This window comes from Telopea speciosissima, chromosome 1 (assembly GCF_018873765.1).
Source record: "Telopea speciosissima isolate NSW1024214 ecotype Mountain lineage chromosome 1, Tspe_v1, whole genome shotgun sequence".
In the NCBI taxonomy this organism is placed as follows: Eukaryota; Viridiplantae; Streptophyta; class Magnoliopsida; order Proteales; family Proteaceae; genus Telopea; species Telopea speciosissima.
This window is the reverse complement of record NC_057916.1, coordinates 30,533,728-30,671,018: the sequence shown is the minus strand read 5'-3', so window position 1 is coordinate 30,671,018 and position 137,291 is coordinate 30,533,728. Positions and strand designations below refer to the sequence as shown.

Below are 137,291 nucleotides of genomic sequence, written 5' to 3'. Positions count from 1 at the left end.
GAACTTGTTCTTGTTCTAAACTTGGTTTCATTGGTGGTGACTGTTTCTAAACAGCCCATACTAGAAAATGGTACTGCTAAAACAAATTGAGGAAAGCACATTACACCACCTAACCAGCATAGAAACAGAATCTCTTTTTCATAGATACAGCTCAGAGTCTGACAACATAGAAAGAGTGCACCTTAAACCACTTTTTGAATCTTTGACAGCTGATACCAACCATGAGTAATGAGGAGGGCGGCTTTTATTACTGATCAGATCAAAGCCCAAACCTCCCATTGAATCAAATCTTAAAATTAAATATAACGGAGATGCAATATGGCATACAGGAAGGAATTTGCACATGTGGAAACATGGAGAACAGGAGGTATGAATACCATACAAGCAATACTAATTGATACCCACCAGTTCCTCTCCATCTCATAGAAAAGCTACAGCAAATTGGGAGGTTAGTGAGGTTCATTTGGAATTGCAGGTTATTGTTGTTTTCATGACATCTTATGGTTCTGAAAAAGAAATACTCAAACAAAAATAGAAAAAGGAGTAATTTTTATAGATTTCATGACATGGTTAGTGGTAAATGTAATCATTTGTATATATGATGATCTAATGATGAATCGAAATGATTGAATCCACAGAAAAAGAAAAATAAAAAAGAATCAGCACCCATGAAAGAATCCCATCAAAAAAACAAAAAAACAAAAAAAATTAAAAAACAGAGGATCACCATGGGTATGGAATTGGGATATCCATTTATCTTGTTCAATTGAGTATATAGCATTCATATAAAACAGAACATAAACCCTCTTCAGCTTTACGTTCTGAGTATTTCTCTTTCACACACACTCACTCTCTCTCTCTCTCTCTCTCTCTCTCTCTCTCTCTCTCTCTCTCTCTATCTATCTATCTATCTATCTCTATCTACACCTTGGGACAAAAGAGGAAACGAACGGAGGTGCAGGGTCGTAATGGAACGGAGCCGCCGGGTGCTGCCAGGATTTGAAACTGGGTTTCTCCGAATCCGACAATTGAGAACCCTGGCGTGACGATTGTTCCTCCCTTGACTTGACCTCAGCCGTCCGATCAGCGAGCTTAGGATTTGGCGACACCGGCGACAATACCAAAGGCGATAGAAGAGGGATAGCGACTTTCCAATCCGATACCAGGTTTGAATGAGAATTAACCTGTATGGACGCCGGAGCTCGCCGTTGCAATCTGGTTGGAGCTTGCTTCTTATTCCCTCCCCCCGAATTCCTCCCCTGTGATCCGGCCATTAAGCAGCTTCCGACAAGATCTGATTTGCAGCAGATACCCAGATAGAGATGGAGAAATTGAAGAGACAGTTGAGATTGTGAACGTAAAAAACCAGAAAAGAGAAGAGAAGCGAGCGATTCGAGTGGAAATTGATGAGTGATTGAGAGAGCGTTTTGTTTAACAAGATTGTGGACAGAAGCGAACCAGCGGCTTTAACTTTTTATAGCAAATAGAAAGTCTCAGCGAGAAGAGAGAGAGCGTGTGGTCTACACGTTCTGAGTTTTCACTTTATTTTTAATGAGTAATTATCAAAAGAAGGCAGGGTATATTTGTAATGTTGCCCCGCCTCTTGGGATGACATGATTGAAATCCTCGTGGCTTATGGACCCATGGATGCTTATCACGAGTTCAGATTTGTTATCCACATGGGGATGGGTGGGGATAGATCTGAACCCTCCATGGGGTGTGGGACCCATGCCCCATGAAGGAGTTAGATCTATCCCCATATGGATAGCTAATCCAGACTCATCATCTCCAATTCCTTGTTTGGTTTAGTTCTCCAGTTTCTCTAATAAGGGAATTAGAATGACCATCCTACCTTTGCCCAAACATTCTATCTAGGTGGAATCCACCCCCCCCCCCTATTAAAGGAACTGGAGAATTCAACGGGCAGGAACTAGAGGAGATAATTTTCCATTGGATCATGACCCCTTATAAAGAATGACCCAAAATAGATAGAAATTTGTTGTAGAAATTATATGACCCTCTTACCCCTTGCATTTGTGGGATACCTTAGGCCTTGGCCTTAAGCTGTTTTTGTTATTTTTTGGTGGTAACAAGAGGTAATCCACCATCCACTTATGGGTTTTTCATTTTTCTCAATGACTTAAACAACCCCCTACCCCACCCCATCCCACCCCACACCGCCCAACCCATAAAAAGCTGATCCGGATTCCTTAGAAGGGTAGAGTGTTGACGAGGCGCCTGATATTGTGAGTTGTGACGGCGACCGATAGAACCAATTAACTGTTTTTTTTTTTTTTGGGTAAGGAAAACCAAATTAAGTTTTATATCATGAAAACGGAATGAAGAAAAATATGCCCAAAAAAATTAAAAATAGAATATAATAGTGAAAACGGTGAGTCCTGAGTCAGGACTCACCGTTTTCACTATTATATTCTCCTGACTCCTGTTGTACAGCTGGGTGTTGTTTGACCGGATGATGGTCCTTACTCTATATTTAAGAAATAAAAATAGAAGAGATCTATGATGTCATAACCACGTGACCAAACGGTTACCCTTCCAACCAAAGCAATCCAAAATCAAATCTAACTTCTCTTCTGGAGCGGAGTGACCAGGTGCATCTAACGCCTGGGATATTTTTTTTCTTTTTAAATCCAATGTGGCATGTTGGATTGGCCAGAGCTCCTCTCTGCTGTATATCTTTAAATGGATCAAACTCAAAACGTCCTCGTGCATGCCAATTGCAACTTGCAACTGGCAAATGGAAGGAAGGAAGGAAGGGAGTCTGAGCTGGATCATGTGGAGGAAGCAAGAGAACAGAAGAAAAGAGTAACCAAAATATGATATTTCTCTTATTTTATTATTTGAGAAAAAGAACATTACCTGGTCGCATGGTCGGAGTAGATCCTAATCCTAAACACATGTCAAAAATGACATATATATTCATGCCTCTAGCATCTAGAAGGCAATCTCTCGTCTTATTAATTTTTAGGTTATTTTTAGGATCGATATTCTATGTGGGAGAATGTGGCTCCTAGAAACATCTAGGTGCCAATGAGAGCACGCACATTGGCATCATGGGGGCAGGGTAGTTATTTTGCCTTTGTGTTTGGGCATGGATGGTACACTCCTCCAAAGTAAATTTTTTTCTAAATAACTCAGAAAAAGAATAAGATTATGTTGTATGAGAAGTGGTTTCCTGTCTAGAAGTGTGGCTTATGCAAACACTCCCATGTGTATCCCTCTACTCCTCAAAACAAGGGGAAAGAAACGTCATTTATATAGGGAGGAGAGAGACACTCATGGGAGTGCTGTCGTAAACCACAATCTCTCAAACAAAGAACTTTCTCCCATGTTGTTTATATTGCCGACACGTTTTTTTTTTAATGAGCAAGTATATGCCAACACGTTAAAGAATTAGAAGATAGAAGACTTAATAAATACATCGTATAAGCAGAAGTCATACATAGAGTAGACTTTATCATAGATTAGATAATAATACATACATATACACATACGCTGAGTCATACACATTACATAGTCGTAATACATTATTTGACTATTGACAACACAGAGACAGCCCAATCTGCAAATAAACCCTTGCCCCCTTGCCCCCTTGCCCCCCCCCCCCCCCTCCCCCCTCCCCCCCTCCCCGTATTTAGACCGTTGGACCTAGTCTTCTTATTCTCACCCTTTGTGTCGTTTGAGTGACATCATCATGATCAAATAAACGTTTTCTTCTCGTCGTCCTCAATGGATTGGAAGTAATTCAGGGTTTGGAAACAAACCAACCAATCAGGGAAAATGGGAAAATGCTTGCATTTTCTTAAACCATTCATGGCTTCAAGCCTTTTCCTCATCTTGCCAATGGTAGGTAGTAGTAGTAGTAGTAGTAGTTGTTCACCTTTAGAGAATTGGGCTTACTGGGCAAAAGTGCTATCAAACTGATCTTCTAGATTGAAGACATTTTGTTTACGCAGTAAGGATGAAGAAGCTTTGATGGCTTTTTGTTATATTTATAGGCTATTAAGTATAATCTAAGCAGCAAAACATTTCCATATCCATATACACATCTATGCTTGCTTTCTCAAAACAAAACAAAATAAGATAGAAATATAGACAATCTTCTGAGTTCTTTCTATCTGAAAAGCATTTTCAGATCCTCAAGCCTGCTGGATTGTTCTTCCACATCAGTGAGAGCTCCTGCTATCATCCGTTGCTTCCTTGCTTGGACCTCTTGCATCCGCTCCTCCACTGTATCCTGCAACATACATCCTTTTCTAACTCAAAACTCACTTCTCTTCATGGAGACTATTGGAGGTTCAAGTTTAGTTAGAAACCTTACCTTAACAATGAATCTTTTCACACAAACACTTCGTTTTTGCCCAATCCGATGAATTCTCATTATGGCTTGCTCCTCTGCTGCAGGATTCCACCATGGATCCTACTCATTTCAAAGACATCGATCAGAGGAATGAATTTTTTTTTTCTTTCTTTTTCAAAATTTAAAATTATCTTCATATCTAGGACTGCAGAAGAAAGAGATGATGGAAATTCACCATTATGAAAACATTAGATGCTGCAGTCAAATTTAAACCTACACCCCCAGCTTTCAATGACATCAACAACACCTGAAAATGAAAGAAAATAGACCAATTGTAAATCCACAAAACGTAGAAAGAAGTGCGAATGAGCTCAACAAGAGTCAAGACTCAAGATCAAGACTCGCCATGAAGGTCAGCACTTCAGCTTACTTGCATTCCAGAACATTTGAGTGGTGGATATATACAAACCAGTAGACATGTAGATGAAAAATACATATTTTCAATTCTGTGATGGCCTCAGGTACAACGAGTTGAAATATGAACAATTAAACATTATTAATTTGTACTGAAGCCTGTGCAGATTCAGAGGAAGTATGTCTATCTACTAAGATAGCCAGCCACATGGGTGTTGAATTAAGGATAACCAATGGTTGAAACAATCAACACTTTGGAAAACTAAAAGGGAAAAGTTAAAGATTTTTACCATTTTCTCTTTGGTCTCACTAAACTCCTTTAAGATCCTCTCCCTTTGCTTCTGATCCACTTTTCCATCAAACCTTAAGAACTTAATTCCTTTCTTCTCCAGAGGGTTCTGTAACAGATCAAAAAATGAAGTCCACTGGCTAAAGATAATGCTCTTTTCACCGGAACTGGATAAAAGCTCCAGGCAATCAAGGAGCTTCAAAACCTTGCATGATTCTTTCCAGTTCTCAATATCAATCCAGAATTGATTGTCCAATGGGCATGTTATGAGGTCATCGTTCTTCAACGGCGTCCTACAAATTGGGCAATGACCTCCTTCTGGGGTTGGCCAGCTCTTGAGCAAACACTCCCTACACATCCGGTGTGCACATGGAGTGAGTACATGATCATCTGGAAACTCTAAGCAGATTGGGCACTCAGTGTCTTTGCCCTGACGGATATCCTCCACGACCTCTTCAACATAAGCTCGAGTTGGGACTATCTGATTCAGGTTGGATCGATTAGAGTTGCCTTCAAGGAACCGCCTTGCAAGTTTGTCCAACTCTACATACCGTTCGGTTTTGGTATCACATCGGCTGAAATTGTCACAACAAAAAGGATCAATAGAGGGAAAAGGCCAAATGATTGATTATGAGAAACACATATTTCGAAAGGTTTTAAGCTTTGAATCACCTCATGACAAGAAATGGGTGGTTGCAACACTGCCTCAATCGGAGTAGAAGCTCAAGAATATTTGCATAATTGTGGAGCACCTTGCCTTGTGCCACTAACTTGTCAAACTGGACCTGATTCCACCATCCAACAACCCACCATACATAATAAACTTCCAATAGTAAGAAACTCAACAAATTGACCCAACTATAAAGTTGAGTAATTAAGAAACAACCACAAAATGTGGCATGCTTATCTTTCTTCCAATATCTGATGAGATTGCCCTACCAATTTCCATTAATAATGTTTATGTAGAAGATATAAACAGATGGTAAATACCACATTGCACTTCCATTGCAAATTTACCTTTGATCTCCTGAAGAGGGCATCATAGAAATCCCGTTCAACATCAGATTGTACACACTCAATGGTTTTGATCTCAACAGGGGGGAGAACCAGTATGGGCCTGAATCATATATATTTATGTCAAACACAATTTGACAAAGGAAAAGTGAATTCCATTCCAATGTTTTGGTGAGAAGCAAAAATGAACTAACCCACCTTCCATCTTTGTCTTTTGATTCCTTTGTTCTCCTTAGCATTAATGGCCTAAGAATAGCCTTAATCAATCTCAAACCTCTTTCATCGCCATTTTCATAAGGCCTTTGAATGAATTTATTCCACCTAATAAATAGGTAATATAATGAAATAAGAACAAAAACAAAAACAAAAAACCTGAAGCTGGAACAGCAAGTTACAACAGTCATTGAGGTACTAACATCAACAACTTCCAAACACCCCCCAAAAAATCACAGAAGTTGCACTATTGATCAATTTTCTGAAAATATATATTTTTCAAGTACTCTGGGTGGAGTGCACCTGTTACTCTATCAGGATTTCTAATACATACCATGCCCAGTTGCACCATGGCTCAACATGCAAGAAACACAAAAGGCTGTAGAGGTCTTCCAAACGGTTCTGCAGCCATCAATAAGAAGTTTCTGTAAGTAATAAGAGAAATAACTAATCCATGAATTCATGAACTATGTTGTTGACTAACAATCCTGAAACATTTACATCATTAATCTTTCTAAACAATGCTAATAAAAAAATTTTAAATTAAAAGAACCAATTTCATCCCACATGTAAATTGTAAAATATTCATTCCTAACCAACTTAGAATCAAGTAAAGGATAATACAACAAATGAAATAACACTAACCTGGAGAGGAGTTCCTGTAAGACACCACCTGCAATGTGAGGATAATGCAAAGGCTGCCTGAGCACCAATGGTCCTTGATGATTTAATTGTGTGTGCTTCATCAAGCACCACCCTGAACCACTCTACTCTGTGGAGAATGCTTAATTCTGGATTCTGTAATCAGACCAACGAAATATGTTATAATGAATAAAAGAATCCCATAGAAGAATAAAGACAAGGCGGGGAGGGAGAGTAAATAAGAACACAGATTGCATTTCTTACTTGTTTGTATGCGGTACTTAAGACTCCGTATGTTGTCAAGACCACGTCAGGTTCTGAAAACACTCTGGGGTTAATGCTCTTGTCACCACCATAGTGTACAACAACTGAAATACTGCCTGGCCTAGAATGGGCTTCAAGCTCATCCTGGAACATCATTCATATGATAAGAAACCATCCATAAAAGAAAAGACTAACAAATGTTAAAAGAAAACATGAAGTAAAGCTCACCCTCCACTGGCTTAACAGTGCCATAGGGCAGACAATGAGAGTGCCCCCTTTTACTATTGTTTTGGCCTTCTTTTGAGAGATCTTCATTTCATCATCTACACAATATGTGATGGGCTTTTGATTGCTGGGGACACCCTTGCCTCGCATTGCAAGTATAAGAGCGATTGTCATCACAGTCTTCCCAAGCCCCATTGCATCTGCTAAAATCTATAAAAAAAGATACACTCCTTGTGACAAACAAATTCCACACTAGAAATATTAACAAGTATATTATACATTTCTTTCAGGCAAGGATCCACACTGAGATGGCCTAAGGGTTCAAAAGGAACTCACTCCTCCTCTAGCCATCTGAGTAGCACTAGGGAATTGAGTAGTTGCTTCCCCTGAGAAGATGTTCATATAGATTGAAGGAGCTCTCCTGATCAACAGCATATTTGATCAATACCAGCTATACTACCTTCATAAAAAAACACATGTCTATAGACTGCAAATTAAATGATGGTTCTCTTTTCTTTTTTTTTTTAAATTGCATACCAGTCACTGATACGATAAGCTGACCAGCATGGATGTAGTGTTTTTGCTGCCTCCTCGACGTCTAAGCCCTTCTCCAATCCAGACATCCAATAGAGAGCTTGTTTCTGGTATGGCTTTAAATTACAATTGAGTGTGGCTGGAGGCTCCATCTCCTGAATAATTTTGGAAAAGAGAGGTTCATTGTTAGAAGAAATGAATTATGAACAGAGGTTTATAATTAAAATAAACAAAATTTAACAATTATAAATAATTATATTGTGGTACCTCCAAGTTGTATACATCTGCTGTACCAACAAGCTTGTTCAGTGCTGACTCTGAAATAGCTTGTTCATCATTGTTTGGTTCACCAACCTTTTGGCTGCCCTTTCTTCTTGTGAGATCTGAATCCCCCTATTTTTTACCGGAAGACATCATTAGGATTTCAGACTAAAAAACAGAGCATCAATACAAGCTTTTCAAAGATTTGATCATATGCAAGTGAGTTTACATGCAAAAGTAAAGCATGTCCTTTTACAATGTGGATTCTAAAGTTATCATGTAAGTAGAGTTTAAAAATCAAAGCAAAAAAGTGAGCAGTGACAATTACTGGCCTTACACAAATACAAACAGAAGAAACAAACTTATGTCACTACAGATACGAGAAGTATGAGTTGGTAAGGGTAAGAGATATTTCAGCCCCACGTACTTTCAGGTTTAACTTGCGTTTTCGAGTATCAAGCTCCTCTGGAGTAAATTCTGCCTGGTTTAAGTGCATCATATACAAAATATGAGTTCTGAGACATGGGAAATGGAATAAAGTACCGTTAAAATTCTCAAGGGAAGAGAGAGAGAGAGAGATGCAGACCTTCTGAAATGGTTTGATATTCAACAGTTTGAACAAACTTGGGAGAGGCTGAGAAGTCGAATATTGCATAGAGGGTTCAACTAAATTCCGCGAAGAAGGATCCCCCTGGCCAAAAATTGAATGATGCACATAAAAACTGCAAAAACAGAAGAAACAGATACAGTTTGGTATTTAGTCAGAAGTGTCCATTCTAATAGAATCAAATCAGATAATAGCTAAATATGTGGCAAGAGGATATGAAAATGAGAAGAATATGAGAACTTGTATCTGCTAGTGAACAATTACCTCAAGTATAATGGAATTTCTTGCATCAGCGTAAGGACCGAAGGTGTGCCTACAAAACGACCACGGTACTTCACCTTGGAAGAACTAACAAGAGGGAGGATGCATTTTGCCCAATCCATCGCCAGCCTCCCAATCTGAAGTAATTCACACATATAATTTGTCAGTAGTGAAATATACTAGAAAAATACAAAACATAACATCAATCTGCCAAAGTTCTTAGGATATTCTAGCAGGTATGAAATGAGCATGCATAATGATTAAAAAACAAGTAAAATAAAAAGGAAAACCAGGAAAACATAATCAGTGACAAACCTCCCCTGAACGTTTGGTTGAGAAGCGAACAATATCTGAAAATCTCTTAGGGAGGGCAAAATGGACGATCTCATTGAACTCTAGCCTCTTCCTTTTGCACGTAGAAACCCCCGTGACAGAAGTCCTCCCCACTAGAAACCAGTCTGGTTCTTCTGGGAACTCACCATCCTCTACATCTGTGCTCAAAAGAGTGCTTTCTTGCTCGACACGAGAAGGAACCCTTTGATTAGGTTGATAACGAAGAAGGGTGTTAGCCGTCTGTCGTTTAATCGCCAGACCTTGGTCTGAACTTGCTGGTTTTTCCTTTACTTGTACCTTCTCCAAAACATTTATAGGGTTCTTCTCAGAACCCTTATCGAGTTCTTCCTCTTTCACTTCGATCTTCGCCTTTAATCCGTTCATAGAATCCTTCTCAAAATACATACTGGGTTCTTCGATCTTCCTTATTCTGGTGTTTGTTTCCAGAACGTTTACGGGATTCGTTTTAGAACCCACATCGATTTGCTCCTCCTTTACTCTGATCATCCTCTTCAACTCATTAACAAAGTTCTTCTCAGAACCCATCGGAGGGTCTTCTTCTGTCTTTACTTCAACCGTTGGCACCTGCACTTTAATGGGTTGAGCTCCGTTGGAACTTACACAACCCACATCGATTTGCTCCTCCTTTACTCTGATCTTCGTCTCCAGTTCGTTGGCAGGGTTCTTCTCAAAGCCCATTGCGTGCTCTTCCATCTTCACTTCAGCTTTTGGCTCCAGCACTTTAATTGGGTCAGCTCCGGCAGAATATTCAGGCGTCTTTTCCATTATCTGGGTAGAAATCCGAGCTCCCGTGCTTGTAATCGTTCGCTTCACATCCATCGGTGGGTTTAGAAACCCGGGGATATCAAGCATGAGGCTTATAGCGGCATCTGGTCTGTTTCCGCAGAGTGAAAATGCTCGGAGGATCTCCGATTCTGGCACTTCCGCTCCCAGAACCGAGCGGATCATCTTGACCTTCTCTTCTTCGTCTAGGATTATCGTCGCCATAGCGTTAAAAGGGTGAGTATCGGCTGCGAAGTGAGAATTCGGAGACGGATGTGATTGAGATTTGATAGGGAAGAGCGAAGAATATAAGAGAGAGGAAATCAATTTTTGCAGAAACAGAGTGAGAGAAACGAACACGAGCTCAGAAATAAAAAAGGTTTCGCATTAATACTTTTCAGAAAATTGAAAAAGTGTGTGAATTATGGCGCGAAAAAGGAGAGGCTGTTGGTCTGTGTTTTTCAATTTCCCGGGTGCTTTTAAGTTTCGGGGGAAGTTTTTCACAGTAAGAATTGACATTGGAGGGAACTACATTTTGTCGCGGTAACTTTTATTACTGTACAACTTTGGATTTGGATCAACTCTCTGACCAAAAAATAAATAATTTTAACTCTTTCACTAATACCCATTTCTTAAAATCACATAATGTTGACAGAATTTTTTAAAGGAATTGGGTGGACCAGCCAATCCGGATTGGTCTGTTAACCCGTCCATCTAATACTGCTTCGGATCAACCAGAATTGGGATTGACCTCAACTGATTTCGATCTAGATTGATCAATCCAATTATGATTCTTGAAATGCTAGCTCTCTATTCTAATTTTGTTTCTCTCTTTTACTGCTTGCAAATTTAGCTGAAGGGTTTATTACCAACAAAAATACAAAAAAACAAAAAAAAACTGAAGGGGATTGGAATCGATTAACGTATTATGACTATGATGTAAACGGATCGGATACGGATCAAATGCGGATACTCCCTATGTGATGAATATCCCTAAATGGATACGATTGCGGATCAAATTCGGATTTTCGATTATGTGTTTACATCTCTGATTGTGTCACCCAGACCTTCCTCCCTCCAACGAATTCGATTCACTCTCAATCCATGGTTTAGTCTCATAAGTCTCATTTCCTAATTCTTAAGAACTTGTTGAATCTTCAAAAACCCTCAATATCATTAGTTGGATATCTATTTGAATCGGATAATTTTGTTTCCGGATTATTCAAATAAAAATTTGAATATCCCTAAATGAATATGGATGCGAATCGAATTTTAATTTTCGATTACCCATTTATATCCCTAATTATGATTATATATTTACATTACATAAACTTATCGGGTCGTAAGTCTCGCCCAGCCAACTTGAACCCAAGGTGGAGAATTTTTCTGCTTAGGGCTGACCTTATGGCACAAAATAAAAAAACAAAGACAATATACGTACATAATAGGCGTAAGGGTGTCAATTGGCTCACTTTCAGTTTTTTTATCCAGTTTTGATTCGGTTCAAGATACAACATGTGGATACCGAAATTGACACAGTTCTGGTTCCAATTTTGATTTGGTTGTGACCCGATTTGTACTCAGTGTGGGTCCTATTTTAAGTGTGGGTAAACTTTTTATATTTTTACAACAAAAAACCCTTTGGTTTTTAGAGCCTTAATCTAGTAAACTTTTTCCAAACATTAAAACGGCATAAAATTTATCATAGATTTCAGGTTTTGAAACCAAAACCTAATCGATTTAATTTGATTCAGCTTGATTGGGTTTTAAACAGTCGATTTCAGCTCTACAATATTGGGATCCAACTGGTAAATAATGGGAACGTGATCATCTTATCCGTTCAAACTCTAGGGAATAGTAGTCTGTAGTCTTTAGGGTATGTGGTCAAGGAACCTAGAGTGGCCTTACCCAAAGGTACACTACCCATTTACAGTCCTATGTATCTACTATGATCAGATGATCGTTATCGCCTCCAATTCGCTGCTCCTTTCAGTTCCTCCAATTCTTCATATGGGGGCAAAAATGACCACCCTACCCCCTACCCGAAAACACTACCCAAGGTGGGGTCCACTCCCCCCTATTAGAGGAATTGAAGGTGACAATTATTCATGATCAAATGGGTCTTAGGAATATTTTCATTCTATAATCTTTATTTTCTTTAGAAGATCATGGCATGTTTTTTTTTTTTTTTTTTTTTTTTCCTGGGTGCAAAACAGTCTATTTATTCATGTGTGATCAACGCAAGATATCTGAATTACATAAATCAAATAATCAAAGAGTGGAAGAATGTCATTGAGTCTTACAGGTTAAGGACCTAGCTTTTAGAGCTAAAGAGTTAGTTAGTTAATCTCCCTAGGAATACAAGAGAAAGAGACTGATTCCAACTAATCATGGCATGCATTCACTTCATTTTAGACTTTAGATAAGAGTTGAATAGCTTTAGTCGGATCTTTATCTGCTCTATTTCTTGGGCAGTTCCTCTAATAGAAGGGGTGGAAATGACCACCCTACCCTTGTCCGGGTGTGATTCACCCCCCTCTATTATAGAAACTTGAGAAAATAAAATGGATAGAAAATAAAGAGTCGTTATCATCTACGGTTCCCTGATCGATGCGGTTCCCTAGTTCCTCTCACAAGAGGGGGGTGAGATCCACCTGGAGCTCTGACTGAACAGTCCACCCAAGTGGGGTCCACCTTCCTCTTGTGAGAGGAACTAGAAAATCGTACCGATCAAAAAACCGTACACAAAAAATTCAAAAATGAAACAGATAAAGATACAGCTTTAGTCCCACATCGGGAAGCGATGTTAGTCGACAAAGATACGACTCTATAAAAAAAGGGCAATATCTGTTCATTTATATGTGCACGATAACATCATGGTCAATTCTAAGGTTTTCATAACAAATATTTTATTCCGCATTAGAAGGGTTTTTTAACCAATTCAACCCGGTTCGAACTGATACGAAACAAAATTTTATTAAAATGGATATTTTACAATAGATTGTATTCTTGTATACTCCCAAATCCCAATGTTTTTTCCATTTATTAATAAAGAATATTCTTACCAAAAAAATTAATAAAGAGTATTCGTTATTTGAGTGCGATTCCAACTTTGAGCGAAATCACAACTCAAGATTCTTTTTGACTATAATGCATTTTTCTGTCCTATATCATTATTTATTGACTTGTAAATATTGTAAATACATTGTTAACGTTACAATTTAGTGATTGGTTGATTTTCAAACCAATTTTGATATAGCCATTTCTCAATATAATGTTACTAAAATATTCAATTACTGCCTTTATTTAAGGCAAAAGGTTTTGTTTCACACAACTGTTGGATGGAGGATGAGGTTCTACGGTGCACCCCTTCTTCTCCATCCAATGGTTGTGTACATGATTGTGCAATATGCACGATCATGAACAAAATCTCTCCTTAAAATCAATTTCAAGGGGTTAGTGCAGCTGGCTTGGAGGGGACATGAGACTTCGCCTCAGAAAGCGAGGTCTCGTGATCAAACTTTCACCGCTGCATAATTTCTTTGGGCCACCCGCCTGAGGCTCACTAGGGTCCAGAAGCTCCCAGTTCATGCGTGGCGCAGGGGTCATGTATGAACCCAGGGGGGGATTTAGTCGGCCTAAAGTCGGATACCCTTCCTGTCACCAACAAAAAAAATTAAAAAAATCTCCCCCTAAATGCAAAGAAGCAAGAGAAAGAGCTATTTTTTTTGCCGTTGTACTTTTGAAAATGGATGTTTAAATGTCCCTCAAAAGTAAATATTGCCGTTGTAGTTTTGAAAATTGATGTTTAAATGTCCCTTAAAAGTAAATAAATATATCCGAAACATATAAAATACAGTGAATCCTGTTGTGGAACAAGCGATTATTGCGAAAATTGGTGAATACAACCAACTATCATTAAGAATTTCGTCTTTAGACAAAAAACAAGCAAGAGGCGGAATACCACAAAGAGAAAGTGTACCTAATAAAAAAACAATTTTTGTAATTGGCACATATTTTGTTAAACCGCCCATAAAAACCATGTTCTGTCTAACTTAGATCACTTGCACATTATAATGAGTGAAAAAATTATTCAAGGGCATCTTTCCTGATAATGTATGTATGGTGTCGTAAATATTTCTAGTCATTTTTTGTTGTTTGCTCTTCATGTGATATGATCAAATGATCCAATCATTAGTCAAAAGCCTCAAAACAAGGGGAAAACAATTATTAAGAAAACAAAATACACGGAGGAAGGAAAATGGTGGACCAAGAAGCTCACCTTTACTAAATGTAGAGGTTCCCTCATGCTAGGGTAAAAAATAAGTTATATCATATTTATTACTAATAAAGCTCCGTTGATAACTCTTGTATAAGAGCATTAGAAAGTTTCATCTATTACTAGATGTGATCTCTCTTGGATGAGGACTTAACTCGCAAAAAAGCCCTCTATATGATTAAGGCTGTGTTTGGTATGTATTCTAGGTCGATTTTGTATTATCATATGATAAAAATAATTATTTTTATGATCTAAGAATGCAAAATTGACCTAGAATACATACCAAACATAATTTAAGAATAAAAAATAGACCATCAAATTTGACATGTGATTTGTCCAAAAATCATCATTGTAAAAACAATTGCTAGCATTGTTGGTTGCAAGGGTGTCAATTTCCAATCAAATCGGTTAACAAGTCAGTTCAACTTGAACCAAGCCCTCATAGATTTGGTTTCAAATTGGGATTTATGAAACCAATAAAAAGTAAAACCAAACCAGCTGATCGACTCGATCAACAGAACTGAAATAATCCTAAAACCATTATTTTTCATTATTCTTTTTTATATGAAAACGAAATCAAACCGGTAATACCTTGATAACAGCCCGATAAGAACTTGTTAAGCCAACTTAATCAAAGAATGAACCAGACCAAATAGAATACAAACCTAGACTTTGGTTCAACGATTTTGTAGCCCAAACATCCTCACCAAAACTTGCCCAAAACCAAACCAAACCAACCAATTGGCACCACTAGTTGGTTGGTACCTTGTAAGTAAGTACGGTCCTAGGATTGCACTTCTCATTTTTCCTTATGTATTTATTATTTTACTATGGAGAAGGTTTTCCTTTACCCACGGTGAAGGTAACCGAGGGATTCAGATGGTATTGAGCATAGTTAGTAAGTTAAGGAACGGCAATAATACGGGAACGGATACGTACGACCATCAAACGGACTATACGGCAATAATGATTTTCAAAAAATCCGACATAATAATATCATACGTTAATAATATGGTATGTATTTAATACGTATATAATACAGTTGCTATGTAAAAATCCGAGAACAAAAATACGGACATATATTCACTATGCAATAGACATGTACACCTAATAAACACAATAATAGCATTTACTGATGTGCTTAAATATATAGTTTGATTGGTTAACAAGCCTAGATTCATTACATTCTTTATTGTAGGGATTAGAATGACCAATCAAAAGGGTTGATTGAAATGAATATTGCTTATAAAGAGTCTTTTTAACTTTTATATACCAAACAAGAATTAAGATAACATGACTTCTCTTCATTTATAAAATCTTGCCGTATCTGGAACAAGATAAACGTCTCTCCCGCAACAGTCTCTCCTCCCCCCCCCCCCTCTTATATTTTTCTCTAGTTTCAGATTCTATTTTCAATTTCTAATTTTAGGTTTCGGTTCTGCTGCTAAATTGAGTTTTGTTATTAAATATTAACTAAATCTAAATTTATTTCATGCTTCATGGGTTTTGGACTTTAATAAATCCTAAAGTTTGTCTCTTTGACCGTCAAAAACAGAAAGAATGGATGGTTCTGAATCTATAGTGATGGAGTTTTTTGCTAAGAAAAGCTTTGAGTTCTCACAGATTGTATATGTTTTGTTTGGTTGGGTTTCTTAAAAAAAATCGAACGAGTTGCCTTGTGTTGTTGTTGGGCTTCAATTTCTACGCCCTCCTTGCGATTCTCCTCCATAGAATGAAGGGGAAAAGGTTTTTGAAAAATACCTTAAGAATTATCGCTTTAAGTGCACCGCTGCAATCGTCGGCTTGACGAACGCAAAAACCACCGCTACAATCGCCGACAGAGCACAAGAAGAGGAAGAAGAGACAGAGAAGAATGGAGAAGGGGAACCAGCCGCTAGGGGTTTGGTAGATTTTAGGTTTTTTTAAATTTAACGGTTAGTATTAGAAATTGGTTTAACGGTTAAGATAGATTTAAAAAATATATATATATGTAAACGAATTATATGCGTTTCATTCAAGTATCATGCGACGACCCTTAAAATGCGCATATTTTACTGATTCTAAAATATTATACGTAATACGGAGCTTTATTCATTCATACATTTGGATACGTATATAATACACATATACACGTATTTACTAATTATGATATTGAGAGGGTATCTGGGCAATTAGGGGGCATTATCGACTCCAAACTATAGGGGACATACATTAATGACCCTATATGGGTGTACTTTTCCTACACAATGGGGTGCAAGAAAGCTTTCTCCTTTACAGCACAACGCGGTGCATAACTTAATGTGAGAAAATGTACAACGTATGCTGGGCAATTTGTGAGCCCAACGTATAATTGGGAACTTGTAGTATTCGTGAGCAATGCAACCTACAATTAAGCACTAAAGGAGTTGTAACCTCTGCCATATATGATGTATATTTTGTTTATAAGAAGCAAAGAGTGGTAGACTATTACATTGAAACACTTAAAGGTCATGAGCAGTCATCTTGTGTACCCATATATACATTATATGTGCATTCATTCGTTGTACAAAAATCAAACAAATAATACTACCTCTGAAAGCCTAACCCATCAAATGATTTTTCATTAAATTATGTAGAGAGTTAATGTGTTGTACAACAATTAGAGGATTGGCTTTTATGGTGCTACCGATATTTTTTTTCTCATTCTGGTATTATACTATACCAACTTTAGAAGTATTCTCCAATACCAAAGTATCAAAAATCTGTGTTCATGGAGCAAAGAAAAAATGATTCCAATAGAATTTTCTGACTGTAGTTCCTGATCTTATACAGTGCGAGTCTATGAGGTCCACAACCAACAAATTACCTTTGTAATTTAATATGATTTAGAAACTCTATACATTTTCTCAGAAATTTTTTTAAAGTAAAATCCTACTCTTTTGCACTGATTTTACTTTAGGTTTTCCTATTATACTTAGTTATACCTGAAAATGAACAGAATTGAGGAGGGGGGGGGGGGGATAAATGAGTGAATACTACTCAATGTCAGCAATCCTACTCAGGAGGGAATCGACATTTGGGGTAACGATGGCGCGCTTGTCAGGCAACCCGAGGATGCAACAATGTTTCTCTTCAATATTGACTGCCACAACATCCTGAGCAAATGCACAATCTGAACCTGGGGAAACCTATACAACCACCAAGAAATTAGGCATACCACAACAAAGCTTGTATATCATAAATTACAAATAAAGAATTAAAACTTTTGAAGAGTGCTTAATTTGGACAAAAAATAAGAGATGCAAAAGTGTATCCCCAAGAAAAATAATTGTGGTATATACTCACATCATAGAGGGTATCTCCAAGCTTCAGCTTGACTGCCCCACTTTTATACACTAGCATTTTACCCATTAGACCAGCCGGTAACTGTTCCAAGCTGCAGCCTTTATCTGAATAACCCACATTACTGGATGGTCCAGCACTTCCAGTTATCTGATTGCTCTCAGCAGTTGCTGAGCGCTTTGCTAAAGGCAAAGATTTAGGCAATTGAAGAAATATCATTTTTGGTTCTTCTTGTTCTTCCTGTCAAGAACACACGTAGTTGTTAAGAGCATTTGTGTTCAACATGGTATGTATTATTTTATCTGGAATTTATCAAACTACCAACCATTAGCCCAAGCTCTATAGCTGAATTTGTAGAAAATTCATTCTGGGTAATGTTCGTAGAAGCCTCTCCGAATTCCTCTTCATCAAGAAACACTGGAAACAAATGAAGTCATATGCAATTCTACAGTAAGAGACATAAGCTCCCTTTTGCATAATGAACATGCCATGTAATTTTTTCTAATGGGTGCAATGTGTTACTAAAACTTCTAAAGTAATCCATTTCTTTCAAGATACACCTTGAAACATACCTGGGTTTCCTGAGTATGGTCTCCTCAGAGGAAGGGTGAGAGGATAGTAAGAACAATAATTCTGCAATGTCAGGGTGGAAAGGGAAGTAGACGAAGAATTAGGATGGATTCGATGTATGAAATATTGTGGTTATTAGTCAAAATTTAACTTACCCAAGGTTCTATGTATTCTTTCTCCAACATGTGGCTCGACATGTTAGCACCATCTGCAGAAACAAAATGGTAAGGGTTGCATTCATTTGAATGACTGGGTTGGACAGTTGGATTTCAAGATGGAAAAGGAAGGACCGAGCCTTGAGATCTGCTAGCACTTGCACCTCTAGGAGGGCCATATGACCTCATGAAATTTGATGCTTGTCCCTGACCAAATGCAACTTGCACAGGTGCCGCTGCAAATTCAAAAACAAAAAACGGTTAATATAACAATTGATGAATCGAAATGAAAACATTTGGTGCAAGCAGACTAATTTTTCGATTAAAACAGTGAACTTCAAGAAATTAGTCTGCTTGCACCAATGCTTCTATTGTAAACCTAAAATGGAACATAGATTCGAGACTACAACATATTTTTTTCCTGGTGTGTAAACCCAATTTTCAGCTTAGTACCTAAAATTTGGAACTAGAATTAGCATTACCATAATCCAGTAGAGTGCTCCCCCCCACCCCTTCTTTTTGGGTACTACCTTAGAGTGGTGAAGTGGTGATTTCATATTAATGGAGTGATGACAAAGACAATTGGGGAGTGAATTGTATAGTGTTGTTTATCAATCAAGCCACAAACTGAAACAAATATTGAATGTCCTGATGCACACCAATTGGATAGAAGTAAGGCAGAACAAAAAGACTGTAACTAGAAATTAGAAATTGTAATCTTGTTGGAAGTAATATAAAATGTAAAAGATAGTTATACTTACATTTCTTTTCAATTTTAGGCCTTCCCCTACCAGAACTTTCCTATAGAAGCAGATCATCAATTCAAATCAAGAAGAAGAGTAAGGAACAAAGGGCTCCTCAGAGAAAGTATCTGCAGGGCTGTCATGATATAGTAATTATAATAGAGTGAATCTAAGGAAAAAGGAAATACATTGATTCGCTGCAGCAATTCCCTGGTCTTGGCATCTTCATTCTCAATCACTTCACTACAAAAAAATCAAGGATGAACAACGAGGTTTATAAGATGTCCAATAAACTCCAGCAATTATATATAGGCACAGTGGAAGAAAATAATGTTACTTCTTGACTTCAACAGGTTTGGATTCTCGACGAGGAGGAACTTTTGGTTTAAATTTCACCTGCAGAAGCTCAATGAAAAAACAGAATGAAGTGGAGCTTTTCATTTTAAACCATAATTGAATGAAACAAAAGTATAAAAGTCGAACCTTCCTAGGAGCAGCAGATGGATTGCTTGTTGGATCTGGATCCATTTTTGTACCCCTTTTGATAGATTTTCTTGGTTGAATAAAAAGCTAGTTCTGGAGGGTGCAGAACATTTAGTACAAAATAATTTTATTAGCTTAAGGCCCAGTCAATGACAGCAAGAATATTATCATATAATCAAATGAAGTTGGCACCATAATGGTTTTAGGATCCTTCGCGTAAAATGCAAAATTCCGATTTGCGATTTAGTGGTTCTTAGAATCGCAAAACACATTTTGATCAAACCAAATTGTGCCTTACCAATACAATATCTTGAAAAATTAATGAGAAACATTATGTGTAGCTGGAGAGAACAAATGGCTTGATGAGTGTGATTATAATTCTAATAGCTAAATTGTATCACATCTACAATTCATCTTATCGTTGTTCATTAATCATCCATACTGCTAATGTAATAAGAAGGATCCATAGTGTTATATTAGACCAAAACTAGAGATGCTAAACGATCATAACCATACAATCAATAGTGGGCTGATTTCAAAAGGCAATAGTTAAACTTGACTGATGAACTGTGCACCCATTCATATATACCAATTCAAATATCTAAAGTTAATATATTTAAAAATTTTACACCAAATTATATTACTTATATGCTAAGAAAATAACATTTGACATTTCTTGTACTGAAATTAGATCAAAATTGTATTTTGATCTAATTTTCAAATCCCTCTCTCCAAACTGAAATTAGAATCGAATCATGAAATCTGATCAACAATGTATAACTTGAAACATAAACCTATGAAACTTGTCATTTCTTCCTATGGTCTTATGCTTGGAAAACCTACAATAACTTAACATGGTACGAAAGAAGGATAGAAGGATATGCAAAGATTCAAGAAGAAAAGTCAGGGGATTTGCTCTGCGACTACAACACAAACTTAATACATGTTTATTAAATATAGTGTTTTGATTTAATAATAGAATATTAAATTTCATAAAGCAACCTATTGCATCATTACAATGTATCCTTTGGATATTTCCATCCTATTTGACCGTTGGACTATCACATACAGATCAATATAGTCAATCAAGAATGTATACCTGCATATATTTTCATCCTATCTTAATTGCCACATAACGATCATCATAAGGCCCTAAAATTCTTAAAATAAATTTTATTATGTTTCACAGTTATGTTTAAGGCTAACAAATCAATATAAGAAAGCAGAATGTATACCAGTAGATACTCCCACTCAACTCAATTGCATGATCCCTTAATGCCCTAAACCCCTATTATGTTATTTAATCACAATTTAATTTAATCTAGATTTTCAATTAAATTGAATGTATGATACAGATATGTCTAGGGCTAACAATATAATCCACACAACCAAGAATAATGTGTACCTTCGGATACTCCTATTCAACCCAATTGCATGATCATTAATGCCCTAAACCCATTATAATTCAAAAAATGACAAACTTTCAATTTAATTTAATTTAAATTTCCATACATTCATCATACGGTGTTCCAAACATGACATACATACAGATAGCAATATAGCATGCTATCTTAACTTTAATATATCAGACATAACAGCATGTGTAATCAGTTTGGCTTTTGAGAACTTAAAAGATCAATTTTCAAGCTTATCATTATATTTCGAATCATCACGAGAACAAAAGAACACATTAAATTAATGACAAGTAGTGCATCGTGACTTTATATAACGTCAAATATAATATGGCACTAAGGCAACATGTCAAATTCTGGTGGTGTTTCAAAATTCACATTTAAATATTAATGGGATTTGCCAATAGTCCCCTTAAATAAGAACATTGATGCTGAAAATTAATTTGTAAAACTGTTTCAGAAAAAATGGCCAAACAACGCTTAATCACCTTAAACAAAACAGTTTATGTAAATAGTTTAAAGGCTGGGCCATAAAGGGCCTGCATGATAATACTTCTGTTTTTGGGCCAAGTTTCTATTCCAGAAATGACTTTTTTGTATTTCTATTACTGGGCCAAATTTTAGGACAAAAAAAACATGTTTGGTAACACAGTAATTTCTATTTATAGCCAGAAAAGAAACAGAAACACGTTTGTTATGCACAATAATTTCTATTTTAGAACTTCTATAAATTTTATTAAATACACAAAAATTTGGTGGAGGTGGTGGCAATGGTGATGGTGGTGGTGGTGGAGTAGGTGACGGTGGTGGAGGTGGTTGCAACGTTGGTGAAGGTGGTGGAAGTTGCATTGGAGGTGGTGTTTTATTTTGAATGTGAAAGTATTGCTTTACCCATCAAATTAACCTTGTGCCCATTAAAGAGTAACTCCCCCTCTATTTTCGGGATAGAGAAGCTTCAAATTGGAGTCTTTTTTTTCTTCTATTTCTTAGCAACTTTTATTTGTCTCGGTTCATTTCCAGTAGGGGTATCAATTGGGCAGTTCGATTTTTTTCGGTTTCGATGTGAGTTCAGGGAAACCGAAACTGAAGCAATAAAGACTTTTCGGCTTCAAGTTGGGTTCGGGTCGGTGTTAGTTTGTGTTATCAGGTTCAACACGGTTAGGTTCCCTTATGGGTTGGTCCTATCGGTCGGGCTAATCGGGACCCGTTGGTTTAGCCTGAACCAAGCTGAAACGAATAGTGACATAAACCATAACATAGCCCGGCCCAGCTCGGTTTGGTTTGGTTTGAGCTAGTTTGACTGTTTCGCTTTAGGTTTTGATACCCCTAATTCCCCGGAACAAACAAATAAACCGATGTTAACAAACATATTTCTATTCTTTTTTTGTTCCCTGAGAAATAGAGAAGCATAAGTGTTATCATTCAGGCCTAAATTACCCAAGAAGTGTGTTGCCTAAAATACAAGCCCATAAGACATAAGAATGCCGAACGTAAAACTAGACTCATTAGTGGGGAGGGAGGAGAATCTACTACTACCGAGAGGGATCGGGTGCCTTAATTTGACACAAATATGCAACTAAGAGAGTCGATCCCTTGACCTACTGGGGTGATGCACTCAACTAGCATGCCACCAATCAAGTGATTGTTTGCGACTCATTAGTAACTTAAGTAATTAAGTTTCGAGTAACCATGATCAGGCCCATATGGCCCAAATCTAATTATATTGGGTCAGTTTATGGGCTTAACATTCAGGTCAAGTGTTAGGTTTATGCTTGGGTAATGTAAGAAGCACATGGATTTTATAATTAATCGGTCCCAGGGGTTTAATATATGTCCACTGGCACTAACACTCAACAGGCCCATAACTTAAAATATAAGGCTATTTACCCAAAAAAAAATCCTTAAAATATAAAGCCCAACTCATTATCTTAAGGAACATAAGGTTGATAGATCATATATCAACATCAAGTTTGATGCCCTAAGGCCCCTCTTCTTTATCTTCTTCTTCTCACTCAATACAGATCGAGCCGCCACAACTCCTTGTTGCAGGTTTTAGCTACTATAAGCTAAAAAAGCGATGAGATTTGATTCAGCGCAACACAATATGGGTTAAAAGTATTTTCAGCGGAGCGGTAGACAGAAGAGTAATGGTGCGAGTAGCCAAGGTGTGCCACAGGGAGACCGCAGGAAATAACATCCCCGTAGCACCTTGGCTTCCCTATTCAACGGGCCTGCTATTGAAGAAACCATCATGACTACAGGCTGGTTCCTCATTCATATATTATCTAAGTATACATGGGATTCATGTAGATCAGGCCATGAAAAAACCAATGGCAACGCCCAAGAGCAAAACCCTAAGTTTATTATCATAAACAACATTAAACTTAACATCGTAACTCAATAACGCATCCACATTGAACTCTCATACAACATGTGAGATTAATATTTTCATTCGACACAATTCATAAGGATCTTGTCAATACATTCAAGAATCATAAACATAAGACACTAAACACATACCGCTCACCTCCGATGTATACTTTGACTCACACTGTTGTGACGATGTTTGTTGTAGAACTTCTAGGTTTCTTCTTGTTGACCTCCCACAATGTTGACCTAAAGTGATTTATATAGGGATTGTGATGCACTTCTCCCATCAATGATTATTAATTAGAATAAATCGTGACTTATGACTTCATATACAAATCCACCATGTGGGACCATTAAACCCCAACTCATCTCCGCCACACCAGGTGGAATCTGACTCTCTAAAACTCGAAGTTGGAAACTTTGTTTGAGTCGTTGTTGCATTGAGATCGCAATGACTACTCTGAGTCGACCCAAGTTCTGGTACATAGCCTGCAACCCTAATAAGTTGCCCATCTAATTCTGCCAAGAGAATGCAAATTTCACCAGAGCTTAGGTGAGAATTGTCAGAAACTTCACACTCACGAATCCTCCCTTCCTTTCGATTCAACTAGCTCTCTTACAAAATCCAGAGCTCCAAGACGCGGATAACAAGCAATCATGGTATTCCCGTACTAGTCCATCCAACGAAACCTCTTTGGGGCATTTCATCAAACAACCTCCGACTCCAGTTTTACTCACGATCGACTAAAATCAATCAAGGGCAGTCTGCAACGCAGATTATTCAAGTTCAAATGGAGCAGCCAGAAAGATGGGAGTTTTATCTTGCTAATTTGCTGTATTTCAAATCGCATATCTCCCTCTAGCTTATCATGAAAGTGACGATAAAGAATTTGAAATGGGGATTGGAGGGTCGGCCGAACGAGCCAACCCTATAGGTTCCACAAATTTTGTCGGCCATATGTCTTGATAGCCATACAGCACTCACCAAACGAGGGCGAGCGCGGCATATTTAGCCAACCGACCCTTTTAAGATGCTGCAGTCCCTCTATCTTGTTTTTGTAGTTGCTCCTCTCTCTCCTATTTAGCTCACGTTGCCGATGTGGGACTAATTCAAGGGCAAATAGAGAGAGAGAGGAGGGGACGGTGTAGAATTGCTCAGATGTATGCCTCTCTCTCTATTTTATACTTTTAAGTTTTAACAGATGGAAGAGTTAGATTAGATTAGGCTTAGACTAATGAGATTTTCTTATTGACACCCTCTGAATGTGTCAAATAAAAACAATGATAAGAAAGGATAGAATGGGGAGTTTGTGTCATTGAATTTTGGCACACCTGATCCATCACGTGGTAATTAATAAGATAATGATATTGTACTCATCCAAAACAAGAGCTTGGAGCAATATAAGTCACATTAATTATGGGATGAGTTTTTTCACATCCATTCCTTAACCGAGGGGTTCGGGTAGTATCCATAAGAGATCGAGAACATTGAGTGGTATTTTCGACTCCATACACCTTGATGGGTATACGTTTCCCATATCACTTTTTTTCTTTTTCACTACCCATTCACCTTTTTGAGTCATGTGAACAATTTTTTGATTTCATATTCAAAAATCAAATAACTTTCCATAAATGTTCATACATCATTCTAGTTTTTAGTTGTCCATGTATATCTATGCACCCATTCGTAGTCTCTAGATTTTCAAAGCCCTTTTTTTTTCATGGAATGATCATTAAAATAGGTAATTAAAAAAACTAAGGGAATTACTGTCAAGCAAACCAGATACTCTTTTGTTTTGAAGCCTAGCATTTCTAGCCAAACTAAGTGCCAGACCAAAACAATCCTTATTAACATACCTAATATTACATTAAGCCGGGAAAGAGAATGCTACTTGGTTGTGTGGCCCTTGTGCCAGCACGGGGCATGGGCCAATAGGAGCATGTGCCAGACATCCAATATGGGAAGCAGGGAGGTAATTTTGCCATCCCGTAGGAGCACGCAACCAAGCAACGTTCTTTTTCCCTATTATATTTTAACAATTTAAGTAAATGAAGCACATCATACAGTAAAGAAAAACACATCTAAGGCCACTCCTAAAAAAACTCATTGTGTAATAGTTGCAACCATCTCCACACAGTATGAACAGATTACCACCTCCTACAACTTTTGCTTCTGTATCAGTCGAGATCCATACAAGTTTGCAAACTCAACCCGTGGGTGAAAAGAAAATTTAACTAAAGAATTTTCAAGAAAGCTTCTTAAAACAATATAGTGGAAGTTAAACTCTAGGGGTATGAACTTTTCAATATGATATTTTTCTTGTTCAGTTATGGCCCCAAATTTCCCAATTGACTACTCTTGGGCCCAATTCTTAAGATCTCATTATTTGGAAACCACAAGCTAATGGTAAGTACTCTTGATCTTCTGCTTGGGAGGCAATTAGGAGCTCTGGTGTGAATGTTCCATGGCACAACTTGATTTGGTTTCCCTTTCATTTCCCTAGAAATGGCTTCATTGGATTGTTACATACTTGGCTGGGGGCCTGGGGGCTCCCTGTAACAAACTCTTCAAACTACTATCATTCTCCACAACTGTATCCAACCTATGGAAGGAAAGGAATTGTCGAGCTTTCTCTTCAGATAATTACGTACACTTACAAGTAGCATCTCTTATTTTCTCTGATAGAATATAAGGTATGGTTTCAAAGTCCTAGATTCTGCTAGTGATAGAATTGTATGCTCCTCTTGTAATATCTCTGTTTCTATCATCTAACTGTTCAATGGATCTCTTGGTCTCCTCCTATGGGTGATTGTATCACAATTAACTGTGATTGTTCTTTCTCTGAGGATAAAGGTGGTGATTTAGTCCAACTCCACCAATGCCATTTTCTTTGTCAAGGGTACATCTCCACCATGGACTGTTCTTTGCTCTATCCATCACATTTGATCTATTCTTTCCTTTAAAAAAAAAACAAAAAACCTATTTGCACTCCATGTATTACCATTTCAGCATTAGGATTAAAGCTTAATCCTAATGGTGGACCAGAGGGTTTTGCTATGATAAAAGTCTCCAACAGTAACAGCTAGGATCAATTGTAAAAGACTTGCTAGTCCTGATTGTTGTCTGATCAGGATTAGAAGGTGATTAATTTCTCACATTTAAATGCAAGGTCAATATAACCCTGATAAATCTATTCCGTCAAACAAATGAAGGATGCTCATGATTATGTTCATTTTCAAATTTCACTCAACTAAGCCTCTCCCGAAGCCATAAAGAAGGCTCACGAAGGACTTCTGACAAGAAGAACACTGTACAAGAATCTACACAATAAAAGAAGAGCTTGCGTTCCCCAGCTTCCAACAACCTACATTTTCAATCTGAAACAGGATCAAAGAATCATACACTCTGCTTACACATGCGGCAATGGACAAGATTTGACTTGGAGAATTCAGCATAGTGGTATTAATGTCACCTTTCATGAATTTATGTAACACATAGCTTGCGCCTGAAGATAATAGGAATCCTTGTATTTCCTGCCACTCCCTATGTGAATCCCATTGCGAATCCAGTCCTCACGATGAATCCAAGCATCCCGACCGAAGTCAAGAATTCCAAGAATCTGTTGTAACAAAGGATATGTAATAAACAGTAGAACATGGTTAACTGAATGAAAACTTTTATATTACTGAAAATGGATTTGAAAATAAATACCTCCACAAGTTGCAAAATCTTAGATGCAAAAAGACAAGAAACCACAAAGGTTATGGATGCAAGTTAGCCCAACGCGCCCAAGCCTACCCAAAGTCCACTCAAGAATTTCAGAGCTTGGGCTGGGATTTTCATCCTGCAGGTTGGGATTTCCAGGCCTGGGCTGAGTCCTTGGGTTGAGCTCGGCCCAGCCCTGCCCTATATATATATATATATATACAAACATATGTAAAAAGTATGTATTATATATGTACAAAGTGTGCAAAATAAGAGCCATGCATTTAGTATCATAATTTACACACATTGATGTCATATATTAAACATACACAAATTTAGGATAAACACTATGTTTTCTATTTTTTTGGATGAAAAATAACATGAAAATGACAGAAACAGGGCTAAGCCTTGAATGTAATATCCCAGCCCGACCTTGAGCCGGGCCTGGGTTGAGCCCTGGGTACCCAGGCTGGCCTGGATTCTCAAAAGACTGGCCCAGTTGCATCCCTAATGAAGGCTGTCTTTGGTTGCCATGGTCTGAAATCATTTCATTTAAAATTTCAATAGCAGTTCCATGACAATTGAGATGCTCAAAATGGACTTTTCTCACATCACTGAGCATTCTGGTTTTCCTTAAAAAATTAAAAATTAAAGATGAAATGGAGGGGAAAAAGAATTGGGGGGATTGGGGAGGAGGGGGGATCAAGAAAAAAATTTGGATTGGGAATATGGGGAGAAAATAGAGGACGGGGGACAAAAGGGTTTTGGGGGAAAAGACAGAGGAAAAAAATGAGGGGAAAGTGAAAAATTGAAATGGATAGTTAAAAGCCTTAGTTTAAAAGGTAAAAAAAAAAAATACAATTAAGTCAGGGAAAGCCAGGGGAATCTGAAAAAATGTCAAAATAGAAAGAATAAAACGAAAATATATACCCTCAAACCCATATAAAATCAAATCTTCGACTTTGGCATGAAAACTTCTTGAACCAAGTATTTTGGGGGGGGGGGGGGGAGGTCCGGACAAAGAGGTGTTTTTGGGGGGGGGGGGTTTGGGGGGGGGGGGGGGCGCCGGGCCATGGGGGGAGAGGGGGAAAAAACCCCCAACCCCTTCCCTTTTAAGAGGGAAGATGGGGGGGAGCCACAGAGTTAAAAAATAATAATGAAACAAAAATAGTAAGATTATTATTTAGGTCATTGCTAGGTGTTCAGCGCAAAAGTGCAAAGGCCATGATTAGTTCAGTAATTCTAAGGGAAGAACAAGTTTATGTAACTTGTCCACTGAATAAAGGCATATGTCCCACACTGAAGCAGTAGCAAAGAATTATGTTTTCCTTATCAGGTTCCCTTTGCATTTAAAACTTGACACACTAGTACACTCAGACAAACCAATAAAAAATTAACCTTAAGAGAAGCAAGAAAACAAGTAGAATAAACTAACCTCAACAGTATCAACTGCTTCATTTGAAGGAATGGCATGCAAAACTCTGCAACCAAGGATAGAACTCAGAACAAGCTTTCCAACGACACCATCATGAAATTTGAACCAACAGAATCAAAGATATAGATTTTTAAAAATTTGGAGAAAAATTAAGAAAACCCGAATTGGAATCGAGAAAACCCTACCAAAGACATGCTTATGTGCGACGCACGTACCACGCGGGGCACGTCTTAGATGGCATGCTTTCGCCCTGTGACGGCACACACCGGTGTCGCTACAGTGCACGGCGCCACATTGTGGAAGTCACTCGCGTGCCGGTTTAGGGAAAAATACTTACCTTAACGCCTCTATTTCTGACCCTTGGATTAATAGGAGCGTATATCCCTCAAAATCGAACGTTTGAGGTGATTAAAAATGCCAAATCCTCATAAGGAAGGTTACCATCTCCTAAGCTATAAAAAGGGCCATGCCCAATCCTCAAAGCATCCAGAATTCATGTGGAAGAGCTCTAGATTGCAGCGAGGAGTCTCTACAGCGACTTGTCAGCAATGCATCCTGAGTGTAGTGGGCATCCCCAAGACCTTTGCCATTGTGTGTTTCAAAGTCCTATAAGTACTCTTTCTATTCCTAGAATTTCAGTTTCATTGCTTTCATAATTTGGGAGATATAGCATTGAGATCGCATGAGACTCGCTGCTGCCTTCCACAAGGTGGCAGCGGTGTCATATTAATCTCGGCACTCATATCTTTTTATAGGTATTTTTGTTCTTTGTTTTCTTTATGGTTTCAAGATGTTTTTAGGTCTTTTTATTGTTCCTTCTTAACTTGTGTAGTTATGTTCAGTTTATATTATGTTTAAGAAACAGGGTTATATTTACTATACCTTTCTTTTGTAGTGCATTCAGCTAAGGTATGGTTCTCCCTTTTCCTTTCTTAGAAGTACTAATGCCGAGCAATTAGGAAGACCGGTTTATCCGGGTCGACTGGGATGCCTAACACCTTCCCTGGTCCACAACATGACCAGAACTCTTGTGGCCGTACTAGTTCATATGGAGTCAAATATTTTCAATGTGGGTCCTAGACCCTAATGGACTAATCTAGGTGGCGATTCTTCATCTATTGAGACGGACCTCATCGTCGGGACATCTTGGTTCTCACAGTTTGTCATAAATAAATTTTTGCAAATTTAAAATCCATACACTAGAATGCAGACCAAATAGAAGAGCATGCACTGCCTCATGGTGTGAATGGGAGTCTCAGTAAATGAAGCAATTTCAGTGCTGGAGTAAGAAAGACAAAAATTGGAACAGTGGATATGCTCCATACAAAAAAAATAGGTTGAGACATATAGATAAGTGGCAGTTATACCAGGATTCCATTTGAACAGAGTGCAAAAATCCAATGCTCCAAAGATAATACAAACTGTTAGTGCTTTGAAAATGAATATAGAACACAGAAAGGGGAAAGTAGAAATACCTTTCCTCCACTGCTCCAATAAGTCCACTTGTTAGCGCTACCCCACCAATCTGAGGCCCAGAACAATGTCATTCTCCAAAATACATAACATGTAACCGAATAATAGTGTAGACAAATACTACCAAAACTTACCAGCTGTATGCTGACAAACAATTTTCTTTGAAGGTCTATACGCCCTGCAAATTTGGTATGGGATGGTTTGATTAAATATTCTATCAAATTCTTCAATTCCAAAGTGGAAGAAATATACAAAATTTACCAGTTGAAAGAATGCTATTCACTATGGCTTCTGCAAGACCGAGATTATCCTCCTTCTTCTGTCTTGTTTGAATGACTGGATAGTTGTCCCACATGGGCATTCCACCATTTACACCAAGAAACAAGCCATCTGACATATCAGACCTTCTGGGGAAATCCATATGCCATGTATCTTCCAGCATATCCTCATGGTCATGAAACCTGGAGATAAAAAGCCAAACTTTAAGTAGAAAATGTAAAAGATAAAATCTGCATATCCACTTTATTGTTGCAAGCCAAGAAAAGAATTTGGGGGAGAAATAACTCACCAAGAACGAGGTGGTGGTGGATACTCATCTTGAACCAAAAGCTGAGGGTAGAACAGACCCATAGGAGGAACCTATTTCCAGAAACTATTAGGCATCAAATGTGATCCATGCTATCAATATCATTCTAAAAGAAAAGAAGACTATTAAGTGATTAGAATTTTTTTTTTAAAACTACTTCCTTTTTGCTAGGCTACAAAAAAAAATCCTTACTAAAAATTAAACAAGGCTTCAAAGAGGGATGACAAATCCCTACATGATATTCTCCTCCAACAAAATGAATATAATAGTTCCCCAAAAGACGGACATGATGTGTTTTTATACTACATATGATAATAGCCTGATCTAAGAAACCAGCCCTGACATCCACATCAAATCTTGGAATAGAGCAGGAAGATACTTTAAACGATCCTTCTGTTTATGTCCAGCCAAAGACCCATTCCAAAATGTACATCCCTAAGATGCATCCACAAGAACATGTCATCCACCTTGTTCAGATTCTACAGGAAACATCTCCTCAATTTCTCCCCTCTGAGGGGTGGTTGTATTATTTCTAGTATTCTTTCTTCTTCAATAAAATTCTGTAGCTTACAGGGGGGAAAGAAAAAATAAAAACCTCCCGTTTCTCTCTTTATGCCGATTGAATCAGGATTTAAAAATTAAATGAAAAGAGAGAGTCTCCCTGAGGAATCTCTTAGCATAAATTTTAACAATTCCGTTGTTTTCATTCCTATTCAATATTTTCTATCCTACCACATAACAGTTCACAATGTTGACCAAGATTCATGTAAACTAGCTTTAAGATCAACACAATGAGAAAGCAACTGAACAAGTTGATTACTAGTAACTACTAGGTAAACAGAGAAACAGATGCACAAGGGTTTTTTTAACAAGAGAAACCTACATTAAGAGCAGTCAGTCTAGTCTTATGGACTCCAGCAGGCATTCCATCGTCATAAGAATGAACTACTGCAACAGCATCGAGTTCCCCATCCTGCAAAATAAAGGAAATTAAATATAACTAGAGGCCATTTCATACAAAATTTTCAAATGCAAGTTACTTTCAGCAAACTCCTCATTAAAGTAAATGCTTATGGTCTATAGACGACTGTCTACTAGGAAATCATAACAAAAATTTCAATTTAATCAACAAAATCGGATTTTATTGAATACAAAATTAGTTGTAAGCATTCCACCAAACATGAAAATCTTAAAATTTTAAAAGTCCCAGTCAGTCCCCTTTAGTGACATAATCTGCTTTTTATTTCTGCTCCTAAGATTAAGACCATAAAATACAACAGCAGTACTAAGAAACATCTAAAACATGGTCAGCTGTTTTAGTAAGCTCCATGGACATTGAGCCTCTCCTAATGCCCAAGCAAGAGAATGACCACATGTAGAAACATTCGAACCAAAAACCTTCCAACAGAATTTAAAGTTCACCTCACAAGAATATGTAGTATTGAGCAGCCCTGCAAAGAACTTTAAGAATATAACCATTTCCAACTACTGAATTTGGTTCCAAAATTCCGGCCGAGATGGGGTTTACAAATGACCACTTATTGAAGTTAATCATATGTTGCACTGGTATGAGCTTCTTCAAAAAAGGGAAAAGTGCCTTTTGCACTACTTCTACTCTCCAAGATCACACCTTTTAAGTCCCACGCAAACTCAAATTCATCATTTTAAAACCAGGGAACTCCTTTCATGTAGAAATCCACATTTACAGCTATGAAAGTGGCAGTTAGTAATAGCTGAATCAACTCATTGTACTTAGAAACTACTAAGTTAACTTCCCCACCATAAATCAGATAAAGTATATGTCCTGTGACTCTAAGAAGACCATCTTTTCCTTAAAAGAGCTTCATCCAAGTGCTGAAATCTTTGTTACAATTTTGACTTTGATGACAATTAACAATGGAAACAATTCCATGGACTTCAACCACCAAGATTTCACTACGCAAAAAGTTAGTGACTTTGACAAGGCCATCTTTTCCTTCAATAGTTCCATTCAACCAGTGAACCACATTATTTCTTGGTTCCCCTTAACGCTAACTCCAGGCCAAAGAGGAGGAAGAAGCTCCAAGACTCTCGAGAAAAAAATTACAACTGAAAAAGAATGATTCAAGTCAATCATTTTACACATCATAAAATACCTTTCTTTCCACCTTTCTTTCCATGTGCCTAGTTATCTGTTAAAATCATACAGTAAGCCAGCTTCAGTTCAATAAATGTGCCATAGCACCACAATGAAGATGGACATAGGAAAACTATAGGCTTATGAATACAAAGTAAAAGATACAAATATCCAGTGATTATTGAAAAGTGAGAAACAACTTGCTCCCAACAAGAGAAGCTTAATTGTTTAGATAAGAAAATCAGGGCCTAAGGATATCAAGGCGAACAAGTAAGAAACTCACTCTAATCTGACAATAAGACTCTTTCAATTTGTTGAGCATCAACATGTCTATAGGCTTTGCCAGAGGGTTAGTACAAATTGTTGGCCATGTCTGATGGTGTTGCTGAATCCATAGGAAGCCTCTTGATATATCCTGAAAGAGAATACTCATTTAGAGCTTGGTCAATACATGACCATTTAGAAAATGAGGTTACAAACAAAGGAGTAACTAATTTAGGAAGGAAACAGGAGATATCATGTTAATAAAAAGATCTCAGTTGGTTGGGTTATGAGTCTTATAACAAAACATAACAGTGCCAATTACAAAGGTCCAGAAGTATGTATCTCAAAGTATCTCTTATGTTCGTAAATTAAGCTTGAGAAAGCATTAAACCTGAAAAGGATAATTTATGGGAGATACTTTTTTTTTTCTTTTTTTTTTTTTGGGGGGGGGGGGTGGACTGTTGAAATTACAATGCACATGATAGTACATGCCTCTAAAATCAGTATACTTACTTCTCCACCAAATGGCAAAGTCACTCCAGTGGTAGGCAGAGCTACTCCATCCTGAAAATCAGCAGAGGCATTAACTATTAAAACGAAAGATACCTTTATTTCCCTAACTGCTGTATAAAAGTGAAGGTTTCATTCTTATAACTCCCCTAGTATAAAATTTATGGGCAGTGAAGCAAGTGGTTAGTGGATTTAATGTAAGACTAAATTAGGGTTAATTTAGTCCCAAATAATCCACAATAGTTCACAGCAGTCAATCAAAATTAACCCCAAACGCAGGGCATAACAAGGGCTGAAACTCAGATGTAAAACTTGGGTTGTAATCCCAGCCAATCAAGTGGGCTAATAGCAAAGTCGAGTGTAAGCCACAGGGTATTCAGCAAACCCTCCAGACAGGGACAGAATAGGATGACCAGATCACCAATTATCAACAGATCACAAAATTAGAAAGTAGAAATCAGTGGATAAAAACCAAACCAGCCATTGGAAGGGAACAAACTCAGGTCGATTGATGCTTGTATGGAGTAGAAGCACTGCTGAAAGTCACACTTGATTCTGATGATTGAATTGAAGGATAAAGCAGCAACACCAAAAATAGAAGGTTAAGAGTAATCTAACAAACCAGCACTTTGTTTGGACTCCAATGAGGATCGAGTGGGGGCCTTGTGGAGTAGGTGATCTACAGCAAGTTTGGTGTAATTTTGATGGACAGAAGTGAAGTTATGAAGGGGGAATGAAAATAGAAGGTTTGTGAATATGGAGGATTCCAGCCAATGGAATGGGGTAGAAGTGGGGATCGAATGGAGGGGATGATGGTGTGAGATGATGCTCCAAAACTCTGCAGGTTTTGATGTAAGGGAATGGAGATACACGGCCTTGAAGTTGTAGCAGGAATCAAGCCTCAGGAACAGCAGCAGTCTCACTCGAATGGGTGCAGCAGAAACAGAAACAGCCTTGATGTTGGATGGAAAGTGGTAGCAGCCTTTGAGTGTTCTTCACTGTGGTTGCAGCAGCACAACAGGGGATCGATTGCAATGGAGGAGAAGATAGAGATGAGAAGGGGGTAGGGGAATGGCTCTCTCAGCCTGGGTCTCTCACCTACAGCTATCCCAGCTGTTGAAACATGGAATTTCTCCCATAACCGGTGGCAACATGGCCTGAAAATTCTATTCTCAAAATCTGTTCCTTCCTTACAATAAGGGGCCTATTAATAGCTTAGGCAAGCCTACAATAAAAATAGAAACCAATCTGAAAATAGCAAGTAGGGAAATAGAAACTACTAAAACCTAACTAAAATTAGAAACTACTAGGCTTTATAGCTCAGCCTTCTAAAACAAACAAGGACACTAAAATAGAAACTAAATAAATTAGTAACTAGGCATCTGGAGATGATCTCCTGTCAAAATTGTGGCCAGTAAAGGCCTCTTCTAGAAGGTCAGCTGGGTGGCTCAAGCTGGTCTACTTGACTGGTTTGAACTGGTCCAAGCTGGTCCACATGAGGCTGACTCGAACCACCTTGGTTCTCCTTCAGGCCAGAATCTACATCAGGATTAAAAGGGAAGGACACATTTCGATCCAAGTCTTTGGAATCAAAACTCACAGACTTGAGCAACATAGCAGCAGCAGCAGATTCAAAATCTATCAATTAATATGATAATTTTAACACACTATCGTTTAACAAATGTTAAAACATTAAAGTCCAACACTATTTACAAATAACAAGGAAGAAATTAGTAATGCAGACAAACTGCCTTTACCTCAATGCAGATGATTGACGTCATCTGAGCACCAATATTCACAACACATGCCGTTGATAGGCCATTACCAAAAGCAGCAGCAAGACCTTCCTGATCAACCATATTAAGAATGATACATAAATGGAAATGTGAACCATAAAATTTAGCAGAGTTTGCTGCCCAAGGAGAATAAGTACATTTTTCAAGTTGGGGGAAAAAAAGTGATGACTTCAAAAATTACCAGAATGCCTATCTAATGCATTAGAAAGGATATGCTTGGCTATAAGAGTAAAAATATTCCTTATCACTCAATCTCATATCTCGAAGAATGGATATTCAATATACTTCCAGTCTGATTTATTGTATGCTTCATAAGGATAGAGGGATTTTTTTCCAAAAAGTTGTATAGGGAGCAATCTGGAAGGTAATTCAAACAATGTGGTCTGGTTTCACAAGGCATACTGTCCATCAAGACTAGAAAATTAACAGTGACTCATGGCCCATCAAATTTAACTAATGAGACCAACACTTTTCCGATAGGAATTGTGCAGAGAGACACAAAATTAAACACAGTTGGCTTGAATTGCCTGATATGTTAGATAGTAAACCTGATGCAGGACAAACATGAAGAAAAAGAGACCAAAGCACTGTTTCACGTTACCGTTCACATGAACAATATCACAGCCCCTTATTTTGCCTGGGTGGAATATTATTAGAAGATCCTGTGGGATCCAAGACCAGATCATGTGAAGACTTTTTAGAAGGGTCAATTTTGTCTCTGTGTGGGGAATTTAGGAGTTTAGTTTTATTTCTATTTACGAATATTCTCTTAGATATTTTGTGGTTGTCTATTAAGCAACCTTAGCTCAGTTTAGTTTCTATTTTCAGATTTAGAAAGTAGGCTTAAGTTTCTATTTTTAGTTTGTTTCTTTTTTCTTGCAAGTTTCTAATTTTCTTACTTGTAAGGCAAGCATAGCTGCCCATAAATATGTAATGCCCTTAGAGCCCCCCCCCCCCCCCCCCCAAAAAAAAAAGATTTAATGAAGTTGATTATTATTTCTTTGAGCAAGTTTTTTCTTGTCCATGTGTGTGACATGAAGGGCTGGGAGACCTGGCTGAGAGAGCCAAAATCCTAGGGCTGAGAGAGCCAAATCTCCTTATCCCCCTTTTCTATTTCTCCTACCTTCTATTTTCCTATTCTCTTCTTTTCACTGCCTTCTACACCCAACCGAGCCACTCCCTGCTGTAATTTGTGATTGCAACTATTGTAATCAACTGCTGCTAAAGTCCAGAAGATATTCTCCAATCTAGTCCTTGACTGCTGTTTGCTGATCATCACCAGAGAAGGATCGAAGCACACTCCTGCGGACCTGTTTTCTGTCCTGCTGCCTGCAACAATCGAACCAGCTTTTCTCTGAAGCCTGAGACCTGATCCAGTAGAACTTTGGAGGGTTGAATCAACCACACAAGAGGCCCACTTGATCCCCTTTGGAGTTCATTTCCACTGCTGGTTTCCCTAGTATTTGTTACCTTCTATTTTGGTGTTTACCTTTTAATTCTGAATTGCTTCCATTATTGATGATCTGCTGCAACTATTAACGATCCTCCTGTAGAGTGGTTCTTTGTGAACCCCATCTACATTAAAACCATGGATTCAAAGGTGGGTAGAAGAGGAAAGGATCGTATTTTCTTCTCTTTCTTTTAGTTATAAAGGAAAAGGTGATCTTTAAAAACATTATCCTTTTGCGGGACTTGCCTTTTCACCTCTTGGTTGTGATGAGTCCACCAAGCCCTTTTTGCATTACAATCCAAGCAGCTGTGTTTTCTTTTATTCTTTTTTCCCCCTTCAGCCCCTCATACCTTTCTATATTTCTGTACAACTCAGCCTTATCCCAACTAAATGGGGTTGGCCACATGGATCCTATTTCACCAATCAGCTCTATTCAAAGCCATACTTGTCTTTCCTCACCACTTCTTCTATGGTTATTTTAGGCCTACTGGTGGAGGACCGGTTAGGAGGAGAAGAATTCAGACTTGTAGGGGGAAGAGAGAAGCAATCGGATAAGAAGAAAAGGGGGGGGGGGGGAGAGAAGAGTGCACACGCACAGCCCTCAGGCTACTCAAGCCATAAACTCAATTCATTATTCAAATCTGCTTCAATCGTGGTTACACATGTATTTATAACCAACCCCCCCAAAAAAAAATAATAATAAAATATAAACTCCTAATTATTTCCTAAAACTTAGACTAACTAAAATAGAAACTCAATAAAACACAAATTGGAAATTTCCCTATAAGTCAAATAGCTACCCCAAAATAAAAGATTACATATCTTTCCCAAATAAGATAAATTCTAAAAATCCTACTGAACCAGAACATGGTTGGGACCTGGTTCATCTTGGTTTAGATACCCAACTGGGTTTGGGTTGGTCCAAGGTATTGTATTTGCATCAATTCCCCCGGTGTTGAGAAAAAAATGGTAGAAATAAAAGCTCACGAGCGGGGGCTATCGGTTCCATGTCTGCAACTTGAAGAAAATCTAAACTATGAAGCTTTGGGATTGCATCCATGTCAGGGAAATCATGGGGAAGAACGAACTCATGATGGGGAATGACCTTCACTGCACTGGATTTCGTCGTCACCTGATCCACGATCTGCTCGCCTTCCGTTGCCACTATTGGATGTTCTGGTTGAGGCTGTATCACTGGTGTTGTCTCTTTTGGCTTGGAACAAACGTTGTCAACTAACCCATGAAGAATGAATGTCTGGGGCATGTGAAAAGGATGTAGGGTGCACAAGTTTCCGTTATGATCAATGATGCCTTTTCGTATTTCTAGCCATTCACGACCCAATTTAATAACACGCCGAGGAGAATCAAACACTTCAAAATGAGCACTATCACAATAATAAGAAACAAAGAATTCAACGAATACATAATCCTCAGAGTGAATAATGATCTGGATGTTCTTTGATAACATCTCTACCACAGATCATGAGAAGAAATTGTTGCTTTGCCCTTCATCAATAAAAAACATAGCAAGCTTTCCATTGGGCAAACACACTCTAAATTTGAACACAAAAGGGTCCATGACCAGTTTGTAATTAAAGGAATTTTGAAGGGTTGCTAAGGCAGACCAAAGAAAGGACATGATGGATAATAAAAATTAAAGACTAGGGATCTACTTAGAACAAAATAAAATTAAATGACAAAAGGTGATAAGAGAGAATAATAGGGGTATGATGAGAAATTAGAAAAAGATAAAACGTAAAGAAAATATAAAGCTCAAGGGAGAGTGTCACGTTAAAAGGGAGGGGCAATATTGGGAAAAAATGGGATTAAAAGGAATAACTTATCATGTGGGAGGGTGAGAATCTGGAAGACGTGATGGACTTGGCTTCTACCGCTGGAAACCAAAGAGAATGCCCACAGGAAAAAATGGCTGAAGCTTGGGGAGTTCGACTGGAACTTCGACTTCGACAAGGAGAATTGAACAGCCCACACTTGGACTTCAGCAAAGGACGGCGACTTCGACGGAAGAAGGCAGCGGCAGCTCCGAACCAGGTAGGAGTTTTCTCTCTTCTTTTTTTTGATGTTCTCTATCTCTCTTCTTCTGACTCTCGCTCTATCTTCTCTGCTCTCCTTTTTTTTTTCACTGGGTTGAACCCTAGATTTCAGAGGGAAAGGGGCGGTGGGGGCTGTCGCTGAAAAGGGGCAGTGGGGTTTGTTGCAGGCTGGGGTTCAGTGATACGCAGGATTTTTTTTTTTTTTTTGTTCACTATTACAGCGACGAAGAAGGGAAAAGGAAACAGAAAGTGGGTTGGTTTTATTTTTCTAAGGGTGGAATCAAAGGGGAGGGTTTGGGTTATCTGTGGGGGTAAAAAAGGAACGGGAAGAAAACTAGGAATATAGAGGGAGGGGCTGCTGTGGGTGGTCAGGGGGAATGGGGTTTGGGGATGTTGATGTAACCGCAGGGGGTGGGGTCTTATGTGGAATCGAAGTGTTTTTTTTTTTTTTCTGGGATCGGTTGAACAGCAATAGGAAGGAAGATTAGGGAAGGAGAAGGAGATGAGAGATGGACAAGGAAGGAGATGGGAATCCTTTGGCTTTGATACCAAATTGGTGGAGGGCCGGTTAGGAGGAGAAGAAATCAGAATTGTAGGGGGGAAGAGAGAAGAAATCACATAAGAAGAAAAGGGGGGGGGGGAGAAGAGTGCACACGCACACAGCCCTCAGGCTACTCAAACCATAAACTCAATTCATTCTTCAAATTTGCTTCAATCGTGGTTACACATGTATTTATAAACCCCCCAAAAAATAGACTCCTAATTACTTCCTAAAACTTAGAGTTAGACCAACTAAAACAGAAACTCAATAAAACACAAATAGGAAATATCCCTATAAGTTTAATAGCTGCCCCAAAATAAAAGATTACATATCTTTCCCAAATAACATAAATTCTAAATATCCTACTGAACCAGAAAATGGTTGGGACCCGGGTCATCTTGGTTTAGATACCCAACTGGGTTTGGGTTGGTCCAAGGTTGTGTATCTGCATCACCTACCTCTAGCTCTTTTAGCGCCTTGAATTTGAAACAAATCACTTCTCCTTACTGGAGCATTCAAAGGCCTCCGTTGCACATGGCCATGCCACCTCAGACGAGTTTCTTGCAATTTATCATGAATAGGGGCAACGCGCAGGTTTGCTCTAAATTGTTCATTCTTTATTCTATCTTTTCTAGTTTTACCACACAGCCACCGCAATATCCTCATTTCAGCCACATTTTGTTTAGATGTTTTTTCTTTACTGCCCAACATTCAGCCCCATACATCACTGCTGGTCGTATAACTGTCATACAAAATTTCCCATGAGTTTTAAAGGGATACACCGATCACAAAACACTCCGGACTCACCCACCCTATTCTAATTCTTTGTATAAAAACATCCCTCTTTCTCCTTCTTTGTTCATGATTGATCCTAGGTATCTAAAGTTCACCCTGTGGTAGCTCCCTATCATCAATTTTCACCACCCCTCCCAGTCCTATTTTTTACTGAAGTTACACATCATATACTCTGTTTTTGTTCTACTTATCTTAAAACCCTTTGATTCCAAGGTTGATCTCCATAAATCCAACTTTGCATTTATCCCAGCATTTGTTTCATCCACTAAAACAATATCATCTGCAAAAAGCATACACCAAGGGATCTGTCCTTGAATGTCTCTCATTATCTCATCCATGATTAGTGTAAACAAATACAGGCTTAAAGCTGAACCTTGGTATAGTGATTGTAGTCCAACTATTATTAGGAATTCACTACTCTGTTCCCTCACAGTTCTTATGCTAGTCACTACATCATTATACATATCTTTAATTATGTCCACGTATTTACTCGAAACATTTTTCTTCTCTAAAACTTGCCAAATAAAACTCTCTAGGAACTCTATCATATGCTTTTTTCTAAAACAATAAAGACCATAAGCAGATCTTTTTTATATGCACTAAACCTTTCCATTAGTCTCCTAAGCAAATAAATAGCTTCCGTGGTTGATCTCCCTAGCATAAAACCAAATTAGTTATCCAGAATATTAGTTTCTTGTCTCAGGCGAGCTTCAATTACTTTTTCCCATAATTACAACGAATGGCTCATGAGTTTAATTCCTCTATAATTGTTCCAGCTTCGAATATCACCTTTATTTTTATGAATCGGTATCACAATGTTTTTTCTCCAAATTGGTTATCCAGAATATTAGTTTCTTGTCTCAAGCGAGCTTCAATTACTTTTTCCCATAATTACAACGAATGGCTCATGAGTTTAATTCCTCTATAATTGTTCCAGCTTCGAATATCACCTTTATTTTTATGAATCGGTACCACAATGTTTTTTGTCCATTCATCCGGCATTTTCCTTGTACTCAAAATCTTATTAAGTAACCTAGCTAGACACAATAATCCACCAATTCCTACACTCTTCCAAACCTCTATTGGGATACCATTTGGACCTACTACTTCACCTATTTTCATCTTTTTTAAGGCTTCTTCTACTTCAGCCACCCTAATTTAGTTTCTTGATGGTTATATAACCGTCTAAGATACTAGTACCTTTCTATATTTCTGTGCACTTGTAAATTGTAAGTCATACAATACAGGGATGTCTCATAAAAGAATGTAAATAATGTATTGAGTTGTCTCTCAGTTTTCAAAAATTGTAATCTGGGCAGGCAAAACCTTGATAAGCAGAAGTAGAGCAACAAGTCCCAAAGAGCCAATAAAATACAGTTATCCAGCGAAAAGTCAATGTTTCTAGGCAAGCTATTACCATCCATTTTCACATTATTACCAAGTATCAACAATTGGGTAAGTGACTATAAGCAGAGATGGATTTCACTAAGTTAAAATAATTCGATGCAAGTACATCAAAAGATGAAACGAAGGAAAATATGTCCAGTGAGTAAAATATTTTTATACCTGGTGCACCACTGCTGAGCCAAACTGCAAATCCCGCAATATAATTGATAACATCTCCTTTATTTCTGTGTAGAACAAAAAGATTCAAACATTGAACTATTTAAACAACTGCAATAATGTTAGAGAACATCCATGTTCTGAATTCTTACCCTATGTAATCAAGGTGAAAGATGGTTCAATGTGCACCCCATGCACCTCATCACCTTATACTTAGCACTACTTCAACAAGACAGATACTTGTGCACACTTGGGCTGCTATCTTCCAGCAAACAAAGGATGAGCTCTATTTGTTGAACCATAGCTCCACAATGTTTGATATAGTCCAGTAAACAGAACCCATCTGTAATTTTATATACCTATTAGGCTAGAGAGCTTAATACTTTGTTATCATGCAGATGTTGTATAGATTATATAACATAGGCTTTATTACCATCCACAGGGTATTGTAATTTTACTGCATCTAAGTATGTGATATTATTGTCATACTGACTCAATTTCTATAGCTAATTACATACTATCTTTGTGACTTATGTGGTTTTTATATTATCTATTAGTATTTTAACATATTTTATATATCTAGTCCCCTTGCACGTTACACCTCCGGCACTAGGAGGCTTTGGTTCCTTGCATGGGCCTCTCACCTCAATAACACTGGTGACACTACATTTACGTACCATAAAACAGGAGACATCAAGGTAAAAATAACAGTTAGTAGCAAGAGTGCACTCAATTAAAAAAACGAATGCTTCAAAGATCAGCTTCAAAGATCAGCACAGAAGTCATATACCCTATCAAGAACAAAGCACTGACTTCAGACTATGCATTTCATAGTAAAAACTGTATCAGCATTTGCCAGTTGCAGTTGTTAAGGGAAAATAACTTACATGAAAATTTTCATCGTACGTAGTAACACAAAAGAAATGAATCTATCAAGGTCTTTTTATTGGAAAACCCAACACCCTCAATTTTGGTTTGTGAAGGTCAGAAATAAAAATGGGCATGTACCATTTCTAAACTTGTGAGGCAGTTTGTGGTTGAACATTTTGCTCTGAGACATTCATGTGTATTTCCAAAAACATCAAGATATAGAAGAAAGCATGTTTCATTATGCCAACAAGGACTACTATAAGAAAGAATGATGATTGATGAACACAAGATTAATATATTTTCATTATAAATAACATTATTATTATGAGCAAAGCACATCTGGTCAGACCAAAAATCTGCCATGTGGCATGTCGAACAGGGCCCAAATTTTGTGGATAGATAGATCCTTTTGTCTCCTGCTCACATGTCAAGTTTCAGACCAAAAGGAGTTAGCCAAATGGAAAAATAAAGCTTTGAAAATCCAGGAGTATGGGAGAGCACACAGTACCAGCCAGAGTACTGTAGGCCTGCATGGACATACATAGGGATGCATGCCAATACACAAGGGAGTATATGGTTGAATTTGAGTTTGAAAGTTGATAACTGGCCTATCTAGACTGTCCGCTGTCTATCCAACGGCTGGAATTACTACATTCTGCCAAATGGCAAAATTTTGTGGACCATCAAGGGAAGCTTATCTTGACGAGGCTGTAAAGTAGCATTTTCCCCTATTATTATGTGTTTTCATTTTATAAGCTATTATTAATGTAGTTGCAGCTGCTACTATACTTATCATCATTGTCATATTCCCTGATGTTTTGAGCTAAGTCAACAAAAAGGGTTGGCGACTTTTGATCCAATCTACTTTCATTATTCAATGAGATAACAACCTGATTCAGATTCAGTGCTTTAATTGCTGGGAAAAACTCATCACCACTCAGTTACATTTAAAAACGTAAAAAGTAATGCTCAATTGACACGTTGCAGCCATGGACAGAAGCATTTTCATTTGAAATAGGACCTGACAATCATCTCCTGGTCAAATTTCAACACAAAACAAGCGTAGGAAGTGGTAATAATCGAGTTTAAAGCTTCATAAATTACAAGAATGGCATCCATAATAGAATTAGTGGCATTTTTGTAATTTGGACCCACTTTTAGGACACTTTATTTAATTGTTTTGGAGCTGAACACCAGTTAGATGGGTATAGGCCTATAGGGTCCTATATCACACATGGGCCCACTCATGTTTTCCATGTGGCAAGTTGTGACGAATATCAATCACCACAAATAATTGTCACAAAGAAAAAATTAGTAAACCCATACCCAACCCACCTTGCTTCTCAACAAAATTTATAATAGCATAGGGAATGTTAGGTGTCACAACTCAAAAAACTGGTGATATTTGTCTCTGCCACAAGTTGCCACATGGCAAACATGGGTGAGCCCATGTGATAGAGGAAACTACACCCATCTCACTAGTCAAATTTCAGCAACAAAGTAGGGAAGTGTATTCAAAATGCATTCAAAGTGACAGAAAAATACAAGAATGCCACTAGATTCCACTATTATGAAATACCATTTAGCATCTTGTAATTTTACAAAACTTCAAACTTACTTTTAACAGCTTCGTATGCTTGTTTCAGGCTGAAATTTCACCAGTTAGATGGGTGTGGGATACTCTACCACATGGACCCACCCTCATCCATCCATGTCTGTCACCCATAAGGGAGTTTGACCTTGTGATGAAGACAAAGTTCAAAAACTATTGTGATGTCTAGTTTTTTTCCCCTTATGAAACAAAGAAAAGGAAGTTTCTAATGATAAAATACTAAGGAGATTAAAAAAAGGAGTCGTCGTCATAAAAATACCACGATTATCAAAAGTTTCTGGCACAACAAGAACAGCAGAATACATTCTTCTATCAGGCTGTGGAATATGCAGTTTTTCATTCAAAATCCAGTCCCAAATGGTGGCCAAGTCTTCAAACACCTGTTGACAGACAGGAGAAAATAATTCGTAAAAGGAGCTACAGAAGCCTGCTAATAGTATTTGCGTCAGGAATAAGTTAACTATTGCAAAATCAACAATTAAGTTTCAAGAGTGACAAACTGCAGGCACCATAACTAAAATGGTAGGTTGGCAATGCCAAGGCAACTATGCCTGGCTGAGGACTCAAATGCCTACATCATAGACTATGCAGGTGGAGTCAACTAGTCAAGTAGATACTCCATGCATAATAACATTGGGTAATGCATTTATTGTTGATTTGTTGTTTACTTGGAATTTGGAGAAAAAAGACATGGTAGAAAAAAGGAACATCTAATAACATTACTATTCTCCTGAAAAGACCATATAAAGGGATTCCAGAGTCCAAGACTGGTTTGTAAGACAGTATAGTCGTGTGTAAGACCAACATTTTAGGGCTTCAGCTTTCTTCGCTCACTCTATCAAATAGTCAAACAGGAAGAAAACCTATTGAATAGGAAATACAAATTCCAAGGTTGTCCTAAGCCTGCAATTACAGGGTTTCAGCATCACTAACTCACCCTTCCAAATACTCAAAAAGGGAATGGAAAAAGAACCAACACCCAACCCTCTCAACCCCTTTTCAAGAGGAAAAAGAAAGGATCAATCTCTGTCTGAGGGAAACGAGGCATCCTTACAACAGGAGGAGGAAGATTAAAAGCAAAAAGTACTTTACCTTTTCTTCATCAGATGATCATCCCAACATGTAGCAGACATCTATAAATTTTCCTTCTTTTCTTTTTTGGTGGGTGTGTGTATTGGGGGCGGGGGGGGGGGGAGAGGGCAGTAGGATGTATTTTATAATGTTTATGTATGCCAATATCAAATAACATAACCAACCCAAGCTGCAAAACATAATAATGAAGATTTAATGCAATTTTACACTACCAATTAACAGAATATGCAACTGTTAAGGCTGTATCGTGTTCCCAACTGAAACCAAACCATTTCATTTCGTATTTCAATAACATTTGGATGCATAAGGCGAAGATTCCAAATGGAATCATCTCAGACATGCTGGTAGTTCAATAGGAAGTAGTTCATTCTATGTTTTAAGGAACAAAACTATTTATATTACTCATCCAAAAATAGGTGATGAATGGAAATGCGTTCATATCAGTGGGAGACCATGTGAACTCTGATGCTATGACAACTAAAAATAAACCCAGTGCCTTCTAGGTGACAACCAATTGCATCCTACACCTGAATGAAACAGCTAATGAAGGAAGTGAAGGAACATACCTGTTGCATAGGATAATATTGAGAAACATTGAAGTGACCTCTACGAATGGGACGGCACAAACAATATGGCTCAGTTGGAGAAACTTTTAGTGCTTCCTCACCACATATGAACTCTCTAAACTTAAAATCACTCAATTCAGGCTCTCTACCATCAGTATCTTCAAGATTGTCCAAGGTTTCATCTTTAACACCCTCATCCTCCAATTTTTCTGGAAAAAACCACCCATCAGTTGCTCCAAATATGAGATGCAAGCATGAAAACGAAAGAACACATAACAAGAACGCATCTCCACAAGCTATAGCAAATTCACATGCTTTGTACCCAATCTTGATGGACCAAGAATTACAGATGGTAAGATCAATACAACAGAACGGACTCATCAAAAGGAAAAACCAAATGTCTAATCAAATTATTCAATTTACTTGGGCCCTTATCCGATTGTTTAGCTCCCTTGTGGATTTCTAGCCTTGACGGCTTCTTGTTCTTGTATTATTAACTTGCACAATTTGTTTGTACTTTTTTTCCCCATTGCAATAAAATTCTTCGTCAATTACTCAATTATCAAGAAGGGGGGGGGGGGGTTAACCAATATCCATTATACCATAACTCTCCTGGAGGCAGTCATAACTCCCCCCACCCCCAAAACATAACCTATTTCACCATCAGCAAAGCATTTAGGATTACGGACTTTGGCGTGTTGGTGTCATAACACTTGCTGTGGCCAGGGCAGTCAACCTGCCACTCACCACTCTGCAATACAATCAATAAATTACAACAGGTCGGAGACCATTATTACATCCTTGTTGATGATAGGCATCTTCAATCTTCACTACAGTGCATCTACCTGCAGAAACTAGTATACCATGACCCAGCCTTGCATCATTGCAGGATCAGCCCCCAAACATGAGTTCAGGCTCATATGCCAAAACACCAAGAACAATAAGGCCATATTGTCACGGAATTATCTTTTGCGGAGTCAATCTGCCTATGCAGCGCCTTAGCCAATGCTTGACCAAAGCAAGCCTAAGACCATTCAAGCCATCTTGATATTCACCCAACCTGATTTCACGACAATCGATGGAACAGCCCTTGCCTGAGGCACACTCAACCTATCCCATTCGCCCCACTATCCCTCGTTGCGCAGCCCATCGATGTGCAACTACAAGGCCACACCAAGTCAACCATCGTGCCTGTGCCCAAGGTGTAGTAATGGCCTCACTTGAATGGCACAAAGAGCACCGAAAGTTTGCCAAGCCTACAACATACTCGCCTTGTTTGCAAAACAGGAAATTTGGGGAATGCTTGAATTATCGAATTGATCAATCAAGCCTTGTATTAATAGCTTTAAGAATTACAACTTAATGACCAAAAGACCCCTAACTTAGCCGACTTAGCTAAGTAATACATAGAACATAAAATAAAACCCAAAAGAGCAGAATACCCCCATGGTATTCTGGTTTACATTATTCAACACTCCCCTCCAAGTTGGAGCAAAAATATCAAACATGCCCAACTTGACTAAATTAGGATGGAACATCTTTCCAGGCAGTCCCTTGGTGAATATATCAGCAAGCTGATCAGTAAACTTCACAAAAGGAACGCAAATCAGCCCTTCTTCTAATTTTTCCTTGATGAAATGCCTATCCACTTCGACATGCTTGGTACGATCAAGCTGTACTGGATTATGTACAATGTTGATTGCAGCCTTGTTGTCACAGTACAACATCATAGGAAGATGAATAGGAACACCAAGGTCTTGTAGCAAACCTTTCAACCAGAGCAACTCACCAATACCTTGTGCCATAGCATGAAATTCTGCTTCTACACTAGAACGAACCACCACATTCTGCTTCTTGCTACGCCAAGTGACAAGATTGCCACCTACAAAAGAACAATACCCAGAAATAGATTTGCGATCAGGAGAGCCAGCCCAATCCGTATCAGTGTATGCTTCTATCCATAGTTGATCATGAGGAGACAGGAGAATGCCTTTCCCTGAAGAAGACTTCAAGTAGTGAAGGATACGAAGAACTACCTCCATATGGGAAGAGTAAGGGTTATGCATAAACTGACTCACAGTACTCACAGCAACAACAATGTCTGGAAGTACATGTGAGAGATAAATCAACTTCCCCACTAATCTTTGGTACCGGCCTTTATCAACAGGTTCACCCTCTTTTTCCTTAAGACGAACACCAGCACCATAGGAGTATCTAAAGGGTGCCCTAACAAACCAGTTTCAGCCAACAAATCTAGGACATATTTCCTTTGGGAGAAAAAAATGCCCTTAGAAGATCTGGCAACTTCTATCCCAAGAAAGTACCTTAGCTTCCCTAGATCTTTAATCTCAAACTCCTGTCCAAGAAAAGTCTTCAACCGGCTGATCTCATCACCATCATTGCCTGTGACAACAATGTCATCCACGTAGACTATAAGAACAGTAAGTTTTCCATCAACCCTCTTTATAAAAAGAGTGTGATCAATATTACTTTGATTGTAGCCCACAGAAATCATGGCCCTATAAAACCGGCCAAACCATGCTCTAGGTGACTACTGCAGCCCATAAAGTGCACGCTTCAATTTACACACTTTACCTTTGTTTTTGTCACATGAGAACCCTGGTGGAATGTCCATGTACACCTCCTCACCAAGCTCTCCATTGAGGAAAGCATTTTTCACATCCAACTGTTGTAGATCCCATCCACGATTGACTGCACAAGATAGTAATACTCGGACAGTATTCAGCTTTGCAACAGAGGCAAAGGTCTCCTGGTGAAAGATCCCATATGTCTGAGTAAACCCTTTTGCCATGAGTCGTGCCTTATATCTATCCACAGTGCCATCCACCTTCTGTTTCACCACAAACACCCACTTACATCCAACAGTCCTTTTCCCTGGTGGAAGAACCACAAGATCCCAAGTGTTATTTTTTTTCAAGGCTTCCATTTCTTCCATCATTGCTGCCTTCCACTTTCCATCTGATAGAGCTTCCTGCCAATTGTTAGGAATAAGGACAGAAGAAAGGGAAGAAACAAAAGCACGAAAAGATGGAGAAAGGGAGTCATAGAAAACAACATGGGATATAGGGTGCTTAGTGCAAGCCCTGACACCTTTGCGAACAGCTATAGGTAGATCAAGAGAAGAAGTATTACCAAGTAAAGAAGTAGGTTCTGGATCCAGGTTCGGCAACTGGATGGGTACTGGTGCTGCAGTGGATTGAAGCTGCTTATGTTTCCTTGTATAAGTTTGCACATTAGAATCATTGATCCTCCTCTAAAATTCACTAATGGTTTTCTGGACAGCAGACTGCCGGGTAGGGGTTTGCTGGACTGGAGTTATCTCCCCCGGAATAAGAATGTCAACATTATCTGTGATGGTCTCCCCCTGTATAGGAACCTCTCCCCCTGAGGCAGAGAGAGGACTAGGAGTAGGGGAAACAGGAACAGATTCATTGGGGACATACGGAATGAGAGGTTCTATAGTTAGCACATCTTCACTAACACTCTCACCCTGAAGAAGTGGGGACGAATAATAGGAGAGATTCTCATGGAAGACAACATCCATACTAACCATGGTACGACATGCAGGAGGATAATAGCACTTGTACCCCTTTTGGGTGGCAGAGTAGCCCAAAAATATGTAGCAGAGACCACGGGGCTCAAGTTTACTAGGGGATCTAGTATCCCTAGCATAACAAAAACACAGCCAAAAACCCTAGGGGGAACAATAAAAGTATGAGAGCCGTGGAAGAGCTCAATAGGGGACTTGGAGTCCAGAACCTGAGAAGGCATCCTATTAATCAAATAGGCTGCAGTGAGGACAGCATCACTCCAATAAAAAGAAGGGACATTTCAAGCAAACATAATTGCTCTAGCCACCTCCAAAAGATGGCGATTCTTTCTCTCAACCACACCATTCTGGGCTGGAGTGTCAGTACAGTTGGTCTGATGTAAAATTCCATGAGCAGAGAGGTACTTTTGGAACTGACCTTCTATATACTCTGTCCCATTGTTACTCCTCATAATTTTGAGAGTGGCATTAAACCGAGTCTGAATCATTTTATGGAAATGCTGAAAACAGGAAAAAACCTCATTTTTAGTATGCATCAGGTAAACCCAAGTTGAACGAGAATAACAATCAATAAATATAACAAACCACCGATGACCAGACAAAGACACTTTACGATTAGGATCCCACACATCAACATGAACCATTTGAAATAAGGAAGAACATCTTTTATTAGAAATAGGATAGTTGGAACGTGTCTGTTTGGCCAAGACACAAGCCTCACAATAAAAATCTTCCTTATTACAACTGTAAACTAAAACTGGAAATAAATGGGATAAAGTTCCTAAAGGGGGGTGTCCTAATCTAGAATGCCATTAGCGCAGTTCAGAGGAGAAAGATGAAGGCTGACATAACGTGGAAGGCACTGCCCGTGAAGGAAGGTGGCCATCATCAAGCAGGTACAATCTACCATGCATTTTACCCGATCCAATCGTCTTCTCCGAGTCCAATTCCTAAAAAATACAATGAGTTGGAAAAATGATCACTTTGCAATTCAAATCCTTTGTTTAGACTACTAATAGAGAGAAGATTAGTAGTGAAATTTGGTATATGCAAAACAGAAGACAAGGTAAGAGAAGGGGAGCAACTAATGGATCCTTTCCCGGAAACAGATGAGAGGGAACCATCAGCCACTTTCACCTTATCCTTTCCAGAAGTAGGGGAATAAGTATGGAAAAGGCTAGAGGAACCTGTCATGTGGTCAGTGGCACCAGAGTTTATGATCCATGGAATAGAGACGACCGATGCACAATGACCAGCAAAGAAAATACCTGAACGAGCAAAGTGGGAACTTGATGAAGAAGAGTAACTGGCAAGAAGAGATGTAGTAGGGGCAGCGGAAGTCTGTAACATATGCCTGAAAGCCTGTAATTCTTCCTGGGAGAGACCATTGTCAGTAGTAAGGGCTGCAGCTACACTTTTAGCGTGATTGGCTTTGTTTTTAGTTTTAGCACGACCACGTTTGGCTTCAAAATCTGCAGGCTTCCCATGTAATTTCCAACAAGTAGCCTTAGTGTGATAAGGTTTGTTGCAGTGCTCACACTTAACAGGCTCCTTGGTGGAAGTAGCAACAGTGGGAGAAGCATCTGTAGGAGTAGCTGGACTGGAACCAGCCTGGATGGCAGACCTATCAACAGGAGTCTGATAGCAGCTCTCCGAGATTCTTCAGTATGAACCAAGGCAAAAGATTGCTACAGGGTAGGGAAGGGAACCCTACTAAGAACCTGCTGACGAATAGGATCATACTCAATGTTCAGACCTGCCAGAAAGTAGACCCGAATTTTGTCCACATGTTTCTTATAGGCTACAATATCTGTAGGAGTGGAAGGCTGAAAAGCAGAGTAATGATCCAGTTGCTGCCATAGACCCTTAAGGGCAGCATAGTATTTTGAGACAGGTAACTCCTTCTGTGTAGTGTCATGAATTTTCTTTTGAATTTCATACACTTGAGCATCGTTCCCTACCTGTCCATAGGTCTCCTTGGCAGCACTCCATATATGGTGGGCAGTCTCCAATAAAAGATAATTGCTGGAGATGTCAGTTTGCATAGAGTGGATCAAATATGCCATAATCATAGCATCATTAGACATCCATCGATCACGAAGATGACCAGGTTCAGAAGGTGCAGCAGAAGTGCCAAGGAGATGCCCAGTAAGGCCACGGCCAGCAATAGTTAAGTAAGTAGAACAAGACCACATCAGATAATTTGTCCCATCAAGTTTGATGGCTGAAGCATAATAAGGAAGATAATCAGGTTTAGGTTGTCCTTCACCACCAGAAGTAGCAGATGTAACATCAGACCCATCCATTGCAGCCTTTTATCAAACACAATGCAGCAGCTCAGAGTAAAAAAAAACAGCAAAACCTGAATTCGATCCAAGGATGTGCAATACTTGAAATCTGGAAAAAACTTCGGGAGAAGAGGGCACCGATAGTGTCGAGTGAGCCTTGATGTAATATGAATCAGATCTCCAAAACTCAGCCAAGTCAGAAAAGAGAAAACTCAAAAATCGATAAAAGTCAGGGTTTTGCAAAACCCTGAAGGGAGATCAATATTGAGTAAGGGCTTCAAAAAACTTGAGATGTCTGTGATAGATGCTGTCCAATACTGCTATGGTGGATCTCCAATAGGGAAAATCAGCTTCCAATCATAAAAAAAGGGCTCGATCTTCAAGAAGGGGAGAATCCCAAAAATCACAGAGACAAGGAGCAGCAGCTATCGAACTCGAGGATTGATTAAACCATCTATTGAAGAGGTGAAAGTGAGGGCAGCATCTAGATCATATGATCACCTCATTAGTGCTGCCCTAGTGAGTGAAGAGAACCAAAGGAGGAAGAGAAAAGAAGAAGATCGAGTGGAAGGGGATGGAAGAGAAAAACGATGGAGGGGATGGGGTTTTGAAAACCTAGATCAAAGAAGTTGGCTCTGATGCCATGTTTGCAAAACAGGAAATTTGGGGAATACTTGAATGATCGAATTGATCAATCAAGCCTTGTATTAATAGCTTTAAAAATTACAATTTAATGACCAAAAGACCCCTAACTTAGCCGACTTAGCTAAGTAATACATAGAACATAAAATAAAACCCAAAAGACCAGAATACCCTGGTTTACATTATTCAACACACCTATATAATGCTACCACTGTCGCCCAATCGTTGGCTAGTAGGTAGCATCACATAGACTCACCCAAGGCAGACAAAACCCAAGCCATGCCAAGGACAGGCACACCCGCATGCAAGACACGGGATAGCCCACTTGCTCAAGCTCATGTGCCATTGTCGCACAGGGTGTGCCAGTCGAATTATATACCAAAGCCTATGCTTGCAGCAGCGCGCCACGGCAGTGCCTTCCACTGGTCGTGGTCCTCATCAGTAACCAAACCTATAGAGGAGACACTCTTCGCCCACTTCAGCTCCGAGTGCCCATCCATGGAATACTTGTGATGTTATGCATGCGCGGCAAGACCAACCCCGCACATAGTGCCTTGCCTATGACAGCCATGATGATGCTTGAAGCCTGTCACAATGCCATGCTAGGAGCCAGGGCACCAAGGGGGGTAAGGCACAGAACCCCTCGTCAAGGCAGTTCTTAAGCTTTATGGTTTTCCAGAAGGAGACATGGACCCTATCATTTTGTCATGCTGATGTATGACGGACTCTCATGAGACAAGTGACTTCCCTTCCATGCACTGCCATGCTCATTCCGTGCCCCACTACAAGCCATCCTTGAGCCACCAGAGTGGTCATGAGAATATAGCCTCGAAAGCATTCACTTCTTGCATTTTAATGCAAATGGTAGTTGTTGAAATCCCCCTTCATTCTATATCATGTTCCAAGATGCACGGCACCATCTTATCAAAGTCCAGGAAATGCCAGTGTGACATCAAATAGTCACTAGGAGAAGTGAATATATTAATCGAAATCTTTATGTAGCATGAAATTCTCTTCCTTAATTTTGTCTATTTTCTCCTCACAGTCAATTTCTCACCCAAAAAAGTTGGGGGGAGGGGGGAGAAGAAAAGGAGAAGGGAAGATAATTCAGTCACTACTAATGCATTAGAAAAGAACATATAGTTAGGGATGCATCAGATCTCAATTCAGGTCAGGCATATGCTGATACCGAGTCCGACCTATTAAATATTGACCAGCCCTGACCTAATCTGCCCCTTCAAGCTTGCAAGAGAGTTCCACATTTAATAAGGCAACCAGGGTGGGCTCCAATATTTTCCCATACCAAATCCACCCTACTCCATATGAACGGGGCAAAGCAGGTCTTGGGCACCACTGTCATCTTGCAATTAGCTACAACTAAACGAGTATCAACCTTTTTTATGTCGTTAAGATGTGGCATATGGTACCAGAGGGGTATACTTGTTATACCCTGCAGTATATTTGTTTTATTGTTGGATTTTATTGTCCACCGCAAGGACTTAAGGGTATTCTTGTCCTTGCAACCTTGTATTCTGTTTTACCATATTATAATATGATGGGAGGACTACCGCTAGAGACATTCAGTTCCTTTATCTGTTGATAGTCTCTTTTTCTCTTCTTCCTCTCTTGTTCACTTCTTCTTCTTCCTTCTTCTATATTGCTGGATCTGATTTCCTGTGTGTGATATTGTTTCATATGTTACTTAAGTAACTGGGATATTCCATCTTCAAATGCATGGCCTTCTCAGATACCTGTGTGTCTCCAGTGGAAGACACCCACATCTTAGTGTCACAAGTTCTTGTATTCCAGCTCTTATTTTCAAATTGCTTTGTGCAATTTTTGTGTATATTGATTTAAATACAACATTATTTTTTTTGTATATTATAATTTAATTATTATACTCAGTAAACTATTTTGCGTTTTCTTCAGTGAAATAAAACATACAGACATGTAGATTTGTCCCAATTGTTCGGCCAACACGGGCTCTATATGTGCCCAACACTGACATACATGCTCATGTGTAAGTTGCACAATTTGGAAGCAACCAGCACAAGGTCCTCTTCCACGGTCAAAAAATAAAGCAGAATTGCGTTTTGTCCCTGTTTGTCAGTAACATGAAGGCATAGTTTCACTCTATTAGTCCATTGCCAAATGTTTGCAATTTACAACTGAGTCTTCAGTAATCAGTGGATGACTATGGCATCATGGATATTCAGTTTTATTTTATTTTATTTAATACTGAGGTGAAAGAGAAAAAAGTTGCTGAAAGCATTTCTATGTCGGGTACTCCACTAGCATAATCATTCATGAAAATGAAAGCAAGAGCAAAAGGAGAAAGTGTATCTTTCCATGTGCATCATAACTCATTAAACATGCAACTATCACTCTGTCATAACTTTGGGTGCCATCCAGACTGAAGCAGCCTAAAAAAGCATGGGGAAGCTACAAATACCAAAAAGACAGGCAGCAGCATATAAACCACATGATGGGGCAGCCATGAAAACATAATATCAAATTGGAGCACGGTTTAGACAAAAGTGAATACATCTACCAGCAAGGTGAAAGGACCTTAGCAGAAAATAATATTAATGAAACTATAAAACAGAACATATAATCACTAGCCAGTTAAGTGCAACAAAATATAGTAAAAAAGAATGGGAAAGCTAGCTGGAACGGGACAAATTTTGGAAAAGCAGCTTTATAGTTACCTACTGCTGCAGATGAACTGGGGTTCTTCTCCATCACATCAGTCCAACTGAAAGTTGAGTCCTTCTTGCTACTTTGCGGATTAAAACCATCAACACGTACAGTCTGCATAAGATGATCATCGATCTTATGCACAATTTAGATCCATAATCACTATTTTAAGCATTAATCTTTTTTATGATTATTTTAAATATTAATCTTGTGACAGAAACTCTATCACATGAAAGACTATAAACTTATCATGTTACAGGAACACTCTCCCTGTTTCGAGAAGCATGAACGTTCCTAACAAGAGGCATCTGTTATAGCAGAAAAGAACCAAAAGTTTAAGCCTTTGTTGTCACAGAAACTTAATTCATGTTTCAAGTAGTCTTTTCAGAGGAACATTATTCATTAGTAATGCACATGTTTTTTACATAAGGGCCTGAGGCAACCCAAATGGCATGGGTCTGTACCTCACAAGCAACTTAAACTTCAAAGCATAAGCATCAAGATGTTTGAGACTTTGAAACACAAAGACGCATCCTTCACCCCTTTCAAAAGATTTCTAAAATGTAATAAAGAATCATCTAGGTGCTTAGATAGGATTGTTCATGTTTCTACACAACAACCACAAATCGCAGGCACTGATGTTGCGTAGTTAATTTTGTCCCCTACTGTCACCATTTGAGACATGGCCTAAAAAGCTGAGCTCTCACTCTCAACCATGGTTCGAGAACTCAGGTTCGGACCTGGTTTCAGTCAGGCCAAAAACCGAGTTGGACCGAGCAGAGATCTCGGCGAGTTGGTGCACTTTTTTTCTTTTTTTTTTTTTTGAACTCGTTTGATAGTTTCGGTGGGTTTTTGACCTAGTTTCGTCATGAAACTTGGTATACAGACTATTTTGGGCTATTTAAACACAGTGACACTATCAGATTTTCCAAAATCAAAGTCCAAAAAGGAGTTTCACTTAGTGGGAAACTAGGACAGATAGTTATTTATGCCAAAAACCAGGACAGACACTTATGCCTAACAATATTTAAGTAAATGTTTTTATATTTGTTATTTCATTTACTTAAGATTTTATTAATAAATAAGCAAATACCCCCTATTTGAATCCAATAAAAATAGTTAAAAAATCAATTTTCATAAGGATAAAAAGTTAACCCCCTAGTTTAAGAACAACAACTGGATTTTCGTCGGTAGGTGCAATTTTCAACTTTTAAATGTTGAGGGTTTTCTTAAATCTAAAAAATCCATAAATTTTAATATGGTAAAACATTGCTAAACACCAAAAGTGCGGTAAAAAACTCATTTGTTTTAATGTCTTGGTTTTTCAAAAACACCGGCGAGTTCTTGTTCCATGCTCTCAACTAGCCTGTGAGTGCCTTCAAGGTGGATTTTCAATGTACAATAATAAATGAAAAGCATCCATGTCTTCCATTAATTAGTGACTTCCAGGACAATTTCCTCATTGTGGACAATAGTCACACTTGGTCATTATCCAACGAGTAAAAAAGAAGGCAACAAATGGCACCACTGAAAAGCTACCATGAACACAACAAGACCAGACAAAGGAATTAAGATTTAAAATGAACTACATCATGGCAATATGTACCTTGCGCAGGAAAGAGTTGTTTGCAACTTCCGGAATTTTCAGCAAAGATGCTATCTGACATGAACAGATAAAAGCAAATCATCAGAAGCATGCCACTTAAATAAATCATGTCGGGAGGGAGGAGAGTTAGAGAGATGTAAAATAAAATGTCATCTGTTTTTACAATATCATAAGCCTTCTCACGCTCCTGTTGTTGAGCCGGAGTAATTCCTGAATTAAGCATCTGGAAACCAACAACAAAGAATGATGCAGAAACATCAACATATGAAACCTCTTTTACTCTCTCTCCTTTTTTTTTCATGGGGTACATTATCCACCTAATCATTGAAAAGATAGGGACTACTCAGAAACCTCAAACTATGCTTACTTTACCTGATCTTGCACATTTTTCTTGGGGTCCTGATTCTCTCCTCCTGTGTACTTAGCAATACAGTGAGGAATAATAAAAGGGTACTGCTGTTGAGCAAGACCTATTCGCAAATTTGCAGAACCTGAACACCAAAATAACATGTAAAAACTAAACAAAGATCAACTGCATTTAAACCTCCATAAAATATCTTTGAATGACATAATACCGCATGTCTTCTCAAAAAGAAACAAATAAAAGGACATTAAAAAAAAAGAGTAAAAGACTACTAATGGTTATTTGCCTCTGACTGCATAAAACAAAATGCTCAATACATAAATTTGCCTACTTAGGATGATTAATTGCATTTTTGGATTAAGGGATGGTCTGATTCTAGCAAAATTTAGAATTAGTTATAACAAGTGATTCACATAACTCATTTAACTATCAGTATGCTACTAGAAAATCAGCCTCTCCATGTTAATTATGAAAGTTTTAGTCCCACATTGAAAGTAGAAGAGAGAGAAGTTGAGTTTATATGTAAACTTGTTTCTTAAGGGAGTAAGCCCTTGAATGTGGGACTCACCCTTCTCTCTCATGTGTGGGGGGTTCCTGGGGTGCTTTTGAATCGCACAAGTCGAGCCGAGCCGAGCCGTAGCCGTGATAGAGGTCGGGTTGGGCCGGGCCAGGTGTGGGTATGGGTTGTGGTCAAAGGTTCTTTCTTTTTACTACAAGTTTGAATTTGGTTTGATTTCAAATTCAAAGCACCCAACGTGTGTATGTAGGTACATATACCCATTCATCCATTTGTATGTATGTATGTACATACATTCACCCATACATTCAGATGTATTGGAAGGTACCCATTCGGACACACCTGTACCCATACATACAGGTGTGTAATGGACCCTTTGAGAGCCTATAAATATAGATGCGCTTGGGCTCATATTTCACAAGTCAAGTCACATTCGGATTTCTCTCCTCTCCTCTCTCTCTGGTTCTTCTTCTTTACAGAAACAGAACTTCAATCTTCTGGTTTTGTTTTTCTTTTGCATACTGTAGTTTTTGAAAACTTCTAGTGAGCCTAGCCTTGTTGTCCTTTGTAACCGAAGTCTTTGTGCATAAGACTAAGGTTTAGTGGTTGCTTTATCTTGGAGGTAAAACGCGAAGTACTCCAGGTGCACTAATACAGGGGGCGTTTTAGACCTTAAGGAGAGTGTCTTCATTGGTACGACTCAACCACAAATACTGGTTCGTGTGTTTGTGATTTGTTCGTGGCTTTCAACAACCTCGTTACATTCTTATCTTCTCAAATCGGGTACTCTTGTTACATTCTTATCTTCTCAAATCGGGTACTTGTTTTTAACACCGGATGAACTCTACTTCTGTTTACAAAAGAAACAGGACCAACACAAACAAACTTTCATCTTCTAGGGCTTAATATGATGTTTGCTGAAAATAACAATAATTGCATTTTAGGATATCAAATTTGTTACAACGAGTGTTAATAACTTAATATATCCATGTGCTTTGTGTTCACTCGACAAATTCGGTCTGTGTGTTCTTGACAAACGACCGTAAAACATCTGACTTAAAGCATGGCCCAAACGATCTTTACAAATAGTTCCTCGTGGACACGAGGGAAAACAAATACTCAAGGATTTGTCACAACTCAAAAATTTAAGCAACAAGTGATAATGTAGAACAGTAAAAAACGAAAAATTCAGGGGTAGGGGATAAATCTGAGAGGGGTTTGAAGACCTGGGTTTATCACTACTATGTTGGCGCCTCGATCGGCGATGAGCTGAGAAGGAACCGCTGATTTCAGATAGTCCTGCAAAAAACCAGTACAAGAGTTTTAGAAACACAAATTGCGAAATACTAAAAACCAGGAGTTAGAGAGAAGAATAATGCAGAGCAGGAAGAACGAAACATAGGCTTCAACACTTTACCATGGCGGGAGACTGTAGAGAGAACGCGCGTTATGCTCTACTGTTCTTAGAGCTATATTGTGAACTTCTCATTTAGACTCGGGTGACGGTAGTCACGGAATTTTTTTCCAAAATAAATGCTTTTCAAATAAAAAAAAAAGGGGGTTCCACCGTAGAATGCAACCTATTTAACATTCTACCGTAATTTGTAACTCGACACAGATTAGTTTGGTTTGGATACCTTCCCCGCTGAAGGGCAAAAGTGAAAATTAAACAAAAACAGATATCATCACATCGAGCCATCGAGGTATGGGGGTCCTCCAAAATCTAGATAAGAAACCCTATTGTTATTATTCTATCATCATGATTGAAATATATGCAAGGCCAAAGGACTAAATTTCCCGTTCACCTATTGTTGAAGAAGAATTCCCTCACCATGGGCATCGGTATCATCTATGGTCAAAAGATGGTAGTTTTGACTTTATAATAAGGGTGGGAGTGTAATGATGATTCAAGAGTCCAATCATGAGGTTTGAATGAATTCTTCTTTTCTACCGGGGAAGGAAAACTTTCGCCTAGGCAAAAATTTGCTAAATTGATCATGGACTTTCGTGACCTCAACCGCTACACTAGTTTGTGTGGTTGAATTTACTATGACCATTATTACAAACACAAATGGAAAAATTCTTATAGTTTTTATCAATGATGTTTGTGTACCTCATTACAAAACATGAGATATGGTGAATAAATTTTCTTATCATGTGATTGGACTAAGTGTATCTGGGCTTTTGACCCTCTTTAATTAAGAACCGAGCACCTTTCTACTACATCTTTCACCCATCTGTGTGCATCCCTCATTGGCTCGAATGCCATGAACAAACAATCTTTGAGTTGGTTTTTTTCAATTTTTATTATTACTTGTTATTATATTTGATATGTACGAAACAAAATTATTATGTGTGATTCCAAGGCTGACCCCATAATGATCATCCATAATATTTTAAGATGGATTTTTTATATGCAAATACAATCGCCAACCTCTAATTCATGTATGATTTTATCACAAAGCACACACCTTCCACCACTTGCCTTAATTTCTACTAATATCAAAGTGGAATTACTTGGTTTACTGGTCATAGGATTTTTTTATCCCAAACTTTGAATAGCCATGTGGACATTTTACCTTTTGATAGATAGACAAAGAATTCTAACAGATACAGGTAGAATGGCACCTCATGATGACATGGAAGCTGAGGTTTATGGAATCATCCAAGGATGGAGGAGGTCTAAGCAAGAACATATAGCTTGGAAGGAAATCTGGTGTTGCAACAAAAGACTCTCTAAAATGTTTAGTTCTAGTAACTTAGACCCAATTCCATGGAACCTTATACAAAACTATTTTGAGCTTGCTGAAGTATCTGGCAATTTTACTAGTATAGCTTTTAAGTGGCGTGATACAACTCCTTCTATGTACAAATCTATGTAATTTTCCTTCCTTTTAATATAAGTTTTGTTTTCATCCCCCAAAAAAAAAAATTTACTTGTCACCTAGTTTTTTATTTGTGATCTAAAATGCATACCAAACACAGCAATAGTAACTTATACGAACAATCAGTATATGGGTTTTTTTTTTTTTTTTTTTTTTTTTTGAGTAAAGGAGATTGTATATATTAAAGGATCAAACTTATTTTCGTTCTATAATATTTCTTCCCATTCGCATCATTCCAAAATAGACCGGAAAGAATCATTGGGAGACTATCTATACACAGGTGAATTTCCTGGCAAGAACTGAGGAACCCCATCACAAAATCTGCACAAGTATTAATTTCACGAACATGTTTTTTTTTTTGGTGAATATTTCACGAACATGTTATATTAGATCAAATGTGCATCAAAAGGCATTGTTGTTGGAAGGTACTTTTGTTAAAAAATATGTATATAAATTGGGCAGTTATGCAAAACAATGAAATCTCATAGAACCACACTTCATTTAAGTTTTTTTTTTTGTTAAATTCCTTAGATTCCTATGTACTCATTAATTTAGAACATGGTAACATAGGACACAAATTGCTGCAAATACTAGGGAGTTCAAAGTTCAAACACCAATTCATCACAATAACAGATTTGTCCGTAAATCCTTCAAATGATAGATTCGATCATTCAAGTATGAAATTGAAAGGTAAAATATTCTTAACCATTTATAAACCACCTCAATAAGCAAAGACCTAGAGAACCTAGTTTAACTGATAAGAGTAAGAGGGAAGGATGAATTGAATCAGAAAAACTATGAAGCCATGTAATAAGGGTATAAATGTATAACTAAGTAAGCCTCTCTCCGATCAGATTGATTGGATAAAATTATGATATATATGGACGGATGTAAGGAGCTTAATCTGTAAAATATACCCTTGGAACTAATAACACTTGAGGACCCTTAATATTCTCATTGCCTAATCTTCATGGCTAGAGCATCCCCATGTGTCTCTGAATTCATCAGTTTTTTTCTAAAGAACGTTTCATTTTTTATATGTAAGAAAGAGAACTAAAAAAGAACTCTATCAAGGAGTGTGGCCTACGCCAGCACTCCCATAAGACTCCAGGAGTCACTCAGTCTCTCTCTCTGTCCATATGAAAAGATATGTTTACCCCCTATTGTTTAGGAGGAGAGAGATAGACACATGGGAGTGGTGGCATAGGCCACACTCCTGGATAGAAGACTACTTCCCTACAATATTATTGGGAATGGTTCCCCACGATGCCAATGTGGGTGGAATCTACCATGCCACGCTAAAGGCGTAGTGAATGGTATAAGGGAGAATGATTTATGTGCCGGTGATGCAGGCTGCCCTCAGACATATGGGGATGGGCGAAATAACCACCCTACCCCCTTGAATGGTAGGCACATGTGTCTGGGCGCAAGCTGCGCTACGGCACAGAGAACATCAACCCTAGAAAAATATATGTCAGAGGATAATAATAGTACACTAACGCTGTGGAAAACTTTTCCATACTTATTAATGTTACATCACACTATCATGGATTCTCAAGAGCCCGGAGCTCAGATCAAAGCCTTAGATTTGACTTCATTCCATGAGCTCCAAATGCTAGTGCTCAAAATTAAAATATGCTTTGTATGGTGGTACACATTGATTGTGCGACATTGTAGTCTTTGATCTCATGGATGAGCCTCTATTTTCATTGTAGATCAATATTAACTTAAGAGTATATTTTTAGGGCAAGAGATCTCTACTTGGTTGCATGCTCTCTATACAAGTGTCTGTCTGGGCCAATGGGTGAGCAAGCCTAGGTATCTACTCAAGGGGTAGAGGCATCATCTCATGGTGCCGGGCATAGAAAACACCACCAAGTAGAGATCTTTTTTCCCATATTTTCATTAGAAATGAAGCAGAAGTGAAATTAACAATAAAAAAAATTCACTTTAACCCTAATGCATGTTGAAAAGTTTCTTAACAACTTTTCAGGAGTGTGGCTCCTACGTTCAAACACAAGCCCCCCTTGATCTTTTTGTATATACTCTCATTGGCCTGCTTTTGCAAAGATGTTGTTTCCAGATTCGATCCCGTGACCACTTGATCACAATGGCGCAACCATACATGTCTTCTTTCTTTGGACAGAAAAATTTCCCATTAAAAAAAAACTTATTGGTGTGAGAAAAGGATAGGCCATTTAACTTTTCTATTCTCAGATCTCACAGCAGTTGATTGAGTATTATGTAAGAATTGCCATTGGTTACTACTTACTACAGAGTACAGACTACAGTGTTACACTAGTAATGCTTTCTTCCTCAAGTCTCTTTCCTCAGCTGCTAACATGCGATGCCGTGAGGTGATTGAGTTACTTAATACTATTAAATCCTATTAATAATAGTTATATCAAAACTCAAGGGGTCAAAAATGCCCTCTAAACGTCACACACAACACTCCAACACTTCTTAAAAGCATCCGCTATTGCTGGGAGACCGATTGTGTTTGTCCCTTACTCAGTGTCTTTTCCTCCTCTGTCCATCCATCCAGTCCATAATTTTTTTTTGGTAGAATCCAGTTCATAATTCTTTTTTCATTTGAAATGCCGGAGAACCGTTCCAAGGATGGGATTAATATAAGGGTAACACTGCGTCCCCCTGAGATTTGTGTTAAATACATAGCAACCTCCTGTATTTTTAAATTATACAGTCGCACCCCTTCTAATTAGACGGTATTAAACAATACAATGCAAAATACCAATTTTACCCTCTTCTAATATTATTAACCAAAAACTGTTAAATAATATAATATAAAATGACAATTTTGCCCTCTTCAAATCCTCTTTCCTCACTAACCCTTTCTTCTTCTTCTTGATTTTTTTTTTTTTTTTTTTTTTGGCTTATTCTTCTCTTTGGTTGCCGTCGTTAATTTCATCGCTACCATTCCGGCCAACCCACAGCTCCAGGCTTCTTCCAGGTACAAAGAGTGGAGTGACTTGAACCCAAGAGTGATGGGTAGCAGATGGGTTCAGAGGATGAGGAATGCAGAATTCCGTGGAAGCAAAAACCTCTTCTCTTCTCCACGCTCTCCTTTACCCACTTCTCTCTGTTCTCCTTCCTTCTCTTCTTGATGAAGACAACCACTTCCAACGTCGCTGCTTCTAATTTCTCTTCTCCGTACCATCCAACTGAGATTATCTCTCTCTCAGCTGCGGCTCCTCTTCAACGATTCCAATCTACTGTCATATTCTTACCCTTTATCTTCTGATCCAGAAATGGTTGCAGGTTTTGAAGCATAGTTTAAAACTTTGATCCTAATCCACTCCGCCAATCCTCTTTGAATCACCCATGAATGCTTGGATCTTCATTTTTTGTCATTTCCCCCCTTCTTTTTAGTGAGTTAAATAGCAGAATATCACTGAAACTTATATCTTGTAACAATATTTACAAAAAAAACTCCTAAAAAATTACAGATTTGGGAAAATATTGTTTTTTGGTGAATATTTGGAAAAATATTTGCTTCTTCTCGTTTCTAATTTATATGAATCAAGCTGATTCTATACCCATTTCGATTTGATTTGGATTGAAATAGATAGTAGCAGTCCAATTCCAGGTTTTTAAAAGAAAAAGAAATGGAACCTTTCCATTATTCTATTGGTTCCTGCACTAGAGAATGTTTTGGTGTCTTCCACTGCTCATAGAAACTGAAAGACTCATAAACCATCATCCAGAGATGGAAGGAACCAATTATGTAGGAACCCATTGGAGATCTTGGTCATGCAATTTGAAATCAGTACTCTTGAAACTTTTTGGTTATAAAGAAAGTAAGTGATGGACCAAACTTAGAGGCGGTGTCGCTGGTCTCCAAGTGAGATCAAGAGATAAGATTGGAATCATTGAAGAGGAGCTGCAGCTGAGAGAGATAATCTCAGTTGGATGGTACGGAGAAGAGAAATTAGAAGCAGCGGCGTTGGAAGTGGTTGTCTTCATCAAGAAGAGAAGGAAGGAGAACAGAGAGAAGTGGGTAAAGGAAAGCGTGGAGAAGAGAAGAGGTTTTTGCTTCCCTGGAATTCTGCATTTCTCATCCTCCTAGAGCTGTGGGTTGGCTGGAATGGCAGCGATGAAAGCAACGACGGCAACCAAGGAGAAGAAGAAGCCAGAAAAAAAAAAGAAAATCAAGAAGACGAAGAAGGGGTTAGAGAGGAAAGAGGATTTGAAGAGGGCAAAGTTGTCATTTTACATTGTATTATTTAATAGTTTTTTATTAATAATATTAGAAGAGGGTAAAATTGGTATTTTATATTGTATTATTTAACACCGTCCAATCAAAGGGGATGCGATTGTATAATTTAGAAACACAGGGGATCGCTTTATATTTAGAACAAACCTCAGGGGGTCACAATGTAATTTTCCCTTAATATAATTATCATTCAGCTCCTAATGAAATAAAAAAATTCATACAGACACATGCTCTTATGTGCACTCTCATTGGCTCCTCCATTGTGTAGAGACTACACAACCAAGCAATCAATAAGAAACTCTGAAAAAATGTCTATAAGGTATAAGATAGCGAAGAGGATATTATTGACCATTCATAATCAAAGGGAGTAGGTGGATATTATTATCATATTGATGGTCATTGATGGCTGCAATCTTCCTTTTTCCAAAATTTTATAAATTATTAATTTTTTTTTGGGAATGCCCATTTTGTATATTCGACTGGAGTATGAGGGAAAATTATCTCCTTCAGTTCCTGTTCGACCCAATTCCCGAGTGCCTCTAATAAGGGGGTGGGGTGGTTATTGTGCACGTGTTGTTAGGGACACGAGGGAGGGGGAGAAGATCTGGAGTATGAGTTCGTTGAAGCGAATAAAAAACAAAGTACTGTTCCTCTCCACCTTGGCGGAGTGTTCGGGCAAGGGTAGGGTGGTCATTGCACATCCCTTGTTAGGGACACTGGGAACTGAGTCGGACAGAAAATTGGAGGGGATAAAGATCCGGAGTATGAGTTCGATGAAGCAAATAAAAAACAAAGCACTGTTTCTCTTCAGACACTTGAAAGTACTGGTTAAACAAAACATAAGAGCCGGTGCCGGCTTTGATTCACAAGTTACTTCAAGTGACCGGAGAGGAAAGGAAGAATGGAAGATGATACGATCCATGATTCCACGTGAGTTGCCATTAACGACCCAAAAGGTCAAGGGCATTATCGAAAATTACTAGATACTCAAGGGTATTTTTTCTGTATGAAGGTCGGGAGTCCTTTACGCGCCCCGTTTTTTAAGTAGAACGATCGCTTTCGAAAGACAATTCAGTCTTCTATCTGTCTATATACTCTATAGTATAGAACCATCCTTGTTTTCTCCCCTTTTCTCTCCTTATTGTCTTGCTTCCAATCTAAGGCTTCAAGAGAGATTCAGGGGGTGAGCGAGTTTTCCTCTACACCGCTCGTCCGTACCGTAATGGGGTTCACTTCGTTCTTGGGCAGAGTTATCTTCGCTTCCGTCTTCATCCTCTCTGCTTGGCAAGAGTAAGCTTTGCTTCCTTCGTGTCTCTTCGTCAACGGATCTGTCTCAAAATCTCTCTTAACTTGCTGTGTCATGGATTCTACTCTTGAAAGCTCTGTTTTTGTTTAGTTTTTTTTTGTTTCTATGTGATTCTGTTACTTTTATGTGCTTCTCGGTAGAATAATTAGGGTTTTTATTCCTTATTGGTAGATTACTGAATTTCTGTTTGCTGGTGGTCGGATCTGGTAGATTCAAAGCTTTTGACTTGTCTATAAGGACGGATAGCCTCAGTAAATAGTTTGCCTAAGTTATAGTTTTTTCTAGGGATGAACTTTGTTCGTCACTGTCTTGCTGGGTGATTTGAGTTCATAGCACAATCAATCTTACGGATCTGTCTTGATTGATTGGCGAATTTACTGCTTGCTATTTTTCCAGTATTATACTGAAGTTGACTTTTATTTATTCTATGTTTTACTTTTTATATTATTTTTATTTTTTTGGGTTTTCATACTAATGCAGCAAGTTTTCAAATCTTGGTTGTTCCCATCATCCGCGCAAATTTAGTTTACAGTTTTTGTGGTATTGGCGAGGGTAAAGGGATCGGAGTTGGCTATAAGAAACAAATGTCGCTGAGGATTGCTGTCTGGTTTATCTTTGTCTGGAGTCCGAGTTGGGCGCATGCGCGTTGTTAGTGGTTTTCCTTTATTAGACTGAGATGTATTGTGATGATTCAGTGAGTTATGGTTGGGTGATTTATAAGTTGACTGCATCTTTACTGGGTATTGGGTTCTGTGCCACACCCCTTATTACTAATCATGTGCCGCGTTCAATTGTTCAACTTTCAAAAGATTAGAAAATTTTGGTATAAACTGCCTTTTTGTTGATATACACGTTATCTCCTATCTGTATTTCTACGAAATGGTGGTGTATTTGCTTCCAGATGGATACTTTCTCATAGTAACAGATGAATTATCCTGTTAGTATTTTATTTCTGCAACAGTGTGCGCATGCAGACAGCTAAACACATGTACAGCTAAAAAACCAACATGTTTCTGCATGTTTTAGTTCTAACATGAAAAAATTGTGTACTTTATTCTCCCTAAATACCCCATTTGGTTGCTTTCGGTGTTTGTCTACTAATGCAGTTGCCCCTTTCTGCGAAGAGTACAAGGTCTGTGGTACTTTTTGAGAATTTGCAGCAGACTTGAAAAATTAAAATAGTTACGCTGAATTTCCCCAGTATACTTGAGGTGGACGAGGAGATGGTTTTCCTCATTTCCATTGTGCATGTGATAGACGAGGAGTTGGTTTTGACTGTTTTTTTGAAGCATTTCATGTGTATTAATCAGCTCCTACTGGTAGCTTCCCACTAATTTGCTTTAAACTTTTGAGGGACCAAAGATTGAATGTAAAAGATCATTATGAAAACTCTTTAATCATGCATAGTTTTGATAAAATGAAAAGTGATTTTGTGGTTGTTGCTTGGCCAGATACCCTGCCATGGGAAATTACGTAGCTACCAATTTACCTTTTGAAGCTTCTAGTTGCTGCCTTATTCCCTGTTTGTGTTTTTGCTTTTGCTCATTTTACATGAAGCAGGATTTCTAAACTGGAGAATTTTTTTTTATTCCTAAACAGATATGTTGTGGGAAAGAAGCAGATTTGATGTCTTTCCTACATTGTTTAATTAGTCCCGACTATGTTGCCTGTCTGAGTTACTATGGCATTTGTTCCCTATGACCTAACTTTTCATGTTTCAATCTGAATCCTAGTTATGGTGGATGATATATCCAAATTGTATTTCCGTGTATTTCCCTCAGCTTTTAATAATATGTTTTGTGCGTAATTGGAGAATCAATTAAACTTTTTATTTAGTGTCACCCCTGAAGTTGTGATTCATTTTTTGTATGGATCGGCAAGGAATTATTATTACCATGGAACTAAAACTCGGAACATGACTAGGTTTCAACCTTGGGAAAAACTGAGTTGACTCGAGATCTCGGTTGAGTTGGTGTATTTTTTTTTTCCCCAACTCGAAGGCTGGTTTTGGTGGGTTTCAGACCTAGTTTGGATTCGAAACTTGTTACTCAGCCTATTTTAGACCATTTAAACATAATGGCCCAATTAGAGTTTGTAAAAACAAAGTCCAAATAGGAGTTTCACTTAGTGGGAAACTAGGACAGACACTTGTGCTAGAAACTAGGACTGACACAAGACAAACATTTGAATAAAATAGTTAAAAAATAAAATTCCAAAAGGGAAAAAATCAACCCCCCAGTTCAAGAACAAAAACTTGATTTTCGGCGGTAGGTGCAATTTTCAACTTTCTAATACTGGGTTTTTTCTCAAATCTAAAAATTCATAAATCTTAATATGGTAAAACATTGTTAAAAACCAAAAGTGCGGTAGTATATTCATTTGTTTTGATGTCCAAAAAAATATTTTCATTCAGAGCGATTTGACAGCATTCGCCCACAACAAATTAAGTTTGACCGGTATATAACTCCTTCAATATAAATCAGATTTAAGCAATCTTTGACTTGTTGGAAATTAATCTTTTGAAAGATTTCCAACAAGTCTAAGATTTTTTAAATCTGATTTATATTAAAGGAGTTATGTACCGGTCAAACTTAATTTGGTGTAAGATTTATGGAATTTTTAGATTTGAGAAAAACCCTAACATTAACAATGTTTTACCTTATTTATGAATAATATCTTAAGTAAATGTATTAAATGATATTAGGCATAAATAAGTGTCTATCCTGATTTCTGGTATTAATAAGTGTTTGTATACCAAGATTTCCCTCCGATGCAAGATCTCGAGATCTGGCACTCATATAAAGGAGTTTTAGTCGAGATCCTGACCGAGTTGGGGTACTTTTTTGTTTCGTATGCCATCTCGTCTCGACCCTGGGAAAAAACGAGATCTCGAGCCTCGAGATCTCATAAGTTCTCGCGAGTTTTAGTTCCATGATTATTACATACAGTGAGAAGCACTCCCTATATGTGATAATTGGTATGTGAGAAAACTATGCATGAGAAATTGGTATGTGAGAAATAGTGGGTGGGATTTTTTTTTTGTTGACAACCCAATGGATTGAGTATTTAGAAGGATACACATACAGTGGTCAGAGATCTCTAAAGGTTATTTACGTAAAGTTAGGCGTATTGGTGTGAGACATTTTTTCTTAAGTTTTTTAATATATGCATGCTGTTTTTGCATTGAGAGAGAGGGTTTTGGATGCCATAGATTTCATAAACATGACCCTACTGCATGATTGATGCTTTGATTTGTCGTCCTTCAATAGACATGTATCAAGTCAAATACTAAGGGTGTTGTATAACATTTTCTCCCTCCTGCAAATGTTGAGATGGAAATCTTATTTCGAATCATCTTGTGTTCCTGCTCTTCCCTTTGCTATACCCTTTTGGTTTATGTTTGATTTGCTTTTAGCGGGCCAGTTCTGCATATCCATGGGCTCTGCTAATACTTCTCATTGTGAAGCATTAATTGAGCCAGATATCAGTTGTTTAACCAACCAAATATGCGTTCTCGTCTGATTTCTATCACATTTATGTTAAGAGGCGTTTAAGACACCAGTATGACCTTAATAGGCACAGTTTTGGGTGTTCTGCAAAGCAGGGTAGTCCTAGTATAACCCAGCTTTATTGTTTCAGACATATCCTTATCTTTTTAAGTCTTGTAGTGGTGTGGCATTATCAAATTTTACTTCTCTTTATGGGGACTATTGACCGTCATAGGCATCATGAACCTCTGCTATTGAATTGGGATTTCAATGAGGTGCATGTTGAAGGAAAAGTTTCATGCCATATGATCACTCAACAAAAATAATGTCATTTAGCTTCTTTAGCCTGTTACCACTGGATCTTTATAATTTTGTGTATGCAATTTTTGAGTGAATATGGCTATAGGTTTATTTCTGATGTAAATAATTTCTCTTAAGTGCTTTTATTGTGATCTAATTTGAGATGCTACTGTTTTCAGGTTTAATGAATTTGGGGTTGATGGAGGGCCTGCAGCAAAGGCTCTTAGACCAAAGTACAATGTTTTTACGGATCATGTTTCCTCTCATCTTGGGGTGCAAGTTCCGCAAATTGAAGTGAGATATTTTCTTATAATTTTTTTTTATTTTGATGAAGCATTTTATATTGGGCTGTAGCCACATTGGTTGATTTGTAACTGAAGTGATATGTTTTTACAGCTTAAACATGTAGTAGCTACAACTATTGCTCTGAAGGGGCTTGGAGGCATTCTTTTCATCTTTGGCAGTTCCTTTGGAGCTTATCTTCTGGTCGGTAGTTGTATTCCATCATATTCTATTGTTTGGTATATGCTATGTTTCTTAAGCCAGTTTTATGTTCATCCAACAGTAATGAACCTGCTTTGTATCCTTGTGCAGCTTCTGCATCAGTTGCTTGCAACTCCTATTTTGTATGATTTCTACAACTATGATACTGACAAGAAAGAATTTGGTATACTTTTTGCCAAGTTTACACAGGTTAGCCATGCTGTTTTGCCTTCTCGCTTTCATTCACCCTTTGTCCAAGTTGGTCTTAACGATATTACTGCCGGAGCTTTCTTCATGTGCTTTTATTGATCTTTGTAATCCCGTTCCCTTTGCAGAGTTTGGCTCTTCTTGGGGCATTGCTCTTTTTCCTAGGTATGAAGAATTCCGTCCCAAAGAGGCTGGCCAAGAAGAAGGCTCCAAAAACAAAAACGGGTTAAAAACCGGAGAGGAACTGAGTATCAAGTGGAGGGTACTTCATATTGATGCAAGAAATTTGTTGGGCTTTAGTTCTTGGTCTTTTGGCACACGATTATGTTTGTCAGCAAAGATCTACCTGGTGGCATTGCTGGGGTTCTCTGCTTCTGTATTTTTGTATCAGACCATTTTTTTATAGTATTTTTTCTTCTCTCGCTCCGTGGAGGGGGTTAATTTTGCTGCTTATAGGCACTTTATGAACCCCCTTAAAAAATTAAGGTTTAGACTGATTTTTCTTATTTATATGTAGTCAAGTTTCTTTTTGTTTGTTACATTTTTTTTTATGTAGTGATTTCCCTTTTTGGGTCTATCCTTCTTTGGTACATAAGTACGCCGTTTCCAAGTTGTTCTGTAGGGGTTACATTGGTCTACGCTGTTTTCTTCTACGTGGCTGTGCGCTGCTTTTGCAACCGAGGTAATCAAGGTGTCCACCGTACTAGCCAATTCTTTTCGACCATCATGAGTTTTATGATTTTCATCAGACTCCAAACCATGGTTTTAAATCTCGATTTAATGGCTGGTTTTGGTCAGTCTTGAAACCAAGATGACGGTTGGGTAGAAATTTGGTATTTTTTTCTTGGCCAACTTGATACTCCGATTTTGAAGTCCAGAAATGGTTTTTTGTCCTGAATTTTTTTGCCTGAACGGCATATTTTTTACATTGTAAAAATAATATACATGAATTAGTTTCATACAAAAAACACTCAAAATGATACTAATGATTTTAACCAAGTTTGCAAGTGTACATTGAATGATCCTATAGATTAGTCTTACCATAAACATTGAGTCTACATAGATAAACTATTGGAAATGTAAATAAGCTATAAAAAAAATCAAAATATATATTAGAATGAAAAAACAAGCGCACATGATGCATGAAACAAAAATCACCATTCAATTCTACGAGGAGTTTTTTGTCGTGTCTAATCCACGAGCTGTGTATAACTGAAGATGACGTAGCTGTTTCTTGGAATGCCATATGTATCTCATGATATGTTTTGGGTCCAATTGTTTTAATAGTACATTGCTACTCACCTATATCCCATCATCAATTGTTACAAAAGAAAAAAAAGTCCCATCATCAATATGTCCGAGGTATCTTAACCTAGGGAATGGTTCATATATCGAGACTGAAAGGTGGAGTTGACAAACATGGTTGGGCTGAATAGTCAAAGATATTGTCAACAAAAGATGACCTATCACTTGACCTATCCTTATATCCAAATGAAGCATAAGATCAACCATGGTCACTTTTATATCCAAATGAACCGGTGTTCTCAAGGGATAGTATACCAACATATCCACCATAGAGTCCATACTAAACATGTGATGTTGATCGAAGCTCTTGAAGTCATCACCATGATATGTTGAACTAGGGCTTTCTTTTATGAAGGATGGCATGCGCTAATGTCCAAATCTTCCACTTATGGCTTCCATTGTGTCAGACAAGCTCGACATATCCATATGCCCACCCTAGCTACCTCCTCATTATGTCTGAATTGTCTGCGTGGACTTCGAGTGTAGCCTTTCCTGGTATGTGTACCATAGTCATCATCTTGCGTGGCATGAGTAAACTTAGTTTCTCCTGTGAATCTCTATAGCTTTGGCTATGGATCCTGAATCATCTGGTCATCCTCCTTGTGTAAGGCTACTAATCTATCACTATCATCATACCCACCACCATAGAGTAGATCGCCCAATGGTGTCCAACATATATTATCGCTACTTTACTTTCTTTCAAAAAATTTGTTGTGAGAAATACATTTTATAAATTAGGAAATAAAAAAAACTAATTCAACAACCAAAAAAATAATCCAATTCCGTGAAATCATAGATCGGGCCATTCTATCTAACATATGAAAACTTGAAATAAATCCTACTATGTTTACTAGTATATTGTACGTAAAAATTGGATTTGGAAAAAAAAAAAAAACTATTACCTTCAAACTTCAAGCAACAAATCCATTATCTAGCAAGGTTGATTGTGTAGGAGAGTGTAAGAAATAGGTGTTTAGACGAAGTATTTTGGTAAATTTTTTGGGCAAAACTTTCTCCCCTTTAGTTCAGAATTTCGAAACCAGAACCTTTCTATCGATGAAAACATACAAGTTTCGATCGAAATAATCTATGTATATAGATGGTCCAACCGGATTCAGGTCGAAACCTGGTTAAAACATGTCGAAACCAATCAACCTATTACATTTTGGTACTGATCCATGGTTTCATATAGGAAACCTCCGCAACCGAGATATCTCGGTCAAAACATGTCGAAACCAACCGAAACCTATTACATTTTGATACTGACCCATGGTTTCATACAGGTTAAAGTTTTCAGGTGCAATCTATGATAAGTTGGGTAGGTCTGGTATCATTCATCGGAGTATGATCTAAAATAGACTGATGAAGCTGCTACCAAAGGAATGGTATCGGAGATGTTCAGTCCTGAACGGTCCGATTCAACTGAACTGAATTCCTTCTCCTTGTTTATTTTTTTTTTTTTGAAGAGAATTCCTTCCCCCTTGTATATTTGACCTAAATGTCAATGTGATTGTGGTAGAAGTAAGGATCATCATATCATTGACGCGACACAGATAGCTCTCCTACATGAAATACTTGGGACGGGGTGGGGTTGTTTCTCATTAGTTACCACAGTGACTTCTTCACTATCCTCCTGCAAGACAGCATCGGCGGCGGTGGTCTCCAAGTTCATCATCCGAATCAACGGGTTGATGCCCCTTCTGTTAATAGAGTAATTAATATCACGGACCTTCTACAGTATATCAGGATTGCTTCTTTAGTAGTTACTCTCAGGCAATCTGAAAATGATCAGTGCTATGCAGCTTAAGTCTCAACGATATGTTTAAGAGCTCCGAGCATAGGGTATTGGCAAACCATGTATCACCAATAGTGTCAGTGGTATGCTTCTTCTGCATTCATCTTCAGCCATGGGAGAGGATTGTTGGGGTTCCTCACCGAAGGGGGAAGTAATAATCCCACATTGGATGTGAGTAACCCAAGGTGGAGATTTCTAGCTACTTGGGCCCCCTCTACTTGATGGCTAGCTTTTAACGGATTGGTGTGGAAGGCAGAAATAATAATCCCACAATCCTCTTGATGCATTACTTCAATCTGATGAGATGATCTTCTTCTGAATCAACACATGCCTGTGTATTATGTAGAGCTTGGTTGGCTGACAACAGTGTCTTACTCCATTATCAAATGCTTGTTCTTTCAATCACATTTCTTGGTAAACAGCAGATAGATGAAGATCTTTGGTAAGCTACAGAAACAATGAAATAGTGTGTTCTGCTTTTAGTTCAGACACTCACACCAGCAATTTGCACCTAATGCGTTAAGAAGTATTCTTCTCTCCATCTATGACTAGTTAAGTAATTACAATTATCAGCCTTGTGAGAGGAGAGCTGGAGAGGAACCAAGTTATGACAGTGACAGAAAAAATAAAAAGCACTTCTGATTAGCCAGAAAAAATATAGTCAGATAAGAATAGTTACCAACAGCCAAAATAAGTTGGGTACCTTCCCATTGTCTCATCCTTCTACTTTGTGGATTATATTCATCAAACACATACTTTCTGCAGAAAAGTTTCCACCAGTAGCATTTGCATGCATGTAGATCGATAGTAATCGTATTTTGGCATTTAGATGCAACCTCCATTTGTACAATACCATAACCTTCATCTAGAAAAACTGATTCAAGTTCAAGAGATAAAGAAAATGCTCGACATTGAATCTGCCTGAAGAAAATGACTCAAATAAGTTTTTGAGCACAAACATGAACTCGAGATATCAAAGGAAACAAAAAACAAGGAAATCCTACCGAATAAAGATGTAATGTTTTGTTTCTTTCTTGTCCTGATTAATAATAGAGTTTCAATTTGAACAAAGTGTGAGCAAAAGATAAACATGGAAGTTAACATGAACATATAGAGGTAGGGCAAAATTTAGAACAATTAAGGTGCTCCCTTGGGGTTGACCACATTGCGATGCCAACTGCCCAAAGACGGCTGCATAACTGGCATCCTTAGACTACTACAACAAGTCTATTATCCTAAGCTTTGGCTTTAGGAACAAATGACTGCCTTCAACAATGACAAACATCTGCCTGGTGTCTATCACTTCGAAAACAAGAAAGAAGCTCAATTTCTCCAGATTCCTCAAATATCTGCAAGGGAGACGAGGTTAACTCCGGAAAAATAATTTCTTGTGATACTAACACAGGATAACATCCTAATTAGTCATAAGATACCATCACAACCAACTCTTAACTGCGATTTGTAAACCAGTTACTAAATGAGTTAGAGAATTATGACATGACAATAGTAGTCATAGAGCAACCATCTACATGAAATGAAGGATCTTCATTAAGGAGCAGCAATGTGCTTCATTTTAAATATCTTTATTAATCTTTAATTCTTTCATAGCTAATGTTCCAGGTTATAGAAGAACAGATGTGATATAAGGAGCATGCTCTTGCGCCTGAATAACTGGTAACTGGTAATTCCTCTGATCTGTATAGGGATTCCCACTGATATAGTGTACAGCTCATTCACAAGATACAATGTAAAATTAGAGCAGCTCTGCACAAAAATTACAACCAACAAACGCTTATGCTCAAGATAAAAACTTAATCTACAAGATCCTGATTCCAGAGAGAGAGAGAGAGAGAGAGAGAGAAAAGGGGGGGGGGGGGAGGGAGTTGTCAATGAATGCCCATGCATTATTTGATGTCTTCAGCAGATCAAACTAAACAGACTAAAGGATAACAATGCTTATGGTAAAATATGAAACTTCAAAAGTTGGCCAGAAAGCAAGATAATTTGCAGCTTAATGTTATCATATTTAATCTCAAAATAATCACAAAAATGTTACAAATATTAGAAACAAAAAAGAGGAAATTTGGATTCATATGTAGCTTACATTCACAATGAGACCAAATCATTGATTCCCAAGCACCTCTATCTAATCACCCCTTCAAAAGTGTGGCATTGCTGTGTGACTTGTGTCCATCAGGTACTAAACTTCAACTTATTCCATTTATAAATGAGGAGAAGGGGAAAAGAATGAAAAAAACCCTTCTCTGTATTGGCCTTTAATTCTCATTCTCACTCCCAATCATCATCCTGCAGTTGATCATCAGTTTTTTCCTTAGGAGGCCTAACCACCAAAACTACATTTCCCAAACACTGCTTCACACCCAACTCCTTCAATGCTGATCCTCTTTCCACCTTTAGAACACCATGACCATCTGCTACAGATGCAACGAGATAGAACCCATCTTCAGCTTCCACTTCTTTCTTCTCTCTATCAGCCAGCACTAGAATTGATTCCTCCTTGTACCACCGATTCACCTTCCATGGCAAAACCCTCGCGTCTCCAAACGCCACCGCCACTCCCCCTTTCGCTAGTCCCACCACGGGCTCCCATCCCGGCAGAGCCACCCACCTTCTCCACCCTTTCTCAGCCACCACCACCCCAAACTCACCTTCGCTTCTACACTCCCCAGGAGCTTCCAGCACCCCTCTCTCTCCTTCACCCGCTTCGCAGACGGGCAAAACCACCACCGACGTGGCCTCCGCAACCTCTCCAATTTTCAACCTCACTACCGGAACCTTAATCCTAACCCCAAGTTCCCCTTTTCCTTCTCCCTGATCAGATTTCGCCTCCAATTCATCCAGAACCCTCCGTTTCGCATTCTCCGTCTCTGCTACCTCCAATGCTCGTTCAAGCGCCGACTTCCGCTGATCCGACAGATCCCGGTGCTCTCTGCTTTGCCTAAAATACATGAAAGAGAGGCAATCGCCTGGGGAGGCATAGGTGAAGCTCTCCCAACCTTGGTCGTCGCGTCTTCGAGGGAAATCCTTCATAGCCCGAGCGAGCTCATTGGCTCCGCGTGCGTCTAGGCGATTCTGGACGATAAAAGCAGCGGCGGAGGCCCGCTGAGCAGCGTTGAGGAGGCGGATCTCGTAGAGGAGCTCGGCGCCACCGTTGTCGAAGAAGGAAAGAGTTTCAGGGTCGAAGTTGGATTGAGCGAGGGTGTCGCGTACTTGGGCAGCGACGACGATGCGGTTCTGTTCGACGCCTGAAATGCCAGTGGCTTCTTCGATGGAGGAAGGAGTGAAGCCTTCCTGAAAAAGGGAGGGGATGAGTGGGGCGTACTCGAACCAGAGACCCAGACGGTTCTGGAGGACTTCGAGACGGCCGTCGGTTCCGAGATTGCGGAATTGGGAGGGAACAGAGGAGGGAGGTGGGCGGAAGGGTTGGTAGACTTGGTTATTGGATGGGGTTGATGAGGCGGCGCTGCCAGTGCCTGCAGTAGCTGCGGTAACTGAGAGTGTGGTGGTGGTGGGTTTGACGTTGCGTAGGTGAAGCAGGCGAGATGGTGGTTGTTGTTGTTTCTGGTTCAGGAATGGAGAACCAGACTGTAGTTGTGAGTGGAAGAGCGAGAGTGGCTTGGTGGGATTTAGAGAGAGCATTGTTGTGGCAGTGCTGGGCTGTGAAATTGTGCAAAGAATCATGGAAAGCAAGCGAGCTAGCGAGAGAGAGAGAGAGAGATAGCTCTTATCTTGTTGATGTCTGCAGTTATCCTCTGCAACAGTCTTCAGCCATAGTATAGGTACAAAACCTGGCCAAGCCAACTTCAGCCTCTATAGATTTGAAGTTGGTTCTAATATGACCCAACATTTCTTCACTCCACTTTGTCCGTTATGTGCTCTTTGTCATGAGGTCGGTTCGTGTCCTTGTACAAGTACCGTCTAAGGCCCTCCAAGGCCAATCACAGAGTCACATTGGATCCATTTTTTCTGTGGGTCTCATACTATGTACCTGGGGGTCATATCTGTTAGATAAATTATAATAAAATAAGAGATTAAATAAATACTTTATTATTTTGGGAAAAGTACTTTAGTCCCACATCGAAAAACTACAAGAGTTATAAATGATATTTATTATATTACCTTCTTTATCTCTTGAATTAAATCGAAAAAGAAAGACATTCTACGGTGTATATGCGAGGACGGCGTGGATGCTGTCTGCGCACACTCGGCATGGGCTGTAGAGGCATTGCTGGCGTATGCACGCACTTAGCACTTAGCACGCTTGCATCACTTCTGGTACGTTGATTTTTTAAAATGATCAGATCCGTCGGATTAGAAGATCCTACGGTCACGTTTGATAGGATATGACTGTTGTGAACAGGTTTATCTCTAATTTAATCTGGACCGTTAGATCAGATGGCAATCGATCTAAATAAAAGTACTGTGTTCAAACGAAATATCTCTCTCTCTTACAATTCAGTATCTCTAAAAGGAGTTCTGTGTTTATCTTTTATTGCTTTGTTGATTCCTGAAGGTAAATTTATCGTGTGGGGCAAATATCTCTTTTAAGATAGCGAGATTGCGTTCAAAGCAGTTTGAAGTTTCCTTCTTCAAACAGAGTTTTTTTTCTAACAATATCTTCAATGGCTGATTGAAAAAGGAGCATTTCCTTCCTATGGTTGATAAAAATAAATCCAAACTTGCAAGTTGGAAAGGAAAACTATCCTCTTAGGTTGGCAGGGTGCAATTAGTGAAATTTGTTGTGTAGGATATTCTTATTCATAACTTCTCGGTCTATTGGTGGCCTACTGAGCTCATATCTACTGTGGAGAGGTGGATGAGAAACTTCATTTGGTCTGATGATTTGGAGCAGGCAAAGAGCATCACCGTTAAATGGGACTTGGTTTGCAAGCATAAGGAAGAGGGTGGTATGAGGCTAAGGAGGATTAGGGATGTCAATAAATCTTTGGTATGTAAGTTGTGTTGGGCTATGAAAACGATGACTCTTTCTTTGGGAAGTTCATGGGAGAGAAATATGTAAAATCAAATGGACGACCAAAAAATTCTGGTATATCCTCATCTATTTGGAATGGTATAAAGAGGGTGTGGGATGATGTAGAATCCAATGAGACTTAGATCATCGGCGATGGAGAGTCAATTGATTTTTGGCACGATAAGTGGGTTGGAAATGAGTCGCTGGTAATGGCTACAGGTCTGAATCCAACTATTTTTTCTGAGTTCAAATCAAGAGTGGCTGGTTTTATTTGGTGTGGATCGTGGCATTTCCCGCGTGTTTCTTCGACTGTTTTGCAAGCTAAATTCCAGATCGTTAGGGCGATTTTAATTCCCAAATCCCAGGTTTCGGATAAGCGAGTGTGCATGGAAGGCCTCCATGTTGGGGGATTTTTCTGTTAAATCAACATAGGAGGTGATTAGAGTGAAAGGTATAAGCCGTTTCAGTTTCAATTAGTCTGGTCCAACCGCTTTCAGCCAAGACACCCGCTGTTTGGGTGGCAGATGATGTATGGTCGTCTTGCTATTTATGAGCTGGCGACAAAGAGAGGGATTCCTTTTGCATCACGTTGTTCTCTGTGCCTGCGTAGTTCGAAGCTTATCCCACATATTTCAATACTGTATGACGCAGTGGTGACATTCTAAAGCTAGTTCGGTCCCCCTAAAGGAGGTGTAGCTGGCTGGTTTCCTCCTCATCCCTTTTCATGTTTGGTATGAAAAAAATAATAGGAGATTTGAAGGCAAAATGAAGCCATCTAGTTTCATCTTGAGGTTAGTTTTAAATGATACGAAAGAAAGAAGCTCAGATTAAGGCCTTTTCATCAAGAACAATGGAGGATTTTATTCTGTCTAGGAAGAATGCAAAACAAGGTCAATGTTGTTTCAGAGGTGTCATCTGTTCATGAGCTTAGATGAGTTAAATTAATCCATGGTGCAAATTGAACATTGATGGCTGCTCCTTTAGAAACCAAGGACGGTCTGACATGGGTGGTGTAATTCGGAATGAGTTTGGCATTGTTCAGAGATGTTTTGTTGTTCCTCTTGGCATCATGATGAACTACAGTGCTGAATTTTCTGCCTTATTTATCGACCTGAAGTTGATTAGCGAGTTGGACGTTGATAAGCTTTGGATTGATTGCAATTCACAAGTTGTGGTAGAAGCAGTGCTTAGAAGATCAATCCCTTGACTTTTTCAACAACAATGGCGTTATTTTATCTTTTTCCTTGCCTTAATATCATGGCGGATAACGCATTATTTTTGTGACGTTAATATGATGGCTGATATTCTCTCAAAACATGGAGCAAGAATGCAAAGCCCTAGTACTTGGTTGTACTGCCCAAGTTTTGTTTCATCAGACGTTAGTTGGGGTGCCCAAAACAGACCTAGGTACAGATTTACATACTGCTTTGGCTAGAGCTCTTGCTGATGGCAATGCCGAAGGTGGGTCTTTGACAAGGTTGTGGTTTTCTCTCCCTCTACTGATGGCATTGCCAAAGATGGGAGGTATTGAGGCCATGTTATTTCATTTGTCTTTATCCGTCTAGGTATACCCAGACGTTAATCCTATAACATATTTTTTTTCCTTAATATATAGTTGCTGATTTCTAACCAAAAAAAAAAACAGAAATAAAATTAAAACTTAGATGTGGCTTGATCTGCTACACACTAAAAGAGACCCAAGAGAATATTAAACATTTAAACTAGGGAAAGGGTTTCCCACATCACTGGTTGTGGTGAAGGGGGGGGGGGGAAGGTGAAGTGTGGGGGGGGGGGAATCTCTCACATCGCACCAATGATGGCATGTGAAATAGTAAGTATCATTTACATGGGCCAAATGATTTGGGGGAGAAGAGAAAAGATAATAAAAAAACCATGTGAGGGAGCATGGCGAACTTTCTCCCATTAAACTATTCTTAAAATTCTGATATTCTCAAGTACTTCAGAATTTCTATTCCATTGGATCTATATTTCACAGAAATAAGATGCAAAAATCAAAACAAATAATTTTCAAAATAGAAATCATTCCCATGGAATTAAAATAGAAATCATACCAAATCAGGCCTTGAACTTAGGTATTGGATACTACTGCCAAGGAACCTACAAGTATTTTTACGTCCTTGCTTTCGAAGAAGAGTCTCTGAATATATTCTTTTATGTTTTTTTTCTTTTATATAATCTCTCCCACAATAATTTATTGTTGAGTTTCATAATCCCTAGGACTGCAGTACCTTGAGAATTTGATGTTAATTTATGCTATGCTATTTCTTTTCTTCTGAACTTGAAGTTTGCAGCTTAAAATTTTCCAATGCAGAAGTTCCATCAAGTGCCTTGGCCATGTAGTATGTAGTGTATTCTAAGACTGTGGTTTCCCTGTAGACTGGGGGATTGTCCTCCAATAGCAACTCCTTGATAGGCCCATAGATCGTTGTTGATGGTAGAAAAGTTGTAGTGAAGAAGCATGCGATAGATAGTCTTGGGCCTACTTTTTGGGCCAATACTCGATGTTCAGCACTTTTAAACTTATTATTGGATATGAGCTGCCACAACCACAAAATCAATCAGACAAACTTACAATTGAAACTAAAGACACCATTAAGGTTGTATTTGGTGGGCCCCTGTGAAATGATCAAACCCCCTTGTTTTGGTTGGACTGGATCATCCAACTCTCATCCCATGGTTGGAGGAGATGATAAAGCTAAACAAAACAAGGGGTGTTTGGGTCTATTGCGTCAAGAAATCGTCGAGCGGTCCTGCGAGTGTCGTCACCTGCAAGTGGACCAAGGGGTCAACAGAGAGAACCGGTGTGGTTCCGGCCTAGGGCTCTTCGATGCCAAAGTTAGATCTCTTGAGCAAATAGATGAATAGTGATTATTCAGTATGAGTTTTTATGTCCCTCGATGGGGTTGTGTACCTTGCTTTTTATAGTAGTGTATGGCGGTGTGGAGAGTCCCAGTTTGATGGCGATTGTGCCGTTGAGTGGATAGAGGCCCTGGGTAACGGGGTTCTATCCTGATTGGCCATCTCCCCGCGGGAGGGGGTGTCCTGGTGGTATCAAGATCCTTGGTGGATAGATACCCGCGTGTGGTGATAACGTCATTGGTGCTTGAATCCGTCTGGGTGACGTGACTTCTAAGCGGTGGCCTAGAGTCCTGGTGGTGACATGAGTCTGTAGTGATACGATTGGGTCATAGATGAGTAGCCCCGATGTTCGTGCACCTCACGGCTGTGCCCATGATGACGGTGCAAGCCGCGCCTGGGTGAGAGGCCGCCTGGGTGTGGCCGTGCCTAGGTGAGGCCACGCCTGAGTGGTCGCCGCCGCGCCTGAGAGGTGGTCGCCGGGTGCAGGCCGCGCCTGGGTGTAGCCGCGCCTAGGTGAGGCCGTGACTGGGTGTGGCCGCGCCTGGGTGAGGCCGCGCCTGGTGTAGGCCGCTCCTGGGTGAGGCTGCGCCTGGGTGAGGCAGAGCCTAGGTGAGGCCACGCCTGAGTGGTGGCCGCCGCGCTTGAGAGGTGGCCGTCGGGTGCAGGCTGCTCCTGGGTGTAGCCGCGCCTGGGTGAGGCCGCGCCTGGGTGTGGCAGCGCCTGGGTGAGGCCGCGCCTGGTGTAGGCCGCGCCTGGGTGTTGGCCGCGCCTGGGTGGTGGGACCCCGGTTAGTTCCCCTTGGTTTTGGAGCGGGTCGCCCTGTGACACGTGGCGGCCGTTGATTGGTCCGGTGAATCTTGGATGTATCATTTGTCGGCCTCTCACCCAGGCGCGGCCCCACCCAGGCGTGGCCACACCCAAGCGCGGCCTCTCACCCAGGCGCGGCTTGCACCCAGGCACGGCATCGTGGGCACAGACGTGAGGTGCACGGACATCGGGGCTACTCATCTATGACCCGATCGTATCACTACAGACTCATGTCACCACCAGGACTCTAGGCCACCGCTTAGAAGTCACGTCACCCAGACGGATTCAAGCACCAATGACGTTATCACCACACGCGGGTATCTATCCACCAAGGATCTTGATACCACTAGGACACCCCCTCCCACGGGGAGATGGCCAATCAGGATAGAGCCCCGTTACCCAGGGCCTCTATCCACTCAACGGCACAATCGCCATCAAATTGGGACTCTCCACACCGCCATACACTACTATAAAATGCAAGGTACACAACCCCATCGAGGGACATAAAAACTCATACTGAATAATCACTATTCATCTGTTTGCTCAGGAGATCTAACTTTGGCATCGGAGAGCCCTAGGCCGGAACCACACCGGTTCTCTCTGTTGACCCCTTGGTCCACTTGCAGGTGACGGCACTCGCAGGACCGCTCGACGATTTCTTAACACAACAGGGTCATTTCTGTGAAGTAACCAAACCCCCCCTGTTTTTATTGGGCGGCTGGATCCTGAGCTCCCTCCACGGGTCGAGGAAAGCCAGGTCCGCAAGATCCCGATGCTATGGTTTAGGTGCAAGTCATAAAAAATAATGGATATACCGATATGTAACAGAGACTTGCCTGCAAAAGATCCCCAATGTTCACAATTAAAGCTCCAGGTGTGGGGGGAACATCAACCCATTGGTTCTGATGAAATACTTGGAGGCCACCAATATGGTTTTGTAGAAGGATTGCGAGGAAACCATTGTCAGCATGCTTACTGCCGCCCATCGTCAGTTCAGGTTCAGGGCATGCAGGATAATAGTGACACAGAAGGGAATGCCCCTCTTCACAACCCATCTCCCTCAGCCGGTTAGATTTTAGTCCCAAACCCTCCGATAGTAACTCAAACAAGATAATCCCCAATCTTTTAACTTGATCCGAGTACTCCATCAATATATCTCTACAGATTTAAGATTAATTAGATCAGATAGTTGAGAACCAGTTAGCAGGTCTTCCAAAAGTACTGATCGATCGAAAAACACAAATAGAAATTAAGGCGAGATCATGAAGATCTTTAACACTAGCTAACACGTACCTGCAAGTCTCAGGTAACTCTTCGGGGTTGAAAGGTTGAGGACCCATGAAGCAATACATACTGTCCCTCCAATTAGCTGCGGGAGAGCTGTGTAGATCGAAATTGGTATTGTATACAACCCTTCTGTTGGCATAGTCACGCGAGTAGAACTGTTTCGTCACCTCCGTGTCTTGCTCGAAAAACCTTCTAATCCCTTCCAGCATCTCATCCATAACAGTTTGAGGAATCCCATGATTCACCACCTGGAAGAACCCCGATGTCTCCGATGCATGACGCACTTTTTCGACGATTTCATTCCTTAAAATCACATCTTTATCGATGACGCCGTCCCCCAAGTCTATGGTAGGGAGGTTGAGGTGGGTTTGGGTTTGGGTCTGGCTGTGGTTGTTGTTGTGGATGGAACCAGGCAACCCTTCATGAAGGAGGGCATTAGGAGGGTGGTGGACGAAGATACGAGGTACCTTCACCATGCCAGCATCTACCAGTCCCTTCACGCCAGCTTTAGTATCATCAAATTCCTTCAACTCCTTGGTACGGTCATAAGTGGCTGAAACCTCCTCTTCATGGGTGCCGGAAACTACTACCATTTTAGTATGTAATTTGCTACTTGCAACCTCCTCTTCATGGGTGCCTAAAACTACCATTTTAGTATGTAATTAATTATTTGCTACTTGCAAAGAGAGTACCGTGTGATCGATCTATATATGTCAATAGGCAATGTCACTGCTGGTAATGGTGTTTATTCAAGCAACGATAAGGATAACCGTGGATCAGCCTTGACTTGCTCAGAAAGGCCAAATGAGTTTGTCTAATTTCTGTCATTACTCATTAAAGTCATTAGGTGATCAGACAAGCGCACACACACACACCCACAAAAGTGCTCAGCCGCTCACTCATATCCAATTGCTTTAGGGGAAGAAAAATCTAATGCAGTGTTAAAGTCCAAGCATTATTAAGAAAAGAGGGCATCTAAATTCCAGAACACGCTAGAAAAAGTTTTGAATTATTGGACAATTGATGTGATAGAGCATTATCAGGGCAGGGCCCACCTTCTACTCGCAGGCCTAAGTAAGGCTGTACACCGGATTGGATTCGGTTCGGATAGTGTTATATCCACATTCACATCTGATTAGTTATCGGACGGATTCAGATAATGCTAAATGGATATGAACACGGATACGGATCGAATATTTTATCCGTTTACATGTAAATATAGCTTTTCGGATAACTATAGTCTATCCATATCCGCATCCATTTAGCTTTCGGACGGATTCGGATAGTGCTAAACGGATACGGACACGGATACGGAAACAGATTTCGGCTATTCATTTACACCAATAGGCCTAAGAGGACAATTAGAAAACCAAGCCGTTACAACATGTTTGCCAGCGTGGCCACCACTTTAGTTGGTCCTGTAATAAGTCAGTAGAATATTACTGGGTTAAATACGCATACCCCCTGTAATGCACCCAGTATTCCTCGTACCCCCCTAAGCTTCTGATAAGTCCACGTACCAACCCTCAATATTCCACGTACCACCCCTGCTTTACCCCCTAATACCATTTAAGTCCACACCAGGTATTAAATGCTTAAAAATTATCAAACTACCCTTTCTTCTATCCTTTCTAAATTTTGAAAAGACCTTCTGACCTATTTGCTAAATTTTGAAAAGACCAAAATGCATGCCTTCATCTTCCCCAAATCATCATCTTCTTTTACATACCCACCACCACAACCACCACCACCACCACCACCACCACCCACCAATGCCAAAAGGCGAGCTCGAGGGCTCGAACGAAGAAATTATTGTTGAGTTTCGGAAAGCTTTGGAGAAAGGGAAATCTAATGGCAAGAAAGTTAGGTTAACAGTAATTGATCATATCACTTCGATGCCAAGCGTTCTCATCCCGATCAAGGAGTTGGTTAAGATATGTAGGGAGGAAGGTGTTGATCAAGCCTTGGTAGATGCTGTTCATTCAATTGGTTCTGTCGAGGTTGACGTCAAAGACATTGGGGCAGATTTCTACACTTGTAATTTGCACAAGTGGTTTTTCTGTCCGCCTTCTGTTGCATTTCTGCACTGTAGAAAATCATCATCATCATCATCATCATCATCATAAAAAAAGTCGTTGGAACTGCACCATCCTGTGGTTTCTCATGAATATGGTAAAGGGTTGGCCATAGAAAGTGCTTGGATTGGGACGTGAGACTATAGTTCTCAGCTTGTTGTTGTTGGTCAAACAACGGTCCAGGGATCAAACCATGGTTCCCTAAGGAAACCAATATACAGAAAAATTAGGGTTTTGCACACCCTGGGTTATCCCATGGTGTCCCATGGGTGCCCCATTTGATTTTAGGGTTTCTCATGGTCACCCATGGGAACCCTGGTGCATCCCTATCAGGGTTTCTCCTTCCCTATTGCGTCCCATAAAATTAATTATCACAATAGGGACGGAGAAATTCGTCTCTAGTCCATCACATGGCAAGAGGGATCCATCCCATACTCGAATGCGCAGCGAAAATTAATCGATTCGAGTTTCTTTCGCATCCCATAAATATTAATAATCAATGAACAGAAGGAATTAATAAAGAACTGCTAACTTGGTGAGCCTCAAGTGTTGCTCCTCCAATAGACAGTGGTTCTTCCTCCAGTGAGCGCTCCAAGCAAACAGATCTGAACCTCCAATGGTGCTACCAAGGTTCTACACGCCAATCCCAGATGCCCTCAAACTCCTCAGCACAGATCTAGGGTTTCACAAACCCTAACTCTCAAACACAGGTGAGAGAAGCAAGAAGAAGAAGAGAGATCACAAGAGGGAGAGAGAGAAACCAAAAACATAGGAGAGAGAGTGTCTGCTCCAAAAACGTGGAGAGCTTCCTCTTCTGCGTTTTTTGGTCCCCTATTTATAATAATAGGGTTTAATTAAATCCTAGATAGATTTAATAGAGCCCTAGTGAGAGTCTGACTCTCTCTCTCTCAGTCTGGCTATTCTGTTTAAACTGAAAGTGCTACACAGGTGAAGAAGCAGAATCTAATAGGGAAAGTATTAATTAGATTCTTTATTTAATTATTAATGGATAATTACAATTAGCACCAAATCCATTAATTAAATAAAGAGCCAATTAAATTAGCAAATTCCAAATAACTCCTTATATGACAACAATTTATCATATACAACCCCCCCACTAATCAACACCATCATTATAGAATCTAGGGCATGTACACATGTACTGCCAAACCCCAATCCATAGTACATGTCCATATAAGAGCGTCTGTGCATCCGATCGGATCCCGCAAAACTTGATAAAACACTTTATTTGAAATAACTATAAATAATGTATCATTTTATGTAAAATAAATTTTGCAAAACCATTTTCAAAACGGTACTGGATCCAAATTCTGATCCGACCATGCACAAACAGTCTCTATCTTGGTGTTCCCCAATCGGGCAGTGGTGACCGTGTTGGATAACTCCTTCACTCACAAAGTGTTCACGCATTCTCAGAACACCGACTTTGACTCGCTTGAGTCTCAGTCATTGATGAACCAAAGAATGCGATCACACTTTGCGATGGAGGTTCCCTCAGTGCAGGTGTTGGTGACACATGTCTATCCCTTCCTACATCGCGTAATACATGAGGGAATCGACAAAGTAGATTCTTCGCCAATGCACACATCAAACATGTGAGCACTCGCATTTGTACCCTGACATCACACGTTTAGGCATACCCAATGTGACGACCATATGATAAGGGTGCCCAGCCCAAACCCTAGTCGTGACTACCATTTTAAGTATAACTTACGGACACATAATGCTCAAAAAGTTTATATCGCATGTAACAATATTAAACTAAAATGTATAAATGTTCAATACAAAGGTGAACTGGGTTGAATCGGACCGAACCGGGTTTGATGGACACACTTGTCCAACAATCTCCCACTTGTACATCAAAACCAATTCCCCATACATTTTAAACCCATGCCCTCCATGTGTTTCTCAAACACACCTGGTGACAAACCCTTTGTCATGGCATCAGACACATTTTCAGTTGTGTCCACTTTGGAGATACTCACGTCACCCTGCTGGATAATCTCTCTGATGAGGTGATACTTCCGCTGCACGTGCTTGTTCCTCTGATGAGCCCTAGGCTCCTTAGCTTGTGCAATGACCCCTCTGTTGTCACATAACAGGGGAATAGGGCCCTTGACAAGATCAGGGACTACCTCCAAATCTGATAGGAATTTTCTCAGTCAAACACCTTCTTTTGCTTGCATCACAAGTTGCAAGGTATTCTGCTTCGGTAGTAGAATCGGCTGTAGACTTTTGTTTCGCACTCCGCCACACAATGGCACCTCCACCCATTAGATATACCATCCCGGACGTGGATTTTCTGTCATCCTTGTCAGTTTGGAAATCCGAATCTATGTATCCCAATACTGACAACTGATCAGATCCAAAAACCAAGAAATATTCCTTAGTCCTTCTCAGGTACTTGAGGATATTCTTGACAGCACTCCAATGCTCGCGTCCAAGGTTAGATTGATAATGACTTACCATACCTACTGCCCCCTCGTACACAACATAGCGTACATAAGACTCCCTACTGCTGAGGCATAGGGAATTTTCTTCATCTCTTCAATGTCTGTCTGAGACTGAGGACATTGAGATCTGGAAAGACTGACTCCATGTTTGAAGGGAACACTTCCCCTCTTGGAGTTCTCCATAATAAATCTAGCCAGGACTTTGTCTATATAGGTAGCCTGTGACAAGCCTAGCATCCTTTTCTGGCGATCTCTTACGAGTTTGATCCCAAGGATATAGCTAGCTTCACCAAGGTCTTTCATCGAAAATATTGTGGATAACCACTGTTTTACTGATGAAAGAAATCCTACATCGTTACCAATCAGCAATATGTTATCTACGTATAAAACAAGAAAACATACTGCCCTCCCATTGATCTTCTTATAAACGCATGGTTCATCCATGTTTTGATCAAAACCAAACGATTTGATTGATTGATCAAACCTGATGTTCCAGCTCCTGGAAGCCTGCTTTAGCCCATAAATGGACCTCTGTAATTTGCACACCTTTCTTTCTTCCTCCAAGGAAGAGAACCCCTCTGGCTGTTCCATGTAGATTTCCTCTTGAAGGAACCCATTTAGAAATGCAATCTGCACATCCATCTGCCAGATCTCATAATCAAAGTGTGCTGCGATAGCCAATAAAATCCTGATGGATTTCATCATCGCTATTGGTGAAAAGGTTTCCTCATAGTCTATACCCTCTTTCTGGGTATAGCCCTTTGCTACCAGTCTCGCTTTGAATCTTTCGACCTTTCCATCGGTGCCCTTCTTCCTCTTGAAGATCCATTTACATCCAATTGGCTTGACGCCAAGTGGTGGATCGACTAGAGTCCAGACCTTGTTGGAATGCATCGAATCGATTTCAGAGCGCATCGCTTCCAGCCACCTAGTGACATCAACATCCTTTAGAGCCTCAGAGTATGTCATCGGATCATCATTCGATTCAACCGATACCATGTGGAACTCTTCCACTGTTTCCTCTTCGGTTAGAAGAGTTAGCCTGGTGGGTGGTCTAATAGTCCTCCCACTGCGTCAAGGTTCCTCAGGTGTTGGTATTTCAGCGGGTATGTCAGTTGGTCTCACTTCTAGAAGTGACGTTTCTGAGCCATCTGATAGCTCTTTTATGACTACTGATTCGGACCTCTGGGTCATCATTTCTTCCTAAAAAAATGTGACATGTTTACTTACAATGACCTTTTGGTCAACTGGGTCATAAAAATAATAGCCTATCGTGCCTTTGGGGTAGCCTAAGAAATAGCATCTCGAAGTCCTGGATTCCAACTTGTCTGTCTGTTGCTTTCGCACATGTGCTATGCAACCCCATACCCTAAGGTGTTGAATACTGGGCTTTCGCCCCTTCCACAACTCAAAGGGTGTCTTGGCTATAGACTTAGATGGAACCTTATTCAAGATATATATCGCCGTCTCTAAAGCGTACCCCCAGAAAGAAAGAGGCAGCTCACTATAAGTGAGCATTGTCCTGACCATATCCAATAGGGTCCGATTGCATCGTTCGGATACACCATTTTGTTGTGGTGTGCCTGGATTAGTTAGCTGACTAACTATCCCTTGGGATATGAGATGTTCTTTAAACTCATCCGATAGATACTCCCCTCCACGATCTGATCGTAAGGACTTGATACGTTTATCGAGCTGTCTTTCGACCTCGGCTTGGAATTCTTTGAATTTATCAAAGGTTTTCGATTTCCTATGCATCAAGTATATGTAACCATATCTAGAGTAATCATCGGTGAACGTGATAAAGTACTCATACCCATATCTTGCTTGTATGTTTATGGGTCCACACACGTCAGTGTGTATCAACTCCAACAGATCTGTGGCTCTAGCACCTTTATTGCTAAAGGGTTTCTTGGTCATTTTGCCTTGAAGACATGAGTCACAGGTGGGGAATGCTTCCACCCTCAGACTCTCTAAGGGCCCATCCCTCACCAATCTACTGATTCGGTCCACATTTATGTGACCCAATCTTAGATGCCACAGATATGTTGAGTTCACTGGAGCTGCTTTCCGTTTCAAATCAACATTTGAAACAACATTCGTTCTAATAGGGCAATCTAGAAAATACAAACCACTTTGCATATATCCGGATGCCACAAAGGAATTATTAAAACGAATAATCAATTTAGAATTAAAGGAAAAACTATATCCGTCCAAAACAAGTTTTGAAACTGAAATTATCTTCCTCTTGAAAGAGGGTACATAATAGCAATCCTTTAAAACTAAACTAACAGAACTAAAATTTAAAATAAAAGTTTCCACAGCCAACGCCATGGGCTCAGCTCCAGTGCCCATCTGAAGACGCACTTCATTTTTTTCCAGGTTCCTTGTCTCCTTGAACCCCTGCAAATCATTGCAAATGTGAACAGTGGATCCACTATCCACCAACCAAGAATTGGTCGGTTCAAAAGACAAATTAGACTCATAAAGAATGTGAACATCACATGTACCTTCTTTAGCAGCCTCTATTTCATCCGGCTTCTTGTCTTTCAAAGTTGCCAGGTACGCACGATAGTTTCTTTTCCAGTGACCCTCCTTCTTACAATAGAAGCACTTGTATTTGCCTTTATTGCCAGACTTCCCACCCTTGGCTTTCAGGGTCTTGCCCTTACTTTTCTTTTTCTTCTTCTTCCCATTTGAAGAAGGCTTTACCTCAGTTGCATTGACCTCAGCCTTGTCCTTTTTCAAGGACGCTTCAGCCTCTACCAGTGCATTAGCAAGCTCGGTGAGCTCCATCTCCTTCTCGGACATCTTGTAGGACATCCTAAAAGGTGCATAGGCAGAAGTAAGTGACGCTAAGATCACATCAGTCTTGTATCGCAGGCTGAAATCAATCCCCATGGATTCCAGTTTTTTAAACAGATTGATCATTTTCATTACATGATCCATCACTCGAGTCCCCTAGGACATCTTGGAGTTATGGATTTGACTCACCGCATCAGAATGTGCGTGTGTCAACTGCCTGTTGAACAATTCAGCAAGCTTATCCATTTTACCCCCAGCAGTGCGTATATCCTTGACTGAGTCTACAACTGACTTTTTCAATGATCCTAGGATATAGAGTGATGCCTTGGAATCCCTCATGAGGAACTCTTGCATCTCTTTATTTGCCTCAAAATCGTTCGGGTCGGGTTGAGGAGGAACTTGTTCATCTAGAACTGTGTACAGTCCTTTAGCAGTCAGGAGCAACTCAATGCTCCGGTACCAATCAACATAGTTTGTACCATTAAGTTTGTATTCGCTAATGAGTGTTAACAGGTTGGAATTAACGGCATCCATCGCATATTAATCTACACATGCACAAGTAAATAACCACATGCTAATTAATGACCATTGAAAATAATAAATTGAGCACACACACATCAATGGTCTTTCATGATTTGGGTTTCCCTCATAACCCAAAAGATGAATTGGATACCTACAACCTTTGCATGCATAACTTACCCTGTCGGGAGTCATTATACACACCATGGTAGTGTAGACTAAGCTGTCCGCCTCATGGGCTTCCAATATTTTTGGCCACCTGGGTGTCATGTCCAGATCCTGTCGGCTGACATACACCCAAGTCATGTACTTACCTATTGCATTAGTTAGAATCATGGCATCATGAAAGATGGCCCACTGTCGCAGTGCCCTTTCACTATCCATACCCTGACGTATCTAGATAGAGGTAAATATAGATAAATGTGTAACAGAGGTCTTGACAATGTCCTATCGGCTTATGCGGGGTCATGTCACACACTTTCTACATTTATCTTTAATAGGAGGCCATGGACATGTCTACCGATTAAGACTAGTCCATATCATACATGTATTGTGAATAAAGAGGGATTAATTAACTCTCACATACATGGATAGATTTAAACAACATAATTAATCAACATTAATTAAAAGTGATTATGGGATGACGGTATTTTTATTAGAAGCAATTAAAGAACCCTCCCAATAAAAATAAAACTAATAACTTTGGGTGCATTTATCATGCTATGGATGCCACGCCTCGATCATCTCCTTCGTCCGATTACGTCTTCAAAGTAGGTGACTTGCATCTCCATAAGCTTTGAGCACCACATGTGGATCACCATCAACATGCCCTGGGAGTCCTAACTCCTCTAAAATTACAATAGAAACCTAGGAAAAATTCTATACACTTTTCTTTCCATAATAATAAAGAAACCCCGCATGGAGAAACCAATCCACCATTTGGGCTGCCCATGGGGTGGAGTACATTTGTTTATAAAAAAGATAGGGGGAGAGAGAGAAAGAGAAAGAAGCATCACATCCACCCATAGCCCCATGTATGACATACATAAACAATCCATCCATTTATTAGAATGCCATTCCCATAATCACATCATAATATAATTTCATGAATGGGCATTAAAGCAAGTAAACCAAAAATTAAAACATGGATTCCTTCAATTATTGAACCACCACATCACATGTGATAACATGTATCCAAGCCCATAAAATTAAAATCGCATTTTAATTGCAAGTGGATAAAGAGGGAATCTCTTCACCCATCATCATCCTCCAAAAAACAAAACAAAATAATAAAATTCTGTTTTGAAAAAAAACCTTTTTTTTTTTTTTTTGGTTAAACTGGAAGGAAAACAAGGGGGGTGCATGCAGCCCACATGTGCAGGCTACAGGCACTCCCTGTGCAGCCCATAGGCACAAGGCCCACGGGCAGCAGCCTTGGGCTGCAGGCTGCAGGCCTGCTGACCGTAGGCTAAAGCCCATGGACAGCAGCCTGCAGGCCCGCAACCCGCAAGGGGATGTGCACATAGGCTGGCAATAGGGGAAGGGCGTGTGCAGAGGCTTGGCAGCTTGCGCTCCCCCCCCCCCACACATATAAATCATGATTAAAAATTTAAATTAATAAAATTAATAATCACCCCTTAATTGGATACATGCTTCAACAATTGGAATAAATAAAACAAACCAAATCCATCATCACATGGGTAGGTTGTTACACTAACAACCTTGTAACTACCCATGTGCACATGGGAAGGTTGTTACAACAACCATAATTTTAACCACCCATGTGCCAACTTGCATCCCACTCATGATAATCATATTAACCATTAATTATTCAATATTCATGGGTGGAAAAGGTAGCTCTGATACCACACTATTGGTCAAACAACGGTCTAGGGATCAAACCATGGTTCCCTAGGGAAACCAATATACAGAAAAATTAGGGTTTTGCACACCCTGGGTTATCCCTTGGTGTCCCATGGGTGCCCCATTTGATTTTAGGGTTTCCCATGGTCGCCCATGGGAACCCTGGTGCATCCCTATTAGGGTTTTTCCTTCCCTATTGCGTCCCATAAAATTAATTATCACAATAGGGACGGAGAAATTCGTCTCTAGTCCATCACATGGCAAGAGGGATCCATCCCATACTCGAATGCACAGCGAAAATTAATCGATTCGAGTTTCTTTCGCATCTCATAAATATTAATAATCAATGAACAGAAGGAATTAATAAAGAACTGCTAACCTGGTGAGCCTCAAGTGTTGCTCCTCCAATAGACAGTGGTTCTTCCTCCAGTGAGTGCTCCAAGCAAATAGATCTGAACCTCCAATGGTGCTACCAAGGTTCTACACGCCAATCCTAGATGCCCTCAAACTCCTCAGCATAGATCTAGGGTTTCACAAACCCTAACTCTCAAACACAGGTGAGAGAAGCAAGAAGAAGAAGAGAGATCACATGAGGGAGAGAGAGAAACCAAAAATGCAGGAGAGAGAGTGTCTGCTCCAAAAACGTGGAGAGCTTCCTCTTATGCATTTTTTGGTCCCCTATTTATAATAATAGGGTTTAATTAAATCCTAGATAGATTTAATAGAGCCCTAGTGAGAGTCTGACTCTCTCTCTCCGTCTGCGATTCTGTTTAAACTCAAAGTGCTACACGAAGAAGCAGAATCTAATAGGGAAAATATTAATTAGATTCTTTATTTAATTATTAATGGATAATTACAATTAGCACCAAATCCATTAATTAAATAAAGAGCCAATTAAATTAGCAAATTCTAAATAACTCCTTATATGACAACAATTTATCATATACAACCCCCACTAATCAACACCATCATTATGGAATCTAGGGCATGTACACATGTACTTGCCAAACCCCAATCCATAGTACATGTCCATATAAGAGCGTCGTGCATCCGATCGGGTCCGCAAAACTCGATAAAACACTTTATTTGAAATAACTATAAATAATGTATCATTTTATGTAAAATAAATTTTGCAAAACCATTTCCAAAACAGTACTGGATCCAGATCTTGATTCAACCATGCACAGACAGTCTCTATCTTGGTGTTCCCCAATCGGGCAGTGGTGACCGTGTTGGATAACTCCTTCACTCACAAAGTGTTCACGCATTCTCGAACACCGGCTTTGACTCGCTTGAGTCTCGGTCATTGATGAACCAAAGAATGCGATCACACTTTGCGGTGACGGGTTCCCTCGGTATAGGGTGTCAGTGACACATGTCTATCCCTTCCTACATCTCGCAAGATACATGAGGGAATCGACAAAGTAGATTCTTCGCCAATGCACACATCAAACATGTGAGCACTCGCATTTGTACCCTGACATCACATGTCTAGGCATACCCAATGCGACGACCATATGATAAGGGTGCCCAGCCCAAACCCTAGTCGTGACTACCATTTTAAGTATAACTTACAGACACATAATGCTCAAAAAGTTTATATTGCATGTGACAATATTAAACTAAAATGTATAAATGTTCAATACAAAGGTGAACCGGGTTGAACCGGACCGAACCGGGTTTGATGGACACACTTGTCCAACAGTTGTGCCATCGGTTTTGGATTTTATTAGTAGGTTGAAGGTGGACTTGAAGGAATTAGGAAAAGGAATCATGATGCAGTTATTCAAATGGGTGAGATGCTTGCCGAGGCTTGGGGAACTCATCTTGGGTCACACCCTGAGATGTGTGCTAGCATGGTCATGATTGGCTTGCCTGCTAACTTGGGGATTTCAAGTGAAGAGGACATGCTCAAATTGAGGGCCCATTCGCGGGACAGTTTTGGCATTGAAGTGCATGTGTATTATCAAGTCCAGGGTGGGATCAGGATGGCAAGTTCAGGGTCCCTAGAGGCGAGCTCGAGGGCTCGGACGATTTTAATTTTGGTGGGTGGCGGTGGCGGTGGTGGTGATGGGTATGTAAAAGAAGATGATGATTTGGGGAAGATGAGGGCATTTTGGTCTTTTCAAAATTTAGCAAATAGGTCAGAGCAATTAGGTCTTTTCAAAATTTAGAAAAGATAGAAGAAATGGTAGTTTGATAATTTTTTAGCATTTAATACCTGGTGTAGACTTAAATGGCATTAGGGGGGTAAAGCAGGGGTGGTACGTGGACTTATCAGAAGCTTAGGGGGTACGAAGAATATTGGGCGCATTACAAGGGGGATACACGTATTTAACCCAATATTACCTTGTTTTTCCTATAAAGGGGTAGAGAACAGAATGATAAGCAATGACATCAAGCATTTTCTTCCACTTTCGTCTCATCTTCTCCTTCCTTAACTTCTTTTCTCTTCTCTCTCTTCCCCATTCTTCTCAATTCTTCCCTCTGTAACCTATCATTTGGTGCTTTCATTACTCATTAAAGTCATTAGGTGATCATACAAGCACACACACAAAAGTGCTCCGTCGCTCACTCATATCCAATTGCTTTAGGGGAAGAAAAATCTAATGCAGTGTTAAAGTCCAAGCATTATTAAGAAAAGAGGGCATCTAAATTCCAGAACACGCTAGAAAAAGTTTTGAATTATTGGACAATTGATGTTGTCTATTGGAAACTTTTGAGAGGGGGGACACTGTGAGCGTTGGTCTACTTGGTTAAACTGGACTTCAAATCATAGGAATGCTAGATAAGTCTTAAGCAAAACAAAACAAAGAAATAATTGAAAAGAGGGGGAAGATCGAAGGACTCACATCAATCTAACAAATTCATCACGTTTTTGAAAGGAAAAAGCAGGGTTTCAAACCTATCCGTTGGCAGGAGATGTTGAAGTAGCGCATGGAGGAGTCTCTATCCCCCGACATGAATCACCGAATCTGCACTCAGGAATAGTAATGCTTTGAAAAACGCATTATTCATTAAGTGAAAGACGCTAAACAAATAGTTAGAGATGCTGCAAGCAAAGACTGGTATACTAAATTCTACAACAAACAAACAAAACATTAAACCTAGGCTAAAGGTCTGAAAATTACAAAAACTGCCATTAAACATACAAGTATGGCCAAAACAAGCATATAGGCATAAGAAAGATATATGTAATCATTAAAAGAACACTTAAACACATGCTAAATATTTAGAACATGATAAACAAAGCATAAACACCACATAAGTAAGAATAAACTATGATGAATTTCGACCATCTCTGTGTTTGCATATAACATGTATGTATGTGGGGTCATCACGAATATGTTTTTTTTTTTTTTTTTTTTTGCATTTTAAAATATTCATGCTATTTTCTAAAAATACATTTTCATTTTTATCCATCATGCATATTTCCATTAGAAAATTAGAGAAAATTATTTTCTTGCGGTTTTCTAATCCATGAAAAATTAGTGGATGTTCCCTGTGGTGTTTTACATGAGTTAGGACACTTCCCCTCAATGGATGATGTCAGCATGCTTGCATTTTTCCCCTTTTAAGATATATTGGTAATTTCATAAATTAAAACCCAATAAATACAGTAAAATCCCCAAAAATCATGAAAAATGTTTTTTTTTTTATAAATGTATTCCATCCTATTTCAAATGATTTTCGAAAGTTTTCAAGCACATACATGTCGATTCAAGTTCCTTGTGCATATAACTCATTTCTCTTACCTAGGGACATTTTGGTAATTCTATCAGGTTTAAGATAAATTTTGGTTTTAATCCCAAAATGATGCACATTTTGGCAAAACAAAATGTTTTAGGCATGTGGGGGTGTGTTGAAGTCCCTTTGGTTGGAAAAGAACATTTCCATATGTATTTACCGTATTTGCTACTCTGGGGTATTTTGGGCATTGCATTTGGCCACTGTTTTATCGTTGCACTTCGTGAAATGTTTACCATTCATTTTTAATTGCACATTCGGTCTAAGTTTAGTTATTCAAACTTTTTCCTATGTAGTTATAGCATCTTGGGATTTTTCCTATCGCTTTTGCCCTCTAGGGGTATTTAGTAATTGTGCGCATAATTTTTGTTGGATTTCCCCAAGCATATTTTTCGTATTCCTTATATGTTTTGATACTATTAAAACATATTTTGGCAACTTCTTGCATTCAGACAAAGTTTTATGCCTTTTTTCGTGCACGATGGCCCCCAAGGGTGATCATGTCATTTTGTAAATCCCATGTCTAGTTTTATATTGTATTAGTTGTTCCTATCTTTCTTATCATGCTAACTTAGATTAGGTGCTTAATCGCTCTTTCAAGTTGGCCCCATAGATCTGACCACAAAGTTAGGATTTCTAATTTAGGAAAACACATTAATTAGATCAATTATGATCCATAATGTACTTAATCATGTAACTTAGACATTAATTTTCATTTGCCTAATTAGGCCCATAGATTTTAATCAAGATAGGTTAAATTTTTCAAAAAAAAAAAAAAAAAAAAAAGTTCAATTAGGTGCGTAGCATATATCATACTATTATATAAGTGCCCGAATGCATGTTTCGTGGCTACTTTTCACTTGACTATTTTGTCATTCTTTCTATTTTAAATACCTTTTCTCTCCTATTATATTTTTTGTCATTATTTTTTATTTTTCACAAAATAATGGTACCCTTACCCTCAACTTTTTATAATATTCTTTTTTGGTAACTCTAAATTTTTTTTTTTTGATGAATGGTAACTCTAAATTGACATCCACGAGAGATATCTCCACTTACCATATCTCTCTCTGTATTTTTTGATAATCCTTCTCCTACAGTTATTATTACCCAAAAAAAGCCCAAAACTTCTCCTACAGTTTCCTTTTTATTTTTCTTATTACTCTCCCTCTCCACGATCTCCTCTCTCCCAATCTCCCAATCTCCTAATCTCAAACCTAAACCCTCTCCTTCTTATTGAAAATCAAGCTTCGGGGGTGAATGTCTTCTTGTAGGGTTTCTCCGGAAATCATTTTAAGGTGAGAGACCACTTCTTTCACTTGGATCTCTACTTATTTTCTATGCTTGCCCATTTATTTCGATCTATCTATCTTGCAGGGGAAATCTTCTTTGCGAGAAACACCTTATAGTTTCTTAGAGTCCATGACTGGGAAATCATCTTGACAAAAACCATAATGCCACTGTGTCATCTTTTCGGCGCTGTCTCATCTAAAATCCTAGAAAGTTCGATACAATATTTCTTTAATATTCAATTCCCTCTTCTCTTATTCTTTTCCCACCCACAGGTTATTTGTAGGGAAGAGAGTGGAAATGATATATGTGGACATCTTCAATCTCTTCTGGTACTAAATGTTTCTGAACAAGAGAGACATGTGGTGTAAGCCTGTAACAGCGAAGAATTAGATCTCGAAGGGATCTATTTCGTTTTCCTTTTTTTTTTTTTTTTTTTTTTTCTTCCTCCTTTCCGCCCCCCTCCCATTATTATTTGGTGTATTTCTTCGTTGTCAAAGCTGTAGGAAACAACTAGAGAAAGGAAAATAAATTTCTTCTGTTAATTTAACTATAATTTCTTGTCATGACTCATGAATGGTAGTTACAAATTATAAATGAGACTTGTGGGTTTTCATTATATTCAACTACTCCTAGCCAGCCCCTGGTTAAGAGCTCACTCTCGTTTTAACTTTTACTGCTTTTTATCTACTGCTCCTATTTATCAGAGAAATAAGAAATAAAATTGATTATGGTAAGTAGAACATTTTTTTTTGCTAAAGGTCAGCAAAGTATGTATTAACTATCAAATGTCCATGTTACAAGTTCTGAGAGATCCCCCGAAGGGGGCAATAAGATTACAAAAAAACCTCTCATATCCCCTTTTAGCATGATGCCATCAAGGAGTAAATAACATCAACAATTGGGATTCCATCTAAATCGATCCCCAACTATCCTTGAAATCGAAATCTGCTCCTGTCAAGTAGGTCCCACTCTAATTCGTTGTGAACAAAAAATGGTGCTTCTCCCCACCTCTGGGATTCCTGTGTTATAGCACTCCTCTTAGCCATAAGATCAGCAACTGTATTGGCTTCTTTGTAGCTATGGGTAATTCTCCACATAATACTTTTAAGGTACCTAGCGACTTCAACCATAGTTGATCGAACCTCTATGGAATCTTACCACTCACAATGGACTTCACCACTGCTTCAGCATCACACTCTATCCATAGCAGCTGAATGCATTTATCTCTAGCCAACTGAACACCAAAGAAAAAAGCATAGAGCTCAGTAGCAAAGTTTGTAGATATTCCCAAGTACTGCGCAAAGCTTCTCTCTGGCCATCCTAGGTTGTTGCGAATTATCCCTGCTGCACTTGCATGCCTCGGGTTTCCAATTGAGCAGCCATCAATATTTAATTTCCTCCAGTGCTCATCCGGTTTCCTCCATAGGATTTCTATTATCCTAGTGGCCTTGGCATTTGGAAGACTAGCACCAATTTCACGTGCTATAACCAGGTCCTGTAGAGACTTAATCGTGCACTTCATGAGAGTCGATGCATCCCCAAGGTCTGCCCTTAAAGAGCGCAAAATGTCAGTTGATCTTTTCCCCTTCCCTTCAAAATGTCGTCTGTTTCTTTCACTCCATATGTGGAATGGAACTAGAACAAAACCCGCCAGCCACACTGTAGCTAAGGCACTTGTCTGGGCTTTTTTCCTTCCACCATGCTATCAACTCCTGCATTGATTCTTTTGCCGGCCAAGGTTTTTGAAACATAGCGAGGAAACCCTGCCACAGCTTAACAGAGAAAGTGCAATCAATGAAAATGTGATTCTGGGTTTCATTTGCTTTCAAACAAAGGCAGCACCTTGACACCATAGGGACGCCTCTTTGTGCAACCAAATCATCCGTTGGTAGCTTTGAATGCATTAGGCGCCATCTAAAGACCGAGTGTCGAGGCTACAAGTAAGGTGCCCAGACCACCGAATGCCAAGCCATTCTTCATCCTTCCCTTCTGAGACTCTCCCATGCTGACTTCACTGTAAAATTTCCCTTTGGGGAAAGCGTCCATACTCTACTATCCTCAGCCTTGATGGTTGGGAGAGATATGGTTCTTGCTTGGTTGACAACTTGCTGTAGAACTGCAGATTCCACTGCAGGAAAGCACCATTTGGAATTAACTATAAAATCAGCCAATGGAGTGTGAAGCGTCCTTAGCCAGGACTCATACCCCTGAAAGCCTTGGTGTGCTGAAACAATAGTCCCCTATAACCATCGATCATGCCAGAAATCAATGTTTGTGCCATCACCCACTACCCATGCTTCATGGTCAGTAAAAAAATCCCACATCTTCTTGATCCCATTCCAGATTGAAGACGGGGTATTCAGCTAGTTTTTTATAAAGCCCTTAGAAGTGAACCTTGCTCGAAGAAATCTGCTAATTAGGGAGTTATCCGACTTAATTCCCCAATAAAGCTTAGAAAGAAGCGCCTTGTTCACATCTCTTAACTTTCTAATGCCCAAACCCCCTTCATCACGAGGCTTGCATACCATCTCCTATTTCACTGTGATTCCCTTGGACGTATCCAGGTCCCCACTCTAAATAAAATTCCGTATCCACCTCTCCATCGTAGCTATTAAGGATGTAGGCCACCAATAAATTGAGAAGGTGTGGATTGGCATGCTTGAGATGACGGACCTTACTAACTGAAGTCTCCTGGCCATTGAGATTAGCTTTCCTTTCCACCCTACTAGCCTTGACTTGATTTTGTCCATGAGTGACAACAAAACTTCCTTCCTATCCCTTCCTTTGAAAATGTCAATTCCCAAGTATCTGGTGGGGAAATTGCTGTCCGAGAATCCGATGATGTCCTTGATCCTGGCCTTCCTGGCAGCACTTATATTGCATAAGAACAGCTTACTTTTCTGTAGATTAATACTCTGGCCCGAGTACCTTTGATAATCGCCCAAAAATGCTTTCAGCCATTGAACAGGGCGAACACCCGCTTTAACAAATAGGAAAACATCGTCAGCGAACAACAAGTGAGTGGGGACCTGAACCCCCCTCGGCCCTGGTAGTGGGGTAATCTTTCCATGTGCCTTTAACTGAGTCAATCCCCTACATAAAACTTCCTCAACGACAATAAACAACAGAGGGGCCAAGGGGTCCCCTTGTCGAAGCCCCCTCTCAACTCTAAAAAAGCCCACTAGACCTCCATTAACTAAAATTGAGAGTTTAGCTGAAGCCAGGAGCTGGTGAATCAGGTTAACCCAAGTGTCACTAAACCCGAACTTCTTCATAACATTGAACATGAACTCCCACTCCATAGTATCATATGCTTTCTGAATATCCAACTTCAACCCCATTCCTCCACCATAAGTCTTCCCATACAGGGAATTTGTAAGCTCCGAGGTTGCACAAATATTAGAGAAAATGTTCTTCCCCTTTTGAAACGCTCCTTGCTCCTCCGATACAAGTTTAGGGAGGAGCCCAGATAAACGATTGGCCAAGATTTTTGGTAGCAATTTATATAAGAAATTCCCTACACAAATCGACCGAAACTTGTCTAAGGTGATAGCCTCCTCCACTTTAGGTACTAAGGTGATGAAATTATTATTAAGTCCTTTTGTAATGACGCCCTCACAAAAGAAGTTAATAACAGCCCTGCACACATCCTTCTCAATGATCTTCCAACACCTTCTAAGAACGCTCCTGGGAAGCCATCTAGTCCAAGGGCACTGTCTGGATCCAGATCAAACACTGCCGCTTTAATCTCTTCTGTACAAGGGACTGCTGTGAAGATCGTATTGTCTACTGCAGTAATTACTAAAGGAATGCACGAAAGCAACTCCGGTTGGGCCACAGAGGGAACTCGTTTATGGAAAGCCTCATAGTAATCAGAAACATAACTGCTAATCTGGTTTAGATCACTAAGGAGAGTAACATTAGCCTTCTTTAGCACCCTAATAAGACTCTTTGATCTTTTGATCCTTATAGCAAGGTGGAAAAATTTAGTGTTCGGTCGCCACAGGTTAAGTACCTGACTCTAGACTTCTCCGCCCACAATTTCTCCTGCAGAGAGATAGGCCTCACATAATCCTATCTAGCAAGCTGTTAACACTACACCAAGAACTCTGAGCTTCCCACAGTTTCAATGGTCTCTTGTGCGTCCTCCAAAGCGCTCTTAGCACGATCTACTTCCACATTCATGTTTGGAAACTCCAATCTGGACCACTCTCTCAAGGTTGCCTTTAATATCTTTAGCTTCTGAGTAACCACATAGAAAGGAGTCCCAGCAACATACCCAGCCCAAGAGTGCTCTACAACAGCCGCACAATCAACATGATCCAGCCAAAATCGTTGCAGCCTGAAAGGATAATTCTTCGGTTTTGGCACTGCATCCGCTACAACCAGTATTGGCGAGTGGTCTGAGGCTGACCTAGGAAGCACGCACTGGAAAGCATCACTATAAACATCGAGCCATGCCGAGTTACATAGATTTCTGTCGAGCACTGTAGCAGCATTCACCCTCTTTCTGTTATTACTCCAAGTGAACTTATTCCCTTTAGTCGACAGAGGGAAGAGTGAGGAGGCATCTAGAAACGCTGCAAACTCCAAAGCAAAACCCTTATTGAAAGTGCCAGGTCCCCGCCTCTCTAACGCTAGCAAGGTGGCGTTGAAGTCCCCTAAAACAATCCAAGGCAGCGCAGATATTGGTTGGCTTGATAGGTCCACCCACAAGTCTCTCCTCCGAGCACAGAAACTACTAGCATGGATTGAAGATAGGAAGAATTTCTCTCTTCTCACATCACAGAAGACAGTGAGTTGTTGATTCGAGAAGCTGACAATCACTGGCTTAGGTATACTGTTCTTCCAGATGATCCACAAATTTGGGTGCTTTCCCTCTCTTTCATTATGAATGCACTCAACACAGAATCCCAAGTGCTTAAAAAATAATTTAGGAAATTTCTCCGGACCCACCATAGGCTCACCCACACAAATCACATCAGGGGCATGAGATTTCACGAGAATTCTTAAGGCAGCCTTAGTGCTACTGTTAAGAATTCCACGTAAATTCCAGTACACAACCTTCATTAAAAACTGATGGCTTTGTGGCATCTCGTGCGGCTCTGTGAGGCAGATTCCGCACCTACTTGGGCTGCTTACCCGCTCTCTTGTTCGTCACTGGCGTGAAAGAACCCACGAGCGCTGTGTCCACCTGTCTAACCTCGTCAAAGGCCCTAACAGGGACTGACGGATCTTGAAGAACAACCTAGTCCTCCCTGCTACAATAATTTTCCTGGTCACACAGCCCCTCTCCCTGCGCTGGGGAAGACCCCTATGACCCGCTAGTGCCTTGACATTGCAGGACCCCCTCAATTGTGCCTCCCAAGCCTGAAGTAACTGGTTGCACCACAGGACCATCCCCCACGTTCACAATGGTTGAGTCAGGCTACACCTCCTTCAGCCAAGAGTCAGCCGAACCTTGGCTCACAGCCCCACACCTCAACACATGCTTCCCTTCCACACCCTCCCCCTGAAACACCACCAAAGCCGCATTAAAAGAACTAAGCTGCACCCCCTGTACCGGAGAGCCAGGCACTCCCTGGCATGCATCCCCTGTGTCTGAGGCCCCACACCCCTCCACGCTCTGCCCATTCAAGCCCTCCTTCTGATGTACCACCAAACTCTCGTTGACAGGATTGAGTTGCTCCTCCTACTGCTGAGAAACATTACCTCCCTATACTGCCATGCCTCGCACTGAGGCCCCGGACGATGACTTTCTTCTCCTCCTCCCTACTTCACGGCCCACCCTAACTAGGGCATCAACATACGCCGCTCCAGGGATAGCAGATTCAACGGGTGGCATCTGAATGGGATTAGGGCAGTTCTCCGAACGATGGCCAAACTTCTTGTAGTCCCCACATCGTGAAGGTGGATCCTCAAACACCACCGATTGTTTAAACAAAAACAACTCAGCACTCCCAGTCTGCTCCTGTTCCACCAGAACTTCCATAACCCTAGGCTGTGTTTCATCCACATCCACACAAACCCTAGCAAAGTGACCATAGAACGAAGCTTTGGTCTTTCTATTGATGGCTACCTGCCTTCCCACCGCATTAGCTATAGAGTAAAGAATTTCATCATGCCAGTACTCCTGAGGTAGACCTGGGAAGCGAATCCAGGTTAACCTATGAGCCATCTGTTGCGTATCAACATTGAAACCAGGACTCTATCACTGAAACCTCAGCAGTTGCCCTTCAATACGACAGGGCCCTCGTCTCCCAATCATCAGCATGTCAGGTTCAGGATCGAACTTGAATAAAATAAGGCTACATTTGGTAAATGTCTGAACAAAGAACGCCCGCTCTTGACTAGAAACGTTCTTTGGCGTTCTTTGTTTAGAACGGCGTTCTAAGACCAAAAATGACTGTTTGGTAACAGTCTCAAAAACGCCGTTCAGAACGAAAATGGTGTTTGGTAAAACCTGTTCTTCCCTATTTGATGTTAATTACAATAATGTCATTTCCTTATCAATTATACCAAATAAATACTTGTAAAATCCTTTTCTCTTACCAACCTTAGCATAAAATTAAAATATCTCATTAACATAACCAAAGTAAATATAAAAATATTTCAAATTTCAAAGATGCCATTAAAATTGGGTTCTTGTATAGATTAGTGTCATAATGACTATGCTACGTACAGTTGAATAAAAAGGGCCTTGGTGGATTCGAACCACCATCCCCTTGGAACATGCTCATGTGCCAAGTGCTCTACCAATTTGAGCTAAAGACCCATCAAGTAGAGATCCAAAACAAAAATATAACAAAAAATATTAAAGTAGCATGAATCTCTACATGAGGAATGCAATGAGCAAAGGTCTAAAAAAGAATACATCAAGGTCTAAAACAGAAATACATCATTCCTCCTCCCTTGGCTCGCAGCTGAGAACAGATCTTCTTCATCATATCCCTCACTGTTGATACACACCCATGCATCATTCATTCTCTCTCTCTCTATCTCTCTGATTCACACTTCACAGTGAGAACTGCTAATGGATGTCAAGAATGGAGAGGCCAGGGTAGCGCATAGCATGTACTATTGTAATAAAAGGGAGAAGAAGCAGAGAGAATATTGGGTGTTCCAAGAGATACATTGCCCTAATAGCTTCATTTCCCACCTTTTTTCCCAACTCTTTGAAAGTAAAAAGAAGCAAAAGAAGGATATAGATAAAAAATAGTGGCCATCATATCCCCTCTACTCCAAACCTCTCTGTTTTCATTCCTAGGTAGCCCTGTTTCAAGGCCGTTTCAGATCAGAATTCTATCATTGATTCCAGAAGGTGAAAATTTGTTTATAAAAGGAAAAGAAAAGGCAAAATTTGTTACTATTTGACCCAATGCTTCTGACAGTGATATCATATTGATTTCTGCTGGAAACATTTTGGGGTGGGGAAGAGAATCACTACACCAAACAAGAGGAGATGACCAGAACTGTCCTGATATTATGGACTCTGAAATAATGCTTATGTCAAGAGTAGAGACTGAACATACATTATAGGTTTAAACTTCCAATATTTGAACTACCGTTTGGATCATAAGCTTATGACATTGAAACCTAGATATGAATGATATCAGCTCCCATGCCCTTCATGTACAGCTTTTGTAAATATTCACTTCATTGCTCTAAAAGTAATAGCACAGCCCTTTGAGCATACTTATTTTTCTTCAGGCTCCATTTGTTTCTGGATGAAACCATGTGGTAAAATCGATGAGAAAATATAGACTTAAAAAAAAATCCTTATGTGGTTTCCCCTGTAACCTGAAAATCTCACCTTTCTGTGGTTTTAGTTGGAAACAATTGGAGCCTAAATAAGTGAGGCATCAAATAGTTGCTGTCATGGGCAATTTGAGGAAAAGAAAAGAAAGAATTCTTAGATATCCAAGGGGTTAGCCCACAGAGGAAATTGAAAATTAAACAGTTTAATTGAAGTCACACCCCAACAGCTTCAATTTAGTGGTGAAGTAGCAATTTGTGCAGCTTTCTTTCTTCTTATTTTATTCCTCACCTAATCCATTATCATTTATACCAAAATTTAGAAGAAACCATTAAACCTTATTTTATTCCTCACCTAATCCACTCAAAGGGGTCCATTGATATCTCAACAAACAGGGATAGAATAAACTCTTAGAAGGGTAATAAAGAAGTAGTTATTCAGCAAAACCACTGAAACTCCATGAATTCCACTGAACAACAGAGACCCACAATCTCAACTTACAACATAATCAAGAGATCATCTGCTCAAAAAAATTTAAATGTTCTTTTTTTTTTTTTGGGAAGAAATAAAAAAGCAAACAGAGAAGAACACTGACTCTGCATTACCATAGAAGGATAAAATCATAAAGAAGAAAATCAGATACAAAATTTATTCAAAATCAAGATACAACCCTAATCCCCTCAAGGCCCTTTCTCTCCACCAAAAACTTGTTTCTCCAAGTTCTTGGTTTGTTCCCTCTCTCTCAGACACACACACACAAACACATACAGAGCAATTTCTATTCAGGTAAATAGAGAAAACAAAGAAAAAAAAACCCAACTAAATCGAGTAAAAGAAGTTCAGAACAAATCGAGTTTTATATTTCACTTGCAAACAGCCATTACAAGAACGCCAGGGAGAGTGAAAGGTAGAGAGAGTAGAGAGCTACAGAACAAGACCTTACAGAGAGAGGGAGAGAGAGAGAAAGAGTCACCTTCACACTTCAGTTGCAGAGAGGGTCGTGCTAGAGAGGATCACTGTAGCAGAATCCTTCAAGTTGTTGCTCCAAATCCTAAGACAAAGGAGAAAAATGCAAAGTCAGATCTCCATCCCAACAAACGACCGAGAGAGAGAGAGAACGAGACAGGGAGAGTGAAAGGAAGAGAGAGCAGAGAGAGGAAGAGAGAGCAGAGAGAGGAGATCAACCTGCAAGTTCGCCTCCTCCTCCTCTTCCTTTCCCCCCAGATCTGCTTTTGGGTTTTCTGCGTTTTTGGGTTTTTGGTTGTCTTAAAGGGTTGCTCACGATTTTGATCGTCAATCGCGATGCTTTTCGTTCTTTGTTCTTTGGAGACGGTCGGTAAAGAACGTTCATTTGGCAAAAAATCCACCGGTTCGTTCTACAAAGAACAATAAAATGACCCGGCAAGACAAACATAGTTTGACATTTTTTTGTTCTTAAAGAACGAAAAAACAGTTCAGAATGGTGTTCAGACATTTACCATAAACCCTTTACCTAGGGTTTTCAACTCGTCCGTCCCCAAAAGGACCCATGACTCTTTAACAAAACTCCTCACATCATTCATCAACAAAAACCTGAAGTTTAGCCTTCCTATTAGAGAGAAACGAAGCCGGCACATCTACTCCTCATAGGCCGACTGAGGGATCTTTATACGCGTCATGTTGCCATCCCTCACAGGATGAGGGAGATTCTCCACATTAGAAATAGGTAGTCGCGCTCCTACAACCGCTGCAAAAGACTTGCGTTGAGAAACCTGCTTCGGGCCAGACTCCTCCTCATGATGTGGAGCACCTTCCATGTTCCCCCCATTAAGATCCTGCAGTTCTAAAGCACCAGAAACTTGGGTTTTCGGCTGATCTTCGTCTCCTTCATGAAAAACCCTAGGGGGACCCCCAGGGAAACCCTAGCCACCGCGCCGTTCTCACGCTCTTCAGAACTCATATTTTTCATCCCGCTTTCGGATTCTCCTTGATTCTCTATCTTCTTGATGTAACCTTGTAAGTAGAACATTAATTAGCACAAAAAGAAGAATAAAAGAGAACAACAAAACCCGTCATGGGAAGAACATGAGACCAAAAGAGGTAAAACGAGATAAATATTCTTGAATCAGATGTCCTTTTCAAGAACAGGGTGTCTCTGAAGTCTGAATGTCTCCCCACCCCTGAATCCTTGATTGGGGGGGGGGGGGGGGGGGGCAGTCCCCACTTGCAGAAGCGGCCATCTTCAACAAAGATCTAGTTGAAGAGACTACGCCCAGAAGTCTACTGTTTTAAGTTACATTGGGGACGATGATATCAGACCCAATAACTCTAATATTGGGAGTTCCCACTTGACAGCGAAGCATAAAACCACTAGTTAGGGAGTGGGAGTGCGACAGGAGGCTAAATTCATAGTCTATGCTCTTCTCTCACAAACTATTATCGACTTAATTTCTTTAATTTTTGAATCATTCTACTGTAGTCCTCTTGAAAATCTTTCAGGCTACATGCTTTTGTCAAGTCTAATGTCAGTTTAATTAATAGTTTTTTAGCTTCACCGCATTGCAGTTCTATTTTGGTGGCTTGGATGGTTCAGCAGTGGACCCTAGAAAATTCAACTATGCAAGTCATATTAGAGTATACAACTCAGCAAAGCCATTTCCATGTGTCTACATTCAGCTGCATGAATTGTTCTACTCTTCTTTGTCTCGTCCAACATCCTTGGCTAAGTCTTAATTCATCAAGTTATTTGTCACTACCTCTACCCACTTCGTTTTAGCCTTCAATTTGCCCTTTTAGAATGTTTCACTAGCATGTTATTGTTACAATCATTGGTTTGTGTTAATATGATCAAACTGGCTCTGTATCATAATAGACAATGTAATAAATTTAAAAAAAAAAAAAATCTTGGATTGGGTTTAAAAGCTATTGTCCACTTGTTTTGTTGTCATTGTTGTTTTAGAGGACTGCCTAATAAACATTTTTTTCTTCTAAGTAATCTCAATTCTCATGTTATTTTTACTTCTATCTTCATGACATTTAGTCTATTAGTTCGTTCATGTTTATGTGATTCCCATTTGCAGAGAGCTGTCAGTATTACTCTATCCATAGCACATCGATTGATTAAGGTTTGCTTTATACTAATACTTGATCCTCTGCTGTTTCTACTATTTGGAATTCTATCTACTGATGACTTCTCAAATGCTGAGGTCAAAAAGCATCGAATTTGTAGTTGCTCCTTATGATGCTGATGCACATTTGGCATATTTGACAAGCCTTGAACCTGAACAAGGTGGAATTGTGGCTATGATTACTGAAGATAGAAATCTGCTAGCCTATAGTTGTCCCACTGTAAGAAGTTTTGCAAAACTTTGACATTAACATATGGAGGTTTACCACTATCATGTTGACTTGCTCTCATCTGTTATTGAAATAATTATTGTCGTCTTGTTTGATTGGCATTTGTTGTAGACAGATTATCTTTGAGATGGACCGATATGGCAATGGGGAGGAGATTGTGCTGGAAAAAGTTTTCTATTCTAGCACTGGTTTAAGCCCCTCCTTCTGGAATTTCAATAAAGAATTGTTCACAGGTGACTTCATATTGCAGTTTGGTTCATAAAAGGTTGTGTTCATATCAGTTACTATTTATGGCAGTTTATCCTACCTTGATCATTAGAATACTTCCTCATATGTTTACTTCTCACCCAACCTTCGACTCAACAATGCTTTATCCCCTACTTAACTGGCATTGGTTGTTCGTCTGTTGTTTTGCGATTCCACTCTATATGGTGCCATATCATCTGCTAATTGCCCTAGCATTATGGAAAATAATTATGGAGTCTTTGGTACACTTGTTTGGCTAAAACTGCAAATAGCCACCCTGACCTCCCTCCATTCAAGGAGCTAAATTCTCACTCATTCCCTAAACAGAAATGGGAAGTGAAGACTAATAAATTGGTGTGTTATTTGTTAATTTTTTGGCCTTTTTTCACTGAATCTTTTCTGTGCTATCTTCTCTTTGTCTTTCTCTCTTGAGATTTGTTTTATTTTCTATGAAGGTTTATGGAAAAATCATATTTAAGGGCCAAGATGAGTAGTGCAGTGCTATTTCTTTCCTGTGTATTGACTGATAAATAAAACCTGAGCATCATTCCCTTTTTGTCAATTAATAGCTCCAAGCTTTGAATATTTTTTTTTGTTGCATTTACCTTGTTTAGTTTCTCATTTTTTGCAGGTATATTTGTCTTAGCTGGATGTGATTTCCTTCCATCTGTTCCTGGAATTGGGATTAAACGAGCCTACTCATTGGTTTCCAAGTATAGAAACTTGGACTTGGTAAGCTTACTCTAGCTTAGATTAAAGGAGCCTACTCATTGGTTTCTAAGTATAGAAACATGTACCAGGTAAGCTTACTCTAGGTGTCAATTTACCATCCAATTATTTAGTACTCAGTGTCATGGATAGATCGCTCACTTCCGATCCCAATTGACTCCACTGAGTTTGGGAATGACAGGGTAATTCAATCACGATGCAACAATAGGGCTTGTTGTTGTAGTACTTTGTTATGAGCTTTTGTTTTAAGTATTTTTATTTGTAATGGCCATAGTTATCAAGGCTAGAAGGCGACTATGGCGTTTTAGAGGGTCAAAAAATCAAGGTGACACAGCCATGGTGGCAAGGCGCCCACCTTGACGCTCAAGGCTTCCAAGGCGACCATGTCAACGACCTTGATGACTATGGTAATGGCTCAATTTTTAAGGTCCAAATTTTAGGTATTCTTCTAGATATATCTTTAGGGAGTCTTGGGGGTTAAGTAGGTTAGGAATTAGAAGTTATAAAAGAGATGTAACCCCCCCCCCCCCCCCCCCCAAGAAACGAGCAGAACCTACAATGTGGACCCAGAGAGGGGAAAGTATCTTTCATGTGTACACCCATATGAAGCTCCTTTCAATGGAAAAAGGAATGGCTGAAAAAACATACATCTAGATTTAGTTGTGGACAGTGCATATTTTACTTTCAAGTTTAACAAGGAACTTCTCTATTCTTGTAGACCAATGGTTCAACAAATAGTACAGGGAGATTTGGCAACTTATGCCAAAGCAATGGAGAGGCTTTCTGGCAAGGAATCTCTACTTCTGACTGTAAGTACATCTGTTTGTGAGTGCGTGCTTGTATCATCAACAAATCTATCATTGTTCACAATAACTAGCTTGACAATTTCAACATCAATTTCAATCAGTCAAAACAAAGCTTCTAAGACTTCCTTATATGCGAAGGGCTGAAGAAGAAATGGCCTCAAGTTAGTGGGAGCACTTCAGCATCAACTCTTATTGAGTTTACAACTCCTAAAGCATCCCTTGTTCAGCACAATCATTATGGAAGCAAGCGGGAAATCCTAGAATTTAACAGACGTTGATGTTGATTCTTTCTTGACTAGACTCATAATCTAGAAATCATTTAACGTTCAAGCTATGCTATCCCATTAATGTTGACAACCTCACTTTTTCCAAATTTTCTTTATTCCAAGTACAATTGAAATTGAGTGATGGACTTATATTAATGTTGGTAGCTGGTACCTTTGGCCACAATCCTGCAACTGTTCTCTATGGGTTATCCTTAAAATTATTACCTTTTTACTAACCATGTTGGAACTGCAACCAGATGGATATCAGTAACAAGAGTTGGATGATTTTTTCTTTTTTTTTATTTTTATTTTTTAACCCAAACCCTAAACCCTAAAGCATCAGTGAACAATAAACAAAACGTAACTACACAAAGTGCTAAAAGTGATTATCCCAAGTAAATCAGCATTATTTTTTCCTCGATGATAAAATTTGTTCAGTAATGCATGCTTGGTTTGACTTATTTTGGCTGTTTAAATCTATCCAGCCCTCCGTTGATCTGTCGTTTCTGTTTAAAAGCTTAACTGGGCTTGTTGAAATTTGAATTGGTGTGGAGTTGATTAAATAGCTTAATTAGATTAAAGTAGGATTGATTAATTATCTGATAACTAGACCCATATCACCAAAGTAAAATTATACCACACTTGTGGGAGAAGAAAATTTGATTTGTTATAGGAAGTCTATTCAAGAATTACGAGATCTTGCCCATTTTTGAATGACCTCTTACTATGTTTACAAATTAATTCCTGAACTCATTTTCTCCACAAGCGACCCTCTCCCCTCTAATATCTCTATTCTGCACCTACATATGGGCACACGTGCATATTTACTAGTATAAACAAGTATATAACAAAAAATTTGGTCTAGAAAGACCGATCGTCGGTCAAGCGGTTCTTGGGTGCCTAACACCTTCCTAGCCCGTAGCCTAACACTTACTCAAAGTTCTAGGGCAGACCAACCATCGGGTCTTGGAGTTAATTTAGTGCCTCTTCTACAATCCAGGTGTCACTCCTTTATTCCATTTTTACCCATTGTACTCTCTTGCAACAAGAAAGAGAGGGTGTCACTGCGAGGCTTCCAGCCTCCGAAGGTCCATCATCATCCCCCCAGAGGGTGTGCGTGTCGGATTTTTCATTTCGTACACTTGACATTAGTTAGTAAATTCATGTACTATATGCGTATTATACAAATATCCGAATGTTTGATTCAAAAAAATGTATTTTACCGTATATATACGTATATATGGTAAAAATGTGCTTTTTATATGGGGCCATATTATACACGTATAAATACAAATTAAACGCGTATAAATACTTTTTAAACTTAAGGTTAGTTTGTTTTTTAAAAAAAAGGGTAAACCAAAACTTAAAGAAGAAAAGATGCAAAAAAACCCTCTTCTGGTATTCCGTCTTCGTCTATTCGAACTCTAGCCGCTGACTGCCCCCACTCCATTCATCTTCTTCATCTCCGTCCATATCGGTTTCGGCTCATCTGCCACCTACTTCTCCACCTCCTCTCTTCATTCTGGACTCCATTGCAATCGCAGGTTCATCGACCTTCTCTCTCTCTCTCTTCCAATTTTCTTTTAATCTTCTTATATTGTTTCTTCTGCTGCGTTTTTGGTTTTGGGAATAACACCTTGTATCAATTTTCTGTGATTGTTTATGTTTGCTTCTGAGTAAATGGTTATAATTGTAGGGATTTGGAAACCCCATTCAATCATTCACATATACCCATATAGATTTGGAACACCATAACTGAGAATCATAAATAACATACATTGTTTAATGGTGGCTGTAGTCGATCCCCAAGCTTTTCTCCTTCCCTTTAGTCTTCCACAGCCTTTTCACACTTTCTCTCGTGAGTAGGAATTCAAAAACGACAAGTGACGGCTGTGAGAACCTTAGGGTTGAATATATATTATATTCTCCCTGACCCTAACCACACTCCCACAATGTGTAAGGTCAGTTATACCCCTGACTTAAACCTAGAGTGAATTTATTAATATTTACCTTATGGGCCCAATAAAGATGAAATATATTAATGAAGCCCAAAACCTAACAATTTCCCACTTGGGCAAAATTAATACACATCTTTATTGGAATTGGCCAGAACCCCATTTTCACTCAAAAATTACTTTGATTCTTATTAATACCCACTTGTGTCGAACAACAACAGAAGGTATGCCTCAATATACGGCATACAACTTTCTGTCATCACAGTCACAAATGACCTATTAACTCGAACCTCTTTGGGTATATGTATCAACAAGGAAACAAGAGCATAACAAGTGATCAGCAAGTACATGTTCATTTCCTCGTAGGTCCTCTACCTTGAAAATCCTCACAGGTCACTTTGATATTAACTCATACTTGGGCTAAACCGCCATGAACTAGAGTTAACACCATACTTTGGCTTACCGCCCACGGCTTTATCCGCCATTTTAAAAGAACTTTGGCTTTATACAGCCTATGGCTAATCGTCACTTCATTATCTTTGGCTAAATACCGCCTATGGCTAACTGCCATTGTGTTATCCTTGGCTAAATATTGCCATCGTGTACATATAAGACATGTCATGCAATAATGTACAAAGAAACCATAACCAGTAAATGCATCAAGATGGCAGGAAAAACAGAAATCACTAGTCAGATATAGAGCTCAAATAATAATCAAAAGGGGAGCAACAACCTCCCACTAAACTAACATATCATGAATATAATAGTCATGATTGTCAAAATAACCCAGACTCCCACTAATCCTCGGGAATCACACTGCCATCACCCAAACAAACATGTCAAGTACTATGCTGTTCTATACCTCCATGAATCTACCTTCATGAATCTAGGAGCTTTTGCTTGTACCGTACTAGTTGGTCTCCTGAAAGCAGGACCTTAGAGAAAAACTCTACTGAGCGAAACCATAGAAAAAGATTCAGTCACCAACTGCCTAGTAGGGACGTAAACACCATCGACCTCTCCCTCAGTCACCTCTTCTCGGGCAGGAAAATACTTTGTTCCTACTCGCCTTGAGCTATTTGCCTTTCGATGTTCCTTTGGATAGATAGCTGCAGAACTCTTGTCTTACCACAACTACAAGGGCTTAGGGACAGAGTCAACAACCTTTAGTTCTGCAGTGAAAAGCCTAACCAAACAACCCGCTCGATTGCCTCAAAACCGCCATCACACCTTTTACATGGTGAATAGAGCAACAACAATCTAATAACCGTCTGCTTGACATCTTTCCATTTCCCTATAGAACTCTCCAACCACCAAGTCGACACCATCAGAGATCAATTCCATGTTATCAGTCCAACCACTGGAGTCTGAATCTGATTATCCGGCTATACCAAGTCAGTCATCCTTCCCGTGGACTAGCCTGAACTCTTTGGCACTCAGTAAGTACCGCACCACCTTCTCAGCTGTGGTTCAAAGACCCAGTCCTACATCAGACTTAAAAACTCCCCAGCATGCTAACTACGAATGCAATAGCAGGATGAGCGCACACTTGTGCATACATTAACCTGACCACAGCTAAAACATGAGGCTCGTCCTATATGGAATCACTCTAAAGAATCTCCTTCGAACACCATTCCTAGTTCAAATTATCCCCTTTGTGGATAGGTGCATCCTCCCACATCATTAGATAAGTCAAAACTCAACAAGATCCTGTTAATATAAGCTCTCTATGGCAACTTAAGATAGTCTTCCTTTTTCACCACGACTTACCATGACTCGCCACGACTCGTCACGAAACCAAGTACATGGGTGTTCTCTTCTATGTCTTTCATATTAGAATCGCAGGGAAGAAACTGTTTGGTCTCCCAAAAAGTCAAGATCACTGCCGGCTAGCAGTATATCATCTACACATGGCACACAGAAGATACACCTACCCTTAGTGGTTTTCTGGTGGATGCAATTGCCAATTGCTCACACTTAACAAAACCTTAAAACACTGTCCTGTAGCTTGTTTTAGACCTTATAGTGACACCAACAACTTAAAACTTGATGGTCCTTTCCTTTCCTTCTCAAAACATTCATACTCACATATGTGGACTCGCTCTGCCTGATTATTTATAGTTCAACTTATTAGATTGGTTGTGGCTTACCAGTTGAAGTTCATATCCTCGAGGAGATCCACGATATCGACTCTCAAGTCTACCTTCATTTGTGACTCCACGGTAAGGGTGCTACAATAATGATTCTAAAAGATTCCTGCGCGGACACTAGATGAACGGCTACTAAGTAATCAAACCCTCTCCTTCTCAGTGGAAATCTTTGGTACTGCCTGATATTGAGTTGTTCTGCCTTCCCCTGAAGGCCAATATTGATTCTAAAACAGCTTTGACGCAACAACCTTGCATCCCTGAGGAAAACTCAATTAATTTTCAAACACCATTTCATCCTAAACCCTTCCAACCATCTCACAACCACAGACACTTTACCCTCATCCTTAAGTGACTTTTCACAAGGGATCTTACTAATTCTACTCTCTGAGCCTCTCTGAGCCTAAGCCTGAGGGTAAAATCTATGACCCTATGGTCTTACGAAATATCCTACTATCACCCGCCTTGGATTGTAAAATCTAAGAGAGGATAGGTTCTCAGGTAGTCCTTGGTTGTGTCACATGGGGTATTTTAATTGACTTGTTCGAAAACTATAGTTTAAAGTATCATACCCCAAAAACTCAACCTAAACTCAGGATTTTCTGGTTTATTTCCTTCTCAAGTGTTGACTAGCATCACTACTACTTTTGTGACACTTCCAAACACTGTGGGACTAATTTTTTCACTCGAAAGTTATCATCTTCCCCTTAATGCAGTCAACACAGTTCCCTAAAACTTCAAGAGCTAAGTATCAATAATGCCTTCCTGTATAGGCCCGTCCTGACCTCTGTCTGGCTAGGTTATCTAGTTGCACAAGTCCGAGTATATACTGCGACTGATTAAACTATGGGAGAGTAAAAATTCATGTAATCATCAATCATATGATAAAAACAAAATGAAAGAACCAACAGATGAGAATAGCCAACTTTATTAAAAGTATAAATGCATATCCAAGTAAAACAAGATATAAAAGAAACATAAACATAATGGTTTAAAAATTCTCAATGGCTCTTTTATGGTTTCCATATTTTCATATCCTCATCTCTCACTAAGACCTTCACTTCTTATTCACCCCTTGATCAGGAAACAAAACTCATCTTGTGTTGTGGTGAATGGTCACGAGACCTAGGAGTGTAGAATGGTGATTCTGGTCTGTCCACTTCCTCAGATTCGGCCTCATCTCTTGGTGGGGACCTCGGAGTATAGTAAGGTGAGTCCGACTTATCCACTACATCAGAGAGGATTTTCTCAATTAGTCCACTTCCTCAGATTTGGCCTCATCTCTTGGTGGGGACCTCGGAGTATAGTAAGGTGAGTTCGACTTATCCACTATATCAGAGAGGATTTTCTCAATTGGTCCGCACCCAAGTGGCCAATCCCTCATCACCAATGGTCTCGGCATCTTGGATCTTTTGAAAACCTTTGCACGTGCCTCATGATAGCCCTATACGTTCGTGCAGTCAAATGCATCTTCTTACTTCCTACTTGAGTACGGTTTCCAATGCGCTAGGAAGAATCTAAGACACTGGTATTACAATTTTACATCTTGAAGTTATCGTCTACAACCGACTTATCTTTGGTGGGTGGCATCCTGTCAAACAGAATATCAAATCAATAACCAGCATTTGCCACACCCATAACTTTAAAAATTATCTAGTGCCAAGATTGTGTCGATCAAAACAAATTAGCGTAATAGACAAGAGTAAAAGTCTAGTGTACATTCCTAACCTATACTTCCTAAGATGCAGTGGTCCACATTCTTTGCCTATACCTTACTCAGTCAGGATAGCGTACACAAGTTCTAGTCACTACTAAATAGATAAACGCACACTATTGTCCATGGGAGCATAACTAGGGTGTGTTACAAACACGCCATAAAAGACAAGCAGATGCTGAAAGCCAGACAATTCATGAACAACCTAATCAGAACATGTCTTCCCCTCTCTGGGCATAAGATGTGTAGAAGCTTTTTATTAAGCCACACTACCGTAAGACCAAAAGTGATCACAATAGTCCTATCACTTTTGGGCATAAGGAGCCCCAGGGTGCCAATCCTTCCTACACTTACATTTGCATACCTAATCTCTTTAAACTTGGGTAGCAACTCTTCTAAGCATGTACAACTTGCTTTGCTGCCATGACCGAACTGCAGAGGAAATTGATATACCACTGTGGTGGTCAACACCTCATTCCCCTATAGTTTTCAAAATGAAAAACTGCAGTTAATCACCTATAGAGTAATGAACTTTCTTACAAGCACGTGCAGTATAGTATATTTTCTATAACCTTAATTAATTCTTATGTGTAAGGTTTTCCATGCACAATCAAGACCTTTCGCTAACTTAAGCACTGGGTATTGTTAATACCTATAACTTATGGTCTATGCCAGTTCCTAATGAACTAGTTTATAAAACCAGAAGAGTGTCAACCGGAACTACATTTTTAACCTTTGGGTTTTGAAATGCACTGGTCCTCTTCACACTTTGCTGGTTATACAATACAATGTACCAGCACATAGCCGAGAGTGTCAACCGAATCTACATCCCTAACCTTTGGGTTTTGAAATATACTGGTCCACTCAATACTTTGCAATTACCGTGGGACAACACCAACCTATGAAAGAATTGTCACCTTTGGGTAAGCAATTATTCCTAGGCCAGTCTCTCCCTATGTGTGTGTCTATTATTTTGGTCTTAGATGATGCTACCTTTGGATGAGCATCACATTTCTTTGCTGCTCTTAGAATAAACCTTAAGTTATTGGGCATCTAATAAAATCAGATTTTACCACTTTGGTGGATTCCATCTAACCTTATTAGAGTACCCAATTACTCATGATGCAACCATGGGATGTTTGTAAATTCAAACAATTCAATACATGAATCTTATCACACTCAACAATTCCTTAAAGAAAACTATTGTTCTGCATTGTATCAGGTCACACTATTGCAAATGTATACCTCATAAATGATAGAAATAAAAGAAAAATAATGCAGGTATACACCTTTCAAGAGTTGTAAAAACATAGAAAATGGTCACTATGGGTCCCAGAGGTTACAATTGAGGCAAGTGGGGCATACCAGTCCGTAGCCCTTGAAAAAACAAGCACAACAGAAAAAAAACGGGGACCTCAAACTCCCTCCCACGCGCCCTCACGCGTGGTTTGAATCCGACACGTGATATCACACGCGGTCGGTCAAACTAGTTAACCTGACCGATCTGAGCAATCGGGTCTCTTTTCGGGTAAAAAATCTGGGTAGTGTGACCCGCCCCAATCGGGTTCGGGTCCGGGTCAAACCCGTGTTCCTAGGGTTGGGTTGCCATTCGGGTTGGACCAGGGTCAGCCCACTTGGATCGGGTCTGACCTGACCCATCTGGGTCGGGTTCAGCCTGGTCCACTTGGGTCGGGCTCGGTCTGGCCCACTTGGGTTGGGCTCGATTTGGGTCTAACTGAGTCATGACCCGCTAGCTCATCGGGTTGACTCGAAAACCCTACCGAGTCGACCTGGCGATGAATCGTCCACCACCGTCTCACCAAAAACTTTAAAAAAAAAAAAAAAGAAGAAATCAGGCGCGTGAGATTCACGCGCTTTTTTCGACTGCGCGTGGAGATGTTTCCGTTGAATCGGCTTACATGGTCGTGACCGCCTCGACCTCCTCTTCGATTTCATATAAAAAGTTTCAAATTTTGGTGGCCGTACACCACCGGTAGTGACCGTACAAGGTTGTTCCAAAACCCAAAATTTTTCAAAAACCTTTTTCATTCACAAACATGGATTCCAGATCCATATGGGTTGGCTATGATGCCACTTGTAGGGATTTGGAAACCCCATTCAATCATTCACATATACCCATATAGATTTGGAACACCATAACTGAGAATCATAAATAACATATCTTGTTTAATGGCGGCTGTAGTCGATCCCCAAGCTTTTCTCCTTCCCTTTAGCCTTCTACAGCCTTTTCACACTTTCTCCCGTGAGTAGGAATTCAAAAACGACAAGTGACGGTTGTGGGGACCTTAGGGTTGAATATATATTATATTCTCCCTGGCTCTAACCACACTCCCACAATGTGTAAGGTCAGTTATACCCCTGACTTAAACCTAGAGTGAATTTATTAATATTTACCTTATGGGCTCAATAAAGATGAAATATATTAATGAAGCCCAAAACCCAACAACAATGTCTAGCGGTTCATTAATTCTACCGCTTAAAAGATGGAATATCTTATTTTGTGTTCGTACTTTGTAGCACTGTGCTCTACTTCATTCCAATTTTGAAAGAAAGAATCAGTATTTCTTTTCCCTAAACCAATTGATGAATGAATTAAGAATAGGTAAGGGCTCCTCTCAAACATCTCTGTCTTCACTGGCATCTTAAATCGAACTTGTTGAAATCGAACTTGTTGATTCTCTGTTTGTTCCATCACTGTGACAATGGATTACCACTATTTCTTAGTTATTCACTTATTCCTCTTCCTTGCTTTAATTTATTTATTTGAACTTGAATTTCGCAAAAGTAGTTAGGTTTTAGCAAAAATGTTCTCTTTCTTGTTATCCAGTATTGGTTGTTGATTTTAATGGGAAAAAGGGTGATATGTTGGTGCTTTTTTTTTATTTTTTTATGTTGATTTTGATATAAGAGTGACGATCTTCATTTGGATGGTACTTCCACAATAAGAAAGGAACAATTTTATTCCATCGATGCTATTAACTAGGATTTTATTGTAACATGTGCTCTACTTAACTAGTTTTGCTGAACCTTTTAATACGGCTCTAATATGTTAAATGTTAATCTTATGAGATGTAATAGGGTTTCTTTTTTTTTATAAAATCATTGTCTATATGCTATTATTTTGTTTACTATGTGGTGAATGTTTGTTATATAGTGAATATATGCCCGTATTTTTGCTTATAGAGCGACCGTATTAAACGCGTATTAAACAAATACCGTATTATTGTTGTACACATTGTATTATGCCAGATTTTTGAAAAGTATTAATTTTGTCTGGTTCATTTAATTCTCATATGTATCCGTACCCGTTTGATTGTCGTTCCCAAACTTACTAATTAAGCACTTGACACATGAAATAGGGATGATTAGAGAGAGAAGAGGGGGAAAAAACCATGTGAGAGGGCATACGATACACTACATACATGGGGAAGATGCAAAAATAAAATCAAATAAAAAAATTTCCAAAGTAAAAATCATCCCATGAAATTGAAGTAGAAATCATACCAAATCAGGCCTTAAACTTAATATTTGATACTCAAGCCGAGGAATCTACAAATGCTTTTACATCATTGCTTTCATAGAAGAGTCTCTGAATTCCTTTAGTTTTTTTCTACATAATTTGTCTCATTACAGTTCATTCTTGAGTTTCCCATTCCCTAGGAGTATCGGACCTTAATTTTAAGGGCTGACGTTCCTTGGGGGTAGTGTGTCCCCTGTGCGCGCATGGGGACTAATGAGAATGCACAAGTTGGCATATTAGATGGTGGGATTTCCGCCCCACATAAGGGGAATAAGGTGGTCATTTCATCCCTCTGTGTTTGGGCATGGCGATACATTCCCCCATAGAGAACTCTTTTCCTAATTCTAACTACCAGTAGTAACAACAACGAGAATTTGAGGTTATTTTAAGCTGTCCTTGTATGTGCACAGTCTTCCCTTGCTTTCTTATCTTGGAAAAGAAGATAAGAATACGAAAGAGAAAAAAATAAGAATCGATTTTAATTAATTTGGAGGGAGCCGGCCTCTATCTCTTAAGTGATTAATTGGGATTAAACTTCTATATCCTCTTCATTCCATTACAATATTTTTTACATAAGAGATAACAATGATAACTAACCAACCCATCCCTTCCACTAACATATAATAAGGAAAAACTAACACGTCATACTAACTACACCCACTATCATGCAACCTCACACACCATTCGTAATAAACAACTCTTAATAACTATCATATCATCAAAAAAAAAAAAATAAAACCTCTTAATAACTATCCATACATGCATGCACCTAACAGTCCCTATATCTTTTCTTTTGAACTTGAAGTTTGCAGCTTGAAATTTTCCAACCCAGAAGTCCCATCAAGTCCCTTGGCTAGGTAGCGCATAGTATATTCTGTGACTGTGGTTTCCCTGTAGATGGGGGGATTGTCCTCCAATAGCAACTCCTTGATAGGCTCATAGATCCTCGTTGATGGTAGAAAACCTGTTGTGAAGAAGCAGGCGATTGATAGTCTTGGGCCAACCTTGTTGGCCAACACTCGATGTTTAGCACTTTTAAACTTGTTATTGCATATGAGCTGCCACAACCACAATATCAATCAGACAAAATTACGACTGAAACTAAAGACACCATTAATGTTATATTTGGGTAGCTCCGGGGTTCCAATTTTATGGTTTTAGAATTTGAATTGGAATCGGTGGAATTAGAGACCCTGATTTCGATAAATGCATGTCGACATCGGACGGACCTACAACTAAAAAATGAACATCAGATGAGATCGGAGATGACTCTGATGGGATCCTCCGATACCTAAGTCAGTTCTCGGAACAACTAGTTAAAGGTGAAAGCCTCAGGATGAGTGGGAGACTAAGAGAATTCAAGATTGGATGGAATCGAATCCCCTTACCTGAGGTCCTTGATCCTTATTTATAAATAGAGGGATCGGGGATTAGTCTGACCTGACATATTGGGACCATCAAGATCTTTTGGCTTCTGTAGGATTGGCTCAAGTGTACCTACATTGAATGCTTGGTCAGGCCCGACAATAGAGACAACCTTATTAAATGCCAGGCCTATCAGTGGGGTGCACGAACCTTTCGGTAGGTGTAGGTTCGGCTCGAGCGAACTAGCTTTAAATGTCTCCATATCGTATTGTATTTCGATTGCAGAGATGGGGCATAGTAGAGATATGAAAGTCCTGTTCCATCATGACATTAGTGGCAAGTGCAGACTTGCAACCTGTGGGCTAGTGCTCCCTAACCCCTAGGATAGGGGTTATGACATCGTGATCAATTCCATAGGCTGGATTATTCTTGGTATATCACATACCATTAAATTCTAGAAGCTAACACGAAACTTCTTGTACTCTCAAGCAAGATCTCGTATTTTGATTCTCCAATCTTTGAAGCAGGATTGATTTGAGTTTTGTTTGAAAATCAGGGGATGCCGTGTAATTTACCCATAATTATATATGAATGTATAAAAGAGACTTGCCTGCAAAAGATCCCCAATGTTCACAATCAGAGCTCCAGGTGTGGGGGACACATCAACCCATTGGTTCTGATGATGAACTTGGAGGCCACCAATATGGTCTTGTAGAAGGATTGAAAGGAAATCACCGTCAGCATGCTCACTGGTGCCCATCGTCAGTTCAGGTTCAGGGCATGCAGGATAATAGTGACACAGAAGGGCATGTCCCTCTTCACAACCCATCTCCCTCAGCCGGTTAGGTTTTAGCCCCAAACCCTCCGATAGTAACTCAAACAAGATAATCCCCAATCTTTTAACTTGATCCGAGTACTCCATCAATATATCTCTACAGATTTAAGATTAATTAGATCAGATAGTTGAGAACCAGTTAGCAGGTCTTCCAAAAGTACTGATCGAAAAACACAAATAGTAACCTACACTACTATCACATACCTGCAAGCCTCAGGTAAGTCTTGGGGATTGAAAGGTTGAGGACCCATGGAGCAATACATACTGTCCCTCCAATTAGCTGCGGGAGAGCTGTAGAGATCGAAATTGGAATTGTAAGCAACCCTTTTGTTGACATAGTCACGCGTGTAGAACTGTTTCTTCACCTCCGTGTCTTCCTCGTAAAACCTTCTAATCCCTTCCAGGATCTCATCCATAACAGTTTGAGGAATCCCATGATTCACCACCTGGAAGAACCCCGACGTCTCCGATGCATGACGCACTTTTTCGACGATTTCCTTCCTGAAAGTCGCATCTTTATCGATGATGCCATCCCCCAAATCTATGATTGGAAGCCTGAGCTGGGTTTGGGTCTGGTTGTGGCGGATGGAACCAGGCGACCCTTCATGAAGGAGGGCATTAGAAGGGTGGTGGTGAACGAAGATACGAGGTAACTTCACAACGCCAGCGTCTACCAGTCCCTTCACACCAGCTTTAGTATCATCAAATTCCCTCAACTCTTTGTTCCGGTCATAAGTGGCTGAAACCTCTTCATGGGTGCCTGAAACTACTACCATTTTAGTATGTACTTTGCTACTTGCAATCAAGGATATATAGTTCTGTGACTATGACTAATCCAGCGCTCTTGGAAATCCTATCTTATTAATGGCAAGGCAATTGTACTCTTTAGTTTATGTGAGTGGGGAATTTTCTCACGTATCTGAACGACTCACAATCGTTCAGATGGAATCCATTTAAACAGACAAGAATTGAAGAGCTAATTTCTGATGGTGGCCTGGACTGGTGTACAAATTTTACACCCCTCTCTCAAGCATAAACAATAGAGAGGATGGAGACACTTGTCACATCTTGGCACTACGGAGTGGGGACGGGTGGCCCCAAAATTGACAAATCATAGATAGCACCACTCGGTGGTTGATGAGGATAACCGTGGGTCAGCCTTGACTTGTTCATCAGAAAGGCCAAAAGAGTTTGTCTAATTTCTATCATAACTCGTCAAAGTCAATAGATGATCACACAAGCACACAAAGGTGATCAGTCTCGAAAAATCTAATGTAGTGATTCCATTCCTAGCTTCATGATCTCTGTTGTAAATGATGCCATCGGTTGTACACACTTTGGATATTAGTAAAATCTCTTTTTATCCGAAAATAAAAAATAAAAATAATCTAATGTATTTTAAAGTCCATTGTTAAGAAAAATGGGCACCCAAATTCTAAAGCACGTAAGAAAAGATTTTGTATTATTGAAGAATTGATGACGTCTCTTGGGAACTAGGGGGTGCAAGCTTGACATTGTGCGCCTGGACCCATCCTGAGCTCGAATAGGGTCAAGACTCAAGACTAGATGTTTCAATCATGAGGATAATTTAGGATTTATATTTTAAGCCTGAGGATACAGCTGCACTAGGCTGGGATGAGGCCTCAGGCTGAGTCCGGCCCAGCTCAACCCGATTCTGTATTTTACTTAACTATATTTATTAATTAGGGGAAAATATAGGAACACCCCTCAACTATGGTCTGTTTTCATGTACATCCCTTCATCTTCAAAACCTTTCAAACACACCCCTTCATTTATAACACGGTTATCTAACTACCAGAAAAAGTAAAGTTACTAAAATACCATTTATATATACTTTAATAGATTAAAAATGAAAAAGACCAAACTACCCTAAATCCTCCCACCCTTCCATTTACCCTATTTCCCAAATCTCTCACGAAACCTCCTCACCGCTGCTCTCTCCTCGACCCCCCACCTTCATCTCTAATCGCCTAGGGTGCTTGCATCTCCGGTCGCCGTTGCTACTCTTCAGGTAAGCTCTCTCTCTCTCTCTCTCCTACTCACCGCTGCATCTGAAAATGGGATCTTCGCCGCTGCTACTTGAAAAATTTCAATGATTCTCATTGCTGTAATGGCTGAGTTAAATACAAAAGAATTCCCTTTGATTAAGGGAACGCATAAAAAAGGAATCTCTTTGATTAAGGTATCTGATTACAAAAAAAATGGATGGCAACTATAGTAATGGTAAGAAGACAAAACTGGAGAAACTAAAGAAAATGAAAGTAAAAAGCTTTAGATGGTGAAGAAACTATAATAATGGACAAAACTATAATAATGGATGAAAAGAAGACAAAATTGGGAAGCTTTAGCTGGTCCTATCTAATGAGAACCGTAATAATTTACTTCTAAAGGGTATTTTTGTTTTCGAACTTTTAAATTGGGTAATTTGATTCTAAAAAATTGGTTGAGTGAGTATTAATGTTTAAAACTAGGCTGGAGTTAGTTTGATGGACTAATTTACTCACTTTCAATAGATGAGGGGGTGTGTTTGAAAGGATTTAAAGATGAGGGTGTGTACATGAAAATTAATCATTGCATCTTGATAATTTTTGTCTAGTATATTTGTTCTTTTCTTTTCTTCACATCCAAACATAGCCTAATGGTTTCATGGGTCCCATTACTCCAATGGGTAGTCTTTGAATCCAAAGACGCCAATGATGAGTTCATGCTAAGAATAGTTGTAGAGTTGCATTGACAATGGCAGATCCGATACTGATTCAAACCATGATCCCGACATTGTGCCGATAACGTATTGGTGAAATGGTACGAACAAAAGGTAAAATAATAAAAAACCTATTTTTAAAGAAAATCAGGGGGTAAACTTATACGATACAACCAATTAGTGTCTGATGCCATATGATATCGTATCGAGTTTACAAGTTTTAAAACGGTTCGGACATGATTTAAAGATTCTTATCTTAATCACCTTTTTTTTTCCGTTAATAATCTTAGGGGTGCTGTTCTCTGTGCTGCAGAGCAAGCTGCTCCTAGGCACATGGGGGTGGGCGCAATGACCACTCTGCCCCCTGAGTGGCAGGCCTGGGCGCAGCCTCTGTGGCACAGAGAACATTCTCCCTAATCATTATTTGACCTTAATCACGTTTTATGAATTCCTAAAATAGAGGGAGAGTGAAAAAAAAAAATTGAAACGGAAGTCTCCATGAATTGATATGAAACGTGGCTTAGGAGGAGGTCATTGGAAAGGATTTCTCTTCAATATCGTTGGAAAGGATCCAGACTCGAAGGAACAAGGGTGGGGCGGTAGGTTGGGTGAAAGAACAGAGCTGTGGATGTGGTGAGAGGGTCGGTGCGGAGGAAGAAGAAGATGCTGAAGGAAGTGGAATAAAAAATGCAAAATGTAAAAGTTGGATAAAAGAAAGAAAGGAGAGACAGAAAAAGACAGGGTTAGTTGAACAAAAAGGTTGCCGGTGGTTGGATTGCCACATTTTCACCAGAAAAAAACTGGTTGGATTGCCACATTACTTCACCAGTCCCTCAAAGTTGTCCTTCTTTCTGACTGTGGCTGTGATCGTTTGACATAAAGCGCGAAGATTGACTGACGAGAGAGAATTTTGTATTCCCAGTCCGCACTCCACAGAGCCGAAGAGATTCACAAGCTTCATTTAGTTCCACCTGCCCTTCAAAATCGTATTCGAACCCCACGAAAGAAAACGAAAATGGTGGTCGTTTCCGGCGCTGACGAAGTTTCAGGCAGTAACTCTCCAACAACGAGTTATGCCCGAATAAAAGAGTTAAGAGAATTTGATGAAACGAAAGCAGGTGTGAAAGGTCTTGTTGACTCCGGTGTGATTAAGGTCCCTCGTATCTTTGTCCACCCACCCGATACCCTTCCTGACCTGCCCCCTCAACTGTGTTCCATTCACAACTGCTGTCAGACCCATCCGACAATTCCTGTCATAGACCTGCAGGAAGCCACCGTCGATGAAGACCCAACAGCAACTCGAAGTCGAAGGAAGGAAGTAGTGGATAAAATCAAGCAAGCATCAGAGACATGGGGTTTCTTCCAGGTGGTGAATCATGGGATCCCTCAGATTGTGTTGGAGGAGACGCTGGAAGGGGTTCGAAGGTTCTACGAGCAAGACACGGAGATCAAGAAACAATGGTACACTCGCGATCTCTTGGGCAAGAAAATCGTCTACGACAGCAATTTTGATCTCTATACTTCTGCCGCTGCCAGTTGGAGAGATTCCATGTATTGCGTTATGGATCCTCAACCTCTGGACCCTCAACAATTGCCTCTCGTTTGCAGGTATCTTTAAGTTAATTAATGGTTACTTGTATATATATGTGTAAGTGCTAATTTAATTAATTAAAGCAGTAACTGATGTATGCTATATTGTTGGGGCGTGTGTGATTGATTGGAAGAGATATATTGATAGAATACTCGAAGCAAGTAAGAAGGTTAGGGATTGCTTTGTTTGAGATGCTGTCGGAGGCCCTGGGGCTGAGCCCCAAGCACTTGATAGACATGGGTTGCGCAGAGGGTCATGCTCTTCTCTGTCACTACTATCCCGCATGCCCCCAGCCTGAACTGACTCTCGGCTCTACTAAGCATTCCGACAATGATTTCCTCACCATTCTTCTGCAAGACCAAATCGGTGGACTCCAAGTTCTTTTTCAGAACCAATGGATTGATGTTTACCCCACGCCTGGAGCTCTCATCATCAACATTGGCGATCTTCTGCAGGCAAGTCAAGCCCTTAATTTGTTCGTCTTTTTTTCTCTGTGAACTCTAAACTTGGTCTGATGCTATAAGTATTTGCACTGTGGTTGTGGCAGCTCATATCCAACGATGGATTTAAAAGCGTCCAACATCGAGTACTGGCTCGCAGCGTAGGCCCAAGGATTTCGGTGGCATGTTTCTTCACTACAGGTGTCCAATCTTCCACAACGGTTTATGGACCAATAAAGGAATTGTTGTCAAAAGACAACCCACCGGTTTATAGGGAAACCACCGTCAAAGAGTTTACTGCACACCACCGTGAGAAGAGAGATCGTGGTTCCTCTGCTTTGCCACATTTCAAGCTGTGAAATGTGAATAGTTTCTTTAGGCTCCCCTTGATATGATTTCTATTACTATTGTTAATTTTATCATAGTAAATCATTTCAGACAATAATTTATGGGTTAGTAATAGGCATCGTTTGGTTACTATTAGGGATGTCAATGGATAGCTGAAAATTCATATCCTATCTGTGTTTGAATCCATTTAGGGGTTTTCGAATCCGGAATATTGGTTTCTGAAAAATGTCCGAATTTGTCCAAAAAATAACATAAATATATATAGGTCCGCACCTATGATGAATTTTGACTATCTCTGTGTTTGCATATAACATGTAAGTATGTGGGGTTATCACATACATTTTTTCGCATTTTAAAAATATTCATCCTATTTTTAAAAAATGCATTTCCATATTTACCCTTCATGCATATTTCCACTGGAAAATTAGGGAAATTTTACGTATTTTCAATCCAAAAAAAAAAAATAAATAAATAAATAAAGTTAGTGGATGTTCCTTGTGGTGTTTTACATGACTTAGGCTACTTACCCTCAAGGGGTGATGTCAACATGCATGCATTTTTCTGCTTTTAGGACATTTTGGTAATTTCATAAACTAAAATCCAAAAAATATAGTAAATCCTGAAAAATCATGAAAAAGGTTTTTTCTTTATTACATTCTGTCCTATTTCAAAATATTTTGGAAAATTTTCATGCACATACATGTCCAATCAAGTTCTTCGTGCATAAAATTGTATTTCTCGTATCTAGGGGCATTTTGGTAATTCTATCAGGTTTAAGATAAATTTGGGTTTTAACCCCGAAACGATGCACATTTTGGCAAAAACAAATGTTTTAGGCATGCCGATGTGTGTTGAAATCCCTTTTGGTGCAAAAGAACATGTCTATATGTATTTACCGTATTTGCTACTCGGGGTATCATTTGGGCACTGTTTTACTGTTGCACTTCGTGAAATGTTTCCTGTTCAGTTTTAATGGCACATTCGGTCTAAGTTTAGGCATTCAAACTCTTTCCTATGCATGTATAGGATCTTAGGGTTTTTCCTATCGCTTTTGCCCTCTAGAGGTGTTTTGGTGATTGTGTGCATAATTTTTGTTGGATTTCCACAAGCATATTTTCTGCATTCCTTACATATTTTTGATAATATTAAAACATATCTTGGCAACTTCTTGCATCCAAACAAAGTTTTATGTCGTGGATGATGGCCCCCGAGGACGATCATGTCATTTATGAATTCCCATGTCTAGTTTCATATCGAATTAGATGTTGCTATTTTTCTTATCATGCTAACTTAGATTAGGTGATTAATCACTCTTTCAAGTTGGCCCCATAGAGTTGACAATTAAGTTAAGATTTCTAATTTAGGAAAATATATTAATTAGATCAATTATGATCCATAATGTACTTAATCATCTAACTTGGAGTTAGTAATTAGGATTAGGGGTGCTGTTTTTGTGCCGCAGCGCAGGCTACGCCTAGGCACATGGGGGTGGGTGCAATGACCACCCTTCCCCCCCTGAGTGGCAGTCCCATGTGCTTGGACGCAACTTACGCTGCGGCACAGAGAACATTCTCCCTTAGGATTAATAAGACATTAATTTTCATTAGCCTAATTAGATCCATAAATCTTAATCAAGATAAGTTAAATCTTTCAAAAAAATAGTTCAATTAGGTGTATACATATATATAGATAACAAAGAGTTTGGTCTAGAAAGACCGGCCATTGGTCGAGTGATTGTTGAATGCCTGTAGCCTAACACTTACTCATAGTTTTGAGGCAGGCCAGCCATTGGATCTTGAGTTAATCGGGCACCATTTCCTAGACCACAATGGTGAGCGTGTCGGATTTTTCATCCAGTACACACTGACATGTTAAATAGGCATGATTAGGGAGAGAAGAGGGAAAAAATCCATGTGAGAGGGCATACGGTACGCTTAAGACATGGGGAACTGTCTATTCCTAAAATTCTAATATTCACACAAGGACGATGCAAAAATCAAGTAAAATGAAACAATTTCCAAAATAAAAACCATCTTATGAAATTGAAATCTAAATCATATCAAATCAGGCCTTAAATTTAAGTATTGGATACTACAACCAAGGATTCTACAAGTGTTTTTACATCCTTGCCTTCAAAGAAGAGTCTCTGAATTTCTTTTATTATTTTTGTATATAATTTGTCCCATTATTATTTATTCTTGAGTTTCCCAATCCTTAGGAGTATCGGACCTTAATTTTAAAGACCAACGTTCTTTGTGGGGCAGTGTGGCCCCTGCATGTGCACGAGACTAATGAGCATGCAAATTGGCATATTGGGGGTGTGTGTGTGGATGGGATGGTCATTTAATCACCTCTGTGTCCGAGCATGGACGATACACTCCCTCCATAGAGAACTTATTTCCCAATGCTAATTACTAGTGGTAACAACAACGAGAATTTGAGATTATTTAAGCCATCGCTATATCTTTTCTTCTGAACTTGAAGTTTGCAGCTTGAAATTTTCCAACGCAGAAGTCCCATCAAGTCCCTTGGCTCGGTAGCTTATAGTGTATTCTTTGACAGTGGTTTCCCTGTAGATGGGGGGATTGTCCTCCGATAGCAACTCCTTGATGGGCCCATAGATCGTTGTTGATGGTCGAAAACCTGTTGTGAAGAAGCATGCGATAGATAGTCTTGGACCTACTTTCTGGGCCAATACTCGATGTTCAGCACTTTTAAACTTGTCGTTGGAAATGAGCTGCCAAAACCACAATATCAATCAGACAAAATTACAATTGAAACCAAAGACACCATTACTGTTATATATCGGGTTCCTGGCCAATTATGGGCCGATTATCTTGATTTCGATCCAATATGAATCATGTGGTAGATCCTACGTATATATGTCCAATTAGGAACCGATCCAATTTTCCAAGCTCCTTGATCCTGGATTCTAAAAACTGGGGTGCCAAGAAACCAAAATCCGAGAAGAGAACAGAGGGGAGGCGGGTGTTAACACTTCAGGCTTTTCAGGCTTTTGCCACCTGTATAGGCATAAAACCTAAGAGGCTAGCAGGAAAATTCTTATACTCCTAAGCAAGATCTCGTATTTTGATTCTACAATCTTAAAAGCAGGATTTTAGAATCCCATTAAAAATCTGAGAAACAAGATCTTAGCAAAACATGCACTTAATCAACTGACACTATGATTTATGATTTAAGTGCAAGTCACTAATAACTATATATGGATATATAAGAGAGAGACTTGCCTGCAAAAGATCCCCAATGTTCACAATCAGAGCTCCAGGTGTGGGGGGCACATCAACCCATTGGTTCTGATGATGAATTTGGAGGCCACCAATATGATCTTGTAGAAGGATTGAAAGGAAACCACTGTCAGCATGCTTACTGGTGCCCATCGTCAATTCTGGTTCAGGGCATGCAGGATAATAGTGACACAGAAGGGCATGTCCCTCTTCACAACCCATCTCCCTCAGCCGGTTAGGTTTTAGCCCCTGTTGCGTCAAGAAATCGTCGAGCGGTCTGCGAGTGCCGTCACACCAAGTGGACCAAAGGGGTCAATTAGAGAGAACCGGTGTGGTCCCGGCCTAGGGCTCTCCGTGCCAAAGTTAGATCTCCTGGCGCAAAGCAGGATGAATAGTGAGTATTCGGTATGAATTTAGCTTGTCCCCGATGGGGTTGCGTACCTTGCCTTTTATAGTAGCATATGGCGGTGTATGGCGGTGTGGAGAGTCCCCGTTTGAGGGCGATTGTCTTTGTTGAGTGGATAGAGGCCCTGGTAACGGGACTCTATCCTCGATTACCATCTCCCGTGAGAGGGAGTGTCTGGTGGCATCGGGATCCTTGGTGGATAGATACCCGCGTGTGGTGATAACGTCCTCGGTGCTTGAATCCGTCTAGATGACGTGACCTCTAAGCGGCGGTCTAGAGTCCTGGTAGTGACGTGTGTCTTAGCGTCGAAGGGTCGTAGATGGGTGGCCCCCACCTCACGTGCCCACGATGCTTGCTTGGGTGCGGGCCGCGCTGGGTGAGGCCGCGCTGGATGTGTGGTGCGCCGAGGCCGCGCCAAGTGGTGGCCGCGCCCGAGTGAGGCCGCGCCTGGTGAGGAGGCCGCGGCCTGGGTGAGGCCGCTCCTGGTGAGGAGGCTGCGCTGGGTGAGGCCGCGCCTAGGTGAGGCCGCGCCCGATGCGGGGGCCGCGCCGTGGTGGTGGCCGCGCCCGAGTGGTGCTTGGGACCCTTCATTCCCCTTAGCTATGGAGCGGGTCGTGCAGTGACACGTGGCGGTCGTTGATTGGCCTTGAATATTGGATGTATCATTTGCCCCCACTCTCTTGGGATAGGATGTCCAAGAGAGTAGGTGTCTTTGCATAGTGAGGGGTCCGTTGCGAATAAACTTTCCCGTGGGGTTTGCTCAGAAATCCACGATGAGGTAGGAGAGGTTGGGGGTTCAAACCTTACCTCCTACACTTTTTCTTTTTGTTTTTGTAGGTATATGTTCCTTCCTCTCCCTTCTTCTTTCACTTCTCATTTCTCTTTCTTACTTTTTGTCTTCCCTTTTGCTCTCCTTTCTTCTTTTTGTCTTTTGTCCTCTTTTTGGTGCCCACCATGTGTTTGTTTTTGGGTCACCTCCACTAGTATCCACTTTGCTTGATTTTTGGGTCCTTGTGCTTGGGTGGTGTTCTTTTGGTGCCTTGGTTTGCTTGGAAAGCTTGAGTGCCTTGCCTCTTGTGACCTCTATTCCTTGGTTGTGCCTCGTGGTGTGGCTACGTCATTGCCGTGTGCTTGTCCTTCCGGCGCGATCACCTTTTTTCTGAGGTACATCGATTCCAACCCCTTTTTTTTTTTTTTTGTAGGGCGTCTCCTCGAGGCCGCGCTTGCGGGTGTGGCCACGGTGAGGCCGCGCCCGCGGTGTGGCCGCGCAGAGGCCGTGGCCGCGCCGCGGGGCGGCGCGCCCGAGGCGTGGCTGCGCCCCGCGGCTGGGGCCGCGCCGTGGTGAGGGGCGCCGATGGTGAGCCGCGCCGAGGCGTGGCCTCGCCATGCGACGAGCGGCGCTGGCTGTGGCCGGGCCCGCGGGGCCGCGCCGTGGTGAGGCCGCGCCGCGGTGAGGCGCGCTGGTGTGGCCGCTGGCCGCGGCGGGTGGCCATGCCTCGGGTGTGGTCCACGCCTTGCCGGTGATGCCGCGCCTAGGTGACCGCGGCGTGGACGTGATGGACCCTCGCTCTTCTTCCCTATTCCTCCTCTTGTATGTGATGGAGCTCTTGTTTTATATTTTACGGTGACATTCCTTTCCTTTTTCTTGCCAACCGGGAGATTGCTTTCTCGAGTAAGTAGTTCGTTCCCCTCTTGTCCTTCATGTCGTTCCCGGGTGACTTTGGCCTGCTTGATCACCGGGTTGGATCTTGAGGAGCGTTCCCAGTGGATATTTTTCTTCTTTGCCTTCCCTGTTGGTAGTGAAGGGGAGGAGGAGGTTTCTGGAGATTCCACCCCTAGTAGGGGTCGTAGGGCCTCAGGAGCTTCTATTTCGTTGGTGACCTTAGGAGTAAGTTGGCTTTCATTCCTAGCGTCTTGATTTCTTCGGACTTGGCGGTTCGCATCCTGGAGAAGACCGTGATTATGACTTCTCAAGGTTCCCCGAGGTCACTACGCTGCTACCCGAGGCCGCTATAGTGGCTCGTGTCTCTCCGAGGATGATGTTGTGGTGACAGAGGAGGGTGCGGTCTTACCGGAGGAGAGTGTTGCTTGTCCTATGAGGCGATATGATGTCTCCTTTACGGATCGAGGGTGCTCCTCCACTAGATGCCCCGATTTTATAGATGTTCTTTCCGGGTGTTGACTTTTTGGATGATAACTTTTGGATTGTGATGCTTGCTTTTGTATGTACTTGACTCTTTCTTTAGATGTTGATATGATTTGATCCTTGTCGCTTTGATATTGATTGCATTGTCTCCTGGTGATCGTTTGCGCGTTGATGCTCTCTGACCCTTGATAGTCCTCGGGTTTTGGTAGTGACGTCGTGCCTTGGTGATCCTCGACCTTGGGGTTAACGCCTTGGCGTAGAGCCTCGGCGGTGGCATGGCGCCTTAGGCATGAAGCCTCAGTGTTGGCATGTTGCCTTAGGCATGAAGCCTCAGTGTTGGCATGTTTGCCTTAGGCATAAAGCCTCAATGTTGGCATGTCGCCTTAGGCACGAAGCCTCGGTGTTGGCATATCGCCTTAGGCATAAAGCCTCAATATTGGCATGTCGCCTTAGGCACGAAGCCTCAGTGTTGGCATGTCGCCTTAGGCACGAAGCCTCAGTGTTGGCATATCGCCTTAGGCACGAAGCCTCAGTGTTGGCATATCGCCTTAGGCATAAAGCCTCAATATTGGCATATCGCCTTAGGCACGAAGCCTCAGTGTTGGCATGTCGCCTTAGGCATAAAGCCTCAATGTTGGCATATCGCCTTAGGCACGAAGCCTCGGTGTTGGCATATCGCCTTAGGCATAAAGCCTCAGTGTTGGCATATCGCCTTAGGCACGAAGCCTCAGTGTTGGCATATCGCCTTAGGCACGAAGCCTCAGTGTTGGCATATCGCCTTAGGCATGAAGCCTCAGTGTTGGCATATCGCCTTAGGCATAAAGCCTCAATATTGGCATGTCGCCTTAGGCACGAAGCCTCGATGTTGGCATATCGCCTTAGGCACGAAGCCTCGATGTTGGCATACCGCCTTAGGCATAAAGCCTCAATCTTGGCATGTCGCCTTAGGCACGAAGCCTCAGTTGAGTAGTAGAAGAAGCCGAGTATTCCGAATTTTTTTCAATTCATCTTTGAACTGTAATGCCATCTCTCTCTTGTTGGTGGTGCCAAACTCGCTATTGTTACTTACTGCGATAGTACTTCTTCAAGTATAGTGAGTTCAGTGCACGGTCTACCTTCTGCCCCCAGTCTTCAACGGTAGGTCCACAGGCGTATCGCTTGGAGACTATGTAGGTCCTTCCTTGGGTGATGACTTCCACGCCTTTTGTGGTGTGATGCACTTGCCCTCAGTAGTACTAAATCTCCTGGTGGAATAGCCTTTCCTTGACCCTGGCGTTATAGCACTGGCGATGCAGCTGCTAGTAGGCGACGTTCCTTAGCGGTGCTCTTTCGCGGACCTCATCTATAAAGTCTAGGTTCGCCCACGATCCGTCGGCATAGGTGCGTTCATTAAAGTGCACACCCTATGGGACATAGCGCGAGACCTCCTAGCGCCAATGCTTGATGCCATATGCTAGGCGGAATGGGCTCTCTCCTGTGGGCGTCCGTCTGTAGTTCGGTATGCCCACGGGACGCTTGGTAGCTCTTCTACCCACTTGCCTTTAGCTCCTTCTAGCCTTTTCTTGACTCCTTCCGGTGGCGTTACGTTGGTGACCTCCACCGACCATTGGCTCGTGGGTATGCTACCGACACGGGCCGATAGTCGATGTTGTAGCGTGATGAGAATGCTTGGAATTTAGGGTTGTTGAATTGTTTTCCATTGTTTAAGGCGAGGATCCGTGGCACCGAACTGTAGATGACGTCGTCGCGGACGAACTTCTCCATCTCTCTCCTCGTTATCTTGGCCAAGGGTTTAGCTTCAACCTACTTGGTGAAGTAGTCGATCGCGACGACAGTACTTTCTGTTTCTGGTGCTTTCGCGTGAAGTTGCCTAAGATGTCTAGTCCCCACATGGCAAAAGGTATGGGGTTGAGGATTGATGTCGACTTGGTGGCGGGTAGATGGGTCTTGGGGCGAACAACGACATTGCTCGCACTTCTTGGCATATTGGATGGCCTCCTCTTGCCTTCGTGGCCGATATAGTCCCCGGCGGAGGATTTTGTAGGCTGGGGCTCGTCCCCCATGTGACTTCCACATATCCCCTCATGGACTTGGCTGGCGTACTCGCCCCTTAGGTCCTAGGCACTAGGAGTAGTGGTGTCTTGCTTGCCCCAGCTTGTCAGTGCCCGTCGAGGACGGTGTACTTTGCGACTCTCGTCCCGATCTTCCTTGCCTCGGCCTTGTTTGTAGGTAGTTGAGTATAGGGTCCATCTAGCTAGGCCCCTCCTCAATCTCATTAACTTGCTTCTCCCGGCATGTTAGCTCATGTAATATTTCCACGCATAATCGCATTGGCCAGGTTTCGAGTTCATCATTGGCTAGCCTGGGACGATTGCATCAACGATTGCATTCTCGATCCTTAGAACTCGAACCATCTCGAACTTCCCGACCTCGGACCTCGAACCTCGAACCTTGAACCTTGAACTTCTACCATGGTTTGTCGATTGTGGCCCTTGGCCATGGCCAAAGACCCCCTTTTTATTTTCTTTCTTCTCTCTTTTCTTCTTTGCTTTTGAGCAATGGCCTTTGACGGATGGCACCCAAAATTTATTTTTATTTTTTATTTTTTTTCTCTCTTGATAGGTGACGACCATAGCCCTTTGGCCGTGGCCTCTTGGTCGTGTTCTTTTGGCCATGGCCTCTTGGCCGTGGCCTCTTGGTCATGGTCTTTTGGCCATGGCCTCTTGGCCGTGGCCTCTTGGTCATGGTCTTCGGCCATGGCCTCTTGGCCGTAGCCACTTGGCCTCTCTCTTTGATAGGTGACATCCATTGATGACGACCATAGCCCTTTGCCCGTGGCCCCTTGGTCGTGGTCTTTGGCCATGGCCTCTTGGCCGAGCCACTTGGCCTCTCTCTTTCCTTTTTTTTTTTCGCTCTGTCTCTGTAAGGTGCATTCAACGATAAGTCGCTGCAAGGCTTGGCCTTTGATGGCCGATCCTTGGTTGGAACTTGATGTCATGCTCACTTAACTCCACCGCCCATGCTATCAATCGTCCAGGAGACCTCCGGCTTGTGCAATATCTTCTTCAAGGGTAGGTCGTGAGGACTGCGATGGTATGGGCTTGGAAGTATGGTCGTAGCTTCTGGCTGCCATTACCAATGCATAGGCTACCTTCTCGATCCTAGTGTACCTGGTCTCTGCATCGATCAGGACATGGCCGGCGTAGTAGATGGGCCTCTGGACTTTGTCTTCTTCCTTCGAGCGATCTGCTGACCGCGACAGGTGGCGGCCAGGTAGCCGCAACTCTTCGTTAGGTTCGGTCGCCCAGCAGGTGGGCTCTCTAGGTACTCCTTCAATTCTCCG

General features: G+C 40.1%; 8 protein-coding genes and 1 non-coding gene across 11 annotated transcripts in view; 2 read left to right on the top strand and 7 right to left on the bottom strand.

Annotated features, from left to right (window-relative positions):
• Positions 1–4,072: 4,072 nt before the first annotated feature.
• LOC122645050 (DNA repair protein RAD5B) lies at positions 4,073–10,386 on the bottom strand. Its single transcript, XM_043838426.1, has 18 exons — positions 9,361–10,386; positions 9,049–9,182; positions 8,764–8,899; positions 8,605–8,658; positions 8,184–8,309; positions 7,920–8,071; positions 7,719–7,803; positions 7,386–7,592; positions 7,158–7,301; positions 6,897–7,049; positions 6,586–6,653; positions 6,237–6,359; positions 6,042–6,141; positions 5,697–5,809; positions 5,026–5,599; positions 4,557–4,628; positions 4,343–4,441; positions 4,073–4,258 (listed from the first exon to the last, which is right to left on the bottom strand). The coding sequence occupies exons 1-18, from the start codon at positions 10,384–10,386 to the stop codon at positions 4,136–4,138; spliced, it is 3,489 nt and encodes a 1,162-aa protein (XP_043694361.1). The 3' UTR covers positions 4,073–4,135.
• A 6,935-nt stretch (positions 10,387–17,321) lies between these two features.
• On the bottom strand, positions 17,322–19,892 carry LOC122660065 (DNA-directed RNA polymerase III subunit RPC4-like). Of its 2 annotated transcripts, none has more exons than XM_043855239.1 (10): positions 19,713–19,892; positions 19,567–19,625; positions 19,418–19,472; positions 19,248–19,287; positions 18,627–18,722; positions 18,487–18,539; positions 18,334–18,394; positions 18,087–18,178; positions 17,765–18,001; positions 17,322–17,607 (listed from the first exon to the last, which is right to left on the bottom strand). In XM_043855239.1, the coding sequence occupies exons 1-10, from the start codon at positions 19,755–19,757 to the stop codon at positions 17,455–17,457; spliced, it is 891 nt and encodes a 296-aa protein (XP_043711174.1). In that variant the 5' UTR covers positions 19,758–19,892; the 3' UTR covers positions 17,322–17,454. The 2 variants fall into 2 exon arrangements, with proteins under 2 accessions (XP_043711174.1, XP_043711183.1); XM_043855248.1 differs by having other exon boundaries at positions 17,326–17,607; positions 19,248–19,282; positions 19,713–19,761.
• Positions 19,893–24,397: 4,505 nt separating this feature from the next.
• LOC122649247 lies at positions 24,398–24,523 on the bottom strand. Its single transcript, XR_006331220.1, has one exon. It is a non-coding gene; the product is annotated as a U11 spliceosomal RNA (small nuclear RNA).
• A 2,218-nt stretch (positions 24,524–26,741) lies between these two features.
• Positions 26,742–59,172, bottom strand: LOC122644970 (actin-related protein 9). Its single transcript, XM_043838351.1, has 19 exons — positions 59,026–59,172; positions 58,835–58,907; positions 57,100–57,218; positions 56,891–56,950; positions 56,728–56,781; positions 55,133–55,235; positions 45,924–46,132; positions 44,525–44,645; positions 41,787–41,851; positions 35,342–35,431; positions 33,588–33,638; positions 33,094–33,225; positions 31,578–31,667; positions 30,677–30,747; positions 30,370–30,569; positions 30,243–30,286; positions 30,111–30,160; positions 28,619–28,681; positions 26,742–26,859 (listed from the first exon to the last, which is right to left on the bottom strand). The coding sequence occupies exons 1-19, from the start codon at positions 59,026–59,028 to the stop codon at positions 26,742–26,744; spliced, it is 1,716 nt and encodes a 571-aa protein (XP_043694286.1). The 5' UTR covers positions 59,029–59,172.
• A 6,663-nt stretch (positions 59,173–65,835) lies between these two features.
• On the top strand, positions 65,836–71,052 carry LOC122656201. Its single transcript, XM_043850676.1, has 5 exons — positions 65,836–66,017; positions 70,001–70,115; positions 70,218–70,307; positions 70,416–70,514; positions 70,640–71,052. Exons 1-5 carry the CDS (start codon positions 65,950–65,952, stop codon positions 70,739–70,741), a joined length of 474 nt encoding a protein of 157 aa, XP_043706611.1. The 5' UTR covers positions 65,836–65,949; the 3' UTR covers positions 70,742–71,052.
• Positions 71,053–75,675: 4,623 nt separating this feature from the next.
• On the bottom strand, positions 75,676–77,397 carry LOC122670547 (rubisco accumulation factor 1.1, chloroplastic-like). Its single transcript, XM_043867477.1, has one exon. It carries the CDS (start codon positions 77,311–77,313, stop codon positions 75,901–75,903), a length of 1,413 nt encoding a protein of 470 aa, XP_043723412.1. The 5' UTR covers positions 77,314–77,397; the 3' UTR covers positions 75,676–75,900.
• A 3,465-nt stretch (positions 77,398–80,862) lies between these two features.
• On the bottom strand, positions 80,863–123,876 carry LOC122668837 (1-aminocyclopropane-1-carboxylate oxidase homolog 1-like). Of its 2 annotated transcripts, none has more exons than XM_043865395.1 (3): positions 123,255–123,876; positions 122,826–123,147; positions 80,863–81,162 (listed from the first exon to the last, which is right to left on the bottom strand). In XM_043865395.1, exons 1-3 carry the CDS (start codon positions 123,824–123,826, stop codon positions 80,884–80,886), a joined length of 1,173 nt encoding a protein of 390 aa, XP_043721330.1. In that variant the 5' UTR covers positions 123,827–123,876; the 3' UTR covers positions 80,863–80,883. The 2 variants fall into 2 exon arrangements, with proteins under 2 accessions (XP_043721330.1, XP_043721322.1); XM_043865387.1 differs by lacking the exons at positions 122,826–123,147; positions 123,255–123,876 and adding exons at positions 83,128–83,449; positions 83,585–84,173.
• Positions 123,877–126,710: 2,834 nt separating this feature from the next.
• On the top strand, positions 126,711–128,276 carry LOC122668850 (1-aminocyclopropane-1-carboxylate oxidase homolog 1-like). The gene is made up of 3 exons (XM_043865407.1): positions 126,711–127,380; positions 127,497–127,818; positions 127,911–128,276. The coding sequence occupies exons 1-3, from the start codon at positions 126,788–126,790 to the stop codon at positions 128,160–128,162; spliced, it is 1,167 nt and encodes a 388-aa protein (XP_043721342.1). The 5' UTR covers positions 126,711–126,787; the 3' UTR covers positions 128,163–128,276.
• A 2,295-nt stretch (positions 128,277–130,571) lies between these two features.
• The window catches only part of LOC122668912 (1-aminocyclopropane-1-carboxylate oxidase homolog 11-like), an 18,210-nt gene continuing 11,490 nt past the window's right edge, over positions 130,572–137,291 (bottom strand). Inside the window, 2 exon segments of the mRNA XM_043865484.1 lie at positions 130,572–130,888; positions 131,400–131,645. Coding sequence (XP_043721419.1) covers positions 130,610–130,888; positions 131,400–131,645 — 525 coding nt within the window. The 3' untranslated portion in view covers positions 130,572–130,609.

Bases quoted from the DNA above. Each gene is read 5' to 3' on its own strand.
- LOC122668850 (XM_043865407.1), top strand. From the start codon at position 126,788: ATGGTGGTCGTTTCCGGCGCTGACGAAGTTTCAGGCAGTAACTCTCCA. The intron at 127,381-127,496 runs GTATCTTTAAGT...ATTGATTGGAAG, and splicing joins CAATTGCCTCTCGTTTGCAG to AGATATATTGATAGAATACT. The intron at 127,819-127,910 runs GCAAGTCAAGCC...TGGTTGTGGCAG, and splicing joins ACATTGGCGATCTTCTGCAG to CTCATATCCAACGATGGATT.
- LOC122645050 (XM_043838426.1), bottom strand. From the start codon at position 10,386: ATGGCGACGATAATCCTAGACGAAGAAGAGAAGGTCAAGATGATCCGC. The intron at 9,183-9,360 runs GTTTGTCACTGA...GAATTACTTCAG, and splicing joins CAACCAAACGTTCAGGGGAG to ATTGGGAGGCTGGCGATGGA. The intron at 7,302-7,385 runs GTGAGCTTTACT...ATGATGTTCCAG, and splicing joins CACTGTTAAGCCAGTGGAGG to GATGAGCTTGAAGCCCATTC.
- LOC122670547 (XM_043867477.1), bottom strand. From the start codon at position 77,313: ATGATTCTTTGCACAATTTCACAGCCCAGCACTGCCACAACAATGCTC.
- LOC122668837 (XM_043865387.1), bottom strand. From the start codon at position 84,171: ATGGTAGTAGTTTCCGGCACCCATGAAGAGGAGGTTTCAGCCACTTAT. The intron at 83,450-83,584 runs GTACGTGTTAGC...TTAAATCTGTAG, and splicing joins GAGTTACCTGAGACTTGCAG to AGATATATTGATGGAGTACT. The intron at 81,163-83,127 runs GCAAGTCTCTGT...TGGTTGTGGCAG, and splicing joins ACATTGGGGATCTTTTGCAG to CTCATATCCAATAATAAGTT.
- LOC122660065 (XM_043855239.1), bottom strand. From the start codon at position 19,757: ATGGATCCAGATCCAACAAGCAATCCATCTGCTGCTCCTAGGAAG. The intron at 19,288-19,417 runs GTATTTCCTTTT...CTGCTTCTATAG, and splicing joins AATTGCTGCAGCGAATCAAT to GAAAGTTCTGGTAGGGGAAG. The intron at 18,002-18,086 runs GTTGGTAGTTTG...TGTTCTTGACAG, and splicing joins CTATAGAGCTTGGGCTAATG to GAAGAACAAGAAGAACCAAA.
- LOC122644970 (XM_043838351.1), bottom strand. The intron at 31,668-33,093 runs GTGAGTTTCTTA...TTTATTTTGCAG, and splicing joins AGTCTTATTGTCAGATTAGA to GATGGGGAACTCGATGCTGT. The intron at 28,682-30,110 runs GTATTTCTACTT...CCTTGGTTGCAG, and splicing joins ATTGGAGCAGTGGAGGAAAG to AGTTTTGCATGCCATTCCTT.
- LOC122656201 (XM_043850676.1), top strand. From the start codon at position 65,950: ATGGGGTTCACTTCGTTCTTGGGCAGAGTTATCTTCGCTTCCGTCTTC. The intron at 70,308-70,415 runs GTCGGTAGTTGT...ATCCTTGTGCAG, and splicing joins CCTTTGGAGCTTATCTTCTG to CTTCTGCATCAGTTGCTTGC. The intron at 70,515-70,639 runs GTTAGCCATGCT...TTCCCTTTGCAG, and splicing joins TTTTTGCCAAGTTTACACAG to AGTTTGGCTCTTCTTGGGGC.